This window comes from Argiope bruennichi, chromosome 5, assembly GCF_947563725.1.
Source record: "Argiope bruennichi chromosome 5, qqArgBrue1.1, whole genome shotgun sequence".
Taxonomy (NCBI): Eukaryota; Metazoa; Arthropoda; class Arachnida; order Araneae; family Araneidae; genus Argiope; species Argiope bruennichi.
Window position 1 is genome coordinate 73,534,144 of NC_079155.1, and position 144,179 is coordinate 73,678,322.

The 144,179-nt window shown below is 27.4% G+C and overlaps 2 protein-coding genes across 7 annotated transcripts; one reads left to right on the forward strand and one right to left on the reverse strand.

Annotated features, from left to right (window-relative positions):
• Positions 1 to 6,229: 6,229 nt before the first annotated feature.
• Positions 6,230 to 13,780, reverse strand: LOC129968519 (ras-related protein Rap-2c-like). 3 transcript variants are annotated; one of them, XM_056082491.1, is made up of 3 exons: positions 13,485 to 13,780; positions 11,505 to 12,063; positions 6,230 to 6,372 (listed from the first exon to the last, which is right to left on the reverse strand). In XM_056082491.1, exon 2 carries the CDS (start codon positions 12,050 to 12,052, stop codon positions 11,507 to 11,509), a length of 546 nt encoding a protein of 181 aa, XP_055938466.1. In that variant the 5' UTR covers positions 12,053 to 12,063; positions 13,485 to 13,780; the 3' UTR covers positions 6,230 to 6,372; positions 11,505 to 11,506. The 3 variants fall into 3 exon arrangements, with proteins under 3 accessions (XP_055938466.1, XP_055938468.1, XP_055938467.1); XM_056082493.1 differs by lacking the exon at positions 13,485 to 13,780 and adding an exon at positions 13,181 to 13,435; XM_056082492.1 differs by lacking the exon at positions 13,485 to 13,780 and adding an exon at positions 13,176 to 13,435.
• Positions 13,781 to 14,178: 398 nt separating this feature from the next.
• On the forward strand, positions 14,179 to 117,245 carry LOC129968517 (DNA ligase 3-like). 4 transcript variants are annotated; one of them, XM_056082488.1, is made up of 26 exons: positions 14,179 to 14,318; positions 15,077 to 15,497; positions 18,443 to 18,544; positions 21,182 to 21,316; positions 22,084 to 22,190; positions 23,985 to 24,029; positions 26,289 to 26,387; positions 27,546 to 27,625; positions 29,905 to 29,982; positions 31,119 to 31,275; positions 32,058 to 32,213; positions 33,708 to 33,836; positions 36,869 to 36,948; positions 37,029 to 37,116; positions 38,264 to 38,341; positions 40,646 to 40,778; positions 41,425 to 41,564; positions 41,666 to 41,740; positions 43,365 to 43,511; positions 44,424 to 44,558; positions 45,949 to 46,029; positions 47,469 to 47,546; positions 47,878 to 47,934; positions 83,628 to 83,713; positions 114,573 to 114,645; positions 117,052 to 117,245. In XM_056082488.1, the coding sequence occupies exons 2-26, from the start codon at positions 15,083 to 15,085 to the stop codon at positions 117,157 to 117,159; spliced, it is 2,862 nt and encodes a 953-aa protein (XP_055938463.1). In that variant the 5' UTR covers positions 14,179 to 14,318; positions 15,077 to 15,082; the 3' UTR covers positions 117,160 to 117,245. The 4 variants fall into 4 exon arrangements, 3 of the variants coding, with proteins under 3 accessions (XP_055938463.1, XP_055938464.1, XP_055938465.1); XR_008784419.1 differs by lacking the exon at positions 117,052 to 117,245 and having other exon boundaries at positions 47,469 to 47,545; positions 114,573 to 114,646; XM_056082489.1 differs by lacking the exons at positions 83,628 to 83,713; positions 114,573 to 114,645; positions 117,052 to 117,245 and adding an exon at positions 53,102 to 53,379.
• Positions 117,246 to 144,179: the final 26,934 nt, after the last annotated feature.

Genomic DNA, 144,179 nt, shown 5'->3' on the forward strand with positions numbered 1-144,179 from the left:
CAGACTAAGCAGCTGCTTATGGCCACTGGGCCAAGGGGACTATAAGTCACGCTGAAGAAATAATGTTATTAGCTAGTTGTCAAATAAAATCTATAAAAAACACAAATTCCTTGAATTATAAATTAGTAAGAATAGAATATACATTTATATTAGTTTATTACAAGAATTAAAATTCAATTATTAAATCAATTAAAACATAATTAATTACCTATTCATAATGTAATGGAAATTCAGATCATTCTGTTAACTGCTTGCATTATATTCTACTTGATTAATCTAATAAAACAATAATTTTAATAGCATATTTGTTTTATCATTTTCCTATAATATACAGCTTTTATTTAGAAACAAGTATATCACCAATTAATAATTATGGTAAATTTTTCAAAACTTTCATTACTTAGATAATTTTTTCCATGATGCCCAATTAAAAAGTAAATAAATAAAAATTTGCGCAAGTGATTAAGTTTTACATTTGAATCTAAATTGGCCAATAGTTAAAATATGGGCATCCTAGAATGCTTACGGCGTCAAAATGTCAGAATCCGCCACTCTTCTAAATTACCAACAGGAAGCCCTGCTCATTAAATCTTTCAATTCTTATTCATTGCACTTGTGAAACAATGCAATAAAATATTCAGCGAAATATTCACATACAATATAATCACGCACATAAATCTGATTACACTTCATGCAGTTTTCATTTATTCAAGTCAAAATGTCAGTATCTGGAATTGAAATGTCAGTCACAGATTTATTCTTCGGACTAAAATAACTCTGTCGTTTTGATAATAAACCAGTGGAATTGGTCCCCCCGAAACTGTCTCGCATATTCTCCAATTAAAGTCCTATCGTTTTTTCCCTGCATAAAATTATGGGCCTTGCGTTAGAGCGCAAATGTTTCCCAAAGCATTAGTTACGAAATAGTTCTTTTGCGTGAAGCTGACATTTTTACTGAATCTATCATGCGAGTATATAAATCGAACGCCTTTTTGTTGATGGCGTGAAAACAAAATTTGACACGGGACTATCAAATTTTGTCTACCTAGCTCTTTGTGTTTCGGAATTATTGAGTTCGATTATAATCAAACAACCAGATATATACTTTTTTAAATTAAATTTTGTACAAAATTTAATAGAAAATCTACTAATTTGGTCATGAGTCCTTATACCAAATTTCATCTGTCTAGCTCAAAGGGTTTTCGAGTTATCGTGTTCTTAGACATACTGACAATATGCCAAAAATGGGTCTAAAACTTGGAGTCGAGTTTAAATTCTTTTGATAATTAACAATGCTCTCCCTATAAAATTAATTTTTATAACAAATTACATCAATAGACTATTCTGACAGTTACTTCAATAGTCTGTCTCGATGTAAATAATATGAAATGTTTTTGAATACAATGAATCAAATATATACCATTCTCTCCTCAATGAATGTGCCCTTTATTTTTCGTTGAATAAAAATGCAATTTTGCTTAAATAGAACAGAGCTTAGAGATCATAAAATTTCTTTTCCAATGGGGAACAGAACCTCTATCCAAAGATGTACTACGTTTAGAACATTTGCGCAGCTCAGAATATTTATTTCTGATATACGAAGAATAAGAGGTACAGCAAGCAGACAGAAATTTAATCTTCATTTAAATTACTATTTAGAAGAAACGAACTTGCAGATAGGTCCAAATATACTTTTTTAAACGAAACTCTTTGTTATTTATATGCAACGATACATGTATTGCAATTCAATACTGCAATAATGAAACATCCCAGTCTTAGGAAATCGCGGGATGTGGCAAAAAATAGACCAACTTCCAACCGGCCTTCTATCGCGAAATAACCATTTGAGGGTTAATGTGACAAGTAGTGGGTTGATTAGGCATTCATCGATACGGAAGGGTTATCTCCTTTTCCAGAAATATTCGTTCGGAGCTTAGTTTAGTTAGTTTTATCTTTAGCTTAGGGGAAGTCGAAGGCGCCCCAATGACGCGATAAATGTGTTAATAGAGCACAATATGAAAAAAAGATTTGAAAAGTATAATATCCCGTTGTCTTATGTGGAAGTATAATGTCTCGTTAATCCCTCGGCGTCATTTACATCCTTATTAGATGACATTATTTTATATCATTGTCAATAAGGATACTCGAACTATTCAAGAGTATCCACCTTTCATTATTTTTTTCTTTTAAATTAATTGCTACCTATTCATTAGAATTCTGTAAATGGATGTAGATATGTCGTTATAAACGACATATAAACGAGCGTTAGGATAATGGTTTATTTTGAATTTACGTTTTCGGGGCAGTATCTCGTAAATTTGAATTATGAAGATGGTGATATGTAAAACGCATTATTTTCAAAATTTGCAATTAATAAAATAGGAAGAAAGTTAAGCAAACTATTGTGTTTATTTTTTTACAAGTACGGTCTTCTCACAACTAGCAATTCTCTTTGTTACAAAAATATGTGAATTCTTTTACAAACGTTGAATCGAAATAGTGATTTGAAAAAAAAAAAAAAAAAAAGTCTATAGTAAGTGAATTGAATTATCACAAATTTAACATGCGCGAGTTCGGTTTGTATTATATATCTACAGAGAAATCAAAACATAAATGGTCACGGTTTTGCGATCGGATGATAGGGTTTATACGCACCAGTGATCAGTATATTACACTTCAAGTTTATGCATATGAATGGAGTAGCTAAAATTGAATTCTGTATGATTTAAAAGTCAAATGATTTTAGAAAGCAGCAATTCTAATTCGGACAGCAGATTATATATTACTTCATTATACTAAATCCTAAAAATAAATTCTTTTTATAACACGGCTGAATACTTTCGGTTTCAGAATAGAACGTGATGTATGATTATTTCGCCTTAAAAAATTTATAAGGTTAATATTATTCTAGAAATAAAACGCCTTATTAATAGTTACAAAAACAATATTCAAAGAAAATATTCATGCGATCCAATGGAAAATTTATAAAGGAGATTAAATGCCATTTTTAAAAAAAATAGAATACAAATAGTTAAAGTAATAAACATTTAAAAAAATGTGAAATTATTTGAAGTCAAAGATATACTAATATTTCATTTTCTTTTTAGTAGATAAGTTTAAACTAAGAAATTGGAGGAATTTTTTGAAGGAATAAAACATATAAAATCCATAACATGCTTTTCCAGTAGCTTTTATGTATCCATAAATCAGATCTTCAACCAGATTTAACAATAATTCTGAAATTATGTAGACATAATATATGAAATATTAAACTTTTGAATACATAAAAATTTAGATTAATCCCATTATATGGCATGCATTTTTCTCTTTATCAAGTAATTTCAGAGTATAAGAACGCATCATTAAAAAATAGAGATATGCATTTTTTAATTTTTGCATATCGAATGTTATTTTGAGAGATAAAACATTTAAAAAAAAAATTAACTCTTTCTAAAATTCATACTTTCCTCTTTAAAGAAGAACTTTCTTTGTTGACTTAACAGATATGGTGGCACCAAAATCTTTATTTCGGGATCAAAATGGAGTTATTTACAGGTTTTGGAACGGATTTCGTAATTCTGAAACGTAATATGATGATAACTACGCTTGAGTAAGCATACTTTCTTCTGGTTCCTGTTCCGTATAAAACTAAAGAGGGAACTTGATCATTCAACTGATTTACCATGCCCACATCGGATCTGCATCCAAATTGGGCGCTGAAACCATGATCTTCAGGAAACAGAATGCATAATATTTAGTGATTACAATCAGTTTTGGGGATTAATTTATGTAAACAAACATTCCGGTTTGAAGCAACACGATGATTATTCCGCGACGAACCTCTTAAATGGAAACAAAATCAGAAGACGGAGGCGATACTTGAGCTGACCTCACTCACCGCACATCTGCAGGAGGACATTTGACTCATGATACAAGATTAAATGTGAACTGGTCTACATACACGGTGGATCTTTAAAGCAATCTGATTTAGAATAACAATCTTCGAGCTCTGAAGCCGATACTTTAATATTAAGTCATTGCGACTTTACCATTTACCGATTCTTTGAAATCAAAACAAATATAGTTTAAAGAACCTCAAGCGGTAAATTTCTTATGGCATTTCTAAAAAGAGTTTTTAACTTAATTTTCAACAATTACAGTTTTTTGACTAAACAAACTAAAGTATAAAAGATGAAATTTTAAGTCATGATAATACTTATTTTCGTCTAAAGTATTAATCACAGCGAAGAATATTTTCCAAAAAAAGTTCTGCGATAATAGAAATCAGCACCATTTTAACAAATCCGAATAAGGCCAAGCATGAATAAAATGGGATAATAAACTTTCCGATTTACATTACTGCGTTGTTATTTTGAACTACGCCGATTCCTTATATTGTACTCTAGCGATCATTACGAGCCATTGCTAATACTTTCTTTCAGATTTTTTTTTCTTCCAAATTTTGCACTGTATTTCTTTTAGTGGATCACTGTTTCGTTACATGATGTTTCAGTGAATAGTTTTGATTTGAGTGTTCATAAAATTTATTAGTTTACAGGTTTGGTTTAGTTTAGTTATATTAACGTCCCGTTGTAAAGCAACACTAGGGCTATTTTGGGACGGTCCTTGTAATTTTGAACCGCGGTCAGATGACGAGGACGACACCTGAGCTGCCACCCCCCTCTCCACGCCACACCACATCAGCGGGAGGACGTTTGGCATGACAGATTTAACGTGAACAGACCCCCTTACACGACGGTTCTTCGATGGAATCGGGTCTCGAACCTGAAACTCTATGGCCACCGCGGTCTTATTAATTCATAGGATTGAAGGCCTTTATTGTTTACTATTAATTTTATTATATATTTAAATCTAAACCTTTTTTTGTTTTGTTTCTTAAACACTTGTTAGTTAAATAACAATCAAATCCGATATATTATTAAAAGAATAACAGCCCATCTTGATGAGCACCTTTTCTAGTCAGTTTATTTGCATACAAAAAAAAGTGTTCCGAAGCATTTTCACATGTGGCATTTTAGATATTTTAATCTTGCAATTCCAAAACCACTTGCTCTTGAAAGAGACAATGAGTAGCATCCTTGAATAATCATTTATTTTCAAAAATTACAAAAAATAAATGGTCCTGCGGGTAAGAAATGTGAACAACTTTGCGTCAACATTTTTGGAGCAAAGTTGTTCATATATCTCAGACAATTTTGGTATTATTTTAAAGCCCGATATTACCTGTGCAATTAAATACCTTTATTGAAGGATCCATCTTTACACATTTTTCTTTCTACCTGATATAATGAATGCAGCAAGCTACTTTGTCAAATATATTCAACCGATTTCGCTATGAATGATCTAGTCCAGACGAAAAATACTAAAAAATAAGATTGTTATTTTAAAATATGGCCAATATAATTACCAGACCGAATACGATTGTTCAAGGATCATAAGGTAAATTTTCTTAGGAATTTCAGACTAAATTTTGTAAAGAAAATTATAAAAAAACTGAAGTTAATCATAGTGTCTTCTGCAATAAATGCTAGAAAAAAAAATCTAAATATACATTAAAAAGTTTTTTTTTTAAAAAGAAACAACAGAAACGTACATGAATATTCCTTAAAGCCATAAAAACACAGAGACCAAATTATCTTTTAATATTCTTAAAAATTTATTTATTTCAACTGTACAATTACAAAAAGTAGTTACACTGTGACTGAAGATATTTATAAGTTAGAATTAAAAGATAAAAGACTGTTTTAGTACATATGTTGACTAAATACTCTCAATGTCATATATAAAGGGCTAAAATATACAACATACAAAAATTACTCTACACATCTGAGTATAATATACAAAAACATAGCATAAGTTAAACTAAATTAGTCAGTAAAGCTAAAATATATTGCTGTCATAATTTCATGATATATGTGCAATCCTTTGATTTTCTTAATCGTTGATACTAATTGTAATGATTTATACAAATGTTAGGGATCAAACTGACCTGAAATAATTGCACATTCATAAAAAGAAAACAAACCAAAGGATTACATTAAGTAATGCTTGGATGTACAAATTACATATCTTCGGTATTTGTCATCACAGAATGGAGGCATTTCATTAAGTAGTCCTCTGCTCTGAAGTCATTTAATTTATTGTAAAGTTGTATGTTCTCCTAGTTGTATCTTTTATTACTTCAGATACAAGGCATTATGGTACTTTATATATTGCACGAGAACATCTTCATTTAGAAAGTGAGCAGTAGTAATACAGTCAATAAGGCAGCCTTCCATACTTCTTTCAAGCAATAGCATCAGGCCATTGGTCCACAATAAGAAATAAAGCAGTTGCCAATTTGTTTATGACCTGAAAATGAAATTCCATTGGGACACGTTAAACATATTACAAATGAAATTCATTAAATAAATTTATTGAAATGCTTTAAAAATATTTTCAATAGCCACAAAAAAAAAAAAAAAAATCTACAATAATAATTCTTAAAGTGTGAAATTAATTAGCCTTCAGGAAAGAGCAAATAACAAGAGGAGAAGGGAAATCTCCAATATTTAGAAGTTTAATTATTAGGACAGAAATCATGAAACAAAATTAAATTTTTAAAAAAGGTATTTTCTCAATACAAAAATAAAACATCAGTCTCGGAAGGTATTTTATTTAGAGGAGTTTGGAAAATTAATAAAAAGAAAAGAACAATGAAAAATTTAATTTAGACTGCAAATCTCTAAAGGATATGAAGTTATGTTGACTTTCAAGGCCATGATTTATCATGGCCTTGAAAGCAGTTTCAATTTAAAATTTAGATTCATCAAAATAACTAAACATAAAATAGAAGCAACATACACAAAGGATATTTGGGCAAGAAAGGCTGTTGTGAAACCAACAGTTTATAATACAGCAACTGGTTAGGCTGCCTTTTACAGAATGAAACATAACTACTTAAAATATAAAATGAGAGGAGGGAAAGGGAGAAAAGTCTTAGCATTAATACAAATACACAGAATTTCATACAACAGACATCAACATGTTAGATATTTTAAGTTGGAGCTAATTATGAAATATTTTAATCAAAAATATTATACTATATTAATTTCACCATGGTAGTTACTACCACTTCCAATCAAATCTTTTTATAATGGGAAGAAATAAAAATACAATATTTCAAATCTATGCAACATTTAGGGGATTCAAGTGTTCTACAAACACTTCCAATGAAAAAATTTTACAATTTACCTATATACTTTATTTGTACACCAACTGAGATAAATATTTTATAAAATGCTCATTTTTGCATAAACTATTATATGTCATGAATATAAAATTTCATATATGATATCTAATTCATATAAAAAATTTACAGGTATCAGAAATTCAAACATATGAATTGTAAAATTTCCTGAATTTGAGATGAAATTATAACACATTTAGAAGATATAGTTCAAGATGATACTTAGAATAAAATACTCAATTTAAAGGTAAGTAGGAAAACAAAAAGTTTTTGCCAACAAATGTTTAAATTGTAAAACGACAGAATCAAATTCATATAATAACTAAAAACAGCTTATCAATGCTATAGAAACATTCATTTAAGCATTGCATTAAAATAAGACAGAAATATAAGCAAATAAGTTACTTAAATTTTTCCAATAAGAAAAATTTTATATTTAATTATTTGTTTAACCTTTTTTTTTTTTTTAATAATTTGAGCAAGTTTGTAAAACCCAAATTCTTCAAATAGTTTAGCTATCAATAGATATTGAACATTACCACGACTATTGATTTAGCTTCATAAATAATTAAGTGAAATTGCAGATGATGCTGGCAAAAATTATACATCTAGACTTTTACAGGAATGACGAGTTAATGAGGTAATTATATTCATATTTACTAAACAAATAGTTAAAATGCAACTTTACCCATTAATTACATTTGTTTACAAGCTTAATTTTTTACTCCACATTTTTCCTAATTTTTAATTATTAATCTATTTTCTGACTAATTTTTCTTTTACATGTCTAAGAAATTCATTTTGGGCATCCAGCCAAGATCACATCTAAAGCTGTAACTACAGAAAAAATAATTAAAATAAAAAAGTCTCGTAACTGATTACAAATAATATTTCAAAGTAGCAACATTGAAATCATGGTTAGGGTAAATTCAGTGCCTGTTCAATTTTTTTCGATAAAGCAGAAATTCAGATATTATTAGGGATAAGAATCCTGACAGTAAACAAATGAATTTAAAAATATACTTTATCTACCAGCTGCATACATCAGTTTAAAATAAAAATCATAGGATGAAAGCTGATTAAAAATGCATATCCTTTCAGATAGGAAAATAGATGAAACTTTTATTTAGTTCTTAAATTACTATAATGAAATCATTTAGAAAAATCAATGTAAAATTTGACAGGAAAATGTCTCAATATCTTAGAGCAAATGCATCAAAGAATCAAAACAGTACTACTAAGAATAATTTTTACTAAATATGGTTTATGAAGTTTTTACAAGTCTGTTAAACTTTTTATTATAAATTTTGTAATATAGAAAAAAAAAAAAAAAAAATCCTGAAATTATAGTTAAAAGATAATTATAAAAATTTTACAATATAAAACATTTTTAAATTAAAGAACTCAATAAAAATACTATCATTGATAATATCACTTCTACAAATTTAATAATTAAATTTAAAATACTAAATTTAAATTAAATTTCAGAATTAAAATAGCCACACTTATATAACATAAATGAATCCATAGAAAATAAGTAGCTGTTAAGTTAGAAATACCCCCCCCCCCTTCCTCTTATCAACATCAATTACTATACAATTCTTTACATGATCAGACAGTTTTCAAGGGAAAAGGGGATAATTATCTTCCAGAGTAATTCCAGCAGGAAATAACCCAAAACACGTGATTAATTGTTCATTTATCTTTTTAAAACTGATTAGATAAGAAACATTATATGTTTATGTTTAAAAGAAGTATCTCAAAATATTATAAAAGATTATATCATTTAAAGAATTTTACTGAAAATGTCATTGTTTATCGAATTGTTATCCTCATTGTATAATTGAAAATCAGATGTTAATTATCTGGCCAAATTTTATATATAGACTTCTGGCAAATTTCAAACGGGGGGGGGGGGGGGGAAAGTGTAGTCCTCTCCCATAAAATGCAATTAAATACCGATTTTATAAGAAATCAGCGATTTAAACATTTAAAATAATTACTACTATGAGAAATAAAAAATACAATTTATTGTAATATCTTTTTAAATTAAATATTTAATTTAAACTTGCGATATTACACACTCACACTGATACATTTATTTAAAATGGAAGATTTAAACCAATTTTTATAACTTTTATATCCTATATAATAAAATGCTTTTTAAAAGCAAATTGGATTTTCAGTTACCTCATGTGCAGAAAGAAAATTGTTAAATAATTTGAAAAACAAAACACTGAAAAGTAGAAGAAAAATACCTCTAAAATATAATTTATAAATTATATAACTATATAATTTATAAATTATATAACTCATTAAAATTACTGAAGAAATTAAAGTGAATTCTAAATCTATGTGTCAAAATAATCCAAACAATTCCTATAATATAAGAAACCTGTAATTTTTTTTGGTGCAAGCTCACTAAAAACTTTATATTTCTTTTACCAGAAAAACTGGCATTTAATCCATTATTGGAAAAAAAAAAAAAAAGAATATAAAAGTCTACTGGCTAATAATAAAGAATGTTTTTAAAATATTTTGAAGATATATTTTAATGTATCAAATAGGTCTATTAAGAAATATGAAGGGACAGTTCTAGGTAGCGGTACCTTTTGGCGATTTGGCGCCAAATTTTTCTCGCCAAAGCCAGCGGACGCAGTAATCTTAAGAATTGTGTTCAGAGATTTTTTTCTGAAGATTACAGCGGATAAAAATTTGTCATGAAGTATACAAAAAGAAGTATTTATAAAAATTAAAAATAATTAGTATAAGAAGTATCATAAAAATGAAAAATTAACGTTTCTCATTAATATTTACAGAAAATAAAAATAATTAAAAATTGCACAATTTGAACAGTGTTAAATTTTAAAAAATGAACAAAAATAAAAATGCAATTTTTTCCAACATTCATACCAGCCATATTGCACCACAAGAAAAATCGAAAAGAGTAAGAAAATAAATACTTAACAAGACTTGGGGAAGACAAGCAGAAGAAATCTGAAGAAGCTGCCACCACTTGAGAAAGCGACGAGAGAAAAGAAAGAATTCGGTAGAAGACTTGAGGAGCAGCAGAAATTAAACGCTGCATTTTGACCTAATTGGTTGAAATTCAAAGTCATTTCGAACCTGATTGGTTTAAAAATTACACCCCCGATATCTCCCCATTACACCCCCGATGACACCCCCCCCCATTACACCCCCGATGACAGCCCCGAATCGTCACCGACATCACCGCATTCTCTTAACAGGGTTGCCATACATTGGAAGCCATACATTGGAAGCGTAGAGGAGTTGCCATATTGGCGACTTTATCTATAAAATTTGGCGCGTACCGTTCACTAGAATTCACCCCATTTCCCAGATTGATAAACAAATAGAAAAATACAAATGTGCTATTTTTTTCAATTATTTATAAAATAATTAATTGGGCCAAATGTTTTTACAAATCAACTTTTATAATCAATATGAACAAATGATTTAGTTTGCATATATTTTTACATATCACAGATCTTGTAACCAGAAGTAATAATTCAAAAAATTCCAGCTGTTTGTGACTTTTTTCAACTTTTCAAATTACTTGATAATTAAGTACAGGGTTAAAGAATTAAAGTTAAAAGAAAGCCTTTTTAAATAAAGACTGGTACATATTCCTAAATTTAACCAAACCATAATCTAAAGTAAATAGCCCATCATTTGATACTTATATCCAATTTTTAAGGTATTAAAAAGAAATAAAATATTCTCTCACTGATGATAACAGTAAGTTATAAACATTAGACAATTTTTTTAATTATTATTTGTGTTCTTAAAAACCTTAAACATAGTATATTTTTAATTGATGTTTACTTAATATTTTTAAAATAATTTTAAAATTTAAATTTAATTGAATAAGATGCATAAAAAATAAATCTAAACAAACAGATAACTTACTTAGTTTAAAAAATAAACTTGAGACAGTAAATAATATATTTCACAATATAGATACAAACACTTTGTAGAGTATTAAAAATATAATCTTTTAAAAACAAATTATATGATAAACTCGTGAAGAAAATGGAAGTTTTGATCCCAATATAGTTAAGTAAGGCTTTTAAAAGTATAAACAATGACATTATCTATCAACTTATAAATTTCCTTCAAAAATTTTTTTAAGCATGCAAAGCTATGCAATATCACATATACTGATTTTTAAAGAAAGCTTATTATTTATATACATGCAGAAATAAAATGACATTAAGAAACAGATTTTACTTACTATCAAAGAATAACACAACAGCAATAATTTTGCTTTTCTCTAACTGTGGAATAATTCATTTCCCTAACTATTTCAGCAAAGACTTCATTCACATTGCATTTATTTCGAGCGGAAGCTTCCATAAATGGACAGCCCCATAATTGAGCAAGTCCCATGCCTTCCAGAGTAGTCACTTCACGTTGGTTTTCCAGATCAACTTTATTCCCAACGAGGAGAATTGGCACACGTTCGGTATTTTTGACACGCATTATTTGTTCCTTCATATTCTTGATATCTTGAAAAGTTTGATGACTGGTAATACTATAGACTACAACAAAACCCTGCCCATTTTTTATATACAGGTCTCGCATAGATGCAAATTGCTCAGTTCCAGCTGTATCAAGTATCTCAAGCACACAAGGAGCTGAGTCAACTTCAATTTCTTTACGATAGAAATCTTCAATTGTTGGGTCATATTTTTCCATAAACATTCCAGACACAAACTGAACAGTCAGGGCACTTTTTCCAACTCCTCCACTTCCCAAAACAACTACCTTGAATTCACGCATGGTGTGGTGTGCTGTAAAGACAAAAGAAATCTATATAAATACCAACATACTTCTAAAAAATGTATCTAAAAATATCAGATGTAATATACATACATATATTTACTGTATGCACAAACATTTCTATTAAAACAACGGTAATTTTTTAGAAACTATATTCTATCTAAAATATAAATTAGAATGTTAAAATTTTTAAATTTAAAATTATACCATTACATAAAATGATTTTAAAGGCAAATCTTATTTTAATTATTAAAATAAAATACAATTAAAATATAACATTTAATTTAAAATAGCTGGTTTAATGCAGTACATTTTAATTAGTGAATCTCATTTTCATCAATTTTACTATTTTCTTATAAACACTGAAATAGATACTTTAATATAATTGAAATAGATACTTTAATATAATAAAAATTTACTGTCAAAGTTATAGCAATGCTAATAATGAAATAATTCAAAATCATTTCATTCTCTAAATGCTTTATCAGAAAGAAATGTGACTTATAAAAAAGAAAAGACTGAATAATAATAATTAAAAAAATATGAAGATAAACAAAGACAGCAATAGAAAACATATCATCAAGATGTGTGCTAATGATATGTCAGATAAGATACTATTATTTTTCAAAAACATTAATTATAATACTTTGATTATTAGAAATATACCTGTTTACTAAAAGCAAATACAAAAACTTCTAGCTTTAAGATATGTAATAATGAAGAATTATGAAGCAAATTTTGAATTGATATAACATTATATATTTTTCAACATTGTATAGAGAATGAATCACTTTGATAGTGCAATATCTTGCTAGCCAAAATCAGAAAATTCAAGTTTACTAATGCAAATGGCATTTTAAACTTCATAATCGCAATTAAAAGCATAAAAAGATGAAATAAAGAAAAAAAATTCTGGAACGAATTTTAAGTTTATTCAACTACTTAAAAACATGGTTATCATTTAACAAATAAAATGATTATAATTCATCTAAGTTCTTAATGTTTAACTCTAAATACAAGTTCAGAAACGGCTATAAATTATTGGGATGATATTACAAGTTCAAGATATTTCACAGTATATTTAGTTACTAAATATAGAAGTTTAGCAGCTTTAAGACAATACCTTACATTCAGCGTTTTTGAGAACTACACATTTCTTTCCTGACGTATATTTCAGCGAGGACTGAAATTCATTGACACATAATAAAGCTCACAATTATGACCATTTTTTTCTTCTCATAAGGTTTTAGAACAAGTAACTTTTGATCAAAACTATCGCCAACATACAAAGGGGAAAACTGAATATCACGCATGGTTACTACAATGAAGTCATTGATGCCACTCCCACTGGCTACAGAGTGGAACAAAAGCAATAATAACTTAGCACAAAAATGTGGCGCATAAAGAAATTAAAGATAACTGTAACAAATACCTCAATGAGTAATTTTCTGTGTTAATAAAGGCAGACCAGATAATGAGCTTCCTGCATACACACACGCACGTCCTGTGTACTTTAACTGAGCATTTTTACAAATAATTTTGTCATCTGGGGAACTTCATGCAAAACATAAGCAATCTTAATATTCGATGCAAAAATTTAAAAGAACAAAAAGAAGTTATAAAGCAAATTAAAAGTTAACATTAGCAAACAATATACTTATACAAAGCTCTCAGGCTGACCCTCATATCAATAATTTCAATAACTCAAGACTACTTTGTTGCCAGTCCTTTATAAGATAAGGAGGTGAAAACAGACAAATATTCACAGATGATATCAAAAACAAACATATTTTTTAACGGTGAAGCGCTGCAATTCTGAAATCAAAATACATATATTAGTTAATAAAATGTGAATTATTTTTTTAGTCATAAAAAAATCCAATAAAATACTTTCAGTCGTAAATGTTGGTCAGGAATAAAATTTTTTAAAGATTTATTTTTAGAACGAAAATTATTGTAAAAAAGGATTCAACAGAAAATATTTTACAAAATTTTATCAAATCAATGCGTTGATAATTATTGACTAAAGAAATAACATGGAAAATTATTCGAAATTTATCACAATTAAACATAAAAGGAAGAAAAAAAATTTAGCAATCTGCAAGTGAACTGAAAAGGAAAGTTGTTTGTTTTTGTTCTATCTCGTCTGCTGTGCTGCCCTCCTGTTTCGGCATGTTTGACATGGCACTAGTTCTTGAATATTTGAATTAGTACTGTTTTTCGCACAATTTATTTCTGTAAAATTTTTTGGCAATAAACGTTAAAAGTAATTATAATTAAATTTGTACTAATTCCAATTACTTTTAATCTTGAGAGTTTTCAATAAATCAAATATATAAATTTGTGTATTGATTCAGAAATTTCATTTTATTTCCTGTCAGTATAAACTGATGATTATGTTTTAACATTACCATTAGGATTAAATTATTGTCAAAGCCATTTCATTTGTATTATGTAAAAATTTTGGCGTATAAAAATTATATTTTTACATTTTATTTATTAACTTTTTAAAGATTAATATTTAGATCATCAGTTCTAATCTCCCGTCAATAAGTTAGTCGTTATAATTGCAGAAATAATTATTACCAATTCCTCTTCAATGATGTCGTACATTTAAAATATGCTTTAATTTTATGTCTCTATTGTTTTAATCTAGAGAATGAAAACTTTTTAAATATACATTTAATTTCATTCTCATTCCTGTTTAAGAATTATATTTGAAATACTTGATATTGCGATAATATAATAATTTGCTATGGCGATAATTTTAACTTTATTTAAAATCCTTTATTTTAGATAATTTCAAAAACAGTTAGTATGAAAGTTCTATGGAATAATAATGCTTCTATTTTTGTTCAATCATCATTAATAACAAATGCAAGAATTAAGTTGTAATAATTTTTGGCTTTAAATACATTTGAATGATTACTTGATGATACTAATAATTATTTATGAGAAAATGCAATACCTAAATGCAATAAGTCCTTTTTTTTTTCCTCATTAAAATGTATTACTTAATTTCAGGTGTGGATGCAAATTAGCAGATTGTTCCAAAATGTGTACTGGAGTACAAGATATCTGAAGTATTCTTTTACATTCCACCCAATAAAAGTTACACATAAATTATCACATAAATTATATTTTCTCATAAGATTATCTATGGCTAATAACAGATATTGTATAGATCTTGCAAAGCGAGGTACTGCTGGATGTAAGGAATGCAATAAAAAAATTGATAAGGGACTCGTTAGAATTGCAAAGATTATTCCCAACCCTTTCACGGAGAGTGGAGGTGAGATGAAGCAATGGTTTCATGTACGATGTATTTTTACTAAACTTTCAAGAGCAAGAGCTACTACGAAAAAGATAGAGAGCACAGATGATCTTGAAGGTTGGGATGATTTGGAGGAAGACTACCAACCAGAAGTCTTAAAATGTTTAGAAGGTTAAATATCTTTTATAAATATGCATTTATGTATTAGTATTTATTATAGCAAGTAAACATCTATATTTACTCTTTCTTTTTCTGTAAAAAAGATAAGCTTAAGTCAGTTACACTTTTGTGAAATTATAATTAAGTTTTTTTATTTATAATACTTATTTCTATTTAATCTTATTCTTTTAAGTATTTTTTTCATCTTCAAGGTAATCTGTCTCTTCTAGTACAGGTGAATTAAAAGAAAAATAATTTTTTTTAATACATTAAATATTTTTCTTACCTGCGACTGACTGCATTTGCAATTATGTGAAATCTTGTTTTTAATACAATGATAAAAATAGAAATATTATAACACTATGCAAAGATCTTGATAATGAACAGTCTTTCATGAATTGGACTGCAGATATGTATAAAGGCATTAGTATTTTTGCTATGCTGCTTAAAGATTTTTTTTTTCGCTGCAAACACTTGATAAAAAAAATGAATTTTGAGTTTGATTTTATAGAATACAAGTTTTTGATAAATTCTATTCAGTTTTATTTAATACCTTTACATATTTCAGTATCTTATTTTGATTAGTTAATTTACTTTAATGACACATTTCATTCTTTCCCTATAATAGATATTTCTAGTTATAAGTACATTACTCTTGATACAAATTAGAAACTATACTCTGTTTCACCCTAACTTGGCAGTATTGTAAAAGGTAGAAAATGTGACGCTCCGCTTTGGGAAAGAGTTCTCCATCAATTCCGATTTTAAAATAGTTAAAATGCGCAGAAATTTATCAAATAATATCATAAATTACAGAAATCCTTTTTTTATCAATATGTATTTAAAATTGTTCTCAAGTTAGAAGTGTTTATATGTTAAGTATTTTGTAAATAAAGCGAACGAATAAAACTAAAAGATTAACATAATGAATTCCACTTTGGCTAGAACCGGTCTTCAAGGTCAAATATTTGGCGCGCTTTTCTTTTACATCTCCGCCAAACATTCAGGTCTTGTAAAATATTATGATTTTACATTATCCTGTATTTGACGAAAAATCCATGCATATTTTCGTAGAAATGAGATCTCAACATTAGATAAAGTTTTAAAAGATGTGAACGATTATACAGATATCTTTTCGAAAAACATTAGCCGAACTACGCTTTTACCGAATATTGAAAGATTTAGGGTTTTCTTTTCAGAAACGATGAAACGAAATGAAATAACATTAATGATTTATTAAAATAATGTATCAATAATATTAAAAAATAATGAAAATAATGAAACAATTAATTCTCCGATAAAGTGATAATATAATAAAGTAAATAAATATTTACTATTTGGCGAAAAATTTGCGAGATGAAGTTTCGCCAGTGATTTGCATTTCTAGTAACTTTGTACTTTAAAGTAACCCAGTTCCCCTGATAACGACTGCGATTCGGCATCCCTAGAATATACACTACTGCCAAGTTAGGGTGAAACAGAGTATAGAAATTCTAATTCATTCCTATTCTTTAAAATCATTTTGAAATAAAGTTGCAAATTTATATATACCATTTAACTATCATGTTGTTTCTTTTTTTTCGTTTATTATTTTCTGTTCTATATATAGGCTATAAAATATAGTTCTTTTATGATATTTGCTAGTTTATTTAAAGTAGCAAGGATTCTGTTTCAAAACAACTATTTCCTATTTATTTATAGATTTTCAAAAAGTCTTATGAAAAATAAGCAAGACCATAAAAATATTATTATATATATAAAAAATAATTTCATTTGTAATCTCGTTTGTTGTAATAGTTAAAAATTGTTAGATGATGGAAATAATCGACCATTCAGTTAATTTAGAGTGGAATTTATTTTAATGTGTTGAATATTTTTCATACTTTCATGAGAATTGTTAATTAAATGTCTAAATTAAAAATTGATAGTTTATACAATATTTGAACGAGAATTTAAACATATTATAACTTATATATAACTCTCTGCTTTTTAAAAATTAACTAATGACATTTGTTGAATTCAGATTTTAAGATTAAGTAAAATATCTTAAGCTTAATATTAAATTTCTTAATTCATTTTTATTATTATGTGCAGTATCTAGCATTATTTTTCTTAAAAATGCATGCATGTTTGAATATTATACCTGTATAATATTAATAATTATTAAAAATATTAAATATTTTGGTACTATTCCATTAGCTGGGCACAAATGTCGCCAATTGTGAACCCAATGCGAATTTGGCATAAGAAATCTGACGGAATTCTACATTATTTGGCTATTTTTCACTTGCGCCCAATTAATGGATTGTGAACCAAACACGAATTTGGCGTAAGAAATTTGGTGCAACTCTACATTATTTGGCAATTTTTTGCTTGCGCCCGGCTAACAGAAATAAATGTTATTTGAAATATATATAAAATGTTATTTGAAATATATATAATAATATAAAATGTTATTTGAAATATATAAGTATTTAAGAATTTTCAAATCATGATGTTTCAAAAGTACTTTCTAAAAAATTTGAACGAGAGGCATAGTAGTTAAATTAAGGTAATATCATATGATAACTTAAATTCTGCAAAAATTATTCTTTAGCTTAGAGCATGTTATGAAATTTGTGTACATCAATAGTGCTCTGTTTAGATAATTTCACACTGAATTTTAATACTAATAAACATAATCTATTATTTATAGTTGCAGATTAAATAAATGGAAATATTAATTGGAAGCTAAGCAAATTCCAGAAATCAAAGAAATTACTCTATCTCTCATTCTATCATTACACGTACATGCAATCTTGTGTTATATTGTGGAAATTAGCTGATAACAAAGTTTTCATGCTTATTTGTATGTGCATGTATGTAGATAGAGAGAAATTCGGATATTGCAAAAATGCTGTATGAGATGTGATGCATTTATCATTCACATAAAGATGTTTTCATTTTTCCTTTTTCAGAATTTTCATCAAATTCACCTACAAAGAAAACACCTACGAAGAAAACTCCTGGAAAAGCAAAGACAGCAGAAAATGATGATAATGATGAGCCATCTATGTCAGGTATTATTGAATTAATGCCTGATATTCTGACTTTTAAACTAAAATAATAGTTTCATTGCCAAAGGGTTTACAAAGTTTTATATTGACTCTTTTATATAATTATCATCAGAATCCAAAGCTTTATGTATGCATATAATAGCTATTTAAAGTCTTCTATTTTAAAATTAAAGAAAAAGTTGAAGAAGATTATTTATTATATTTTGTTCTTTGTAACTATAATAAATTGTTACATTTTTTTTTAAAGAAGAGATGTAAATATTAAAGGTGTTACTCAAAAAACATGTTATTTTTAGTCACAGTAATCTATCATTAATATCATCTCTGCCTCAGAAAATTTTATCTTAACAGTGTTAGAATGATGACATAAATACTCACTTACACCATAATTTTATTTTAACTGACAGAACTTAAACCTCTATCACGGTGTCTTCAATATTTAGAATGTCTAAGTAACATTAGTAAATGTATTGTGTGATATCTCCACAATGGCACTTGATATTTGGCTTTTGTATTGTGAAAATATAATAATATTATTCAATATTTTATCTGTGGGATTTTTTAAGAAAATCTTTATTATATCACAACATGCCATCACATTATTTAATTTCTTATTGATATGATCTTGTTTTGAAAATACATATGCAAACTTATAATCTTACTGTATAAAACCAACATATATTATTTTGTCTGATTTCTTTGCCTTAAAAATAAATGCTTGAATTAAATGGCTGTTATTTAGCTGTGCTTCTGAAAGTATTTTAGCTCTCGTAGCTCTTAAACAAAATTAAAATTAACAAATAAAATGAATAAAAACAAATATATTTTTTAAAAATATTTTTGATGACTGGTTAATAATGTTCTGAAATTTAAGCTGTGGTTTTTTTTTTTTTTTTTTTTTTTTTTGCCATGAATATGTGCTGTTATACTTTTTTTGTTTCCCTTACTTTATAACATCTAGGTACATCTGCGTGTGTGTGTATTAATTTCTTTTACATAACATTAGAAATTAACAAATATTATTAAAATAATTTTCATTGATTTAAATGCAATTTTTATTCTGATTGTTAAAAAAAATTATTTATTCTAATAATCGCATGTTTAATTTGCAAGATGTTGAAACTTTCTCGATTATTTTTGCATTTTAATTTCAAATACGGAAGCAATTTCTAAACTTTTGCCATTTGAAATAAGAAGAATCTGTGTTTATTGGCATACTGTGTGGTAGATTTTTACTGCAAAACTTGACACAATTATATTTTAAAGAGTAGGAATGTACAATTAATTTTTTTATTTAATTAAAGTTGTATAACATTTTAGTTGGATTAATTTCCCTAAACAATTTTTACACTATTTCAAAAATTAAAAAATATTTCTTAATAATGTCTCAAATTTAATATTGTTATTTTTTGCTTAATTTTGACAATTTCTAAACATTTTTTGAAGAATAATTTTCCATGCTGCTTACACTGTTAAAGAGTTAGAAAAAAGATGTGTTTATTATCTGTGCAATTATGTGTAAAATTAGAGAATTGGGAGTTCCAATACTACAAGATTACAAAGCGTTATTAAAAAATTCGTTATCCTGAGAGTTAAGCTTTAATTCACCTGGTGATTTCATGGTATCCAACTCCAATATCAGTGTTTGCATGCACAATAAATAGAAGAGTGCAAGATATTAATATTAAATGGCTTTTAAATTTACTGCGATTCGATGCTCTAAAATACTCTGTTGAGGAAATCCTTTACAACTTTGCACAAAAACATCAATTGAAATTAAAGACAACTAATATTTCTAGTAATCCAGCTGGTCATCAAATGCAACTATTTTTTTTTAAATAATTCATGCTCAACATTTCTTTAATGAATAATGCTAGAATATTTTGTTTTATATTATTTTGTAAGATTTTTTAAAAATACAATTGTATCCTATTTAAGTAATTGAATTTTTAAAAAAAATATATTATTAACCTTTTACATTTTAACCTTAACCTTCTACATTTTAAATTTTGATACTCTAGAAATGCTTCCATTCTTTGAATTGATGTGATAAATTTTCATATCCTATGCATATTGAATTATTACATTAACTAGAAAGAAGCAACACTCTAAATAATTGGTTGTATAATAGTATATTTTCTGATGGAAAGTTTGAACAAATATTCATTCATTGCTTGAGCAAACTATATCTTAATCAATTATAAAAATTTTATCATTTATTCTTATTATTATTATTACTAAGTTCATACATTGCTGCATAATGAAACTGTGATATAAGCTAAATGCTGTTGATGTATAAATGTTAATTCCAAGAAACTCCCTCTCTCATTCCCGCTAAGTTTTATTTCAGGATTTGAATTTTATTCTTTTTAGCTATTTAAGATGATGTTTTATGCTATTTAAGGAATTTATTACTAAAATAAAAAAAGTTATTAAAAATATTTAATTATTAGGATGAAATTAAAGATTCTGTAAATATGTTAATAATTTTTTAATACATTAAAATTCTAATAATAATTGATTACATGAAAATTGAGGGTGTGACAATATTTATTTATAGCCGAAGGAAAGAAAACATTTCCATATGAAAACCTAAATCTTAACTTATGTATATTTTTCTTTCATCTGTACCATATTTAGATGATGAAATAACACAGGTGGAAGATAACTCTTTCCAAAGATTCAGGAAAATTTGTACAAAACTGGGTAAACATCCTAAGTATACTGACAAGACAGCAATTCTTGAGGAGTTTTTCACTAAAGGTTCTGATGGTGGTATGTGAAATATTGATATTTGTTTACAAACTTTTATTACATTCTTTATTATTTACTGCTCATAACTTATATTTATAAAGTTTTTTTGATAAAATATCATAATTATTAAATTAAATATAAGTTTCTATTACTTGATTGCTGTAATTATAAAAGGTATTTTCTAAACTACATAATTTTTAAGTGGTAAATTTGATTTTATAAATGTAGTTAAATTTCCAAAAATGGATTTGGAATGAACTAAATAGATGACCAGCTTATATATGGTATTGATTATGTCGTCTCTTTAATTGGGGTTCTGCATTCAGGAGAAAAGGTTTTTTATTATGCCAAGGGATTTTTTTTTGTGATTATCCTAATTTATTATGAAAATTTGAAAAATATCTATTGTTAAATAAAAGCATGCAAATATTAATTAATGAAACTGTTCAATTAAAAACATTGTTTTGTGTATATATTATTTATCAAATATTTTCATGAAGTTCCATTACTTCATATTTGATGCTTCATTTCCTTTGAATCGATTATTAAGAAAAGTAAATTGTTTGTGTATACTATATTTAAAAGTATATGTGTTTCAAAAAATATCCATGAATATTAATTATGTTTCATAATGAAATTTAGAAGAAAAATTTTATCATTATTAATTTATTCATTTTTTTTGGAAAATCTTTAATAATATTTTCTAGTTTAATTCTTAGTTTAAACAATTTTTATATGCATTTTATTTGTATATGTTTATTCATGTGTATTTATTATTTTTTTTGCAGAAAGTTTTAAAGGGAATTTGTACTTATGGGTTAAAATGCTTTTGCCAGCTGTTGAGAAACGAGTTTATAACTTGCAGACTACACAGATACTTAAGATTTTCAGCAAGGTGAATTGTTCATTAAAACATTTTTTTTTCAGTGAAATGTAATAGAAATGAATAATCTAGTTTCAATATATTTGAGAAATTATATTGGTAAAACATTTGTGTAGGAAGATGATTATATTATTGTTTTTCTTAATATTTTTTTTTGTGCGTTTGTTTTAGTATCATATTAATCTACACTTTATAAACTTAAGCCTGATTATTTTTAATTGGTTATATACAAATTAGATCATTAATTGTAATTATTTGTTAAAAAGTTTGAGTTTTATGAAAATTTTATTTAATGAAAAATGATAGATATATAACATTTTTTTATGGGTATATATATTTTACACATTATAAAAAATACAGCAACATCTGTAATTTATTTTGTTCCTCCTTATAAGTCAACTTAATTAATTCACAAAAAAGACTTTTTGTGCAAAGCAGATTTTAAAAATGTTGCTTTTCAATTTATATATATATTTGCAAATATGAGTTTGTTTCCATAGTATGTTTTCAATGAAATAGAAATTTCATTACTCTGGGCTAATAGACAAAAGGCTTTGAGAAGTAATTGGGATAAGGAATGATTGAGAACAGAGCTTACTGATGAGGCTTTAGAGAAGGGGAGAGAATGTGTTGGTACATTCTAGGGGTAGAAGAAAAATATTTTTCTGCTTTTTGCAGTGTTTTGAAATGTTGACGAAGTTTGTTGCAACTATTTTTAGAAAAAGGGAAATAAAAAGTTCCATAAATTTTATTGTTTATTCTCTATTCTACTTGCTAAGTGATATATTTTTAAATATGCAGAACCTGACTAAGTCCAGGGGCATATGGGGCAGTTGCCCCGTACCCCCACATCAGAGGGGCCCCAAATCGAATAGACAGTTTATTTTACGTTTCAAATTGTCAAAAAATCAATAAAATGGACAGAACAATATTTTATTCTGACCATTTCGTTCTGGGGGGGAGACTTGATAGATATATTAGGTTCTAGTCAATTTTCTTGTTATATATAATGAGATGAAAAATTTAAATACCACTTTAAAGTTCGGTTCTCCATTATTGAAGTAATAAAGCAGTGAGGGCCCCCAAAAGATGTTTTTTCCCTGGGTCCCAATTAGGCTAAGTTGGGCCCTGTAGATATGTAAGACATAATGATTAAGAGAAAAAATACTCTACTTGCTAAGTGATATATTTTTAGATATGTAAGACATAATGGTTAAGAGAAAAAAAATTATAATACAAAACTTCAGTAAGTAATTATTATTGTTTATATGCGATATTCTGTAGAAGATTTTTATATTGAAAAACAGTAAAAAAGTAAAATAATTTGCAGTAGATAAGGACAAGCACTAAAATGCAGTTTGAGGCAATATGTAATATTTCTCACCCGCGTAAACATATTCTTATTAAATAAATTCATTGCTGTTATATCATAAGCCGGAATACATATGTTTTGTTATCCTATTCTCTGGAGGATAATTGGGAATGCTTCTGTAAATGTGATTGTTTAATTTATAAATTATTTTGAAAGAAAAAGTGTAGTTTAAAGGATACTGGAAAACATTTTTATGTATTTGTAAAAAAAAAAAAAATATTAAATTTATTTTGAGGTTATTTATTATTTTAAATTGAAAACAAAATGGCAAGGTCTGTAAAAATATGTCCACTTTTCTCTGTTGAATTCTTTAAAATGCATCAAAATATGTTGAAGATGTTTGATTAATTTTCTTTTATTTAACTCAACATAGGATATTTGCTAGTATTTATTTTTTACAGCTAAATTATCTAAAATGTCTGAATTATTTTCAGATTTTTCAAGCGTCAAAAGAGGAAATGGTTGATGATTTACAAGAGGTAAAATTTTTTTGTAATTGAGTGAAAATGTATGAATAACTTTTTATTATTTTTTATCATAGTTTTACCATGTGATTTGAAAAATTTGAAGGAAGAAAATACTTTTTTTTTCATTGATTTTATGATTAGGTTTGAAATTCTTTTCAGATTTGTTACAAGAGGTTTTTATCTAATTTTCAAAGTGGTTAATTTTATTTATTTATGATTTTTTTTTTTTTTGCAAATGCTGGATATTATGCATATATTATCTTTTGTATGAAATAGAATTACCCTTAATAGATTTACATATTGAATTTATACCTGAAATTAGTTTAAACCAGTAATATTAATGTTACTTACAAACTTAATGTGGCATATAAAAATTGTAATTGTTTTAATTTAAAATACCAATATTTTTGTTTGTTCAGTTGTATGTAACCATTTCTTTAACTGTGTTAAATTTATAAATTAATAATTTTTATTAAAAGTTATATCAAAAAGTTGTGCAATATAAGAATGAAATAAATGATTTTGTCTTTCTGAATACATATATACAGATTGTCCACTAAGTTTGCACAATTTCAAGATTTTATTAAGGAAACAAATGAATATACAAATCTTTGATAATTATTGCAGAATGAGATGCCAAATGATTTTTTTTGTTTAATTTATTCTAAATGGACAGCATTAGCTGTATGAACACAATTAATTACACAGTACTTGATTTCTTGCTATATTTACTTTTGTATGGGGTTCATCAATAATGGCATCAAAGATCTTACGCTTCTGGTAACTAATGTCCTATATCTGCTTAAATTATTTATGTTTATTTCAAGCACCTCAGAAAAAGAAAAGAAAAAAAAAAAATAAAAAAAATAAAAAAAAAAAACTGAATGAGCATTGTAATTGTGAATACTTTCCACATGTGTCTAATTACTGATTTTGTGTCAAACTGCAATATGGATTGTCCCTTTTTATTTAAAAGGATATATATTTTGTAAGGCCTTTTTACACCCTCTCTTTCATCGACATACCTACTCAGAGCAGGTAAATGCATTGTTTTTGCAAATTTTGATAACAACTAAGTTTATGAAAGAAATTTAACAAGTCTCATTAATTTACATTTTATAAGTTTTTTTGAAATTGTTAAGGGATTCTGTCATACCCCTTATTTTGTGGCATCACTGGTGACAAATTATGCTAATGATATGCTATTTAAATAATTCATACAATCTTATCCATGATTTTTTAAAATTTTGTACTATATGCTATCTAGTTAAATATGGAATAATTTCCTTGAGATCTTTAAAATTTCCAGCAAATTTATTTAATTGAATTTGTATGATTGATAATGATTTAAAATTAGTATTTAATTGCACATTTCTTTTGTGATTTTCATCTCTTGAAGTCACCAAAATTAATCTTAACAATTTTAAATGAATAAATTTGATTTTTTCTTTTTCATTTGATACACAATAAAAGCACACCATAATCACTAAATCCTTTTGTAATATTGTTTACATAATAATATAGAATGTCACAAGAAATGAGTATTCTAATTTAAATTGCTTATTACTTTGTTATCTGTAAACTTACTGTCATCATATTCTGTCTGAAACCACAAAAGTTAATTAAGTTATATGCAAGAAAATATGAATTCTGTGAGCCATAAAAAACCTGTCTTTTTATTTCAATTGTGTCTGTTTCTAAAAACTGATACAATTGAATTGAAATTTTTCAGATTTTATAACTTTCACATTTTCTGTTTATTTTCCATAATGAATTTGAAATTCACGTTGTTTTATGATTGTTAATGATTTCATCTCATTGAACTCTATGAAATGGTTTGGCTTTTCTTGTTTTGAAATCTAGTTTTCAATTTAAGCTGTGGCAGTACTTAAGATGGCAGACTTCTGCATTATTTTTGCACCAAGAGAATTAAACAGAGAAATCTGTGTATTCACTAGAGAATTTTGAGATAATTCACACAATAAGTTTGCATAAAATCATGAAAATTCAAAAGCATTTGGGAAATGCTGTTGGAAACTACTGAGTTTTTCTTTTATAAATGTTTTATAAAAATTCTGTATTTCTAAAGTTCTACAGGATTAATATGTTTGTGCAGAAAATATTCATTGGCTTTTTTTTTCTTAAGTTATGTTTCTTGATTAGACGATTTGATTTTATTATTATTTGTTATTAGACAGATGAATAAAATTGAAATTGATATTATTGTTTTATACAGTACATGCTTTTATTTTCCATACTTTCTTTTTGTAGGGTGTGGGAGAAGGTGATGTTTCTGAAACCGTTAAAATATTTTTTGAGCAGTCAAAGTCTTTTAAACCTCAAGAGCAAAGTACATTATATTTACAAGATGTAAGTTTTAATTAAAGTATTTTTATTTTCAATGTAATTATCCTTACATTTTTCAAAATAATATATCTCATTATTTATTCTTTCTCTTGATTTGTTTGAAAAAAAGATTAGGTGTATATTAACCTGATTGTGTTAAAAAATATACAGTTGATTCTAATCCATAGTCTTTAAAAGCATTTTTAAAATTTTTTTATTTTTTATTTTTTTTATTTTCATGTATCTGTAATGTGAAAGAGAATTTTTCATGGTAGGCATATAGTAGTGACAGCATTAGCTGTTTAGTGGTCATTGATGACTGACATATATTTTCTGAATGTTCTACATATGAGATGTTAACATTCAGATCTATTTTGCATTCTTCACTGTATCCCCATTATTGCTGAAATGGCTTGATATAACCAAACAGCCTAGTGCCAATCAAAGATTTACTTTCTTTTTTATGACTATAAAATATAGCAAAATTTTTATTTAATTTACATTCCAAAATAAAAATATGAAATTTTTAAAAGTAAAAATATTTGATAATTATTTTTTTACCATAACTATTAGCTATAAAGGCATGGGATACATTGTGTTTCTATAATTAGTGAGTAGTTGTCTGGAAAAAAAATAAACAAATAGGTAACTTGGGGGATCAGGTTTCTGTAGGAATAATAAATAATTGTAGAACGAAAACCGGTTGTTGTTTCAGAGGAAATTAATTTTAATTTGATGAAAGTTTGGTACAGCAATCATTCAGAATCATGGATTTTATAAAATGGAGACAGAGTACAGTAAAATTACATGTGGTTGTTTTTGTATTAATTTATCTTTTATATAGCATGTAAGTTGATTTTCTCTTAAAATTTGCTTTAATTTTATTTTTTGATCTACTTTCTCTATTCTCAATATGGCATAAATGTTTATTAAATAACAAATACATGGTTTTTAAAAAAATACACCAAAGCTTAATCTTTATCTCTATTTTTACAATAAACTGTACTATTTTACAATGAATATGCTCTATAGCGATTTTTTAACCATTTTTTATCATTTAATTTAATATTTTTTTTGTAAAACTCCAATTATGCAAATTTTTCTTATGTCACATTAATTAATTTGGATACTTTGAAAGGATTTAAATAGAATTTCTGATGCCAATAATATATATCTTTCTAGGTTGATAAATATTTAGAAGAACTCTCAAAAACTGGCCAAGAAGTTGAGCAAACCAATATTTTAACTAAAGTTGCAAAGAAGTAATTTGTCTTTTTGTAAAAATGTTAAATACTTGGTCAAAATTAGTAAAATATTTATGCATGATTATGGAACTTTTATTAATATTTGATTACATTTCAAAAAATTTAATAGATTTTTCCGCTTTAAAATCATAAATGTTGATCTCTATAAATAAGAAATTTTTAATCATGTTTGTATAATTGTTTTTTGTCTTTAATTGTTTTGCTTTAATAGAAAATTGAAATTTTATCCGAGTTTCTCTTCAGTAATGCTTTTAAAATATCTAGTTTGGATCTTTTTACCTTTTGGAACGAATTTTTTTGTTGCATTATACTAAATATCTAGAGTTTTTTAAAACTGTAGCATGTTCTCAAATGTTATTTAATATAAGTACCAAACAATGAGCTTTACAGGTACCAAGTAAAAGTACATAAGCAGTACCAAAAAAATTAATAAGTAAAATAAAGTAATAAGTAAGTACCAAAAAAAATTTACATTTTGAACATGCATAGCTACATTTTATTCCTTGTCTTTTAGGGTGATAATACTTTTTGCAATTTCTAGAAAATGTTTTGTATAAACTCTGATTAATAGCATCTAAAAAAATATTAATAGACGATAGTAATAGCATGGAAGCTCAGCAATTTTTATATTTATAATTGAGCTAAGCAGACAGAATCTATAATTAGGTTCACTCGATATTGATTACGTTGTATTCTGTATATAAATTCTCTTTTATTCATTTATTATGAAAATGCATAATATAACATTATAACATAACATAATATGCATAAATATTAACATTATGAAAGTTTTTTCGAAAAGTATTTATGAAGAATTTTTTTTCTTGTAATTTTGCATTTAGGATTAAATGTTTAGTTATCAGTTTGGTGAAGCTCCTTAATATACATATATTTATGTATTTGCATCTTTGATAACCATCTGGTTTGCTGATGATATTGGCTATATTTAAAGTTATTAAAGTAAGTTAGATATAACTTCATGTCCATGTGTCTATGGAATAGTCGCATCTTAAAGCTGTATCGTTTTTAATTGTTTATTGTGTACTTAAATCATTTTAATGCAATCCCAGCATCATATAATCATTGTATTATTAAAATTGTAAATATCCAGTTCACCTGTCTTCTGAATTTTGCAATATTGTAGCCATTTTTTTTTTTTTATCTTGCAAACTATACATATATAAAATGAAATCCTTTTTTTCTTTGGAAAAAAAAATTGAGATTAAATATTGTATGAAATAATAAATGATTTGAATTTCTCAACAACAATGTGAACTATTGTTGAAATTCAGTTTAAAAAATATTTTTTAAAAAATTGCTAAAATAAAAAAAAAAAAATCTTTGCACACTTTTTTAATTGGAAACATTGAAAAGACAATATTTTGAAATATTGTAAAGTTAGTTTTTGTGTAATAATATTTGTGGAAGTCATTTCTGCAAAATATCAAAATTTGTTAATTTTTAATTGATTAAAAGTATAATTAATTTATTTTTTTTTAAATTCCTCTGAGATGCACATTTTTGCCCACCAAGATTATATGTGCTACATTTTTCAATTGCAAGTGAAATAATCTGCTCTATAATGTGCTAATGTATGCATATTCATACACTCACATTTATCTTTAATACTGGCTTTTGGATATAGCTATTTTATGAAAGGGGAAAAAGTCCTGAAAATTCTGAATATTGACTGAAAATAAAAGCTTACTTTTTACTTGATCAAAATACTCATTTTTTGAAAATTTAAATAAATTGAAAATTTAATTCATTTAAAGTATTTTTATTCATTTAAATTCTAAGTGATGGGTTAAAAAATTTGATCAAAATTATTTCTGGTATCAACCACTTAACTGCTAAGAGCATAAATCTAAGCCCTGTGAAGTCTATATGTTAAGTTTCAAGTACTTCCTTTTGTTGCTAATCATATAATATGCCCTCTGCTTTAAAATTAAATAAAATGATTTTGAACATGATTCTCCATTATTTTATATGTTGGAATAGAGGGAAATATGCATCTGATAGAAGGCAATTAAGATGTATCATGTTAGATCAAGTTGCAGTGGAGAATTAATTACATAGCATTTTATTGATATTTTAGAGATTATACTATAATCTGGTGAATATTTTACTTTTTATATGTTACTAAATATTACTTAAAATCTGACTGTTCTTCAATGCTTTTTAAGCAATTTTTTTGAAATAGTTAAGACATTTTGCCATTATTTTTTAATAATATTCAATTATGTATTTATAATAACACTTATAAATTAATGCAGGTGTACAGCAAGTGATTTGAAGTATTTTATTCGGTTCATTAAGCATGATCTTCGCATAAATGCTGGCCCTAAACATATGTAAGTATGCTGTAAAATATATTTAACATTTTGAAATTAAATTTTTAAAAAAGGGTATAATTTTTTTGGTGCTTTTTTTGTTTCATTTAATGAAAATATTAGTGCTGATTACTTCATATTGGTAACAACTTATTAGAATTTTTTCTGATTATAAATATAAGATCAGAATGTGAACATTTCATTTGATGGTGTAGAAAATATATCTATAGTTTCCATTATTTTGTTATCAAATAAAATAGTGACAGAATTATGAAAACAATTTAAATAATTAAAAAGTTTTTGGAACTTAGTGTTTCATTTATTTGCTTATAGAAATGATTTTGTTGGTTGTAGTATTGCCAATAACTTTGTGGTTATTTGCAATATCTGCCGCTTGTATAATTCAGTTACTAAGAGTTGCTTAGTCTTTTAGTGCAGATACTGTAAAAATTAGTTGCAAGTGTTTGATAGTTTTAGTTTCATGGTGCATTCTCATACTTTTGATTTTATGCAATTAAATTTGATTTAATTCAAAATAAATGTATTGGCCGGATATTTATAAAAATAGAATATTAACTTTGAAAAATATTCTCAAAAAGTTATTAAAATATGCTTTTTTTAAAATTATAAAATGATTCAAACTGATAAATTTAGATAATTTCAGAATGTGAATAATGCTATAAAAAAATTTAAATAAAATAAATTTTGTATTAAAATTGAAAGGCTCAGATATATTAAATTTCAGAAGAGCAGAACAATCGAAAATTAGAAACTCTATGTATTTGATGCATAAAAAAATGCTGAAACATTTTCTTTTATTGGAATCAGATAATCTGAATGCTGCTAACACTAACCCATATACACATCTAATCAGAAAATCTTCGTTTGTCACCAGTAGGATTGTTTCAGATCATTTTAATCATCATTAGATGAGATAGTTTCATGGGACATGAATAAGCATAGGGTTAAGATCCTTTATACATTTTTAAACCTTTATTTTAGAAGTGTGAACAGAAATTTTTTTTTTTTCAGTATTTAAAAATTTTTTTAGAAAATTTAGATGTATTCTTTTTAGGCTCTACATTTTTTCCTTTATTTATAAATTATTTGAATTTCATATTTTGCTTGAAATAATAATTAAAAATTTTATTTTGTAGACTAGAGGCTATTCACCCATCAGCTTATGAAGCTTTCCAAGCTTCTCGAAATCTAAAGGATATTGTAAAACGTTGTTCGAAATTGGGGAAAAAAGGAAATTTGCAGAAGAAACTAGATGTTCAAGCAAACTTGATGACACCTGTGTTGCCCATGCTTGTATGAATATTTTTTGTTTCCAATTTTCTTTTTATAATATGATTAAAACAATAATAAAATATCCTACCAGATAATATTTGTATTTATTAAACTTTCTACAGATTTTAAAAATGTTTCAAAATTAATTGAAAAATACTGTTTAGTTAAATATGTTTTATTTTTAAGTTGGAACAGTGAGAGAGCTATATTTAAAAAGAAGAGCTATATTTAAAATTCAAAAGAAATTTAAACAGTTATCTAGTTTGGGCTTGTATTTTTATGTATAGTCAGTGTATAGATTTATGATTACTGATTCAGTAATTTTAATACTTTATTAATATTTGGAGTTTTATTTGTTCTAAAAAAATCTTTTTTGAAAATTATTTGAGAAAAATTTCTAAATATGTATATTTTCTGGTGAATGTGATTAATCAGTTTTTATTGATAAAGGTGATGGATCATTTTTATGAAATTGACCGGTTATTGTAAATAATAATCAATTAATTACATAGGCCATAATATATGTATATGTTTAACATAACTAAGATTTCTTTTGGTATTGATTTTATTAGTAAAAGTATTTAATCCAACTGCATTGAAAATGAATCAATTTTTTTATATTGTATAATTAATTATTCACTTTTAAAATTCGTATAATACTAAATAGTATCTTTACCCACAGATTTTTAATCCTTTTAAAAAATTAAGCTGCTAAAAAATCGTAATATCTTTTCTTTCTTAAATTATTAGAATTTTATTCACTTCTAACTTAATAATCAATAGGTGTTTTATTCTTATAATAGGCAATGGCTTGTAAAGATTTGGAAGAACCATTCAAACGATATCCCAAAGGCTTTTATGTTGAAGTCAAATATGATGGAGAACGAGTTCAAATTCATAAAAGAGATAGGGAATTCAGCTATTTCAGTCGTAGCTTAAAACCTGTCATGCCACATAAGGTATCAAAGTATTAATTTATTACTTTTTATCTCAATAATTATATGTCAAATGGATTTTATTATATTAAAAATATCATTGACATATTAATTGTTGAAGCATTAGATAAATTTTTAGAAATATTTAATGTTAAATTGGCTTTCAATGAAATGATGTAGTAACTGATTGTTCAATTTCTTTCTCTAAATGGCTTTTTATTTATTTATTATAATTTTTTGAGAAATTATTGGCATTTAAAAGCCAGAATCATAAATTTATATTTTATTTTAAATGCTTATTTGCAGAACATCATACATTTCATTGTTGAAAATTATTTAAATAAGGGTTTTTCTTCTTTTTTTTTTATTCAACACTTGCCTGTCTACAGACAATATTCTAAAAATAGGAAGACAAATCTTAAACTTTTAAATTGATTATGCCTACTTAATAGACAAAATATAAATATACTGCCATTATGTATAGAATCAAATTATGAATTATAATCAAATTTTACATGGAGATATACTTTATTTATAAATCACATGCTCTTTAAATTCTATGAAAAATATTCATGAAGGATTTTAAATGAAAATTTTCATATGCTGTTATAAGGATTTGTAATGCATTTTAAAATGCAGATCTTAATTTGGTTAGTTAAATTTATTTGACTTCCTTGTAAAAGATACTTCAAAATTATTGAGGAAATAAAGATTAATTATTTAATTTAAGAAAAATATAAAAAGAATTATAATTGTAATGGAATCTATGATTAGAAGCATAAAATAGTACTAAAAGTATAAATATATTTTTTAATGGAAATTAGAAGATGGAACACTATTTTGATAGATTTAATCATGTTATATGATTAGAAGTAATTCAATTTAGAAATTTTTTTAATATAGATTGCTAGATACAATCAAAGAAGCATAGAGTTTTGTGATTTTAGCAATTGTGGTCCTGAATCTTGCCACAATTATATTGGTGATTGGTATAATTTGCAGAGTATCTTACTCTGAAAGAAATTGATCTCAATTTGATGTGTAGGTTTTGCAACCACTTACCATACCCAGTTTATCAACATCTAAAAGTGTTCTTCTAATAACACTTGTTTTGCATTAATGATACCTGTGGGATCATAGTTTCTTTTGATGATATCTATTTCAATTAAATATTTGTAATAAAAATTTGTTGACTGCCTTTACTAAAGATACATTATGGTTTCAAATTTGAGCTAACTTTTGGATTTAAATGATGATTAAAATATATTTTAATGATTCTTGAAGTTGTATCATCTAAAGAAACTTTATTCTAATCAATATAAGGTTAAAAAAATTGCTGTTACTGTATTTTAGGCTTCATGTATAATTTGCTCCTCCTTCCTTTTTAAATTTTACACTGTAAACTGTATTGAATCATATTAGAATAGTTCATGACAATTCTTTCTAATTTCATGACATATATATACATTGAAGTGAATAATTGAAAAATGATGATTTTAACATATTAATGACACATAGGTTGCCCACTTCAAAGATTATATACCTAAAGCTTTTCCATATGGCAATGACTTGATATTAGATTGTGAAATCCTCTTGGTTGATAATGATGGTAAGCCTTTGCCTTTTGGGACATTAGGAGCTCACAAAGTAAGTATAATATCTTAGAGTCTTGTATTGTCTATAAATAATTTTGAGTAACAATAAAGATGATTGTGTGTGTGTATCTTGGTACTTTATAGACCAGACTGTTTGAGCTACTAAACTTGGCACATATATAGTTTAAGGGATGGGAATGTGCATGTTGGATCGATTTTTTTTTTGTAATTTTAATTATTTAAAAATTAAGATTTTTTTGACATTACATTTTCTTACTGTAACTTCCAAAAATATTGCAGCACAAAAATAATATCTAAATTATCTTAACATTTAAAAAATTATCTTTTTAATAATATTAATGCCAATTTTGGCAATTTTTTTTTTCATTTTTTTTTTCTTTTTCCTTATTTTCAACTATACATTTCATTGCTATTCTAAGATTCCAACATTTTGATTGTTTCATCAAATATTTAATCTCATGATTTTCTCCCATTACTGAAAACTAAAAAAGAATTCTGTTCAGTATCTGTGTAGTTTACAATGAATAAAAAAGTGAAGTTACAATACCACAAAAAATATTAGATTGATGAAATGGTCATTAACTTTTCTGATACTACTATGAAGTCATGAGATAGATTTTTATTAGAAAGATTACAAGTACACAATGGACATATCTAGGTAGACAATTAAAATAACACAACTTTTGTTATTGGCAGTTTGAAGAAGTAATGAGCATGAAGTTATATGGTTTAACTGAAGTTAATCCCTGAACCAACTGAGCAGGAGATACTGTTATTAAAAATAAAATAAGAAAAACTATAGAATAAATAAAATTTAAAAAAGTGAAGTAGAATTTGAAATATTCTGCACCTATAATTAATTTTATGTTTTGGTGCATCATTTTGTACATTGCTGTTAGAGGTAGGAATTTTTATGAGTGATTTTTTAAAATTATGTTTTCTTAATTATTTTATATGCACTTATAATGTTACATTATTCCTGGTAATAAAATTTTTAAAAGAAAAAAAGAAAGAAATTTAATGAGTATACAACTATACCAATTTTAATGTTAATACTGTCTCTAAATATTTATTATTCAAATTTATATATATATATATATATATATATATATATATATATATATTGTTTGTTTCTGGAGTATACTTTAAATTGTGGTTTATGACATTGATAATATTAGTCATTTGCTTGAACAATGTATTAGATGTTTCAATTCAAGAATGAGATCAAGTTTTAGATATTTCATGTGACAAAAATCTCACAAATGCATTCTTGAGATTGTTTATGCAATTTTTGAATAAAAGGAAATATGAATGTAATAAAACAACAATAAATAAAGCATTAATATAGATACAATAATTAAATGATAGATTAATTTATAATGCCAAATTAACTGCTTTGTGAAAAAATAACAAGTGTATAATTAAATATATTTAAAATTAATCTTCAATGTTATATTATAAAAAAAATGTACTTCATTTAGAAAACAAAAATGTAATTTATTTTTTATTAATATTTATACTTTTTTTCCCCCGTACACTTTTATACTTGAAATCATTCTTGGCTTGTTTTGGATAGGTTGCATCTGTCGATGTTGCAGCCGTCCTTTGCAAATTACAGTAAAATTTTCTGTCTTACATTACTTTATTTGGTGGAAAGTTCTTCTGTCAAAAAATGTTCTTTACTGTGTAACTTAAGTTTATTGTCAATTGTGACAATGTAATACTTATCACTGGAAGAAATTTTATGCACATCACAATATGAGTGATGTTTGTGCACATGTTGATGGACAACTTTAAAGCAAAATTGAACACAAAAACAAAGAAGTATTCTGTCGAAACTTTAAATGCTAGACTTTGATTTCTACATAACAGTTATGAAACTCAAAAATAAAATTCATTTAATTAAATTTCCCAAACTACCAAAATAATTGCTTTTAGGCAATATGGATATAACAACACATAGTATACTTTAATACATCTAATACAAAATACATATAATTATTAATATATGCACTTATATCATGTATAAAGAGTCACACAAAATCTAAGAAATCATATCACTATAATTGTTTTTAAACAAATTGACTTCCTTGGAAAATCAAGTTTTAAATTTTTAAAGCCTTTCATTATATCTTTACAACATTAGATTTCCAACAAAGTTGTTGGATAAATATCTATATTTAAGACACAACTGGAACTTGAAATCGAGTATGCTTGAAATTAATGAAGATAAAGCTAGCATTTTGAAATTAGTTACTCAATTATCACATTATATCAAAAATAAATCTTGATCATTGCTACTAAGTATCATTTTACTTATATAGTATATTTATATTTCAAAATCATGTAAAAGTTTTGTTTATGAATAAAATTGAATAATATAAATTTAAAATGTTTTATTTTTCATTATAATTACTCCATTTAAGATGCATTGATTCTTAAAATTTGATACTGCTTTTATGATAATGCATATATATTTATTTTTATTTATATGATACAAAATTTTAAAAGTTTAAAGACCCCTGTTCTGGTGCATTAAATGGACTATTTTAACTTATGAAAGCGTAATAAATGAATTATTTGTATAGAATGTTTTTGGTAATCTATGTATTTTTTTTTTTTTGTATCTTTACCCATTTGTCAGTTTTATAAATTTTTTTTATGATTAATAAGTATTGTAGAAAATATATTTCTTTATGTTCTTTAATTTAAAATATTTGCAAGCAATTGAAGTCCTTCTTTTCATATGAGCTGCACAAACTTTGAATATGATTTTAAATTTGCTGTTTCTTTAAAAAGCAATACTTCTTCTCTTTATTTATTATTTTTCAATTTTGAACTTTTTTCATTATAAGAAATTCCAATATTAATCCTTAGGTACTTAGCATAACATTTTTGGGTTTGTTCAAGATTTTGACAATTAAATATTTTTGTTATCATTAATATTTTTTGTAGTTTTCCTTCATGATTTGTATGTTTTGTTTTATAAAATGTTTTATCTTTATGTGAAAAAACTATTGTTCTTTAAACAATTTAAATATAGTTGTAAATTTTTGTTTTTAGAAAACTGCTTTTAAAGATGCAACTGTTTGTCTGTTTGTGTTTGATTGTCTACAGTTCAATGATGAAAATTTAATGCAAAAGTAACTTTTCAGCTTTCTTGTCTTTTATCTATCTTATTGTAAACTTTTATTATATATGCTAATTTTAAATATTTTTACAGACCCCTATTTGAAAGAAGGAAAATACTTGAAGAAAACATGCAACCAATTAAAAATCATATTATATTTTCTGAGTTGAAGGAAATAGATGTGAGTTTTGATTTAAATTATTCTACCTAAATTAAATTTTTTTGAAAATCAATTTTGATTAAAATGCCCACTTTCTCTTTGAATGATTATTTGTAATAGTCACTTTTCACTTTGAGAAAAATGGAATTTGCTTTTAGATTTTGTTAATAATTCTAGATATATTTTCTTTACATTTTCTAAGTTTCATTTAACTCTTTCGAATTTTATGATGCTCAATCACATAATAATCAATCACAAAAAATTTCTTTGTTGAAAATGATTTAGCACTATAATAAATGGCTGCTTATAAATCATAGAATCTATAAATAATGATATCCATGTATGAAACATCAAGGAATTGGCCTTAAAAAATTGGCCTAAAAACATTTTGTATAGTGTTTTTAATATAAAAATTGCAAAATAGGATGTGCATTCTGTTTTACTACATTTAAATATATCTATGTAGCACAGTATTTTTTTTCTTTACAAATAAATCTTTATTTTAAAATCTGTGCTAATGTTCTAGTTTCTTTTTTCTGAACTTTTGTCTGCAAATGTAACCCACTTTGAATTCGAAGATTGATTTTTTTTAAATAGTGGAAATGACATGCCTCTGATATTTTAGTTTATCTATATTTTTTATATTAAGATTTAAAAAAAAGTCAGCTTTTTTATTACATATTATTTTAAAATAGAATCACCAATAAAATTTGTAAGTATAGTTTGATTTGCATATATTTTTAGAGAAGATTGCTAATATTGGAGTCCCTTTTATAGTATTATATTATGTCTTTTCCATTTAATATCCATGTTTCTTTTGCCTATGAAATCTATTTTAGTACTATGTTTAAATACTAAAAAGGGAAAATAATAAACATTACAACTTTCTAAAGTGTAATTTTTGTACTATAGCAATTTGATTTGAATAGAGACCCAAAAGTACAATTTCAAAATGCTATTTTTTCCCCACCAGATTACTATTTAGTATATTTAATTAAGGAATATTTTAACATTGAATTCTAATATACTGCAGAAGCTTAAATAAACAATTTTTTTCTTAAATAATAATATTAGATTGTGTTATATTAACAAATAATAATAATAATTTTTTTAACTGTTATTATTTTTTTATGTTAGCATTGTGCTAATTTCTTTCTTTTCTTTCCAGAGTAGAAAGAAACTGCAAACTATTGTTGACTCTGTAATTGATCAAGGATTAGAAGGATTAGTTATCAAAGCTAAGGATGTAAATATAATATTTTATTTTGATTCTCAATATTGAATAACATTCACGGTAAAAATAATTGAAGACATAAATAGCTGTCAGATCAGAGATTTGAAATCTAGAATCAGTCAAAATGGAGCTACTCCCATGATATTAAGGCATCCAGAGAAATATAAAATTCTGGTCACCATAACAACACAGCCAGATATTCAGGTTAATTCAAATGGCCCCCAATAAGGACCTTATGAAGGAGTTATGTCTTGACCTCAATATGAAAGCAGCTCAGTCCTAGCCATTTCTATACAAAGAGGCAGGGGAGAACTTTTTTATTTATATTGCAACATCTTATCCTCATATCTGAGATTCCCCCATAAGGATATTTTTAAACATTTAGAAAATGGAAATACTTTTTAACGATTGTAGTTTCTAAATATTTTTGTTAGTGAGATATTTGTTATTCAGTAAGATATTTGTTATTCATTCTGGATTCTCAGCAATTCAGAATCATGAATGTTTTTAAAAGATGTAAAGTAAAATATAACAAATGATTCTTTTTTTAACTTTCACTATGTTTCTAAATATAAGATATCTGACTTAGTCTTTATTTGATGAGGAAGGAAATAATGTTGGCATGAAAAGTTTAATTTTTATCTTTTAGAAATACTTTTCTTCTCTTTTATTTTAGGATTTATTTAAATAATCATTTGTAATATCTTCTTGTACTTTCCTTTAAAATTCTATACTTTTTGCATATTTATGGTTCCATGAATATATAAAAATGATTTTTATTCTATAAAGAACATACGCAGAGATTTTACCTTGATTTTAAAATAATGCAATAATTAATTATAATATCTGCTATAGATTATGGAATAAAATAATTGGATGTATATTACTAGGAAGTTCTGTTTCTTAATTTTTCTTATTCTTTTCTAAATCAAATAAGCTTTTGTTAGATAGAATTATTAAGTTAGTGGCATTGTTCTTTCATTCTTAATGTGTATTAGACAATACCAATTGTAGTCTATAATGCCTTGGCATAGTTCTACTTTGCCATTTTGTGTGTAATTTGATTTTAAAACAGAAATCTTCATTATGATGTCAACTTTTGTATTTGGTAATTTGTTTCACTATTTTAATAATTACAGATACAAATTCATAAAATAGTTGATAAAAGCTGTCATTTTATTACAGTCAAGAAATTATGGAAACTTTTGACCTTCTGAACTTTTAATTTGGCGCTTGAGAATATTACTTTTGTATTTCTTTATATACTTAATTGTAATTAGTCAAATTTTATTTTTTATAAACAAATCTTATTATCAATTGATGTTTTATTTTTAAAATTAAAAATATTATTCCCTTGTTTTGTATATTTTATTCAGTGGGACATAATATATCAAAATTTTCAAGTTGATAGTTAATATTTTCTTTTATGCAAAAACTCTTTAAAGGTTAAAAATACTTTCTTCAACTGATAATTTCTTCTCTTCAGACCTCAAATTATATTCATTTTAACATTAAATGGGAAATAAAATTACTATTTAAAAACTATTATGAAAAAAATCTTTAGTCACTATAATGAAGATGTTGAATTAATTAGGGAAGAGTAATATCAATGGTTATTTTTTTTAATATTGCAGTTGTAAGTAATTTTAAAAATATTTTTTTAAATTGCTTACTTTTCTATATTTGGTTTTGACAATTTTCAATGAAGCAAGGTAGTTTTGTTAAAGAATAACATTCTATGTTCTGATATTTAAAACATTTGATACTTTTGTTTAATTGTGCATGTCTAATTTATTATTTATTTATTGCTTTAATTAAGAAACAGAAACTTGTATTAATAATATTTCAAACTTTTAAAAGGGATGTATGAACGAGGAAAAATACATAATAAAGATAATTTCTGCTCTTTTGATCTCATATTGTATTCTACTTAACATTCTATAGGAAATCAAATCACTGTTTAAAACTACATTACTATAGGGGAAAAAAAGAAGAAGAAAAAAAAAACCTTTAGTGACTATAAAGAAAATATTTAATTTATTAGGAAAAATTATTTTAAGTGTCCATTTTTTTAAAAAAAAATATTGAAACTGTGGACAATTTAAAAAATATTTTTAAAAAATTGTTTACTTTTCTATATTTGGTCTTGACAATTTTCAATGAATGTGGATAATTTTGTAAATGGTCAGTATTCCATGTATTGATATCTAAAACGTTTGATACTTTAGTTTAATTTTACATTTCTAATTGATGACTTATTTATTTCATGAATATGAAACAAAAATTTTTATTAATACATATTTCAAACCTTTAAAGGGAGTGTATGAACCAGGAAAAAGACATTGGCTGAAAGTTAAAAAGGATTATCTTAAAGATGCAAAAGGCAAAGGCATGGCTGATTCTGCTGATCTTGTTGTGTTAGGTGGATATTATGGTACTGGAAGAAAAGGTATCTATTAAAAAAATATTATCTATTATAAAGCTGAAAATTACCTAAACATTGATAATTAAATCAAATTAATCTAAAGGAAAATCTTAAATATAGTTTCCGAGGTAATAGTTATTGTTAAGTGCAGTATAAAATTATATACAATTAATCATTGATAATTTATTTGATGCTACGAGCTAGTGTGATATCCCAAACTAAAATTTGTTTCATATATTATGTAAGTTTTCTAATAAAATTCTGTATTTTTTTATTGAACTGCAATTAATGTTTATGTAATGTAATTTTATTCATAAGAAACTGAAAACAAGTTCAATACATGGAAAAAAAAGTATCTACTATTATGTTTGACATAGGCTTAGTAGTCAGTTTCTCATTTCATTATACCTGTATGAAAATAGTGGCTCTTTCATTTTCTAATAAATACTCTAAAAAATATATATATAAATTTCAATTTTTTCTGCTATTTCATTTGCAATGGCTTCTTTAGTTTTAGGTTTTGAGTATGTATTCAGATAATTTATTATTTTTTATTAGTTTTTGTGTACTTATCAGACTCTTACAGATTCAAATGAACAAAATTACTCTTCAGCATAATATACTTTTTTGAAATTTATTTATTTATTTAGGTATTTATATATTTATTTAGGTGGCATTATGTCTGTTTTCCTAATGGGATGTTATAATCCACAAACAGAAAAATGGTGCACAGTTACCAAAGTACCTGGTGGTGATGATGATACTTTAAATAAGTTGCAAAAGAGTCTAAAAATGATAAAAATTAGTAAGGTACATTTTGATCTTATTCTTTTCTAATGTTATTGTTGTGTTCTGATGTTTGCAGAATTATTTCATAATTGTGATCTTCTCTTCTGTTTTTGAAAAATTAGGACCCATCTCAAGTTCCACATTGGTTGAATATAAACAAAGCATTGATTCCAGACTTTGTATCAGAAAATCCAAAGGTAAAATAATTTTTCTGGTGATGCAAATATTATATACCTCACAACTTATATTCATCACCAATCATTCTAAAGTTCAAAAGTTAAATAAATGAATTTCAGGAATTAGTTAATAAATTTTCTGTATACATATTTAGTGACAAGATTTAATGAATAAAATATAATCTGAAATATTTAAAATAAAATCTCATTTTTTAATCTTTCAAAAATAAAATTATGCTTAATGTTTTGATAAAAAGAATTAAATAAGAATTGTTCATAAAGGTTTCATTTGAATAATTGTTGTTTCTCATATAAAAGAGATTATGAAAGAAAGTAGAATCTTCAAAACAATTCCCTTACAGTATTTGCAAAATAAAGAAGCATATACAGATGCAAATATTTTCTGACTTTAATTTCACAGATTAAACAGACTTAAATATTTTTATGGGATTTCAATAGGTAAAATATTCTTTAGTGTATTCTTGAGTTCTCAATTTCTCTATTAATATGAAATACAATTAAGAATTCTGCATCACATTTTCAGAGTTAACAGTATGAAAAAGATGTTTTCTTAAAGCATGTAGGTTATATATGATTTCATTAATTGATTTTAATATAATATTATTACTGTTAATTGATTGTTATTTTTTATCATCATTAATAGATCGGAAAGTGTGAATTATGTCATTAGGAAATGATGAACATTCAATGAAATTTTCTGAAGTCTATTCTTTAATTTGATTTTAAATGTGTCATTCTTTTTTTACTGCTTTGATATCTTAGTTCACGAAGAGTTTCGAATCTAATAGTGTACAGTTACCCATAGTTTTCAAATGATTTAGTCAGAGATATATAACTATTTTATAAGAGAGTACAACCAATAGTTTTTTTTTTTTTAAATTGTTCTTAAAGTTGCTGAAATTTACAGTATGATGTAAAAATTGAAGAAAAGAACATGCATTCATAAGAGTTATTTTAAGTATGTTTTTTACAATAAACTTCATATCTAGATCAATTTAAATGAATTTTCATGGTTTTATATGTTTGATAAATTCTACTTTAAACTCTACTTTTTTTTTCATTTTATAAATATCTTGAAAAGTAAAATTAAATCAAAATATCTGTATTATTATTTAAAACGTAAAAAACTGTTAATAATATCATACTGATTTCATTTAATCTTTGGTTATTCTTTTTACATTATTATTATTTTTTGAAAATTGTTTTATGTTATTAAAATTATTGCCAATTGTAAAGTTTTAAAAAATCTTTTGAAATTTTTAAAGTAGGATTTTTGTAAAGAATTAAGTATACATACTTTAACTGGAAACAATTTGAAATAGAAGAAAAGTTGAATTCAAATTTTAATTTTTTCTTTGTTCTATTAAAAATTAATTTTCATTGAGAAAGAAGAAGAAAAAGGAAGTGAAAGAAATCTCCCAAATAAAGAAATCAGATTTAAAAACTATGTTGAACAAAATTTAAATACATCAAATGTAATTGATTGATGTCAATATTTTTTTACATTCCTTGTTAGTGTTATGAGGTTTTGTTCTTTATGGATATGTATTTCTTTATTTATAAATTTTTGATGTGGCATATATTTTAGTTTGTTTCTTCACATCCTATGAATGTATACTTTCAGGAATCTCCTGTGTGGGAAATAAGTGGGGCAGAATTTTCCAAAGCTGAAATTCATACAGCTAGTGGAATTTCTATTCGTTTTCCTCGCGTTAGCAGAGTGAGAACAGACAAAGACTGGAAGACTGCTACTAATCTGAATGAACTTAAGGTTTGTAATTATAAATACTATATATTTGTTGCTAATATTTAGATATTTACATGAGGCTAAAAGAATGTTATAAAATGCTTACTTTTGCCCATCAATTAAATTGTTTTATTTTGCTTCATTTAACATTGCTTTTCTTATAATTTCCGTCAATATATTTTAAAATATTCTAAAATTTTAAATGACTATAAATTTTTTGAAAAAAGTAATGAAACAACACTGATTAATAATTACATTACTTGTTGCACTATATCTTTTTGAGTAATCATATGTATAATTTTGTTTTTGAATTTTTATCACAGTGTATAAAAAAAGTGTTATTCTCATAATTTAATATACCCCATTAGCACATGCTATGGTACTTAATAATATTCTATGCCAATGAAAGTACCCAAAGAGAACATAGAGATATAAATATTTTTTTGCCAACAGGGATTGCAACATTTTAAATAATTTTATCACAATAAGAAAAATAGAAATGATTATTTTTATTACTATATTCCTTCTTGTTTTCTCAATCGTTCATGAAAACTTCAAGAAAATATTCTATTTTAATTTTCTTTTTTCTAATTTCAAGATATTTTTTCAAAAAAGTGGTTTGATTTTGGCTTGTAAATCAAGGCGAATTGAATTTATACCATCAATAATTTTTCTGATATAATTTTAAATCTCATATTGTCTAATGCCAAAAATGGTATAAAAATTCAAATATTAACAGAATAGGAATGAAGAAATATGTTGTGCTAATATATGACTAGTAAATGATATGCTGAAGAAGTGAAGTTTATCTGTAATTTATTTTGTCCATTTAAAGTTTATCTAAAATTTTGTGTAGAATAATTAAATAAAAAAGTATTTTAAGGTGCAAAAAATGCTTTATTTAATTTGTTAATGTATTTTTAAAATCTTCAACAGAAACTTTTTGAAGCCTCTAAAGAAAAATCGGAACTTATTGGTTTGAAAACTGGATCTGATGATGATGATGGTGAAGATGGAAATAAAGACAGTATTGATAAAGGCAGTGCAAGTAGTTCATCATCATCTGGAGAGGTATACTTATTGTCTCAGTATTTTATTAGGTATTAATAATGTATCACATTTTATTTATTGATGGGGTAAACTGTGCATTAAAAAAAAGATGTGTAAACTGTGTGTGAAAAAAGATATATGTTTGAAATATACACATGGATAACTTGTCATATTTTAAACATTGCTACAGATGTATTATTGTTATTTTTATACATTATTTAATTCATGTGTGTTTAATTCATTCTGTTAAAGGACTTAGAGGCTTCTTAGTAGGCATTTAAAGGAACAAACATTGCAATGAAATGGTGTTGCAAACCACATTCAGAGGATAAAAATTACAAAAAACACATTCTGACTCTGGGTTCCGAAGACATTATGAAGACACATAATGTATATATATGAATGTACATTATCCCTTTGCTCAAGTACACTGGAAATTTGAACAGAGGTTTAATATCAGTATGAAGACAGGAATCTTTGAAGAATATCTATTTGAATAATGCTTGTTGCCTAAAAGAAATAACATACTCTGTTTACTGTTGTACAATCCTCTCAAAAATGTCCCTAAATGTGCTGACTATAGCATAGCAAAGCATGTGGTTTATGCATAATGATGTTCCCACTAATTTTTTTTCTGTTGTGTAACCAGTTTTATGTTACATACTAAAGGAGTTGGACTGGGCATGCAGGAACCATTGCTTGTATTCCATGTTTACCGGATCTTAATGCATGTTACTTATTACTCACTTATTCATTTGCATGTTAATACATAAGAAATCTCACTGCACTGATTATCATCATTGCATTAGACTTCAAAAGCATGTCTGATAACCTCGAGCACTTCCGGAAATCTGTTTTATGCCATAGTATATATGCAATGACATCAACAGCCATCATTTACGTTAATCATTGTAATAATTTATTAAATAATCTTTTTATCATTTTTATTTTAATCTTTGTATCATGATGTCAAAATATGTGTACTTTCTTGCAATTTTTTCACTTGCAGTGTGGTTTGAAACTCCATATTGTATTACTATTCCTGTTCTTCTTGATGTCCATTAACAACCCCTTGAATTTATTGGCCCTTTAACAGAATATTATGTTTTAAAACATAATTAACTTTAACAAGAAAGTTATTTTTGTTTTACTGCAGTAAAACAAGGTTATACCTTTTTTTTTTTTTTAAATTATAACTCATATCATATATTACTCATTCAGATGCATGAATGAATAGGTTTTATGAAAAGGTAATTTTACAATTTAGTAATTTTCTGAAAAGTAATACTTTTTTCATTTCTGAGAATTTTATTATCAGTGACCACTTTTTAATTACATTATATTATACATTTAAGTTTATCATTCATCATAAAATATTACATTACATGATTTTTTCGTCACATTTTTTTAGACCCCAAAAAAGAAGGCTGATGATAGTGGGAAAAGTGTGACAAAGAAAATGAAAACTAGTCATGATCCTTCAAAGAATGAGGTAACATTTCTTCTTTTATTAAATATTTTAATTTCATTTTGAATTTGACTCAAGACCAGATTTATGTTAAATCATGTTCTTTTTAAGTGCATTTAATTTTTTATTGATGTAATTTCATACAAAAAGATTTTATTATTTGTAAATAAAACAGCATGGAAACGTTGCTCTCTCTTTTTTTTTTTTTTTTTTTTTAGTTTTCTACATATTAATAATGGTATGTAAAATTCTTGTTATAAAAATTATTGCATTTAAATAAAAATTCATTTTTTTATGTTGGAAAAAATAAAAAGGCAAACCAAAATAAAATTTGACAATTTTTGTATTTTTCTTAGATAATTTTAATTGTTTAGCATTTGATTTCTTTTATACTCACGTTAGATATTGAACTCATATAATAACGGTTCTTTTTTATGGACTGAATTTTTGTTCTTATTTTAAATAATTGAAAAGATGTTGAATATTTGCTTCCTAATAACAGGTATTTTAAATTATCATACATATTACTTTATTTGTATGCAATATTTAGATATACATCTGTACATTGAAGCATGTATCTTAATTAGTTCATTTTTTTATTACCTTTTCTCTCTTCATGATTTCATTATAATTATTATAATGGCGACAAATGTATTATTTGTCTGTCTGATTATATGTAAAGTTAATAAATTGCATTCTATTTTAATATAGCTTCATAGCTTTTTTATTTGGTATTTGTAATGCATTCTTATTAAAACCATATCCTATATATTTTGATACTGAATTATGTAGAGAGCCTCTTTGATCTCTAATAATTTTCAATTATTTTAAATAAGCTGCGAATTTGTTATATAAAAATTTATTTTTAAGTTAGTTTGTATGAAATTATACAGTTTAAATTTTTGGCATTTGCTTTTAGCTTCATTGCTCTTAAAGTAAGAAAAAATTAGATAATGGTTATGTCCCATTTGGAAATCTGTGAATTTATTGTTTTCCATTGATGCCATTTTGTAATCTGTAAAGAGGTTTCTTTTTCATTTAATATATATACATATATTAATTCAAAAATTAATTATTTAGTGTACTGTGCTATATTGCCATAATTTAGAGCATAAATCAATTTTAAAAAGTCTGAAGTAAACAAAATTTTATATTAAAATAGAAAAAAAAATGTTCCTATGTTAATTCAGTATTGCTTTTTGGTGTTCTTTCTTCAATATCCCATAGACAGTTGAATTGGCCAGACACTTATTTAAGGATAAGGCATAGTAAACATTTGTTTCACCTTCATGAATTCTAAATTTATCTTGAAAGCATTGTAATATCTTTTGTGTGTATATATATATATATTCAGAATGGAAATACATTCCTTCAATTAATACTTTTAATTTTAGAATGCTCACTTTTTTCTTTTTTGTAGGTGTTAAAATAAAATAATGCATATATTTTAATTCTGTTTTCAGAAGACCAAATCTGAAGCTTCTGAGAAAACTGATAACAAGAAAAAGAACTCTGAAGATAGTTCACCTTCATCTAAAAAAGTAAATTTCTATATTACTAGCATAGTAAAATTTATTATATAATTTTTCTGTATGTTATGTTATTGATGTTAAATTGAATATGAATTTTTAAATAATTATTTAATTAATTAGTTCTTCCAAATTTAAGAAAATATACATTTATACATGTTTAATGATTTTAAAGCAAATATTTAAAAAAAAACAAAAAAAACTGAAACACTGAAAGCTAGGATTATCTCAGGAAAGATTAGAGAGCAAAGAAATATATTTGAATATTGATAATTTTAACAGATATTTTAATTATTATTTAATTTTATTGTTAAATAAATATTACAAATTTGCTTTTTTCCAGAAAAAACTTGATGACATGGCAGAAAAAATTCCTAAAAAGGCACCAACAAAAAAATCTGTAAGTACTTTTTGACATTGAAAAAAGTTTGATATTTTTAATAATATTTAACAAAATTCACAAATAATAATATTTACAAAATTCATTGTTGAATTTTAATTAACTATAATTTTTAAAATTATTTTCTTAACATTATTAATTTTAATCTCATCCATTTTAACATCTCATCACATGCTGTTATGTTTTTGCTGTAACTAAAACCAAAGCTCTCTTAAAATTTACACAAAAAGATATATATAAAATTTTGTATAAATCTGAGTGCCAACTGGACGACCTTCTAATAAAATTTAATGATAAAAATAAATAAATAAAAAAGAAGTCCATATTTCTTGAATATCATCTTAATTGTTGGCATAAGAACAATGTTTCCTTTTTTTAAAGGAAAACTTTTGAAATATTGTGATTTAAAAGTAAGCTGACAAAAATCTTTGGCTTTAGTTATAATTTGTTAAAAGTAAAGCGTCAGCCATTACAGAATAATGGTAATTAATGTTGATTTCATGTCATTTTCCTATGTGTGATTGCATTTGTTGTCCATAGTTAAGACTTATTTGTATTGGAAATTGTGTTTTTGTCATATAAACTGAACTGTTACTGTCCATATTAAATGAGGTGAAAAATCTTTAATTCAAGCAGAAGATAAAATATATTTGTTCATAATTTAGTTTGTGATTCGTTTCAATCATATTTTTTTCTTTGTTTATTCCTTTTTTTTTATCGTTATGTTGCAACCGATTTCGTTATTAAAGTACCAAAGTTTACTAGTATTTTCTACAGTTGTAAATTTAAAAAAAAAAACTATTTTGGGACTGTTTATTTCAGAGCACTCTTGTTAATTGTATAATTGTAACTGGATGATAATAGGAGAATAATAATTTTTTTGAATTAAAAATAGTGAATTTATATTTTATCATAAAATTTATTTGGGATACTAAAACGTTGTTATCATGGGTATTGATTGACGAAGATTATGCAATTTCATTTTGTTAAAAATAATTATAGAATTCTGCATTTTGATTTAAATTATGTTTTTTAAAAAGGTATAATACCAATTAAATCTCGATAAATTATGATTATTACATTTAACATGCAATACTTACATTTCACAGTATAATTAAAAAATGAAACTTTAATTGCAATAGATTTAACTATTGAAAGTGCTTTTAGAGCATAAGTTACAGTACTGAAAGTTTGGCTATGACTATTTTGCATCTTTTCACATACTGTAGTGTTATTTATATATATTGCTAATTTCATAATCACACCTTTATCGGTTTTATTCTGAAGAGAAATGTGATAGAATAAATAAATAGAGTTTTTTGTTAAATACATTTTCTTTTAGGTGTGCTTAGTTAATGTTGATTTTCCTATTTTTTTTAACTGATAAAAATTAGTTTTAATTTAAGGTTTGTCATAAAACTTTAAATATTGCTTAGTAAAATGCAAACATCTGCATTGTATCTTTCATGTCAGCCCTATTTAAGTAAAATTAAAACTTATTGGAACCTCCACAAAAGTGCAGATGGTTTTCGTAATTCAAGATCTGGAGGATGTTGTTATTTGTTTTTCTGGCAAATTTTGGAATGGGGAAAAATGATACTATGAATATATAATAAATAGGAGGAATTTGTTTGTACTAACAATCTAATTGTCTTCTCCTCCTCTGTTTATTAATTGGAACTTTGATTGTGGTGTAATTTAAAGTTTCAAAAAAAAAAAAAGTGTGCTGTATATCATATAAATGTAAGCCCGAGCTGCTTATGACAGGGATGGGATTCCTTTGTAGAACAACAGTTTTTGGCTTTTTAGATTTCATCTTTTTCTACTTTTTAAATAAAAGTTTCCTATGATATATTCACCCCTCCACCCCAAATCTATGCACAAAATCCATATGGAGAGAGTGTTAAGTTTTCCACTTCAGTCTGAATAGTTTAAATTGGATGTAATGAAGAAAATTCCCCTGCTCCTCTAAAAAAAAAAAAAAAAAAAAAAAAAGATGTATTGGAAACATATATTGAATATTCATGAATTTTTCAAAAGAAGATACCCTTGAATAATTTGATGTTGAAATCTGTACTAGCAATTGATCCTGTTTGTTGGAAGCATTTTCTTTATTTGACTTTAATGAAAAATACTGGTAATACCGGATCAGGAGGATTTTTCCTCCTGATCCAGTAACTAATATCATTAGCATTGCAGAAAGAGATGCTTTTTGACTTAGAGTTAAAGTATCTCACTGCCAGTTTATAATGATCACAGCAAAATGTGCCAGTAGATAACTGGTGAGTGGAAATTGAAAATTTCAGACAGTTTCCACTAGTGTCAAAAGGGGCACTTGCTATGGACACCAGTTTTCATAAGTCTAAAATTGTATTGAGTTTGAATATCATGAACTTGAAAATCATGAAACAATTAGAATAACTGTAAAGTCACTTGATGCTTTAGGGATATGCAATGCACTGGGGTAGAACATGGGACCTTGTGGTTCGCAGTGCAGTATCTAAACCATTATGTAAAAGCAATTGCCTGTGCAGCATAGTTGTTAACTGGCTTATATGCTATTCACCACAGACTCTCCCTCCAGTGAGTCGCAGATGAGATGAACGATATGGGTGTTGAGTGGTGATGTATTATTAGCTGCTGTCTAATGGACCTGTACCCAGTTGAGTAAGCGAGTGTGTGTGGGTGAGTGGTTGCTGATGCTGTGTCATGTGAGTGTGACAACTTTGAGTGCTGCGTCAAATGAATCTGTCAACTTTAGTTTGCTGTGGGTAGATGGCGCCACAACAGCTGTATGAAGGTTGAACATTCATCGTCCAAGGTCACCAATGTAGGGGATTGTGATGCGTGAGGATACAAAAGCATATGCTCGTGTAGTGTAGTTATTAACTGGCTTATATGCTATTCACCACAATGTCATTCAGCATTTGGAATATGAGGTTATGTCTCAAAAGAAATCTGCCATTCAGTTGTGTAAATAGAAAAACTATTTTAAAGATAAAGTTGATAGAAATCTCTGTAAAAACATGAATTACTACAAAATGAAATTTCTTAGCAAAGAAAAAAAAATGTTTGCGCTTAAAAATTAAGTTTAAGGGAAAACTATTGTCAAAGAAAATGCAAGATCTTCAGTCTGAGAAATTTCTTTCTCATTTGAATCTTGCACACAAAATGAAGCTGAATGAATTGCACCAATGCAACTGATGCTCTAAAGCAAACTATGAAATGTTAACAGAGTCATGTTTGCGAAACATCTGTAGAAACAAACATAAAAAGCCAGTAATGTGCCTAAGATACGTTGTAAAGGTCCATTAAGCATGAATATTTACTAAAATATTCTAGTCATATGTATTTGCAATAAAGTACTGACTTTCCCCTCATATTTGTTGTCTTATAGATATGCAAATTTGCTCTGGATAATATACTTTTTAAAGTGTTTTTGAGAAAATCATATGTTAAAGGTTTCTTAATTTTTTAAATATTTTGAAATGAATATAAAACCTAACTGAGTTGTATTTTTGATAGTTTTTTTTTTTATTTGTGTACCGATTATTTATTTCATGCCATTTGCATGCTCTTTTTTGTGTCACATTTTTGGCTTTCCTCTGTCTTACCATTTGTTCAAATACATCCCTGTTATGATATATATGCTGACTATATTAAATTTCGTTCTGTTTCTTTTTATATTAAATAAACCTTTTCATGGGTATTTTTTTACATATTTTTATGCATATTTAAAATTGTGTTATATTGTTCACAAAACAGCTGCTGTGATAAAGCAAATGTTAGGGCTAACATCTGATATATTTATCAAGATTACAAATTACCTCCATTATTTTTTCTATAATAATGTTATTTCATGGATATCATTTATCAGATTTATATTAATCTCTAGGTTCGTGCATTTCCTTTTTTTTCCCTTGTGTCTTCTTCTTGGTTCCCCCCCCCCCCTCCCAAAGATACTAGGCATCATTCTCTCCCTTATTATTTTTTTTTTATCTTTCAATATTTGATTAAGAAAAGTCAATTAATTAAAAGTTTGTGAACTGAATTTTGAAATTATTTGAATATTTTATTCCTAAATATAACAAGCCAATCTGCACATTTACAGATATTTCTTAAATACAAAATCTAAAATTTAGATCATGTGATGTGATCAATTATTAATTGATGACATTTTGAGGCATTGGTATTCAATAATTTCCTTCTGTGTTATTTTAAGAGCATTTTGTCAAAATGCTAATTCATTGGAATGTTTTGAATTAAAAATGTCACTATATCTTATCAAGAATATTTTATCTTTATTATTATATTTTGATTGAGAGTGCTGCACATTTGTTGTGATTTTTCTTATAAAGAACTGAAAGTCAATTTTCATATATGAATATGAAAAATAAATGAAAATGAGATGGTTTAATGCAGAAGAATCAAATTCTCATAAAGCTAACTATTTCTAATACATAATATATTTTTTAAATGTCACTTTGAGGAAAAGTCTTGTGCATATGATATGAAATGATATTGTCAGTTTTCTTTTTATTCAATAAATATTATACTTTAATTCCGCTAGTTATGATAAGTTTCATATTCATTTAATATGAATATATCCTACATTTAAATTATAGGGTAACTATTGCTTCTTTATTTTATTCTATTTTATGTAAAAAGAATTGTATTCTTTATTATATTCTATATCATTTTTATGAGAGATTTTAGTATAACTTTCCAGAATATGTAATATAAGTCATCTGTTAGCTTTTATTTGAAAAAAGTATTATACCCTCTGCATCTTCATAGAACTACTCCAAAAAAAATTAACATATAACAATATAATCCGTAATCATAAATACTTAACAATGTCAATAGAATTATATTAGCCATTTTTCTCCATATCTTATATGCGTTTTGAATGTCCACTAAGTCTTCCTTGTCTGTGTCATCGTTTATTCTGCTTATGTAAAATGTATGTGAAGATGAAACTTAATTTTTTTTGTTTCCCAAATAAAACAAAAGTGATTTTATTTAAAATTGTTCTTGGCTTGGAAATTTAAATTTTTTTTTTAATTCAATGATTTTTGTCTTAATAGTGAGTTTTCTTATCCCCCCCCCTAAAATTTGTAAACCAAAGCTTCCATTAAATTGATTAATTCAATCTTTTTGGTTTTAGAAAAAATAAAATTGGACTGAGAATATGCAAGAGACTGCATGCTATATCCTGATTGCTTGTCTAACATGCTTTACTACATGAAATGGGATGAAAGAAAATACATTTTTGAAACTTTCCTCAGACTTATTTGATGGAATGAAAATCGAACAAATTTATTTTAAACAATTATAATGTGACACAAGAAAAATTTAAAAATATTTTATTTATAAACAATTAGAAAAATTTCTTCTAACTAAGCTACTCTTATTTTGGCAGCAGCAAAGTCATAAGATAAAAATTATATTTGTATTAATTTATTTTTCTACATTGTGGACATGTTACTTAAATGAATATGAACTAAATATAAATAAAAAGTTATTTATATTAATTTCTCGTATTTGTATTAATTCTTATAATGGAAAAATTTCACATTTTCTTAAAAAAAATTATAATTAAGATTACATTTTACATATGATTTGATGGAATTTGAGGATTTTGAATTACAATGGCATAATAAATTGAAAGCTCTAAACTGTTTTTTTTAGAAAATGGTTATACCTGAAATAATTGTAGAAATAAAATTAATATATACTTGGATTAAAACAAATTAACTTTGATCTTTGAACCCAAGAGCATGTCTGAAAATTTACCAAGATTAATATATTTTATTTAAATATCATTTTATATTCAACAAACAAGCTTAATTTCTTCTTTTATTATTTATTACACATAAGCTATGTTCAAAATGTTTTACTTGATGCAAGAAAGAGCAAGACATTTAAAAAATTGTAATATAAAGCCTTACATGACCAATAAATTAGTGGAAATAGAAAGTTCACATTAATTGCAATATTATCATACTTCTCTTTATTGCTTATCAGAGGGAAATTGTGTTTAGAAGTTTAGATATATCTATAAGTACCAATGTTAAAAAGTCAAACAAGATTCATTATGCCTTCATTAATTCAGTCTGAGATTATGTATAAATATAATATGGTAGTTATTCTGTGATTACCTACATATGGATATATAATTAATGCAGTCTGACATTGACTAGCTGCCTTCAGTGACCAATTTATACATTAGGAATATTTATTTTATTTAATTTCAATTGAACTCTTGTGAATAATTTGAAAGCAAGATGCTTATTTGAACACTTTTGAACAATTTCATAGTTTCTGATATATTTGATTTTTCATAATAAAATAAGAAACACAGTTAGAAGCATAACTTTATATTCAAAGATTTGTGTAAATCCATATCCAAAGATTTGACATTCTGCCATTGGTTCGCTCATTCTCATCTGAACTCTTAACAAATGATAGTTTACCACTAATTGTCTTTTCAAACTGATGTCTGAAATTGAAATATTTTTGTCAAAATTCTATAACTTAAGAATGTTTCTAGAATCCCTATTTGTTGCTTGAGCTGGAAATTGCCAAATAGATCAATGAAATCTGATATCGGGATTTGCCTGATGATCTTTTTTAAAACTGCTTTATGCACAGAAGTGAAGACATTTTGAGTTATGGCATTTGTTGCATTACAGTTATGGAGTAGTCTGTAATCTATTAAAAATATTGATTTTAAAACTATAAATGCATTTCAAATAGATATAAAATATTTTCAATTTTTAGACCATTTAAATCTCAAATGTAGATTTTTTCTGTGGCTTGCAATGATTAAATAATAATTATGATATTATTAATAAATGGGGGATTAATTATTCTTTATTAATATTGGAATAGAATGAATTTAAATGACATCGATTTTTTTTTTTAAACTTTGCAAGATTTTTAGCAAAAGGTTTACAAGTTTGAGTGTAATTATTTTTAATTTTTTTTATGCTCTCTTCAGAATAAAGGCATATCATAAATCGAAATTAGTTTTATAGTTTTTTATTATATTTGTTATTTATTTATTGAGGAAAATGTTGGCCTAGAATACATTTCGGTGTTATGCTAGAATTATCTAAAAAAGGATTAGATACATCTGAATGTTATCTAAATAGTAGATCAAGTACAGATGAGATGAAAATTCCATCCAATCAATTTATGAACTACTTCCATGCCCTATGTTTTTACACCAGAATATGGTCATAGAATATCAAAAGCGATTTCCTGTAATGGTCCATTAGTGTTCAGATGGTTAAATTTCATTTGAGTAAAATTTATTTCTGAAATTTTTCCGATTTTTGTTTTTTTTTTGTTTGACAAACATCTTATATTTTTCCAACTTTTAAATATGATGACTCAAGGAAAATGCTCTCGAATCTCCAGAAGTCAAAAAAGCCCCTGAATCTTTCTCATGGTATGAAGCAATTTTTTTTATAAGAATCCTTGTAAAGTATATCAATGCATTCCCTTCCAAAAAGAAATATATAAACAAATTTATAATAATGTAATTTATTATTTATAATGTATGTTTTTATTTTAAGAAAATACATATCTCATATATACATATGCCATTGGCGAAAATTTGATATATTATTATTGTTAAATGAATTTTTAGTATGCATAGCTATTGCAGGAAGAAGTTTCTCAACGTACTATGCAATAATTTCCCATGCTTTCAACATCTCCCTTATTTTACTGGAAGATTGTTGTTCTGTTAAGTCTGTTATTTCCTCTTCTCCTGATTACATTTCCTCTGCAGCATTTTGCTGTGATACCGAATGCAATTCCTTAAATTCTTCGGTAGTTTTAGCTATTTTCATCTACCAACTCATCGATGTCGTTATTATCCACTTCTAAGCTCGTAATCTTGGCCATAGACACAGTCGCGTAGATTAAAATTTCACAGGCACTTTTCTCAAACCATTTGGAGTTGCATTCGATAACGTTAATCAGCCAAAAAAATTTTTCATATGGATATAGTGTCAGTTTGTGATGTCATATATCTGTATCTTCGCCACTCGTTTTACGAAACATTGCTCGTTTAGCAAGTCACTTTTTTACATTTTGTTTTGTTCGTTTTGTGAGATAAACTTTAAGGGAAATTTAGCTGTATAGTATTTAACAGAATTTTTTAATTAATTTTAATATAATAGTGTTAATAGGTTGGTGTATTGTTGTAAATTACGTGTTGTAAAATATGTAAGAGCTATGAAGAATATTTTTATGTACATTTTACACTACTATTTTTCTTAGTTTTATAGGTATTTCATACGTATATGCACGCGCGTTGCAATGATATTTAATATATTTTTTGGATGCCCATCATTGCTGCTACAGAATTAAAGGCAAATTTTAAAAATAAAATAGGCTCATCAAACCTGAAATATTATCATTCTACGATGTTTACATTTTTACCTTAACCTTTTTTTATGCCCCCCCCCCTTCATACATACATATTATTGACTGACAGATCAAGTCATGTCATATGTGTGTACTGGGCTTAGTGCAGAATCTAGGAATTATTCTATAGTTTACATTTTTTGCTGCCCTCCCTTACAAACGGCAAAATATTCTGTTTTTTTTTAGAACAATGGTTATCGCCCTATAGAAAATCTGCTGTCCACTGAATCAGAAGTTGAAACAGGTTCGAAACGCTTCCACTCCCCACAGGGATACAAATACTCTTCAGGATATGGAATATCCCCAGGCAAAAAAAGATCTTAGGATTTTCCTCGTCAATTGTTTTGGGGGCCGCGGTGGCCTGGTGTTAAGATCTCGGCTTTGATTCGAGACCCGATTCCACCGAAGAACTGTTGTGCAAGCGGGTCTGGTGTACGGTAAATCCGTCGGGGCCAAACATCCTCACCCGGTGTGGTGTGGAAGTTTGGAGAGGGGGATGCCAACTCAGGTGTCGTCCTGACGAAGACTGTCGATAAATAGCCCTAGTGTTGCTTTAAAACGGAACGTTACGATAACTAAACTAATTGGCAATTTTTTGAAAATTATGATGGTAAAAATTCATGCAGAAATCAACTTTTTTTTTATATGTGCTGCTGAATCTTCTTGCGGACCACTCTCTAGGCTCTCCTAAACTATCTTTTGGGACCCATTATTTTAAAACATATATTCTATTTAAAAAATATAGATCTATATAGAGTATGCTCTGTTAGTGAATCGATAAACTCAGAGGACATTAATAAACATCAAGAAGAACAAAATTAAGTAAAATTCGCAAACCACATTGAGATGATGAAGATCGTAGAAACACATGCAGGTTCCGAGTTCAGATGGGGCATTGCCATAATGCTGACTTATGGATAATTCCCATGGTTATTAGCCTAGGAATCTCAAATGACGTTCAGTATCAATGTAGGAATTTTGAGCTATAATTCTAGTCATCTATAATCTATTTATTTCATATAATTCTAGTTCTATGACAGGTACCATAAGCACAACTCCAAGAAATTACATTGTGATGTATTTTCTACTGCATTTATTAAAAATATAAATTTCTCATTTTAATTCCATGTCAGTGGATTTAATTCTTGTTGTCTACTTATTGCTTGGCCTTTAAGCTGATACATGAATCCTCTTCGTGTTACAAACAGTTGCATATATATACATGGGATTTTCCCTTTTCTCTGAAATACACAAAATAATCTTTGAAACTGAAATTAATTTTTCGAAATTTTCTGTGTTGCGTCATTGATAATTTTAGAACAGTCGTCTTGTTACTGCTGGATATTTAGTTGTATTTCGTTTAGTATTCTCTTTTCTGTAAATGGTCTAGTTCGTGTCGTTTTGTTGATTCCTTTTCATGGCATCTATTATAACAGTTGTTATATTTTAATTTAAATAGAACATTCATTTTTAAGTTGAAGATGTTAAAGCTCCTGCTAGTTTGAGTGTTTTTGAATTTTATGGCATGTATAAAGTTAATAAGTTTATTCGTAATACTTTCTCACAGCTTGTATTATATTGTTTGGGCTCGGATATATCTAAAATATATACGAAAGGAAAGGCTTACTGTCGGAAATAGGTAGAAAGGAAATAGATTTATGCTGACGGAAACATATTTTAAATTGACTAGATACTGTCAATATGTTGAATTCTAGAAAATGTCTGGCTCTTTCTTTTACTGATTAAATTTTAATAACAGACTAAAAATAAATTGGATGCATATTGCATCGCTAAATAAACACATTAATGAACATTTTGGTTTTGCTAATAATAATTGTATTTAAACCCAAGACTTGCAAATTAAATGGCATATTCTATTTGGAATATTTATTATCTAATTTGATTAAGAGAATAAACTATTCATGAGATTATTAAGTGCGCCCAAGTAATTTTTGTAAAATCTAATATATAAAAATCTTGTGTCATGGTGTTTGTGTTCATACTCCTCCGAAACGGTTCGACCGACTTTTATGAAAATTTTTATGTGTATTTGGTAGGTATGAGAATAGGTCGTAAAGTATATTTCATAACACTAGGTAATTAGGGTGTCCCTATCCCGTCATTCCACGTTCAACTTATGCTGATGGGATCAACGCTTGCTTGAAATCATTGCCACTGTGGCGTAATGTTGAAAAAGTCCAACTAAAAATAAACATGCACGTCCAAATACTACAAGATCCATCTGCTGACACATTTTCGGACCAATTGTTAGATATAGGCGATGGAAAAGTTGCTGTCTATGAAAATACTGGATGCATAAAATTGCCCACTAATTTCTGTACTCTCGTTGATTCGCAAAATGGTCTCATTGAACGCATATTTCCCGATGTACGCACACAATACATAAATCATGCGTTGCTGGCAGAAAGAGCCATTTTGGCAGCAAAAAATGTGGACGTCGACGATTTAAACTTCAAGATACAGCAGTCGTTGCCAGGCGACTTGGTATCATACAAATCGATCGAAACAGTTTGCGATGCTAACGAAGCTGTAAATTACCCAATATAGTTTTTGAATTCACTGGATTTGTCAGGCATGTCACCACACCTTCTACTACTGAAGTTGGATCTCCGGTTATTTTACTTCGGAATTTGAACCCACCACGGCTGTGCAATGGCACGCGATTGGTCATTAAAAAATTGATGAAAAACGTTATCGAAGCCACCATTTTGAATGGCAAATTCCGAGCCGAAAATGTTTTGCTGCCACGAATTCCAATGATTCTCACAGACGTGCCAATTGAATTCAAACGCGTTGAATTTCCTATTAGATTGGCATTCGTAATGACAATCAATAAGTCGCAAGGCCAAACGATGTCTGTTTGCGGGTTGGATTTGGGCACACTATGCTTTTCACACGGACAATTATACGGGGCATGTTCTCACGTGGACAAACCATCGAGTTTATTTGTGTTGGCTAAACACGTACTGACAAAAAATATCGTACACTAAACTGATCTTCGAAATGAATATTGATTTTCTTTATTTCATTTTTATACTTTAGGATTAAAAAAATATATTACTTTTTTCACTTAACGTTTAACTTTTAAGAGATCAAACAATGTATATGTTCGTTACGTTAATGAAATACATTCTATTGAGAAAATGAATGTTTTTTTTTTCTTATTTTATCGGCGAACATCGGCTACAGTGCCCCATTCCTCTTTCTATCATAGATTCCATCCCCACACACTTACAATACATTCTTTATTTTTTAATTAACAGCCAAAATATTCACTAGAAATGATTTATATGGCAGAATAACGTTTGCCAGGTCAGCTAGTTATTTTTATAAAATTTACTAGATTGATGTTGTTAATACTGTGTGTGAATAACTGGTCGTCGATGACGGCTGATCTAAAATTAGCTCAAAGTAGCAATTAACATAATAGCAACTTTGACTCAATTTTTAGATTAAATACATCCGGCAAGCATAATTAATTCATTCATATTATTAATACCAATAATTTAGTAATGTCAAACCGGCTTTATTTAGCTACATTTTATTACTCCAAATGTAAATTACTATGTAAAATTATGCTTACACGATAAACATAGAATATTATAGTTGGTTTCCAATGCACCCAATCTCGCTAAATGAATCTATTTGTTGAGGTTGTGGACTGTTTCCAAGTTTTATTTTGAGATATTTTTGGAAAATTGGAAAAATATGCTACATTCTTGTAGTATGAAAATGTCATAAGTTTCCAAAAGAAATAAAAAATTGTGAAATTGATAGTTTTAAGGGCTAGGGGCCTTTAATGTTTTTTTTTCTCTCCCACATAGAATGTACAAGTCATATATCTGTGTGTAAAAAGATGCCCATCGATGACGGATTTGGAAGTAATAACCATAAGGAGATTCCATTAGAAATAAAAATTGAACGACTCTAATCAAAGATTGGAGTTGGAGGATTGGATCTTTGATTTTTCTAATTATTTTGAAAGTTAAAATATTTACCGATTTAAAATATAGATTAAAACATCAACATTCTGATTCAATGCATGGGATAGATAAGATATAATAAGCGAAGGGTTTGAGTGTGTCTAGTTCATTCAAAATTGAATCGAACCCGTCGTTCAACTGGCTACATATATTTCGCAATAATTAATTTAAAAGAAAAAGGAATTAGAATGTTGTGAGAAAATAGCTGCATTTTTAAAATAATATTTTGAAATTGATTCTTTATTATTTAATTGCATTATTATTTATTTCAATTATTACGGAACAAAGGCGTAATTTATGCGACAAACGTATTTAAAATTCAGAAATTACTTACAAATTTCATTACCTAATTAGAATAAAACATTTTTGTTCAAATTTAAAAACTATAATGAACTTTCAGGATGTGATCTGCATATTTGGATAATGTCAAAAGTATGATATCAATCTGGCATTTTTCTTTTAACCATTCTTAAAAGGACAAAGCCTCTGTAAAGAATAGTGATTGAATAAGCTCTCGAAGTTTGATGCTTCTGAGTAAATCTTTTAATGGTTTATATTCGTATCTATTATCATACACTGAGACTACCTGAATTCATTGAATATTCTAACCAGATTGGTTTCAATATATCGCTTTATTGATGTGTTCAACTTCAATTGTTCGCTTCATTTTATTTTATTTTATTTGTTTGGGTTTTTCTTTTGTGCCAAACAATAGGTAAAATTATATCATTTTCAAACACTCATTGAAGAGAAAATGAGGAGAAACTCTAAAATGCAGTAAAGATTTAAATAAATGGATAAAACTTTATGGATTTTAAAGATGCAAAGTGTTGGACATGAGGTGTCTTAGCAAGCAAGCAAGAAAGATAATGGAGTGCTAGACTTTTGAAAAAACTGTAAACGCTGGGCATCGAAATTTGGACAATCTGACAATATATGTTGGACAGATATTTGACAATGACATCCCGAACACAGTGGTGGTTGTTCACCTAGCAACAAGTGAATATGGGTGAATCTACTGTGTCCAATGTGTAAACGAGTTAAAATAGTATCTGCTTTGCTGTCCGCTAATGAGGGCCGAGGTTGCACATGGGGTTTGATAAGATGAAATTTGTTGTTTGTCTCCAGGTCCCATTGTCTCTGCCATTTACAATAAAGAAGTTTTAATATGCTTTTTAATATGTTTCTTTATATCGCTCATAGGAATAGAAGTAGGGATTAAAATAGTCTCCAATTATATTCTCCGATTCAGAATGTCTTGTTCTTACGTTTGAGCAATTTCATCCCTCAGAATGTTAATACTCATTGGGCAGAAAGAGGGCTTCATTACAACCCACATTTTTTTTAAAAAATGATTTATGATATTTTAAAAACTTTGCAAATTTATACTAAATCAGTAAATGAAAATAAAATACTTCTATATATTGCTTGATAAAAACTAAACATCTGATTGCCGTTATGGTGACAGTTAACTTGCACATTCGCAAATGATTTTCCTTTTTAAAAACCATCTTTGTAATAGTTTCGCCATAGTACACCATCTAAATTTGCAGCGTATTTCGAAAAAAAAATTTTTGGGGAGGGGGGTGAGATCAATTATGAATCAATAGAGATATACATATTAACCCTTTAAACGGCCATTTTTTTCTAGTCATATTATGTTAAAATATTTTTAGGCTTGAAATTAGAATAAGAAAAGGGATTCATTTAGCTTATTAGATACATTTAATTTGAAATTAATTAATTTGGTTAATTAATAATTAAGTAACAAATCAAGACACATCATTTTGTGTGAGATAAAGAACTAAAGCATCTAAGTTTCTATCTTTTAAAAAAAAAAATGTCAGAGCTTATGCCAACCTACATAAATTCATACAAAGATTGATAAATTTGGTGGGAAGCAAACTTCCCACGGCCTTAGAAAGGAATAAAAAACATTTTATATTAATTTTTTTAAGAAACTGTAGAAAGTGCAGAAGTCTAATTTTGCTTTATTGTTGATCTTAACATAAAAAAATTAATAATTTTAGTTTCTTATCAATATCGGAAACGAATCTCCAATAAATTTGAAAACAGAATGCCTTATACGTAATATTTACTTGTGCTTTTATTTTTACATTTGTTTTACTATATATATATTATCGATTCGTTGTGAAATAGAAGGATCTACTACAGAATTTAGAATGTGTTTTTAGCTTTGCTTGTTCATGTCAGAAACATTTTATTAGTTTTTTTCCTCTTTTATTTTATCTTAAGGATCAGCAATAAAACATTCCGTTATTTTTTCTTGTACTTAACAAATAATAAGACATCCTGAAGCGTTCGAAGAACGTGGAGCGTACAATCGATTCTTCTTCTTTCTCAAAATTGCGTAGATATCAGAATACATTTTATTTCTAGCTGTATCCATAGTTTCTCATTTTATGATCAACTGAACGTTTATTTAAAGCTTTTGCTTTCAAAAGCGGGTTTTTGAAGTGAGGGTGTGAGACGATGACTTTTTTTAGTATTTATTATGCTTTCCCATTTTAGGTATGGTACAAAGGTGTGAAAGTATATCCCAATACTTTGAAAATTTCTTTTTTTCTCCAAAATTTATTTATTCAAAAAATTAAAAATCTGTAAGATTTCAGATAATTAAAATTGCTTGTGGCAATTATATAAAGAAAAGTTACTTTTATTAGTATATTAAAAAGTAGAAAATACTTTTTAAATATAAAACCTGGAGATAAAAAAATAATCCCATTTAGGAATTACTTGACCATCTGTGTTTTAATTTAAAAAAAAAAAAAAAAAATGTTAGTTTTAAATTTTGTGATAAAAAAAGTGATTTTTCAAAGAATGTTTCATTTATTATAATCTTATAGTTTTCAACTTGAAATATATTTCAGAATCCAGCCTTATAATTGCTGCAGAATCTCTTGGCCAATTTCTAATTCTACCTCAAAAAATAAGATCCTCTGATAAATCTTCAACCTTTGACGAAGTATTTATTCTAAAACTAGAAACATTTCGTTTATACGGCACAAAGTTTCTGCTATACATCATTTTGCCCCTGTCTAAAATCTGCCAATCTAACTCATTGTTTCTACTTTCCTATTAAGGATATGACTTTTCCTAAGAGCAAGGAACTTCTTTTATTTTACTTCTCCTTTTGTGAATTTAAATGATGACGAAGTATTTTCAATTTCTTTAAAGGTATATTAGCGTTCATGGAAAAACGTAGAAGTCATTTTATTTTTCAAAACGTAAGTACAGAAGTATTTACTGAACTAAATTTAATTCATAAATTTCTGCTTAATGCTTACAGACAACCAGCACGTCAGACGATAATTGAAGACTTCTAAAAAAATTAAATGCTTATCTGCATGCATCTAAATTGTATTTAATAATAATTTAATAATTAAGTTATAATTTAGGTATTAAGAAAGGAATGATTTTGTTAGCAATTCTAGCGTAGAATTACTTTTAAAAACTTTTCAATTTTTGCATTCAAATGAATTAGCATAAAACTTTAAATTTGTAATAACCGAAGATGTTTATTAACATATTTTTTATACTTCTTTCTATTTACACAACGTTTCACGTTTCTTTGAAAGTCATATAAAAATATTTCTCTATTTATTATAATTTTGGGTAAAATTAAAATTCGTTCAGAATATTTCTGTCCATTTATCACATTTTTGAAACATTTTATTTCTTTAATTCCATGTTTTTGTGAGAGAAAAAAAAAGAATCATTTCGCAAAGTTTAATGCACTAATAAGTTATTTAAAAAAATCATTTGCATTTTTTTTATAAGTACATTCATTTTCATTGTCTTAAATAAATACAAACTAGCTCCTTCGTAATTATTTTCAATCGAATGTTCTAAAAATACTTAATTTCTTAACTTTTTTTCCCCCTAAGTTTAATTTGAAGAAAGGGATTTATTTTATCGCATTTTAAAGCTTTAAAAACAATTGCTAGTAGCTTTCAGCTTATCTGTTTCGAACCTGTCAGGAAGCTGAGTTCTGTAAAATTCTCCGAAATCGGCTTAAAAGGGTAATTGGCTCTTTCCTGGAATGAATATAAGACTAACGCTGATACTCTAAGCCTAAAATCCACCTACGACAGTTCTCCGAATTTCGATAATTGTCCAGGTGTAACTTTTCGGAATCGAATCTTTTTCTTCTATGTGAAAGTGTGTTCACCTTGCTGCTTTTAAAAAAATTCGAAATAATTAAAGGATAATTGTCTAAAACACTTTGGGGAAAAAATATAAATTTCATTGTGTTCTTTTTTATATATATACTATTCACATTTGGTGATAAGCTGATTCACTGGAAATATTGGCTAATATTTAATTTCAGTTAAATCAATTAGATATAACTTCATGTTCATGATTCCTTCAAATTGTTAACGTTAAAACTCTGCCATTTCAATAGTCTGTTTATTATTATGCTCATGATTCCGCGAAACTGTTAACATAGAGCAGCGTTCTGCTAGTTGTTTCTTCAGTGTATAACGGGTCTGAATTGTTGCCGCTGTTCTTGATTAATACTGCACAGAATATGAATTCGTAAATTCATATTCTGCGTGGTTTGAGATAAAATGAGGTCTTGATATTCAATAAAAAAAGAGAAAATACATATTATAACAGTGAATTTTGGTATAAAACCTTCTGGTATTGGTGGGTAAAGAAATTAGTTCATAGAAAACTCCGGCCTATCCGGCTTTTTTGTTATCCGGACTGCTATCTCCCCACATTTGGCCGGATACTCGGGAATGTACGATATATAATGGAAACCAATTCTATGACAAAGTAGCGATATTAAAATCATATTTACCTTTCAAATTTTTCAATATTGTAACCACTTTTTTTTATTCATCTTGTAAAATACCTAGATATTAAAGCGAATACCTTTTTCATTCTTTCAATAATGGAAGAAAATTACGCGATTGGATATTTTATAAATCAATGAAAACTTTTTAAATTTCAGGATAATAATCAATTGTTATAAATTAAGCAAAAAATGTGTTTTTAAAAATTGATAAAACTCAGAAAAATTTTTCACTATTACAAAAATATCATTCAAAACTTAGTTTTTATGAAATTTTGAAACGGTGTAAAATTTATTTTTTGTTCAATAACTTTAATAATTTTGTATTATGAAAAAAAAAAAAAAAATTACATTTCCTCCATCTACTGTGAAAGAATCTACTGTGCTTGTTGATTCTGTTTTTTTTATATATTGCATGAAAGAATAAGATGGTTTTCGAAAAGCAGAATGAAATAATCTGAAAAATAAAATAAAAGTTCCAAAAATATTATCAAGAAAATATTTAAAAAATCAATAAGGAAGATCTCTATCACAGAACTTTCCAATATAAAGTTTCGTAAAAAATATTTTTTTTTCGTGATTTCTTATTAATAAAGCCAAAAAAAAAAAAAAAAAGAAAGAAAGAAAGAAAGAAAATTTAAAATATTTGGGAAATTGAAATAGAATTTAAAATATATAAATGCAAACCAAAGTAGAAAGCAAATGCCCATGTAATGTTTTTCTTAGTAACTTCGAAACAATAAAAACATAGCAAAATGGGCATAAAAAAACAATTCAAAACATTTTTGAAATACTTTAAAATTTAAAAATGAATCTTTTCATCGACACTAAATTTATTTTTGTAAATTTTTTTTTATCTCCTAATTAAAAACATTTTTAAGTATGTTTTACAGTAATAATTTTAATTGTTTTGTCACTGGCATTATAGTAAGTGTGTTGCGATAATACTAAAAGTATTTTTTTGTATGCACTTATGGCTATTATATAACTGAGAATAAACTGAAAACACACACACGCAAGCACGCACAAAAAAATATGAATCAAACATTAACATTTTCATGCTAGAATATTTCGGACTAGAATTTTTCTAATTTTCTTTAAAAATTTGTACAGTATTAAATTTAGATTACATACAATATACAATTATTATTTAAATAAAAAAATACATGCATTTCGATCCGGTCATTTCTGATTACTGCATTTAGCTACAGCAAAAAACATTTAATTGCAACAACTGTAACTTTACCCCGATGTTTCTATAACTTTTTGTAATTTAATGTAATCGAAGTAAGAAATGAGAAAGAGAATAAATGGTAAATTTTTCATCTGTTGCGGTAACGGAATTCCTTGAAGCTTCAAAATAGTTGATTGCTCGGAAAACTGAGCTTCCTTTAACTTAATGCTCTTCGTATTCTGTTTCAGCTGCAGATTTGGTGTCCCCCTGGATTTTGCTCTCTCTTATTTATTTTCGATTCCAATCACAACAAATACTTATTGACTTTTTTGCTCTTGCTTTCATTTCTCATCATAGCTCATGCGTCTCAGTTTCGAATGAAATTTATTATTTACGGTTTTTGATTTGTTCGTCTCTTATATGCATTCGGCATATGCATTTTAGCATTGTTCAACTTTTGTGTTAAATATTACTGAATGGCTTGGAAAAGCTTGATTTTATTGGTTTTTATTATTTGTCATTTCTCGTTTTTATCTTACAAATTTAAACGAAGAATTTTTGTATATATATATATATATATATATATATATATATATATATATATATATATATATATATATATATATAATATAAATTTATTTATTTCGTATATCTTGGAAAAATGGCTGTATAGATTTGGATCAAATTTTATCTTTAGATAAGGTTTTGCTTTTTAAGTTTTATCTATAAAAGTGCCTTTCCTGAAAAAACGCGATTTTACAAAATAAATAAATTAATTAAATCATTTTTTTTCAACTAACTATTAGAATAAGCATATTCAACTTCCACTTCGAAGTGCGGGCAGTGCAGTATAGTGGACAGAACAACATGAAAGACGCCTGTGTTGCGAGTCCTCTGTTCGAGTGGCACTTTTTGCTTTATCTGTTTCACTCATGTATTTATATTTAATATTTTTGCTTTTTAAGTTTATCTGTATGTTGATGACTTTTCTGAAAAAAAAAAATATATCCGATTTTACACACAAGCACACACACTTTTTTTTTTTTTTTTTGTAATTAAATATTAGAGCCTTTTTTTTCATCTGCTCGCATACTGACAATGTCATATAGCGCCATCTTGGACCGATTTCACCATGGTAAAACTGAGTAAATGTAAGTAAATGATAGACAAACTGTAATGATAAATAAACTGTAAAATGAATACTATAATATAGCCATTTATTTCGAATAACATGTTATAATGAGTGCACTTTTTTTATTTTTTTATTTAGATGGTTGTCTCAAATGTAGGTAAAATTGAAGAATCTTCACATGTAATCAGTATGTGATTCGCATCTAAATATTTTCACCGAAAAAACACGGTTTTATTTTTAAAAAAAAGTTGCAGTGTAAAGCTCGGTCTTCATGTTATTTCTTATTATTAAATCTAAATTTTTTTTTTCATGTTATTAAAGGTAAAATTTTTTATTCGAATTTTCCAGACTTTTTTTTTTTTTTTTTTTTTTTTACAAATTAAGAAGTTGAATATTTGATTAGCAGATATTTATACACATTCATTGGTTATAAATTTTTATTTTTAGCACGTTTTACAGTCTTATAAGTATTCGATCGATATTTCCCTCATATGAATCCCTTTTCTACTTGTCTTCTTCAACAACTGCTGTGGCCCTTCCCTGTATGGCATTGACATTTCGAACAGCTGTGCCATAAATGATTATCTTAATGTTATGCCAGCTGGCTGGCGAAACATCTAATAGAATGGCACGGGCATCTATTAGATTATTCGGAGATTATTATGGGGATTCTTTAGGTACACTTATTACAGTTTTTATGATTGTTAAAACTGATTAGTTTTGAGTAATTTTGCCTTTCTTACTTTCTCACGTGTACAATGATAAGATACTGCAATCGTCAAAAACTCGAGACTTGGATGAATTTCTACATATCGGACTTTACTTAGTCCGAAAAATACATTTTTTGGGATTATGTATGTCTATAAATATAACTAAAAAATGCTATGAGTTAAATGGATGAATTGTAACGTATAATCTTTACACCAAATTTCTATCATATTTTGAGCGAAATTTATTTAGAGAATATATGCTTTTCCGATCGTCTGAATACAAGTAATCACAGTAACTGCAAATACAACGTAACTTTATTACTTGAATACAAATTATCAAGTAATAGGTTAATCATTTAAAATGTAGATCCGTAAGAAATTTGGAATGAAATTTGTCTAGTAGATAATCATCTAACGGTATGTATTTTTGCACGCACGTATAAATTTGAAGTTTGTTATGTGATCTTGTAAGTACAATGGCAGCTGTGTCTCCAATTTTGCTTTCTATAAATCGGAAAAAAGTCGTCCAAAATAACAAATTCAATTTTCTGATGCTTGTGCTTCAATCGCATGTTAGCTATTAATCGCCAAAGATTTGACGCTAAATTCATGCCAAAGATCTATTTTTCGTAAGTACCAACTGTTCGCCATTGGCATGAAATTAATCCTTTCTAAAGCCGTGGGAAGTATGCTTCCCACCAAATTTATCAATCTTTGTATGAAATTATGTAGGTTGGCATAAGTTTCTGACAAATTTTTTTAGTAGGTCAGAAACTTAGATGCTTCAGTTCTTTATCTCACACAAAATGATGTGTCTTGGTTTGTCACTTAATTATTAATTAACCAAATTAATTAATTAATCACATTAAATTTATCTAATGAGCTAAATGAATCCTTTTTTTTAATTCTAATTTCAAGCCTAAAAATATTTTAACATAATATGACTAGAAAAAAATGGCCCTTTAAAGGATTAATACACAAGTACCGGATTTTCTTTACTGCGCTAGGAAACACACAACTCTCAAATGTGGAGCTCAGAAAAATAATAGTCTGAGAATTCGTATTGTTCATGGTCTTGCCCAAGGTACTGCATTTTATGCGGGGAGAAGAACAACGCATTTATTTGAGAGTATACGAGAAATTTCGGCTACATTTTGTTTTCATTGATGGCAACAGTGTAATCGCGCTTGCATAAGAAAAACATCATTCATCTACTTGTGTACTGTGAAAAGTTCTGTTTTTAATACATTTTGATGCTTCTTAAAACTTTTACAGAATAAATAGTTAGTTAATTAAAAAAAAACAATTTTAAGTAACATAATGTTCTAACAATTTTAATTGGTTTCTGTGTTCTTCTTTACTTCTTTTTCTTTGTTAAAATCTGAAAGATATTTACGATAAATTTCGATTTAAGGAAACAGATGCCAAATATAATAATACAGGATTTAACGATATGATAATTCTACATGATCTGCTTCGCCAAGCCTTTTGTTGATGACTTAAGAAAGGAAAAGAGAAAAAGAAATTTTATTTTCCACTAATAGTCGTCCATTACTTTCTTATTTTCTCGAAACTATTATCGTCTGTACTTTTATGCTTTTAAAATTATACTTTGCTAGAATATATCATGGTCTTTAAGGATTATATTTTGCATTCGCTAATCCAATTAATCGGTTTTTGGAGTTGTTTAGATGCTTGACTCGTACGTTACGTCTTTTAATATGCTATATATATATATATATATATATATATATATATATATATATATATATATATATATATATATATATATATATATATATATATATATATATATTTGTATGTTGACATTAAATCTAAGTGATTGTCTGGGTTTGTTACTTTTTTAGAGGATTACTAACTTGTCTTCTAGCATATCGACGTTAACTTGTATTCACAATTTAATCCGTTTTTCAGTTCAAACGATGATATTTGCGAAGCTTTTTTAATAAATGCTTGCTAACGACGTGTTGTATTTCTATTTATTCAGGGCAAAACTTCGCTGGAACATTATAAAGTCATTCCTGGGATAATATCTGATAAAAATAATCTTACCGTCATAATCTGTGTAGAATAGAATGGATATAAGATGGGTAATAAATGTTCTATTCCATCTGGTGAAAAGTGAAATAATCATAATAAATAATAATTATAATCGGATAAATGCCTACGAATATTGCTTTATATTTAAATATGATTAAGCGAAGATTATCATTGTTTCATGTGTATCTATTGATATACATATTTATTACGGTATTATTATACTTTATTTAGTTGTTTTATATTTGAGGTGATGAAAATCTGTGATATGATTTCCCTCATCTTCTATTACTCTAGAATTCTGAATTTTTGCGCAATTGTATGTTCTCGATGATCATGCAATATTTTAATATTTTGAGAACAGAACTCATTTACATGGTACACTTTTTCTTTCAATACGACGAACGCCATTTGATTGTTGATCGATTACTAGAGTTTACATTATTTATAATAAATTGTGAAATCCAGTAGAATGCATACAAGAACATAATGTTAGTTCACATTAATGCGTTTAATCATTGTGATGCATCGTTTCTTCACTGTGGCAATCCATTCTTGTAGTTTGTAATCATAAAGTATTTTGCTTATGCACATTATATTTCAGAAATTCATTAGAAGATTTATCTAATTATAATGCTGCAATCGTTTTTTTTTTAGTTGTTACTGTTCTGCTCTTATTTAGAGACGTATTTTTTTCTTTAATTAATTAATTAGTCGGATACATGTTGTCGGGTGTTAATTTAAGCTATGATAAAGGAAAATGTGATTGAAATAGCTATTATTCATTCCTTTAAAGAAGCAATATAAACTTCGAATTAATTTTGTTTGTCAAAACCTTCGTGAACGAGATAATTAATGAACTTAATTCATTATTCTATATTTAATTTTCACATACAACCAAAATATTAGGTGATTTTTAAGGATGTTTTCAATTAAACGCCTACCTATATGCACATAAATAGCGTAAAAAAAATATTCAAAATATTTAATTAAGATATGGCTTTAATCACCTTTATGATACTTGTTCTAAAATTAATTTCTGTTTTCATTATTATGTAAAAATAGTTGTTCTAAAATTAATTCTGTCTAAAAAAAGCCTTAAAATTTATTGCTTTTAAATAAGTTTATATTAGTAGCATTACATTTGTCATACCCAAATTTATCATTAGAATGCTCATTATACGAATATCCATATTATATATACCTTGAAAGAAGTCTGAATAGTATATTATAAGTTACAAAGAGAAGTATATTGTATATTAAAACCCTTATGTTCATTTTGTATAGTATACCATACATACAACTTTATAAAAATATACTACCACTATAAAATAAAAATATATATAAAATATAAAATATATAAAAATATAAAATATAAAAAATAATATATATATATATATATATATATATATATATATATATATATATATATATATATATATATATATATATATATAAAAATATAAAATAAGCTACCTATATGCATTTTTTTTTTTTAATTTTTTTTTTTTTTTTTTTTTTGCTTTTCTTCAAAAAAGCAATCTTGCCATGATAAGGGTTAAAGACTAAACAGTAAGAAATAATAAACATTTAAGCTCACACTTTCATTAGCATATTAAAAAGTAAGGGGGGGGGAATTCTAATCTCTACAGTGGTAAGCCAGCTGGAGTGATCTTACCAAAACTTTCTCGCATACTCTCTAATAAATGTGAATTTATATTTTGGACTCGTTCCCCCCCCCGAACCTATTGAACCAAAATTTGACACTATAATTACAGCTACAAAAACCACATGCTAAATTTGATGTATTTAAATCATTGCGTTTTTGTGTTATTGTGGGCCGCGGTGGCCTGATGGTAAGATCCCGGCTTCGGAACCAGAAGGTTTCAGGTTCGAGACCCAAAGAAGAACCGCCCTGTAAGCGCGTCTGGTGCACGTTAAATCCGTGGGATCAAACATCCTCCCACTGGTGAGGTGTGGAAGCTTGGAAAGGGAAGGGGGGCTCAGGTGTCAGCTCAGGTGTCGTCCTCGTCATCTTTCCATGGTTCAAAATTAAGAGATCCGTCTCAAAAATAGCCCTAGTGTTGCTCTAAAACGGGATTTTAATATAACTACACCTTTGAGTTATTGCATTTACATTAAAATACAGACCGAAAGACGTTTAACTAGTTGTTGAATTTGGATCAAAACTTGATAGATATCTCTGCTAAATGTGTGCACAGAATTTTATCCACTTGGATGCCTTCGTTTTGTACTTGCCATGTTAATTTATATTCGAACAGCTGGATTTCCTTTGAATAGATTTTGTCTAAAATTCGTTAGAAATCTACAAATTTGATGTAAAGATCATGTTCCTAAATTCATGTGTCTAACTCAAAACTATTTTGAGTTAATTTTGTCACTGACAGATGAACGAATGGACAGACAAACAAAATGTTTCCAGAAATATGTTTTTGAACTAGGAAAGTCTAAAACCTGGAAATACGTCTAAATCTCGAATTGAATTCATTACTTTCTCTATATTTTTGATACGAGAAAAAATTTTTAAAAAGGAATTTTGAGCATGGACAGTTGAAAAAAATAATATAAGAAAATTTAATGAATCATCGCAAAGAAGAAACATTCACTAAAAATTAAAAATACGAGAGAATATCGATAAATGATGCACATAATTTTGAACACAGTGATAAAATTTTCAATGGCTAACAGTATTATACAAAAATGAAAAGATTACCAATTTATTACTTATTGGCATAACTGCCATTCTTGTTTAGGCATTTTCCGCAGATCTGGATCAGTTTAAAAATCCCATACTCATATAACAGTTCAGTCACGATTAGATTCATGTCACATGGCCTATTTGATGTTATTGACAGCTTCGAGGAACCTTTTCATGTATCCAAACAAATGAAAATTTGAAGGTGCCAAGTCCAGGCTGTAAGGTAATTGCTTCAAAGCTTCGCAACCCATTTCCTGCAGTTTTGCATGAACCGGGTAATAAAAATGCAAATGAGTGTTGTCGTGCAGCAGTCCAGGGGTTTCATACATCACACTTTGTGGGTATGTGAGGTTTTCATTGTAAATTAGAACATTAACATTATTTTCATGGTTAAGGAATTCCACTAGTTGCGTATCTTCCCTGTCCCAGAAGACTAGAAGCAGCAATTTTCCAACGGTTCGGCAAATTTTGAATTTCTTTCGAGAAGGCGGAGATAGATGTTTCTACATTATGTTCACAACTTTTCAATTTCGCTGTAAAGTATAATACTGAGATATCATCTATTATGACAATACCTGATAAAGAATTAGTACCCTCATTGTTGTAGTGCTGATAATACTTTAGAATGCAAGCCATTCTGCGTTCATTCTGCTAATCCAACTGTTTTTTCGAAACTCAGTGTGAATAAACTTTCCTGTGCCTTAGTTTCTCATGAACAATGTCCCGATTTATTCCATTGGAAATTTTAATCTGTTCCTTTATTTCATTTAACCCCGTCCAGGGGATCTTTCATAATGACTTTGCCGATGGCATCAACAATTCATCAGTCTGAAGAAGAACTGATTTCTCAGGTATGGCTTTATCGTCCACAGTCATTCACCATTCTTTAAACTTTCTTGTAGCGTTGCAAATGTGTCAAACTGCAAGCCATCCTGCACCTAATCTGTTGTTTCAACTCTTTTTTTTTTTTTTTCGGGGCTCAGCGGGAACAAACTTTTTTTTACCTTTTCTCATGAACAATGTCATAGGTTGTTCCATTAGATATTTTAATTTGTTCCTTTATTTCATTCAATGCCGTTCAGTGGCTCTTTCATATGACGTTGCCGATTGCATTAACATTTTCTCAGTTTGAAGAAAAACTGATTTCTTAGGTATAGTTTTATTGTCTACAGTCGTTTACCGTTTAAACATTTTATACTCACATTGTTGCAATTAATGCAGCCTTTCCATGAATGGCCACCATTTCTGAATGGATTTTTCCATTTTTTTTCTTTTGTTAACAGAAATTTTATTATTATTTGTTGTTACTCCAACTCTACTTTTCTGTGTTATTCTATTACCATATCTTTTTAACAATAATTAATAATACATGTTTCCAGAACGAAGTCGCCGAGATCTCAGTAGTATTAGGTGCTGGTATAGGTACCATTTTTTATTACCATTTATAGTTTCATTTGATAATTCCGTTGGACAGCAATATGAATACGTTGAAACTATACGATTTTAATGTTTCTAACAATTTAACGCTGTTGAGGGAATCATGAAAACCAAGTTCATCATGAAGTAGAATCATTCCATGAATGATATTAGCATGAGCATGAGATTAAATTATAAATGACTAAAGAACGGCTTGTACATTAATAAAAGCATGCTTTTTAAAAACATTTATATCATTAATTTGGATTACTTGTCTTAACCGTAGATTGCACGATTTTTTCTTCCCTAAAAATGTGTTTGTATTTTTTGACTGGTTTCATATAATTTAGAAAATTATTTAAATTGTTAATTTATATTATTAAATTATTTATTCGTAAAATCTTTAAAAATTTAAAATGTGCCAAATAGTTACATTATTAATTAAACAGAATTTCAGTGATACAAATCACATTATAAAAATTCTTTAATACAAATAAAAGCCCCTTTCTCCAATAAAAGTAAAGTTTTATCAATATATTTTTTTATAATACAGAAAATATTTTGATCGTATTCTTAATTGTAGAATTATTTATACAACAGACATCTTACTATTTTCCTAGTTTCCGGTTTATTACTTATTCTAGTATAGCTATTGCCATATATCGGTCTTTTCAGTAAAATTTTATGATTTTTTTTTTTTTTTTCAAACACTCATTGTTGGCCTTTGAAACAGACACGTGAAGCTTATAAATGGAAATAAAAATGTATAGCCAAATAGCTATACGATTTTAGGGTTAATTACATGTTTATATACGATGATTTCTTTATATAATTTAGTAATTTCGTACAAAAGTGACTGTCAAAATATATTTTAGCAAACAACTCTTGTGTGAGTGTATATTCAGTAAAGCAAATTGAATTGCTTTAGGGAAATTTTGATTATTTTTTAAAATTTGATGTCATATTACAAAATCAATTCTAGCATGTTAAATGACAAATGTTTGATGTGTGCCTGATATATACAAAATCGAAATATCTTTGTAAATATTATTGAACCGAAAATTACTATGTCTTGGAGAAAAGCTTTTAGAGTGAATATCCAATTACATATAATTCTGTTATATGTATTTACATTGTGCAACAACTTGATATATAATTCTTTTCGTTTGCAAGTAGATTGGTTGTCCTAATATTCCTAAAGGAGAAATCATTCTTTCCATTAAGCTATATTTATCTATCTTTTTTATGCCTTGCAGGTATATATTATTCTGTTGTTTGCATTCCTCGGATCCATTCCTTGAATTCATCCATTTTCATTTGTTTCAAACCTTTTACGAATGATATTCGTTTTTCTTAGGTAAATTAAACGAGAAAGTAAATGATGTATACATTTTTTTTTATTTAATAGTAAAGAGCTAATAATAGAAAATACATATGTTTCTTTTAATTATTATTTTCAAAGATTATTTTTATGAAATTCGTGATGCTGATATGTAAAAGTTTTAAGATGAAAAATCTCATTACTCTTATGAATTCCAAGAAAACTTTTAAAAGCATGATATTTCTATCTGTTTTAATCAATGCTTCTGATGTATTTTTATCAAGTATTTTTTTTTAACAAATGGAATGTGGTGGGTGTTTTGATTATTTTTCGAAGAAGGGAAATGTATTATTTACTGACATAAATAACTGCGTTCAAAAACCGCTATAAATAACTGGTTGAATCTTACGATCGGTATTGTCATTGTCTTCGACCGTAATAACTTCTAAATCGTCTTGTACTTTTTTAAAATCTCTTTTTTTAATTGTTCGTATATATTTAATTCCTTTCATATTTGCAAGGCTAAAGCTTTGTAATCGATTTTAGTTATTTATTGACATATCGATATACCTGCACTGCGCCACTAGCTGATGAATTTAAATAAAAATGATTTCAGGCTTCCATAAAATAAATGCAATAATCAGTTATAAGTTGAAAAATGAAGAATAGAAGATTATTAAAACAAAAATTATACTCTTTAGTCTACTAATAAAAATCATTTAAAAAACTATTTCAGTATTTTTTTTTTTGTTTAAATTTTGGTTTTCTGAAAATTAATTAAAAAAAAAAAGCTGAAAAAAATTGGTTTTATCCTCTTTTTTCATTCATTTATTTATAGAATGAGTTATTTTATGCTAGTAGTGGTGGGTATTTCGGTTCCTTTTAAAAATGAAAGACATAAAAAAATGTTTATTGAAAATGAGTTAGTGACTAAAAAAAGTTATAAATAGGGGTTGAATGTCGATTTTTTTTTAAAGTGACAATCATATGTTTATTGAAAACTGGAAGAATCATCACGGATGCTCGCAACATGATGAATGTCAGATAAATCAAAATCTTAATAATATTTAAAAAAATACTTTGAAATTTTTGAAAAAGTGCACTTATTAATCGTTTCACTGTCATGTAAGTAATCTGGGCGAATAAGCTGATCGCCAAAAGCGGCTATTATCATTAATTACATTCCATATAGGATGATTAAAGCTACAGATTATCAATTTGCATTATTAAGAAATTTTGCTTACTTCAAAAATTGGGAAAGGCAAACATATAATCTCAAAATTTTTGAAACCCAAATGTTTCAAATTTTTTAAAACAGAAAACTTTAAGATATAAAGAATTTTAAATTAATATATTCTTTTTATACGCATAAAAAGCAATTAAAATGAATAAATAACCCAGATATAAAGAGAAACAAAGTCAAATTCGAAATCCTCTAATCCCTCTAGATTCCATCAAAAATACATTTATGGCGTATTTAACTGCTGCCACCTAATGACTGTATTGCATGTAAGGACCGTCTGAGTAGAAAACAATAAGAAACTGTTGTGTGTTACGACTTAACCCTTTGATACTGAAACTTCGGAATCTTTCTATTAACGTCCATTTAAGTTAAGTTGACGTGGAAGTAATAAAATGGTGGTAATGTCACAGCTTCGGAATCGAATGATCGCCAATCCGATTCCTCGTCTAATCGAGGCCGTGCGCGAAAAAGATAAACAGAAGTAGCTATGCAGGAGGCCGAAAGGTTGAATTCGTGACGTCACAGTCGAAAGCCTCTGCTTAGCTCTGTTGGTGATGTATAGGAAACGCTATTCCTATGCAGAAACTAACTATTTCGTCTTTCGATAGAAATTTTTCTATCTTTTTTTACGGATTCAAACTAACCTCGGAATGAATAGCCAATAAAAACAAAGAATTCATAAAACCTCTTTAATTAAACATTTATTTTCTTGCGGATTAAGAAGACCTTTGAAATGAATAGAGGATTTGTATCTTTAAATCCATAAGTTTCCTTTAAAATCAAATCGCATTTACAGAAACACAACAGAAGTACAAAGTTTTTGGCATTTACTTATTACTGAATGAATTTTTAACATCGACGATTAATTAAAATAAATATTTGAAAAAAATAGTACAAGTAAAATAAAAAACTTTTAAAGAGGCTTTGACACAAATTTCAATTGCAAGAAATGAATTTTGATAGAAGATCACCCATTGTTTAGAGAAAAAGTACCAGAAACCAAAAAACATTTTTTTTTTTCATATTCATAAAATAGCATATGCAAAAAACTGATATTTCATTAAAAAATCAATTTTAAAAAGATTAATTCAAAGCAGGAAATTCTGATGCTGGATAATCCAGTGTTTTGAGAAAAATATACAAAAACGATAAATTATTTAATTTTATTTACATAAATTTCTAATTAAATTGTTAGAAACAGCTTTCCACATCATCCTGGGGGTACTGTTTCTAGATGCACTACCCCTTTTCAGAAATATTAAGCGAAGGTGGGTTCCCCAGTAGGTCTATTTCCTTCGTTTGCTAAAAGATTAATATCCTAAAGTTTATCCTACTAAGAAAAAGTTGACAGTTTTCTTTTCAAATTTTTAGCTCTAAGCTGGTCATTCTTAATAATGGGGCACAAGTTCTACAAAAAATGTAAGATTAAAGCTAACTAAAATTAAAAAAGCTAAATTAGCATTAAGTTCAAGGATCTCGACAAATTTAAATTATTACCTTTAATAAAAATAATATAGGAAATATTTCATTAAACTATTTCAAATTAAAATTCGTCATTCTGCATGTTTAAAAAATAACTGCGTTTCTGAATAATTTTCTAGCGATTTCCTCCAAAAACCTATTATTTTCTTTTGCGCACAATTGAATTAAAAAAATTATGTATACTTTACATAAAGAGAAAAAGTCCGTTAATTTTCAGCCGAACAATTTCGTTTTGCTCGGCCCGCACAAGCGAGTTGATTTTTTCCGTACTTTAGGCTTAGCCGATCTCGGAGAGTAACATTAATTTCTAACCATTATGAAATGCTTACATTTAAAAGAAGCTATTGAAATTTCTAAGCTTTAGAAGAACCTAAGAAATGCTTAAATTACATAATTAAATAAACGATAATGTAGAGGTAATATAATCAACAATTAAAGCATCAAATTAGACTTGTCACACATGAGTAAATACAAGAACAACTTTATATCTAAAAATATTGCAATCAAAGTTAACTCTAAAATATAACTAGATTATATTTTTGTATGGAACTAACATAAATTTAAAAAACTTACTTTAGAATGAGTTAATCCAAGAATACACCGGAATTTCGATATGTATTTCTTTAAATCACGCGCGCATTCCAATCGCAAGCACTCAAACGAAGGCTTTACGCTGTGACGTCACAGCAGCTAAATTTCTCATGTTAATGGCCTCCTCTAGGTAGTGCTCTTGTCTTTTTCGCGCACGGCCTCGGTCTAATGCAATTCTGTTGTATATGTTGACTGCACGCTATATCTGCTATCATGTATTAAACGGTGTCATGTTGGTGTTGTGCTCTTAAAGCATTTATATCAAAAATTAAGTATGATATTTATGCATGACAAAGAAGACAATTTATTAAATAACGAAATACAATCCATCAACATTTATACATCTTTGATGGGACTGATTTAAAACGATGTTACAAATAAAAATACTTCTAACCGAAATTTTGATAAACAATTTTTATTATTACACAATTTAATGTTTTCTAATGCAATTTTAAGTAAAAGTAAAAATTGTTAATTTTTTTTAAAGATATATTACTCTCTTTTCATAGTATTAAAAACAGCATTGACAAAATATTTGCCATGTAAATGAGAAAAATCATATAAATCTTGAATTTTATTACATATCTAATTATATATTTCTTATTTCATAAAATGCTACTGGTACCCAGCGCGTTGTTGCCGCAGAATAAATAATTTTAGTAATATCGTTTAAAATTTGAAATAACTATCTTATTTAATTAGGAATGATAGAAGGAATGACATTTATTTTCTTGTCGACAATGAGTGCATTCATTGAAATTGAATGATATATAAAGAAAAAGTATAAATAATATTAATTCTATTTTTTTTTTTTTTTTTTTTTTACTTCTGATATAATAATTGTATAATCTTCGCGCAAGTGCAAGTAATAATCTGGTAAGTTTTTGTCGCAATCGGATGAATGGTACGACAGTGCATAAAATACGGAACAACAAACATTCATTTTTAAATATTAAATATAATAATTGTACTATGCCTATAATTTACGCGCAAGTTCAAGCAATAATTTGGCGAAATTTTATCGCAGTTTTGTGCATGGAAGCAAAAAATTTTTTAACGCAGTTTATTGTAGTGTAAATGAAAGTGAAAATATTTATTCACATTCTTCATAATATCTTAAATTAATTAGTTTTCAGGAAGGGAAAGACATTATATCCCTGCTTTATAGGGAACATTTCTTCCTTAATAGGAAAGAAGAAATAACAAGAGAGACAGAAAAGTGATGAATTCTTCAAGGAAAAATAACGCATAATGGAGTAACTTGTAATGCTTAAGACGGAAGCGAAATTGTGACACGTTATGTATATGAGAAACAATAAGTATTGTTTTACTGTACACAAAAATCGAATCAATTTTTACTTTAAAAATATCTTTTACTGCCCCTGTGCAACTTTTATTATTTGTTAAAACACTGCATTATCATAGTTAAAAAGACAGCAATAATCTATCTATTTGAAGATTTTATAAATTTGTATTATTATCCTAGTTATTTATCGAAATAAACTATGCTTTTCTATTATCATATTATTCTATGAATGAAATTGTGCTGTTTATTGTACTTGTTATATCTAATTTGATTTTTGTCGAATAATATCCCGATGGTAAGCAATCTGAGGATGAGTTCGGGGTGGGTCTCGTCATTTTGAACTCAAATGTATAGAAAACATATGAAGCAGCACGTACCCATCTAAAATGCCTAAATCACACAAACGGGAAGATATTTAATTCTATTTGTTTTAAGATACCCCAGACGTGCATAGGGGTTGCTGTGGCCTGGTGATAAAGTCCCGGCTTCGGAACGGAAGGTTTCAGGCTCGAGACCCGATTCCATCGAAGAACTGTAGTGTAAGCTGGTCTGGTGCTCGTTAAATCCGTCGAGGCCAAACGTCCTCCCGCTTGTGTAGTGTGGAAGTTTGGAAAGGGGTGCCAGCTCTGTTGTCGTCCTTGCCACTTGACCGTAGTTAAAATGACGTGGTCCACCCCAAAATAGCTGTAGTGTTTCTTTAAAACTAGACGTTAATAAAACTAAACTAAACTAAACCAGACGCATAGAAGAATATCTTTAAGAAAGTTGGTTTATGAATCAGATGATACGGCCGTAATACTAGTATTACACGCAGGTTTTTCATTGAAATTCCACCATGAGTGTAGATTAGCTCCTTTAATTTTGTGCTCATTCTGCCACTGTGCACCAAATGTTCTCACGTTGGTGAGGCACGGAAATTTGGTTAAATGGGTGTTGGCTGAAATTTCTTATTTATCATCTGGTCAATGTTTGATAGTCTGTTCTAAAATCACTTCATGTGACTTTAAATTGGAATATTAATCTAACTAAAATATCTGGAACAATAAATAATTCTGAGAGAAGTTGAAGGTGGTTATTAATGTTCTGGTGAATTTAGCTTTCAACTTTTTATTAGAATTTAAATTTTATCGTAATCCACTACAAAGAATAATAAGTTATTCATTATAAATAATTAAAATAATTTTGTATAAACCATTGAAGGCAGCATGTTGAGTCTGGATTCACGCCTAATGTACTGGCGCCTTGAATTTAACAATAAATGAAATTTATTTTCGTCTGCGAACAGTACGTTTCTTCACTTCTAGTTTGTCCAGTTTCAATATTACTAATATCTCTTCTTTTTGTTAGAAAAATCAAGGAGACATTTATAATAACCATATATGCGCACAAACAAATTTACATTATGTAATCTCTTAGTCACGATGTAACCTGATATTCACTACCGTTTTCTTCTGTGTTTCCATTATGCCAATTTGACATATTATTAGATCTCTTCTTCTGGCTGTAACTTTTATGTAATATTCCTAATTTACAGAACTTTTGTTTGGTATACTAAAATTATTTCTATTTAGTAATTTCCCTATTTTTATATAATTTTTCCGCAAATCTGCAGAAATTCATATGCAGAACTTCTGATTCAACGGTTTTGCTCTCGTTTTCCTACAGTATATCTGGGGGAAAATCATCTTGTGATTTTTGGTTTACAACTTTTGTTATATCAAGGGGGGGGGCAAATACTGTATAAAACATATGTAATACCTTCTAATACAACGTTTTATTATTCAAAATGCCTTGTTTTTCTCAAAATATTTGCATTAATATTTTTTTCTCAATGAGTAAATTTTATTTTTTACACCTGGTAATATGATAATTTTCTTAGCTCAATCGTAATTTATTTTAAGTACGAAAATTTGCATTTTATTCTTGTCTCTAATTTTTAAATTTTAAAAAAAATAAATTTTTTGGCAAACATAAATATTTTTTATTTAATTTATGTAAATAAATTAAATAAAATATTTTTAATCATAAAATGTTTTTTATAAATGTTTTATTTATTTATATTATTAAAATGTTTTTTATTTAATTTATGTTTGCCTTTTAATTTTTGAGCCATAGCATCACCATTGCATCATTTCTTTCGATTCAAAAATATATGTTTTTTTTTGTTTTTTTTAAAGAAGTTTAAAGTAAACTCACTTCTAAAATGAAAACGAAAAGGTCTTATCCAAATGCAATTCTTCTTATTGTAAAAATAAAAATTAGCTGTTAATTTACCTGAATTAAAAACTGGACTTGAAGAATTGACAGTTAAATTAGAATTTTCCAAGTTAATCTTCTTGCTTTCTTCCCATTCTTTTGATAAACCAAAAGTATTAAAATGGTATGTTAACTTACTACGGATTTTAAAAACATATTAAGACTTTTTTTTCGTTAAATTGAATCATTCAATATGGCATGCTTTCTTTCTTATTTACTTGACATAATTTTGTTTTTTTCTATAATTTTTTTAAAGTTATTTGTTTTATATTTTTGGATTATTTGAAGTATTTTAAAAACTTGATTTCATTTTTATATGATGAGGTGGGCAATATAAGTTCCACAATAATATCTTTCTAAATATTTATGTTTCTTAACCCTACCGTTATCGTTTCTTAACCCTACCGTACACGTTAAATATCGTGTAGCCATTTGGGCTACATATTTTAATTTCCATTTATAAACTTCACATGACTGTACTAATGTTCAATAATAAGTGTTTCGAAATTCTTTTTTAAATGTTTTTTGATTAACATTTGTAGAAGAAACCGATATATGGCAACAGTGGTACTAGAATTAGATTTCAATTGGAAACTTGGGAAATAACTAAGATGTCTATTGTATGAATAATTCTACCATTAAAAATATTTTTCTTTTTTGCATTTTTAAGAATATATTGATAAAAAGGGAATTTTATTTTAATTTTAAAATTATTATGATGTGATTTGTGTCATTGGGATATAGTTTAATTCATGATGGTCATTTGGCACGTTTTTAATTTCTTAAAAAGTTTCACAAAAAATAATTAATGTCTTTTTAAATATTTTTCCTAATTATTTGTAACTATTCAAAGCCCGTAATTTCTTTTAAAAAATTATGAATTCTATATGCAATATATTCCTCCAAATTTTTTTCTTACTTCTCAAAAATAAAATATATATTTTTGTCACAAATTTAAATTAGAGTTTGTAATTTCTAATACTGTTCCTATTTGATAATTATTGATTAATTTTTCAGATACTACCGGATCTGTTTACTGGTGTAAAACTTCACATTCCTTCATCTGTAGAAAAATCTGAAGATTTACGCCGCTATTTCATCGCGTATCCTTTTAAAAAGGTTTGGTTACTTTTTATTTTTAAAATTATATTGTAATAGCATTTTATTATTATTATTATTATTTTTTTTTTGTATTTATTCCGCACAATTTGGAGAACGAATTAATTTTATGCAGGGTATTCATAAAATAATTTTCTCTGTTTGGTGTTATCTACGATTGAAACTAAAGAAACCAAATTTCATATATAGATTCTGCAAAATATACGGAAATAAATTCTTTTAAAAAAACTCAAGTCACCGGTAGAGAAAATTTTGGTGTTTTTGAAACGAAGTGAGTCATAACAAAAGCATGAAGAATGGATCATACAAAATTTCATGAATGTCGAGTGATAAAAATTGCACATTCAGAAATAAATGGCTTGCAGTATGAAACTCACAAAAAATAAACTATTATAATTTAACATTTCTATTTCTTGACCTTCGTGCAACATTTTTTATGCTCTGATCATCTCTGCATGCAACATATTGCACTGACAACTTATGGTGCAATGTTTTGTCTTTATCTCTCCTTTCTCACACCATGTCTTCCATAATTTGAATATGAAATTTCGTTTTATGTGATTTATGTATTTATTTATATTGTAACGAAATTTATTCTAACTCTTTCCGGACTGAATGGCTCAATGGTAGAAGGCTTTGAACTGAAAGCGGCAGTTCGCAAGTTCTTATCTGACTGCAGGCAAGTTGCCTAAAGATTGTTTTGTTATTGATTTGGTTTATGTTATTTCTCTTTTGTTCTAGAATCTTATAATTTCTGTATCTTTCTAAATATGGAAGATTCAAGTCATTTCGTCTTGTGAATAAAAACAGATGTAAGGTTTAGTCCCTTGAATCTCAAGATCTCGAATCCCTTTAGTCTGGAGTTGAGGTTAGCGAGTGTTATCTTTGACATTAGTTAACACACGATTTATCTACGCTAACTCCAGATGCACGACAATCTTTATATATATACATATAACTTAGTAAAGACCAGATAAGACTACCTACGATTTTCATTAAACTGAGTCTAAGCACTGCATTCGTTGATGTAGAGAACGTGCTATTTTTTTTTTATCTGACTTTGATTATATTGGAAACAAAAATGAATTAAACCCCTTTAAGCTGCCTTATTCTAGATAATAACGCATGTGGAATAGAGCGCTTTCTGTTTTTATGGAATATGATATGATTATTAAAAACCACGCAAAATACTACAGAGCAGATTGTGAGACTTGGAAACACCACATTTAGCAAGTATTTATTTTTGTAGTAGTTGCTTACTAAGAAATTGTTTTTCAAAATTTTAATGGAAAAAATTATTGAATTATTTACTGAACCATTTTCACATCACCTTAACATCCAAAAATTTTGCTTTTCCTTGCTTTTTTTTTATTTCAGAATAATTATTTTTCTTTAACGTTAGTAATTTTTTTCCAAATGTTTTCAATTTATTTTGCTACAGTACTTCTCATTATTTTAGATATTAGTTATAACTCACGCCCGTTACAATAAAACAAACACATCATTCGAGCCGAGGCAATCGATGGTGAATGACAGTATAAAAGAAATACATTATTAATAGAATGTAAAATAAATAAATAAATAAAACATTCTATTAAATTAATAAATGCACCTAAATTTTTTTTATCTCACGAATTTTTAATGGATTTCTTTGAAACATTGTAAACATTCTTAAATACAAAATGAATCTAAACTTTGTGAATATTGGCGGAGACCATAGGCGACACGGGAAAGAAGATAATATCGGCGTGGCACTAAAGGGGTTAAATACTTTCGTTTAGCGTGTGCATTATTGTTGCTGCAATTAAATATAATTTTTAAAAAATAATATAAAAATAAATAAAATAACACGAAAACCTTTTCATGATGTTTACAATGTACATTACTTTTATTAAATGTTTTTTTTCTGTTCGAATAAACTATAACTTTTTAATGGATCTAAAATAAGGAAAGTGAAAATATATTTCCGTTAATCTCACAAGCGTACGGTGATAATAAAATCAGTACTAAGAAGTTGAAGGGGAAAGTGGGGGGAAAAAAACCCACGCTGAACAAAAATCAGGAACTTCCACAAACAATTTCTTTTACAAGTATTGCCCTGCCCCCCCCCCTTCACTTACACAAAGATCAAAACTTGCAAGAAATTCACCAATTATTATAAATCTCTTAAAATATTTAATGCAATTATATTCACTTAACTTTACCGTGTGTTAAATTTACTTTAACTCAGAAAGTTGTAATGAAAATTTTTGACTTTAGAAGTCGTTAATCCTCTTGCAATGTGCCGAAATATGCCTGTTTTTTGCTCTGTCAAGACAATTCGCTTTCAAGTCATATAACTCACTTTTAATACAAAGCCGGGGTAAAACGTTTTCTGCCCTGGGGATATGACTTTCTTGATCGATACCGATTTAGAAAAGCTCGAGTGCACTCGAATTTAAAGTCGGCATTCTTTGAATTCAAGAAGGAAAGAACTTGAAAGCCCATCCTGGGATAAAAGTAATTCTTTTAGAGATATACGTTAGTTGAGATAGAAGAATTTTCTAATTAAAAATAGACAGCTGTCCATCATATTAAGAAAAAAAAAAGTTTTAAGAACCTTACTTGGTTCTTCACTTTAAGAGTCTGTCCTGATCCTTGGACAGATGTTTGAAACATCTGTCCAAATATAATGACACTTAAATTTAACAATAGCTTGTGACATATGAAAGTGCATTTAAATATGGATATAATTTATTTGAAACAAAGATGAGTTGTTCATTGAACAAAATTCATCTTCTATTTTGTTGTTCGGCATTACATGAGCAAATTTTGATGCCATTTAGAAAATTACTCTTAATGAAAGAGAAATAAAGCATTGCTGAAAATTAGAAGAGTTTGAAGTTATAATACGGTTTATCAAATTAACTGAAAATAATTCTTCGCGAGTCCGCTTGCTAGTTGTTTCTGGCATGATAGAGCTATAGAGCTCGAGAGCGTATAATTAATTAAAAAAAAAACGGCAAAATAAATCAAAACAAAGCATTGATAAAAATATTTCTCACCTGCTCGGTAGTTTGTCCTTGCTTCCATGTATTTGAGAAAATCACTTGTCATACTTCTTTTGTACTGTATAAGTAAGGAAAAAGTAACTCTTTTCGGACTTCGCAAACTATGCTGTTTTCACTCTAATAAAATTTGTCGTTTAATTATCAAACATCTGTACATTAAAATACCATGAACAATTTAAATTTTTGACACAGGTCTAGCTTTTTAGTTCATATTTTATTATTAGCCGCCTTTGGCGACCAGCCGGTTCGCCAGTATTACCGCTAGCTACAATTTTCAATTAAATATTTTAAGTAACTGGTCTCTTAATAGATTCTCAAACAAAACATTTTTAATCTTCAAATTTTGATAGTCATACCAAACTTATACTGTTGTTTAGATCGTTTCGTTCAATTTACTATATATATTTTGCTAATTTGTTGTCATTTCCGGTAAAACTTCAACTTTAATTTAAAGTGGAAATGATGAAATTGCAATTAATATAAAGATATTTTTTTAATAAAATAAAGCGTTTTATTTTAGTTATCATCTTTATTGTTATTTATTTATTATTATTATTATTGAATATGAGTATTGCAAACAGAATCGCTCGGTATTTAAGTCTTATGTGAACTACAAAATATTTTTCATAATTTATGTAATATCTCAAAGAATAATTCAAGCAAAACTTCTCAGATTCAGCATAAAATTCAGTTTTTAATTTTGCTTTCAAAAGGATTGAAATGAAATCAATAATAATATTTTGTTCCGGCCTATAAATATATCTCAAAAATTATGAAATCTAAATTTAATGCAGTAAGGTATCATATTCTGAGAAATATTCTGGACACACCAAATTTTAAATAAATGAATGAATGTTTCTAATTTCCACGATCAACTAAGACTTATTTATGCAGTTTTGAATGTTAAAAATTTAGAAAAACTCAACATTTTCATAATTTTAGGCCAATTAATCTTGACAAACCTGCGCGCTGATTGGCGTATTTTCTTTGAAACGATCGATGGAAAATCTAAAATTATCCTTTTTTTATTGAATAGTGATATTCAAATTTTCATTAGTCAGTCAGTTTAAGTGATTGGAAATTAACTCTTTTTATTTAAAATATTAGTGTTTCAAGAACATTTTGTTAAACGTGATTTCCACAGCAGAAGATTTATGTAAAATCAAAAATTCGTTATTTATTAGAGCATTTATTGAATCAAGTTACATAAAATATAATCTTTTTCCATTTAGACCATTTTAGCAGATCTGTGTCTATTACTAAAGGTTTACTAATTAGCTGTGTGGCCCTGCTTTGAATGGATATCCTGTTCATATTAAACAAAACTTATTTAAATTGATTTATTGGATTAATAATAGAGAGAGTGTAAAAGATCATAAAATAATTTTTCTTGAATTTATTTTTTAGAAAAAATAATATTTCATATTTGTTTTATTTCCTACAGACACGTGCCGAAAATTATATTTTTGCAGATTTCATTTCCAAAAAGATCTAATTTATTTTTAATTGGAGCTTTAATCAATGTGATGGCAGCACTTTGAAAAAAGCTAATTTTTTCCCATGGATGCGAAACGTGCTCGTGCAGCTTAAATTTTATTTTTATTTTGTACGAAAAAAAATTGTTGAAAAATATAGTTAAAATATTTATTTAAAAATTCATTAAAAATAGAAATTTAATTTTAAGGTTAAAACATTGGTATCATTAAAAAGATAAATTTTTGAACTTTAACTTCATGTTTTTGTGCGGTAATATTTTCGGAAGTTATAGCAGAAACACGCCAAAATTTCGCTTAATTTTTAAATAAATAAAATTCTAATTAAAAATTCAAAAAATAAACCCCTGGTGTACATTCCCGGCCTCCAAGGTATACACGTGCCAAATTTGGTAGCTGTAAGTTGAATGGTCTGGCCTGTAGAGCGCCAACACACACACACACACACACACATTGAGCTTTATTATAATTTTAGATTAATTAGCCGCCTTTATCAGCCATTTGATTTGTCAGGATTATTAATTTTGATGTACTACAATTAAATTTCTTATGCATGCCTGGAAGTTGATTATTTCCTCTACATGTTATTAATCATCAGATTTTAATATCTATTAAAGATGTGTTATTTTCTCTTATATTTGTTGCATTGTTATATTTTCGAATTGCTCATTGTCTTTTGAAGTAATGCAATTTCTCTAAATTGCGCAAATAATGTGCTGAATCTTTTATCCCTAACTTTCAACAATAGAAAAAAAATGATTAGATTTATTGATAAAAAATGAAGACTTTTTGAATTTCATTGCAAAATGAAAGTTGCTGAAATATTAAAAAAATAAATTATAAAACTTAAAAATGCAAAAATTTGAAGAAAAAAATGCACAATAATTTAATTAGTATTCTTAAAAAGGCAATTTTTTCTTCTAATTTTCCGTTGGGGTAAAATTGCTTTTGTGCTGTAATATTTTTGGAAATTTTAATGGAAACCAAAGAAATTTTATTCAATTTTTAATTGATTGAACTTTCTAGATAAAAAATATCTCCCTCCATAATATATCTGGGCGAAATTTAGTAGCTGTTGGTCAAATGGTCTCTCTTCTATTCTTGATAAAAATAATTTTTTTTTAACATATTCCTTGAGATAAATTAATGACCTTTGTGTCTTCCTGTTTATTGATTCGCCCAGAAACATAATTGGATTAGATAGAATTTTTCTGAAATATTTTAAATATTCAATATGGAAAGTTCAAGAAATGATTTTGGTGATTTAAACTTTACCAATTTTAAGTTAAGGAGAGTCAAATTAAATCAATTAGGGGTTATTAAATAAACACTTTCGTAGATGAGAGTTATTCAATAAAGCATGATTGTATTTTTTTGAAAAATATGATTAAAAATATGAAGAAAAATTTAATTAATATTACATGAATATCAAGGTAAGTAAAGGGATGACGCAAGTTTTAATGTTATGATACCGTAAAATTTTGCAGCCTTTCCTATTAAGCATTGTTTTCCTTCCACCAACACCAAAAAAAAGGATGTCTGTCGTGACGAATACATGAAAATTTTTTTTTTAATTTTAAAATTTTCAGACGAAGCCAATATGATGCTATAGGAAGTTTATAGGGATTCTTTTCTTTTCCTATCGTATATTTAGAAAATATTAAAAGAGGGAAGATAATTGATTTCAAAGGAAAACGAGTCCTGCCTGCCAGTGATTATCCTAATAGAAGTAAAACATTAACACAGCTGCTGTGATAATGAGGGAAGATGGGCAAATCTCATTGGCTGATGTATGGGAAAGACTGATCATTTCATTGGATACCCCTCACATTTTCGCTCACAGAAAAACTATACATGGCATGTATTTGTATTCGGTAAACTTTTTTTTGTGTGTAATTTTCATTCAATATTCGATGCCATAGATGTAATCAGCCTCGTCCATATAGCCCTGAATTAGCAGCATGCGATTTTTTCCTTTCATGAATTTGAAGAAATATTCCTGGATCATAAAGTGTATTGAGCATTCTTTTCATAAAATGGTCTCTAGCATGTGTCTGAAAGTAGAGAAGAAAAGATCGAATAAATGCTTTGCATGTATTGGAGAGAATACATGCAAATCATTTTTTGTGTAATTTTCATTCAATATTCGATGCCATAGATGTATTCAGCCTCGTCCATAAAACCCTGATTTAGCAGCATGCGATTTTTTCCTTTCATGAATTTGAAGAAATATTCCTGGATCATAAAGTGTATTGAGCATTCTTTTCATAAAATGGCCTCTAGCATGTGTCTGAAAGTAGGGAAGAAAAGGTCGAATAAATGCTTTGCATGTATTGGAGAGAATACATGCAAAGCATTTTTTGTGCAATTTTCATTCAATATTCGATGCCATAGAGGTATTCAGCCTCGTCCATATAGCCCTGATTTAGCAGCATGCGATTTTTTCCTTTCATGAATTTGAAGAAATATTCCTGGATCATAAAGTGTATTGAGCATTCTTTTCATAAAATGGTCTCTAGCATGTGTCTGAAAGTAGAGAAGAAAAGATCGAATAAATGCTTTGCATGTATTGGAGAGAATACATGCAAATCATTTTTTGTGTAATTTTCATTCAATATTCGATGCCATAGATGTATTCAGCCTCGTCCATAAAACCCTGATTTAGCAGCATGCGATTTTTTCCTTTCATGAATTTGAAGAAATATTCCTGGATCATAAAGTGTATTGAGCATTCTTTTCATAAAATGGCCTCTAGCATGTGTCTGAAAGTAGGGAAGAAAAGGTCGAATAAATGCTTTGCATGTATTGGAGAGAATACATGCAAAGCATTTTTTGTGCAATTTTCATTCAATATTCGATGCCATAGAGGTATTCAGCCTCGTCCATATAGCCCTGATTTAGCAGCATGCGATTTTTTCCTTTCATGAATTTGAAGAAATATTCCTGGATCATAAAGTGTATTGAGCATTCTTTTCATAAAATGGCCTCTAGCATGTGTCTGAAAGTAGGAAAGAAAAGGTCGAATAAATGCTTTGCATGTATTGGAGAGAATACATGCAAAGCATTTTTTGTGCAATTTTCATTCAATATTCGATGCCATAGATGTATTCAGCCTCGTCCATATAGCCCTGATTTAGCAGCATGCGATTTTTTCCTTTCATGAATTTGAAGAAATATTCCTGGATCATAAAGTGTATTGAGCATTCTTTTCATAAAATGGCCTCTAGCATGTGTCTGAAAGTAGGGAAGAAAAGGTCGAATAAATGCTTTGCATGTATTGGAGAGAATACATGCAAAGCATTTTTTGTGTAATTTTCATTCAATATTCGATGCCATAGAGGTATTCAGCCTCGTCCATATAGCCCTGATTTAGCAGCATGCGATTTTTTCCTTTCATGAATTTGAAGAAATATTCCTGGATCATAAAGTGTATTGAGCATTCTTTTCATAAAATGGCCTCTAGCATGTGTCTGAAAGTAGGGAAGAAAAGGTCGAATAAATGCTTTGCATGTATTGGAGAGAATTTTGAAAACGACTATAAAAATTTGGAGGATAGGCATCGGTAATTATTTTTTATTAATTCTTGGTCGTCCTTTATTGAATGGCCTAAGTAAAATATAAAACAATAACAACTGGCTGTTAAATATATGATCATAAACAATTACAAAAACATAGTTTATGTTTTATTGTTGTTGTTGATTGAAATTTTCGTTGATTTGAAAATATTATATTCCTCTGGAAAATCGTCTCCTGATTTTGACAAATCACCATATTTTACATTTTTGTAGGTTTGAAGACGTTACCACATCTGTCTATGAATAGTGATAAAATTAATAAACAAAACAGTTCACAGAATTTAGTATATAAGCTCTTTTCTTTGGAATTGCAAATTTCTATCAATCTTGGGCGGAATTCGCCAACAAGAAGTTTGTCTGTCCGTCCATTTTTTTTAACAATTGCATTTTTACTCAAAAATGCTATGAGTTTTCTGAATGAAATTCGGTATATACATGATTATTATTATTAAAGTTAGCCCATTCAGAAGGCATTTATTAAAGTTGGCCCATTCGTAGAGCCGATTCTATGGCTCTCAATGGAACATAATTCCATTAGATGTAATAAAATGATACACTCTGTGAAAAAAAATACTTACAGTTTTTGACAATAGCGCCAATATCTGATTAATTTAGGAAACTCTTGAGCTGGATCTATGGCATCAAAAAATATAGAAAAGAAAAGGAAATAACCTCATCTGATACAATTTGCGTTAATAAATAAAAATAAAAACATGCCCTTTCGTTGTGATAAATAACAAAGATTTCATTACACATGCTAAATGGAGCTTCGATTATTTTTAGTTACGTATCCCAATCTCAAAACTGCGTTTTCTTTTGTACAACATGAAGTTCCTGTCTGATTCAGTGAATGTGAAGAGTAGTGTTTTTCTTCAAAGATCGTATGATATCCATCTTTAGACATATAATTTTTCGAAAGGATTCTCATCCAATAATCGCATGGGGCAAGATCAGACGATTATGGAGGGGGGCTGAATTGTTTAACCCTTTCTAGGGCCGTGAGAAGTATGCTTCCCACCAAATTTTTCAATCTTTGTATGAAATTATGTCGGTTGGCATAAGTTCTGACAAAAAATTTTAGAAAGACAGAAACTTAAATGCTTCAGTTCTTTATATCTTACACAAAATGATGTGTCTTGATTTGTTACTTAATTATTAATTAACCAAATTAATTCTTTAATCAAATTAAATTTATCCAATAAGCTAAATGAATCGCTTTTTTTATTCTAATTCCAAGCCTAAAATTATTTTAACATAATATGACTAGAAAAAATTGGCCCTTTAAAGGGTTAACGCATTCACTGCCAGCAAAATTTATAAATGATTAATTTCACAGCAGTTTCTTACGAGTTATCTCGTAAATGACAATAAATAGATTAAAAATAACAATTTATCACTTGGTCTAGTGGGAAATTGCATTGTAAGAAAAGTAGAAAGAGCAGTGTGTGGTGGTGCATTGCCTTCTTAAGAATGGTATTTATTTTTTATTTATCCTATTTATGTACCTCAACTATACCATTATGCCACTGGTGGATAAAACATTGATATCACTCTTTATGAAATAGTTAAGTATTGTTGAAATTTTGTGTAAGAAAAATTTAACTACCCTTCTATTATTGTTGTCATCATACCTTATCTTCGAAATTTGTGTTATAAAAGAAGGTATGCTCTTTTACTTTTTAACCTCCAAACCTATCCATGGTATCTTTTTCATTATGAATATGAAACAAATCATTATTCTTCTAACCCTTATCCCATCAGATTTCTATGACGGAATCGAAGATTTACAAGCAAATTTTCTCTCTTTATCAGCTGTTTACGGGAACAAAAACAATTGCATCGCCATTTTGAATGCAGGAAGTGCTCCGTTCTTTCCTGCTTGCTTGAGTTTTTGATTTAGCGCCATTTCAGAAAGAAAGTTCTCTTACGACTTCAGCCATAAACGTCAAACGGAAGATTTAAAACGTTGTGAGTGTGATAATATACAAAGCAATAAATTTTTACGCTTGATCCGATTAGTTTTATAGTTTGATTTTTCAATTTCGTTTTAATGCTGCTTTTCACACCTCTACCCTAGTTAAAAGTTGTGCGACATAAAAGGTACATTGTACTATGAATAAAAGGTTAGGATTTTAATTTGCTTAAAAAATAGCGTTTGATTTATTATTGTATCGCATTTTTATTCTTTATTTTGTTACGATAAATATTTTTGACATCAACTGGAACTATCGATATTTGAAGTATTATATTGTTATTAATATATTTTTTTTTTCATCCTGCATTTAAAAAATAATAATTTTAGTCTATTGGTATGTTATTTATTGAAGTACTAGTTTCGTTTATTATACTAACGAAATATGTTCAATTTAAAATTATAAGCATATTTTGATTATATTTTTATAGCTATAAATATCTAATTTATATTTTTAAAACTTTTTCATGGTTAATTTTTTAATTAATATTATAATAATAAAAAAATTATACTCATAAAATTTAAAGAAATAAATTTGTCAGTGATCTCAATTTAAGTTTTGTAAACTTTGTCCTTATTTTGATAATTTAAAAAAAAAATATTTTAAGTATATTTGCAACAACATTTTTTTTAATCCTTTAATTAACTCACACTTGTTCTGACGATATTTAATACTTTTTTCACTTGTTAATACTGCTATATAATTAAAAAAGAAATTTAAGAATAAAATACAAACAGATAAAAACCAATCTTAAAACAATATTATGTGATGATGATTTGGATTGGAAGTACCAATCGCATTTTAATTTTTTTCTACGGTTTTTGTATGGTGCTATTTACTTTCAACAAAGTTTATTTTCGTTCTTGTAAGATAATTGAATTTTTCTGTACTTCGGTTTTAATTGCAGTGTTGTACAGTCATAAATTCTGATTTAATTATATTTCCTTTATTTTTTTATTTATTCTTTGAACTATATGAGTTTACTTATAAATAATTAGAAATTTTCTTAATTTATTTCATTTTTATACTACTGTGGTTGTGTTAATTTGAAATCAAAGTATTAATTAAACTCCTGCTCTGTCACTGTCAGTTCTTAAAAAACTGGAGCTATTAAAATTCAGAAAATATGCTGAGATTTTTTTTAAGAAGTGGATTTAAAAATAAATCTTTCAATCTCTTTTAATTAAAGGAAAAGTGAATTTAAATTACTACAGTCGCACTTCTGGAGGAGGAATTCAGTATGCCATAATCAAAAATGTGTACTGTAACTGTGCATTCAATTTATCTTTCCAACTTTCGAGAATGACAGCAAAATTCGTACCCGTCTTCCTTTTTGATCATTTTTAATTTAGAAAAAGAGAATATCTTCTTTCTTTTCTAACACGTTGGTTAACTTTAATAATCCACAGTTTTCAAATTTAAACTTCTATTTTAAGTTCTAAAATTCTAATAAAGGTAATCAGAAAAACAGCTGATGTTTTATCATTTGCAAGAGCAAGGGGGATTTGAGATGGACAGTGCGAAACTGTAATATCACCAAGATTATTTTAGTGTATAAATCGTATTTTTGATATATTTTATTATGCACCCAATAGTTAATTCCAACGAAAATATGACGCAATTGCTTTTGGAGATTTAAAGCAGGAGAAACTGTGTGCATGAATGTGGGTAAATTTCTGAAAGTATTTTCTGTTATCTCAGTTTTGATTTTCTGCTTCTGAGCATGCGCAGTAACAAGCTCATTCATTTCTGCTATATTTTTTCGTAAATACAGGATGGTCGTCTAAATGCAGTTTGTGAATGTTAAAAAAGGTTGCTTAAACTAGTAATAGAATGACGGCTTGATGAAACAATGAAACTAATTTGAATTTTTAATTTAAGGATAAAAGCATAATTATAATTTATATATCAAATGAAATGTTTTAAAAATATAAAAATAAGAGAAAATATTTGAAAATAAATTAGTGTTATTAAACAGGTAACTTTTTGAATTTTAAGATTGTATAACAATAATTTTTGTGAGATAATATTTTTGGAAAATATAAATGAAAAATAACAAAAACTGGCTTAATTTTTTATTAAATTATATTTCAACCAACTTTTGAAGTTTGAAAAATTGTCAGTGGTGCCTTTGAAGAGCACGTGTACCAAATTTCATCAAACTTGGGCAAAAACTGTAGATTTGTATAAAAGATATGTAATTCAATATTTAGATTAATTTAATCAATACAATTAATAATCAACAATTCATTCAATCAATAAGCTTTGTGTAGATTAATATATGCAGTTTAAATCCAGTTATCTGAATTAATTGCGACCAGACTAGTTCCGAATAGATAGAGAAATGACGAAAAAGAAATGTTTATTTCTGAGTTCAAAAAAATATATATTTATAGTATAGTACTTTAATGACAAATTAAATAATATTGCTTACTTTTTATACACTTACATACTTCATTAAAATAATTTTACAAATTAGTAATATTGCTTCCCCGCGCGGTTAGTCGTATAATAAAAAAGAGTGTTTTACAAATGTTTTAATGGCTATTAGATAATTGACCTTGGCGTAGAAAAATGCCTTGGCGGCCATTTGGTAACAAAGGTGAAGTTTCTCGCAAATACAAAAATTTTGGCGACGTAAATATTAGTAATCGTTTTTGAAACTTCTTTACCTTGTCTGAAAGTCTATAAAAACGCGAGAGAGCTAAAGCTTATCAGTTCAGTGAATTCTCTTTATCAAGTCTGATTTCCGATCGAGCACTTTTTCAACAATCTAAGCGCTGTTGTGCTGTGCACACATTTAATTGGATATTATTCCTTTGCTGAGTTTAAATCGTTCAAAAGTTCTAGCCACACGATCCTGAAAGTGCAATAGTAACTTTGAGCGAGTTAAATTTTAAGAAAAAGAGAAAGAAAATCTCAACTTATATTGCGTTGTAAACAATTAAAAATATTTTCAAATTTAAGAAATTAAGAGCTAATGATTTGAAAACACACTGAAGGAAGATGAAATGCATTTTTAGATACATGCACATTCTTTCATTAATATTATTGGCAAAAGATTTATATATTATGTTTTAATTTCGTCCAACTTAGACGAAACCACCGTTTTATATTTTATATCTCAAATATTTTTTTTTTGGGGGGGGGAGGACAGAGGATATAGGTAACAAAAACAGAACACCATGATTTCGTATAATTTTTCTCTTAAATAGGCTGAAAAGAAGGAAGGTACAATTATTAATGTGATATTGATTTTTCCCCCCAAATGTCAAAATGGAATAGCAAATGAAAAGCAAGAACTTTTTTGGTCATTTTTTTTTATATTATTGTACCAAAAGTAACAAAAAAAAAATCAATCTCGCTTAAGCGACAGTGAATTGTTTCATCAAAAAATATTTTTTTAGAATTGTGCAGCTCCTTTATTTGCTTTGCGGATAAACAAAGGAAACAAATGCTGGATGATAAACAACCACAAGCATCAAGAACGAGTAAATTGTTTTTCAATATCGCTAAATCATCTTTATTTTGCATTACTGTTCAATCTCAAAAAAACTTGTTTGTTACAGCGATTTTGTAAATGAAATATGAATATTTTGTTTTGCATTGTTGCTCTAAGAATCTTCAAGAAAGAGTTGTTTGAAGAACGAAAAAGAACAAAAATGCGACACAAATTTTGAATTTTCATGTATTTACAAATGGAGAAGTATCCTAAATTTTGATTTTGATTTTCATAAAGTGAGATAAAAAAAAACATATCGCACACGCACACACACACACACACACACACACACAATATATATATATATATATATATATATATATATATATATATATATATATATATATATATATATATATATATATATATATATATATATATATATATATATATATATATATATATATATATATATATATATATATATATATATATAAGTCCTGATGCTTAAAATACTTTGGTTCGTGGAGATGAAAATATACAGCTAGTAAACTTTCTTTTAGCTTTATATTTTATAACTCTAGCTATAAAGTATAACTAAAGTCTTTTTTTTTATTTCGCAGTATCTATAATTGAGGCATTTAATTCTCCTTAACCATTACTCTCGTATCACCAAGAATCAAAATTAGAATACTGGCTTTTCATGAAAGATTCAGGAAAATTTAAATGTCATGGCTTCTCAAATAGTATGGATTGTATGTGGGTTACAGAATCAAAAAAGGGGGTAAAAGAAAAAGAAATTCTGTTTTAATGCGCGTTGCCATTCCATTGAAAGCGCGCTGCATTTCGTTCCGCAAAGATTTACTTACGCGTTATCTGAATTCGGAACTCTATTCTTAATAGCAGTTGATATTAAGATGTCTGCATGCGTTATTAAATTAAGTTTTACATCTAGGATGTACTTAGACCAAATAATATTTTAATCAATCTTCGTTTAAAATTGTCGATCCAGTTAGTCTAGTCTGTAAGTTATAATTTAATCTCTTAAAGCTGGAAGTATCAATCTATAATTTCCTTCTTCCCGTTGTCAAATATATTTTGCCATATCCTCGAGTGAGGACTCCATACAGACTTTGCATATTTGTGCCAAACAGTGAGACTAAGAATGTCACTTACTCGAATTTAAAGCTTTAAAGTAGTAATTAATTAATTTTTGTTATTAGGATTCAGGGCCCTAAAACCTTTTAAAGAATTCAACATAAGGATTTGAAAACTGTTTGATACAAAGTACACATATTTTAAAACATTTGAATGATGTTGAATAGGGCTTTCTGCTATTCTGAATTCAAACTATTCGATACAAAGTACACATATTTTAAAACATTTGAATGATGTTAAATAGGACTTTCTACAATTCTGAATGTTAACAGTATCTGATTTAAACTTTTTTATTACAAGAAAAGTATATTTCTATACTGTAATTCTTTACTATATGTTTGTCCTAAAAGTAATCTCGCAATATTTATAAATATTATTTGTGTTTGTTCATTCTACAGTGCTTTTTACCTTTTCTTCACAATTTGCTTTCATTTAATAAAAATTTGTAACATCACTTTGTCAGAATTTTCATATCCTTTTTCAAAAATATGTAATTTAATATGATATCTAATCGTGTGCTTGCCACCTAATTTATAGAAACAGATATTGATATTTTGTATTTGCTTGTGTTTAATATATTGTATGCATGATTTGATATGCTGTATATGCGCAATTCAAGTGCTTTGTTTACAGAATTTTGAATAAGAGATAGAGAGTATGTTAAAACCTGTCATCTTAGGGCCTAACGACCTTATGTTGGTGATGTGCAAAAGCTTGGAAAGTTGAATGCCAACTCAAGTATTATCTTAATCTACAATTCGAAATTACAAAATTCGTTCAAAAATATATCTAGTTTAATTTAACTCTCACTTTTAAATTAGCTTAAGTAAATGTCGCGCAATACTCAATTTTTACATTAACAAATTAAAAGAAATACAAGCCGCTGTATCAAATCTTCATGATAATAGTAATTTTAGAGGATTTGATACATTTACTTTTGATTATAGCACGTAATATGTGCGTGTGCGTGTGCGTGTGCGTGAGAGTGCACATACACGGCTGCTAAGACAATGAAACTATTGCTGTAAAATATATTTTGAAGAGCATATTAAAACTAAATAAAATCTTGTACTGAAAATAATCTTGATATTTCTAAAAAGTTAATTTTAATTAAAATGATGTAAAAGTCGATGATAAAGCAGTTGTTTGAATTATCTCATAAAAATAATAATGCGATAATATGTCTGAAGTTATTTTGGAGGAAGAACACTGAAATTCTATAAATTTTTAATCAAAAATCACGATTAAAATTTTGAAATATTCTTTGTTAGTGCGCACCTACAACACAAAAGTAAATAGGTGTTAAAGTTGATAACTCTAGGTTCAAACATCTGTCCTGTTAAATATTTCGCACGTTTTATATTTAACTATGTTGTTTAATGCAATTTATATATACTATAACATTATCATGTTAGTATCTGTACAATAATATTTTTATTTATTAATATAGTCATGTTCACATATAAACGTATTGCGATTATTACAATAAAAATTTAAAATTAGCTTTTTTATTGTCCATTTCTTCATCATTTGAGAAACATTTTTAAACTTCGACAATTTTTTTCCGAAATTTTTTCAAATAATAAATTGATTTTAGAATCTCAAGTTATCTTGAATTTTCTATATCACAATGAAAATAGGATTTTCCTGGTGGAATAATAATATATTTTCGTTTCTTTCCTCTATCTGGAATATTTTTCCATATTTTGGATCTTGTATTCGTCGAAGCGATATCTTATTTTACTATAAAGGAGAAAAAAAACTTTTTATTTGTTATAATTTGCTGTATACTATTATTGCATACTTCCCTAGAATTAAAGTTTTTTTTAACTGTACTAAACTTTAATATTGACAATATCTTTGTTTGATTTTTTTCAAATTATGCAAAGCGAAAATCAAGTATTTTCTTAAAAGATTAACAATGTGTTATGAGTATATGGGAGGGGAACGCAAAACTAAATTTTTAGTATTTTGTTTTTAAGATTGGACTCCACATAAGTTTGAGCTAATGCATATAATTATTTATTCTTATCTTTTATTTATTTATTTGTATTTTTTCTCGTTTCTTTAAAATTCTTTTATTTTTATGATTTTTTTTTTTATTTCCTATCTTTAGTAAATTTTACTGTTCACTAATTATGTATGAATGTTGTTGCTATATATTGTTACTATGTAATCACACCTTCTCAACTTTTTTTAAAACTATTTCTGTCTCTTTATTTTTGTTTATTTATTTATATTTTTATTTTCTTCGGCTACCTTCAACTTCCTGTGCGCTCAGAAAATGTACTTATGAAAGTTTTTAAAATGGCTACTCCTTTAATAGTTATTTAATTTCTGTTTTTTTTTAAATTTTAATTATGAGCCTTTATTTTTATTTATTTATTTATCTTTTCATTTTTTTCAGCTGTCTTCAACTTTCATTGCGCTCAAAACATATACTTATGAAAGTTTCTTAAACTGCTATCCTTTGATAGTTATTTAAATTCTGTTGTTTTTTTAATTTTAATTATGAGTTCTTTAATGATGTATTTTTATCTGATGTAATCTAATGATGGTTAGGTGTGAGCCAAGATAACATTTGGCATACACCTAATCATCATTAGATTACATCAGATTAGAAATTAGTTTAATTTTACGCCTTTCATTCGTTTTTTTAAAACAAACATTTTAAACAATACTTACAATCAACGCTAGAAAATGAAAGAACAAGGAGAATTTATGTCTTATTTCGATTTCCAAGTGTTAAAAGTCAATACTTAAGTAATTCCATTAGTGAAATTACTAATTACTTCAAATGAAAAGAAAAAGAAATATTCAACAGTGTCATTACTTGAACTCAGAATGATATGGGATCTCCAATTAAGATATTTTTAATGATTTCCTTCATACATTAAGATTGTTTACAATTTAATTTGTTATGAATACACCTGTGTATAATGGGTAGAAAACTCATTTAGCCAAAAAAAAAAAAAAAAAAAAAAATCCAAAATTGATTTCCAATTAGTTTTTTCTTTTTGAAAAATATTTTCGTAGAGGTTGAATATGTTTTGTTTTGCGCCTAGAAAATATTTACAAATGCTCAAAATTAAAATCGAGTTTCTATTTTAATTCCTAATTATGGTCTTTGAAACGATGATAATTCGAAATTAGATGAATTTCAAAACATGTTTTTCGGTTAGTTTGCTTCTGATATGAAATTTAATTACAAAAGTGGGTTCCTTTTAGAGTTTAAATACTTTGCTCAAAAGTGATACGGAAACATCTTTTTTTCTCTTTTATAAGGCTTTACATATCATAGTTTTGCATTTTTAATGCAAATTAGTATTTTTCAAAAAAATGACGGACTGTTTCTATTTTTCATTAATATTTCGTCAGATGACAGAAAAGTGAAGATGGTGATAATAATTATAATTGTAATAATTATCTTTATTACATGTGCTGACATTAATTTATTTTTATAATTATTACTTTATAATAATTTTTTAATATGACTGGTGATGTTAAACACTTCGTGCATTTTTTTTAATGCTATCTCATTTATGTCGGAACATTTTAGAGACCACATTTTTTTAATAATATTTTGTAGCATTTAAAATGGCATACGAATTAAAAGGTATCATTAATTTAAAATAAAAAAAACAAATTATTAGGAATAAAATTAATGTTTTTAAATAAAAATAAAAATCCAGGAAAATCATTATATTTTCACGGGAAAATCGTGTACATATGTTCTTTTATTTATATTATTCGTTATATTAAAAGTATAAACATAAATTGTATCCATAACATATATATATTCTAGCTTTTCCACATTGTTTCACATATGGCCCTCTTATCTGACTTAGATGGTTTTTTTAAGTTTAAATATATTTCGGTATTCATTAACAAGTCGTTAAAACGTATTACCTGTACCTGCAATTAAGTTAGCTTCGTCTAATTACACACAATTTACCTTTTTATAAATTATTAGCATTTTATGTTTGACTCTTAATTTATGGACATTAGTTTATTTAGCATTTGATTAATATTTATAGACTGCATTGCTAAACTTTTTTTTTATGAATACTGCCTTTTGCGACCAACTTGTTCGTCTATATTACTAACTTTTTAAATCTGTAATAGAATATATTCAATTTCAAAAATTATCTTGTTATTTGATATGATCTGAAAAACATGAATTCATTTAAATTAATTAAAATTAAAATGTGTATATATCATGAAATAAAAGTGAAAGTGAAAATTCTATTACGGAGTTAATGATTGTTAAAAGCACGCGATTGAATGTTACAATGCATGAGTTTGAATTCCAACATAACATTTAAAAATGCGTATCAACTTGAACTAGACAATATTGTTTAAATTAAGATGTATTAACTGTACCTATTTAATGAAATCATTTTTATTTCCGAAATTTTTTAAGTCTTAAATGATACAAAGACAATGTTTTTGAGATAAATGCTTTGGAAGATATTAACGTCATTTTCTATAGGCAAGTCAACGATTACACATCTGGTGACGGTTAAGCCTATTTTTGCGCTCGATTAAACTTTATGTTTGAACTTATTTCTTGGTTTATTTCCTCGAATTAAATTGACTATTTTGTTGACACGGCGAATTCTTCCCACAACATTTAATAATATTTGCAGCTTCATCAATTAACTAAGCTAACTGCTCTATTTAATGCATCTGTGAATATATCCAATGAAGCAATCTAAAATTCGTACGATATTTTGTTTAGATTTTAGTGTTTTCACTCGACAATAAATAATAAGGGTGATTTCTGTGCCGTTTACGTTTGTGTTTTATATATAGATAGATATTTTTAACTAATATATCAACACTTATTAACGAATACAAAATATGCAATTGTGCACGGCAATTTTTATATGCCATTTGATACACTGACAACATTTAATATTATTTAATTTCATTTGTTTTTAAAATATTCTATTCTGCGCATAATAATTACTCAGTCTGCTTTAATAAATTTCTCTCATCTTACATTCTGCCTGTCCTCCACATTTTGAGGTTTGCTTGCTTCCAATACTCCGACATCCCTCGAAGAAATAAAACGACGCTGAAAGAAACGCAGTTCTCAAGAAATCATACCTTCAGTGATACTCTCACTTTTCAAGATAACATTCTATTTCTTCCTATCGGAAATCAATTTGGACACCCATTTTTTGATGATAATCCTTCTTCAAATAGAAATGTCGATTTCTCGCCGTTTTTAAGATATATTTTGCTTTAGGCCGTGGTATAATTTTCGCTGTGAACTACTCTGTCGTGGTTACTATGTGCGGTTGTATATTTATATATTTCGATCGGGCACTGGAATGTTATATCTTCTAGAAAAATGTTCCTTATCTTCTCCCTCTTTTTGTCAACTCGATGCCATTTCGTCATTGTGTCGCTGCCTACTTGTGGACATGGAGGATTTCGACTCTTGAATGTATTGTTCGGGATTCCAATTGTGGTTCAGTTTTATGTCTAAACAGTGATGACTGGTGCGTTTAGATATGAGTATTGTGGAAAAGTTGTTTTAAATGCGCCTCTAAATATTTTTAATCGGTGGCCTTTTATTTATTACCAGAGATTAAATTTTGTATTTTAACAGTCTTGAATGAAATGGGTTTGATATCATTGTGACCTGCCTTTATGAATTGAAGATTGTAATGATAGTGTAGAAAAAAAAACTTATTGTCCTCTCTGCAAAATAATTTATCTTTGTCAGAATAATTTCAAAGATAGAAATGTAAATTTATAAAAAAAAATGAGGAAAAAGACGAGTTTTTAATAAAGACTGATTATGATATTTTTTTTCCATTCCCCAAATATAATGATTCGTTGTAAAAGAGTATTACAGCATTTAAAATAAAGAATGTAAAATACAGTATATTGCCAAAGTGTCAATTTCTTTTCTTTATTTTCATTACGTTAATGATGATAAGCGGATTACTAATCTTCCAACTCTGACATAGACAAAAACTCCATTTAAAAAAAAAAAAAACTTATTTGACATAGTAAAATGCCATGCATGAAATGCTTATCACTGATTTGAAGATCTTCAAACTTTTGCAGTGTGAAAAAGTTTGAAGTGCTGTTTCGATTCTAAGTTTTTTTGTTTTTTTTTAATGACTACATATTTTCTCTCCTAAATTAAAGTTTTGAAACGTGATGAACTTTTCGATGCTGTGTTAGATCTTGCGATTCTCAGTAGGAAAGAGATGACATTTGTTAAGTAATTTTAAAGAAATGCAATTAATTTAATCAAAATATACGTCATTTTCTCACCATAAAAAGATAGATCATGGGTTGAGGAGGAATCAATTTCAGGTGTATGTTATTGTTAGCTTATTTGTGTATATGTGAAGATAAATATTATTGTTGACAAGAAACATATTATTATAAAGATAAAGAAAAAACTTATTATTTATTAAACATTGCGTTTTTCTAACTTGTTTACGCTTTTGCATTCATTAATGCACTTCTTCGTTATTCTCGTTTATAAAATATGACTTGATACTTTTCGGTTTTATTGATAATTTTTATCAACAGTTCGTATTTAAACGTTTATCCTTTTGATGAATTTTAGTTTTAAATGCTTCATATTTATTTCTAGATTTATGATATTTATTTATCTTTGCTGTTTTTCTTATTTCACATATTTTTGAAGTCTATTTGATTTTTCTTAAAATTATATATTAAACTATTGAAAAAAAAGCATTTATAAATTATTTACGATGCCTTTTTGTACGTGAACGAATGTAATAACTGAAATAATGTGGTTTGTACCTTGTTATTTTTATTATAGCTTATATGCCCCAGGTGGAAAATCATCTGTAAAAAATTCACCCATCGTAAATTTTTCACTAAATACTTAACTACTTCAAAAATGTTTAAGAATATAAAAATTTAAACTGAAAGCAAAGTTTTAAACTTATTTCCATCGTCATTTTTTTCCCCTTCCTATTATGGTTTTTAGACTTTAATAGTGTTAGTTATATAATTTATATAATATAGAATTTGACTAAAAGTAAATTTGCATCTGTTTATCACATTTCTATTTAATTTGCCTCGTATTTAGAAATTTTTTCTACGAAATTTGATTTTGAGCAATGATTTCGACTTTTATGCAGTTTTTTTCTTAATCAGATGTTTCATATATGGAAAAAAAGAAGAAAAAACAATCCTTAAATTCGTTTGACCTCGATTAAATTTCGCCCAAATATTTAAAGAAAATTTCTTGAAATTTCACTCAAATATTAAAAAAAATAATTCAATGTCACCAGTAATGTAAAAATATGGTATATTCATTAGCTATTTCTTTAAAGTTTTCATTATAGAAAAAAATCTGAAAATAATATTTCTCATGTTAAAAACTCTCTAAGATTTTCATTGAAATAACTATATCCATTATATTAATTTTTAAAATTTATTTCATAAACACTCAAAACTTTCAAAGTAAAAATATTTCTGATGTACGTTCAGTTTATTTTATAAAAAATTGTTTAATGGGAATTTTTAAAGTATGGTCTTTCTGCATAAAATTTCAACTCCCAAACTTCTTAAGCTCAAATTTTCTTTCTAAATGACCTATAAACCGATAGTTCCACCAAGAAATCCAATTACGGGAAGTTCTAAAATGACCAGCATTTCAAACTTCGTCGTTTTAGGTTGCTTCGTAATTTGAGAAGTGTTCCTCTTTTACTTTTCCGAACACTTCTTTAAACTTCGAATTTCAGCCTTCACTCTCTGTTTTTGGAATTGGATTCATCAACATACATATCAGGATTACTAAGACATAGGTTATTGTTTTAAGTTTTCTTTTACTTAAAATATACAATGAAACGAATTTATTTAAAATTAGTAATGAGTTTTGTGAGCTTAGTATGAATTATAAATATTGTTTGAGTGTTTTTCCCCCTTATAATAATATAGGAGTGTTGATAATGCTGCTTAAATTTAAAAAAAAAAATAAAAATGTATCAAAAGTAACTGCGCATGTCTTCTAGTCTATTATAGCGCCATCTACAATTTATACTGTGCTATAAATAAGTATATTGCTACCGTTTACTAGATAATGCTGTATGTTACAGAATTAAAATAGCATTGCGCTTTTCATGTGGTCAACATATATGTGAATTGAAAATTATATTCAAATTGTGTGTTATTCATATTATTCAATAGTTAAAAATTATATATTAAATCATTTTCAGAGCGGCCTTATTTGATATCTCATCCGAACCGTGAGTGCCCCTATGGGAAATGAAAATACTTAAATAACCGAGTTAAAATATCTTTAATATATCGCTTTATAATGTGATTAACCCTGTTTTTATTGAATTTTTTGGCATCAATTTTTAAATTTTATGTTTGCATCATTAGATAAGTTTTGGTTCCGAATAACCTCAGAAAAGAGGAAAAGTCTTTAAATTAATTAAAATGACTTAATTAATAAATTAATAATAAGATTTTTAAATTCTAACTTTAAATGATATCTGCTACTTTCTGTTGTAGTTACGCTTTTCATATTCTTTTGAATGTCTATCTATCAGAAAAAGTAAGCATATTACAAAGATATCAGCAGATTTAAAAGACACTTTTAAACACTGTCGGTATATAAAGGTTAGAAGAGATAATTCTAATGCACTATTACAATTATTCAATTTTTCCAATTCAATCGCATTAAATAGAATTGCGGAAATGCATGATTTAATTTTGAAAAAGCGTACTGCAATAAATTAACTTTAAAAAAATATATATAACAGGAATTTCAATAATGGAAATATAAAAAGGAGGGGGATTTTTCTGACTGTACAGATTTGTCGTTATGAGCTTGATGATTATCTCATCACAATATATCTTCTACTTGCTTATTAAATAAAACAAATAATTTAAGGAGCAAACATTTTTTTGTAATAAAAGCAGCTAATTATATCTGTTTGTAGTAAATTTTGCATCAAATATTGCATTTGATTGATTTTTTTTTTAATGCAGATTTTCGTCGTCGAAAACATTTGACTTCCCTTAAGAAATTCGGAACAATATTCTTGAAAAGTTTGTTAAGAAAAGGGTTATAGATCTCTATAGGTGTTAAATGATATGCTTTTCTATTAGGTAGTAACTCTTAAAAGAAAAGAAAAAATCTTAAAGATAAAATGAAAGAATTTTTCTTCAAGAAATTTTTAAAAAAAAGTAATTGTTTTCACACAAATAGGCATCTTAGACTTAATACTGATCTTTTAAAAAGTTAACTTGAATACGGATAAAATTAAAAGCAGTTGGAAGATCCTATGTACCGATAGAAATCAGCATAATAGTTAACGCATAAATTAGCAATCATGTATCCATCAATGGAGTATTAGATTTCCTAGTTTCGTCTGATACTACTTTAAAATATACTGGTTTCAGTGTTAAAATTTCGTATGAAATCGAACTTATCATTAAAAAAAAACTTTTGATTAATATTTCCTTAAACATTAAATGAATTTTAACCGATTTAAACTTAATTTTGAAGGAGATATCTGTAATTTCTAATTTACAATCTCAGTTACTTTGTACCTTTGTTGTTGTAAAAAATGATACCAATCGCGTTCTAATCGATCATATTTATTTATTTATTGCAATGGGTCAGTCTAAAAATAATACTTATAGGAAATTATTAAATTCAAAGGTGTTTTGGTTCGAATTCAACTGTTACAAAATTGAGCTATCATCAATAAGTATATATTTTCAAAAACGCTGGTTAACATGTTTTTTTAGCATTAACAATTGTTTGTTTTCGGTTCTGAAGCATATTTCCTTGTTATCGCTGACAGCCTTTTTAGCGTCGAAAGATATGCCATCTGTTGCATATTTTTCAGCTATATTTCCTACATTTATGATTCAGTCCAAAGTGTATATCAAAATACCAGAAATTCATTGAAAACCAGAAAATAAAGGTCAACATAAAGGGTACCGATTTTTTTGAAGTAAAAAAAAAAATAATAAGATAGGAGAAAAATTCAGATCGTTGTTGCCATGACAACGCCGACTTAACCCTAATCGAATGGCTGAAGACGAACAACTCACTTGACCAACTGACCGTAAACCTCTGGAAAATCCCATATACCCCTTTAGTCCATCAAATGTATCCCACAGTAATGCTATTCAAGAGGAGTGAAATATGGTGGAGGATTATGGATGTTAAGTTAGGGTATCGTGGTGATATCCTCTATTGACACATGTCGATTGGCGGAGCGGTATTCTGTCTTTCAAAAAGGATTATGGAACGAAAGCAAAAAATTTTTGTAGGTTCTTACAAACGATTCTGAATTCTTGGTGACAGTATTGTTGAAATGTAAACTGATCTTTATGTTTGGGTTTCTAGGGTTCTAAGAATACTGTACTATAGTTGTTCATTTTGTTCTATCCAGATATTTATAACAGGTACCGGCACCTGACACATTTCCGCGTAAAAGCGGGTTTCAGCAGTTCTGGAATCCAATTTTATTATTTTTGAAATTGATTAATTTTCTTTTGTGTTATAATCATACAATATGTTTTATATTTCAATCGCATTTGTATAAATTATTCATTTTATTGTTCAGTTAATTATAATTAGTTCACTTATATGCGTTTATATTTGGCACAGTTAATTATTTTATGATTTTATTCCCGTGAAATGATATAGCTGCTTGTTTCGGTATTTAGCAAAAAACGAAAATTTATATGGAGGGTTAAATTCTCAATTTTTTTTGGTTGACATTCTAGGCTACCTTCTATTGTTTTAAAACTTAAAAACTGTCTTTATTAGATTATATTTTTAAAACATTGTATTGTCTTCTGCTAATTATCATATGTTAATTTTTCATATTAAATAATTCTATATCCTTAGTAAAAATTTTCTAAAAATTCAAGGTCTGGTGTGTATGTGTATGGTGAATTTATTCCAACAGATTCAGTAACGGTTAAAGACATTTTATTCTACACGAAAACACGAACGCACAGACAACAAAACATAGCCAACGCGTACACGAAACAGCACTTGCAGTAAACAGCAGCATGCTATCAGCAGATCAGTAATATGCAATCGTAAAAACACAAGGCACTTAAAAGGAGCTCACTGCAGAGAGTCTTCCCCCAAATAGTTATATCACGTCTCTCAAATTGTCTACTCTTCTCAACTGACTACTCATTTGAACTGAATTCAATTGCTGATTCACTACAGATTGACTGATTCTTAGCTTTGCCACTCGGCTTTTTTAAGCCTCGAAGACAGAGTACAAAATCTTCTAGAAGGATCTGCACATATTTTGCAGATATCCTTCTAGAATATTTTCGCATACTCTAGAAGGATATCTGCACGATAGATTGTCGCCAAGATTCTTTTTGTTTCTGGAATCATCGATTTTGTCGCCAATTCTGTGGGGTCTTCCATTTAGCAGTCATTACTGTATCTATAAAACTATCTACTTTAAATGTAATTCTAAATTAAACTACCTAATGTGAATTACAAAAAATTCAGGAATTTCTTGAATTTTTTAGAACCAAAATTGCATTTTAAAGTATTAAGAAAGTAAAAATGTAAGAGTTTGCCCAGAAATAGACGATTTTTAAAGTGTAGTATTGATTTTTTTTTCCGTTAGGAAATATGGTTTATTGTGAAACTCAATATAGAATCAAAAAGATTTTATTTAAAAACATGTTTAACATTTATGCAATGATTGGAGTTGCGACTGTATTTTGTATTTCTAAAAGCTATATTCTGCTGTAAACGAAGCATTTCTAATAACTATAAAATTTCTCTGCTATTGTTTTTAAATTTGCGGTCAGGAGAATCTCTGCTGTGATCGCGAACTATGACTAGATCTATACAATAATCAATATAAAATTCTATTTCATAAAAATCATTTTATTTTAATTCGTTCTTATTTTATTGCGCAATAGTGAACTCTGACTTTTTTAAATTCTAAGAATATTAGCGTATTTTGTATTTTTTTTAATAAAATATTTTAAAAGGAATTTGTATTGAAATCGAATAAAGCTTTTCATTACTAAGGACGAAGTGATAGTAAGGGTCCATGCTATTCAAATGGAATCCCTGTTTTAAAAATTAATAAAAGGAATTAAAAAAAAAGTCGAGAGAAAAAAAAATCCTCACGAGCTGAAAAAAAAAAAAAAAATGTTGGGGAGGGCGGGGGGATGATGTTTCCATCGAACCTTGCCACACCTCAGCCGCCTCCTAGCTTTTCCCTTAAATGTAAAAGACAGTTTTCGACTTCTTGATTCGAGTTGTGAAAATTTCGGCATGAATTAACTTTTTCAATACTTTTAAAGTTTTTTTTTCACTTCAAAAGTATTCTTGACACTTTTCTTTCTTAGCGAATTTTAAAAGACATATTTTTGTAAGAAAAGATTACATGTTACTGATTGTATTATCTGTTTAGAAGGAAACTGCTCAGCAACTGCTCTGCATTAAAGCTTTCTTTTCAATGCAGAGCACAAAATGGTTTTTAGGTGATACACATGTTGTTTTTCTTTACTAATATTTTCCAAAAATTATTGACGGTAAACATATTTATCATGAAACCAATAATAATAATAATAATTGGGACATATTATCAGTGGCAGGATAAGTGTTTGTACTTTTTATTGACACAAATCGAGGACGTTTAGCTGCATAGAACAATAATAAAATTATTTTTTATGACTCACGTTCAACTATTTTGGCTGCCTGTAGGAAAATTCACAGGTTTTTATTTTGTTCTCATATGAAGTTTATAAAAAGGAAGTTGGATTATAATTTATAAAATATTTGATGCTGAGTTTTTGGTGAACTTCCATATTTTTTTTTTCATTTATCAGAATTCGAAAAACGTATTCTTTGGAACATCTATCTCGGTATATCAACTCAAAGAAAAAATGAGTTGAAAGAATAAAATTTTGCATATGGACTTTTCGCAAAAAAAAAGGAATCATGTTTGTATCAAATGCTGTATGGAATTCTTTGGAAAATCCGTCTGTCTTTCCTTTCATATGTGTACGTGAAGTCAATAAATGAAAATTTCAGTGAGGGAAACAGATGAAATTTGTTGTGCAGATTAGTCACCGGATCCTTATCGAATTATAGACAAAATTCATAAACAGATTGTTTACCTTCCTCACGGCTTATTCGTTTATACAATGTTGATATTTGTTGTCTAAAGCTTTGCTGACCTGCTAGCGTATTTAATTGCAGGAGGGATGAATGTGATTTTTTTTCTGGTATAAGAATATCCGTTTCTAGGATATTCTGATTCGATTTAATTATTGATTGCGATCGCAGACAAGACAATGAAGTTGTTGGTGTCTCACAATTTAAGAAATATACTTCAAATTATTCGATGTAACACTGAATATGCTATTAACAGACCTTGTTTGGATCAAGAGCGAGTTGAATGAAATTGAAATAATTCCCTTTTTTTTCTGTAACTGGTTTCTTGGAGTTTTATATTTAGGAAAGGTCCAAAGGATGCGATTTTCTGTTCCACATTGGTAACACAGAGAGCTTAAAGGAGAGTCAATGATAACGGATTAATGTAATCTATCATTTTTAGTGAATGATTTTGTTCGAAAAAACGAGTAAGAATGGGAAAGAAAAGAAAAAAAAAATCCTACTCATCAGGAATAAGTTTCTGATTATTGGATATTTTGTCTGAAAAGAATGAGTTATTGACATATATATTTAAGTGCTGTTCAAATGCATATAAAAGCGAATTCAAAACTCTACAAACTTTTTAAATTAAAATTAGTGTCTGATCTTGGCACCAAAAATAATATAACTTCAGACCCAATCGTTCAAAAGCAAGATATCTAAAATGTATATTGAATTTTCTTCACCGTTCAATATATGTAAAATACAAAATGTGTAATATGGTGGAGGCTTACCAGAAAGTCAGGGATACGATTACCCCACTAATTAATTCTGAAAGCTTTTGATTTGGATTCAAAAAAAGTTTTATTAAATACTTTTATTGAAGGAGAAGCCAATAAATTTTCATAATTATACTGATAAAAAGGACTTTCTTGTATTTCTCTAAAATAAAAGGGATATTTTAATTTGCTAATTATTCACTAATTAAGTTAGCCGCGTGATAATTGATTACTGAAACCTTATTTTAGACTTTATATTCTTATATATCTATGAATAGGTTAATTTGTAAGAAACGAGACGTTTTTCTTGGTAAAATATTCTTAATCAAGAAACAAAAGCAGCATAAAAAATACCGCTTTAAAACTGCTTGAATGAGGTAGGCTTCCTTCATTTTAAAATGTCTATAGAATACATTATGATATTTTCATTTTATTCCTCAAAGTTATTTGGCATTTTTGCTTGCGCCAAAGCAGGACAATATATAATTTTCCTTGAAACAACAGATAGCTGATATTCCAGACGCGATATTCTGAAAAGACTGCAGAGACTTTGCATTTTAGTAAAGTTATGCAATTTTATCCTAATTATGTTTTGAACCTTAGCTATTTTGAAAAAAAAGAAAAGAAGAAAAGAAAAGGAAGAAAGAAAGAAAGAAAAAAATTTACAGAAATAAATATTGTTTTTTTTTTTTCTTCAAAATTCATTAAAGTGTTATAAATTTTATAGAGCTATTCAATTTTATACAACGATTTAATTTTGTATAGCAAACTATACACATTTGAGTGCAGTTCTGAATGCAGAAACTGTTATAATTCTATTAACATTTCTGAAATTTCAATAAAAATGAGTTTCTGTTCCCCAATTTCCATTGAAATATGTAAGCGTTTTAATTGGAAGAATACTTATTTAAGACGATTTTATATATGAAATAATTTTATTAAACGTATAAATTTTTAATTCCTGATAATTTAACTTAAAGGTTGATTCTATTTAACAACCACAGTTATCTATAAGTGACTAGGGAATATGAATTTGGAGAATATGCAATATTTTAAAAATAAGACTTAAAAGCTTTGTGCTTAGTAATTTAAATTAAAGCAATCAAAACAATACATTTAATTTTGTAAAAATATATTTTATTGACTTTTACAGAATAATGGCAATTATACATCTCACACGCCTTCTATAACAGTTTCTTTTTAATGCAATTCGTTACTATAGAAACATTCATTATGCCTCATTTTAATTCTACTTTCAAAATAAAGATTACTTTAAATACTAATCAATTCTTTTAATCCTTTAAATACTGAAAAGTTTATACTACAATCTGTATATGAAAGATGCTACTATAAAGATAATGAACAATTTTTATGAAAACATATTTACAGATAACAGCCATTTGTATTACTATTTAAATCGTCGAATAGTTTAAAATAAGGTATATATTTACTCTACCGATGCAAGTTTCATTTTTAAAAACTATTCTGATACCTTTGGGAAAGACTTAAACTGAACAAATCATTATTTAAATTTCTAGTGAAACAGATATTTCTTTCAGAGAATATTGTTTTCATCAATTATCATTTGCGCTCAATGTATTTTAATGATAAATAAATAGAGGTTTGTAATTCTGAATTTTGAAACCGTTGCGTTAAAAGATATTAAAAATTAATTTTACCTAGCATTCCTTTTATGTTAAGGACTTGACTTATGCTACAAAAAGCTATTTTTGTGTTGCCAAATGAAAAGTTTTCGCTTTATTCTCTGCAAATAGATTAGTTAAGCAAAATACTTATCTGCTTTTATTTTGAAATATAATGTATGGATTTCTTTTTTCTCGTGATACTAGGTTAAAAAAAATTGGTTTAATTTATTTATATTTCTTATCTATATATTTAACATAAAAGGACATAAAATTATTTTCATTTTGTAAATTGATAAACTTTTATTACTTGTGTCTTGTAAGTTATGTGTTTTTAACTGTAAAAAAATGATAGTAAAAATTCTTAAAAGAAACTTTTTGAAATTCTCTGATTAATCAGTTAACTTACTTTAATTTATATATTAATTTAAATTTAATAATTGACTTATGCTTTGAATTACCCAATTAGTTAGACCACCAAATTTAATAAGAAAGCCCCTAATTTCTCTATTAGTATGATGAAAAAAATGTTTCCAATGTTTTTGTTGTTATTTTAGTTGGTACTTTACTATTTCGTCATTTTTTTTGCATTTTTCCTTAATTTAATTAGTTATGATGGTAGTATATTGAAAGACCATGAAACCACGGAAGCTAGTCATGTGATTTATACCAGTGAAAACAGGGTAAGTACTTTTTTTTGTGCGTTAATTATTAAATTTATTTTGATCTATCATTTAAATTGTAAGAATGAATATTCCTTCTACAACTATTTTTTTTTTACTTTCTAAGATTTATAAACTATTTTTTATCGTACTTTAAATTAATTTTTTCTATAATTAAGTAAATTTCTCTTTCTTTAAATAGTGCATTAAATTCCTCTTCTTTTCCTTTACTTTTTAAATATTCCTTCTGAAATTTTGAAATCGTTGTGAAAATATTGTTACGGAAAATTAACAAAATCCGTTCGTGGGCTGTAATACGCTGAAGAGTTATAAAAAAAAGCCAATAATAACAGATAACGATGCTTTTTTCTACTCATGGGCACATATACACAGTAGCATACCACATCCCAAACATATGCAAGAACAACATTTGCTGTAAACAACAACATACCAAGCAGGAAATCGATAATAAACAATCGAAACAGCACAACACTCTCAGACAGAATTTGTAGCAGAGAGATTAAACAACTACTCACGTATCTCAACTCTTTTTCTACTTTATATTGTCTGATTCAATACTGACTGCATATCTTTGTTTTTTGGTTGTTTCTAGCCTTTGTGATGAGGCATCGAATGTTCTAGAAGGATGTTGTATATTTACTTTATATCGATATATCGTCAAAATTCTTCCAATTTCAGGGATTTTGATTTTTTAAAACTCAAATCGTCGCCAAATTACCAAAAAGTTCACAAATTTGTTCTAAGACCGTGTGTCATTGAGTCGATATTAATTCTGCATTCATCAGAGCTCTTTGTATAATTGCATTCTTAGAAAGATTTATTGAATTTTATAGATTTGCGATGTTTTTGTTTGGTGTATTTTTTGTACAAAAAATGCAGACACACATCCGTTTTTTTAAATCAATTCATTTAATTTATATATCCTGTTATTTTGGGATTTTAAAGAGAATGCAATTGTGATTTAAAAAAGAATTGAATACATTGCCACGATTTTTTTTTTGTTTGTTTGTTTTGGGATATAATAATTCTTCTGTGGAAATATATACGACTGTGTGATGACAAATAATACTTAATTTATAAAATATATCCACTATGAATTTATCTTTGTTGAAAAAATGACTCATTTTATTTTCAGAATTATTTATTGAAATAAACTTATTGTTTTGGCCACGTTTATCCAAAATATTTATCTTAGTTGATCTTTTTAAATGGATTCTTAAGAAGTTATTTCGGTTCTATACATTTCGTTTCTGCTTTCATTCAAAATTCATTATATTTGTTGATCTTCGTATTTGAAGCAATCCGGATCATTCTTTGATCAGAAGCTGCAGTAGACACTTGTCTGCGAGACAGATTTAGAATAGACGCCAATTGAAATATCTTTCCTAAACACTAAGTATCGACTAAGTAACATAAATTAAATTTAGGAATCTGCATGGATATATTTCTTTTCTGAAATAATAATAATAATAATAATAAAGATTAGAAAGCAAACTTAAATTTTTCTGTAAAATTTATGATTTATTTTTCGAAATTACCAATAACTCTGGTCTTAAAAATTTAATTGCGTAAGGTGTTAAAAATTAATGAAGAAAATATTATATAATTTATATATGGTGTCAACAAGTGTGATAAACCATCTACCTAATTAATACTTCACTGGAATTTCCAGCTCGGGTTCGAAACTCGCTTCTCTTAAACATTCATCATGTATGCTGGCCTGATCAGTTCAGTTTAGTTCATCCTCGTCATCTGATCATAATTCAAAATAAGACACTAAATAGTGTTAACGTTGCTTCCAAACTCTATGTTAACACAACTAAACTTATTATCTTGCAGTACATTCGTATTTTAATCTGAAAATCTTTTTTAAAAAAATGTTTTAAAAGTAGGTTTTTTAACTTTATCTTAATTATCAATAATTGTGGTTTTATGTACAAAAAAAAATAAGAAGATTGTACTTTTTAAAATTAATTTTGCTTAGCTTAAGTAACCACAATATTTCCATCTCACTTTTAAACTTTACAGTATTTAAAATATATATATATATATATATATATATATATATATATATATATATATATATATATATATATATATATATTCAGCAAGTAAAATATACAGACAGTTATTATATTTTTCTGCTATTTTTGCTTGAAATGTATATCCATATTGTAATTTTGGTATCCCCATGAGTAAATAAAATTATATTATATTATGCTATATTTATTTATGCAAATTTCTTTCCTCGATATATAGAAAATAATTAAAATGAAAATATATGCTGTAAAATCTCCATTATTAATGAAATATATAACTATTTATATATAACTACTTTTTATATAAAATTATTTCTCACAATTTAAAGTTTATTCTTAACATACTTTTAAATTCTTATTTTTTCAGAATGGGTCCATTCCTAAAAAAGCAGAAAAAGTCACTGTGGATTGGCTTTGGGATAGCATAAAATTACAAAAGAGACTTCCTACGAAAATGTATAAACCAAAATCATAAAATTGACAATATTAAAAGATACATTTATATTTTCAGAATGTGTATATTTCTCACCTTTTAACTTCGTGTAAGCTGCATATTTTTTTCATTGACATTGAATTGTAATGAATTGAATGACAAAGTATTGTAATAGTTTTAAATGAATTTTTTTTAAAGACAGTTAGAATTTTTTATTGTTGTTAGAGTTAAAAAATTCATAATAAAATTAAAATCATATTCTATATTCAAATTCAATATGTGAACTCCATATAATATTTAAAATAAAATATCTGGACATTTCTGTTTGGAAATCTAAATTTCAGAAATATAATAATAATAAATTTGATAAAAATTGAATCTATTTTCTTTGCTTCTACAATATAAAATTAGAAATTTTTGCCAGTAGGTGATGAAAATAGCCTTCCCAATTTGCTTGAATGCTATATATTTTTGATCAATTTAATAATAAAAATATTTTAAACCACATTTTTATTAGTGCACTTAAAAATATATGTTTTTATCTTTAAAAGCATGGACTTCAAAATAAAATTATGCAAGTGTGGGATTCTCATAAAACTACTGTAATTAAATTTTTAATCACATTCATATTATTTTTTTAAGTTTTCATGAAAAGTTTATAGTTTATTATATATATATATAAATAATGTTGTAAATATTCGTTGTACATCAATTTGCATTTTATTTTCAGCGTCTTACGCTGTTACATCACACGCACACACATACACACATATATGCTTCTATGTTTCTTATAAAAGATATTGTTCAGAATGTTTTTAATTTTCTTTGTTTTTTATACATTTGGTAATTTATTATTATAATTACAAAGGAATCTTGTAACAATTTTTTCTGTTAGATGCATTACTATATAGTGCCTTTCAGGTGCTATCAAATTTTTTTTAAGTACATCGTTTCATTGATGAGTTTGTTCAAAAAGTATTCAAATATGGCATAATATATACATAACTATACAAAAATTTACCAATAATGTGAAATTTTTTTCACACATTGTAATAAAATTACGTATAAATGTATATTTCTGGCTGTTTTGCTACACATTATGCTAATTAAAAGAGAGTTTTTACAGAATAAGTAATTTTTTACAATCAACAATTCAGTCTTTTTAGAAAAATAAATTAATCTAAGTACACAAAGAAATGACATGTAATTCATTTCAAAAACAGGACTTGAAATTTTTAATTTCAGAAGTAAAAATTACTTCAGAGAGAATAAATATTGTTTTCACAAAATAGAAAAAATTTGCATTTGCCTAGATTTAAAACTTTCGAGTTTTGACGAAGTTTAAAAAAAAAACTAAATAAATAGGTTTTTCAAAACAATTTTTAAAAATGAATAAGGGTCTCTTTTGGAATCTGAAAATAAATTTTAACATTTCTAGATGCAATCTACTATTCCTTGTACAACATTAGCAAAACTGATTGAGAGTTATGCTCTACGTACTACTAATTAAATCATTTAACTTTTTAAATAAATTTTCTCTGGATATCTATTGATGTAAATATATTTAAATGGAAATTTAAGCTTCATTTTGAAAACGATTTTTTTAATGTTGTTCTTAATCAGTGTGGGATTTTCGACTAGAAATATGCCTAAGATTGCAAGACTCAGAGACGGAGATACTAGAACATCAATTATAAAAAGTCCTATTAGCTAATTGCCAAATAAATTTATCATTTGTAACATTTGATCCATTTTTTTTTTATTTCCTACATGTTTTCTTATGTTTACTTAGTTATTACAGTATTAATTAACATTACGCGTCTGTTTAGTTATAATTGTGTATAAAAGTAAATGCTACGAAGTTACAGTTATCTCTACAACTCATAAAAAAGTGTGTGTGCATTTGTGTATTACTGGACAGACAATTTAATACAGATATATTTTAAAAGTGAAAATGTGTATCGTGAAGAGATTTTTTTTTGTATGTTTAATTAAAATTTTTATTTGCACGATGATTGCCGAAAATATTAGTACACAAAATTCGATTTAAAATTTTGTCTTTTTTAATTATAGAAATACATTTGCTGTGCGATTTTTTCCCCTCTAAATTTGACAGTTACTTGAAAATATACTTTTGCATATCTATCAATTGATTGTTGCACTGAAATCCAAATCATTTTTCATTGTTTCATTAAATATTTAAGTTCATAATTTTATTCCATTGTTGAAAGAAAGAAAGAAAGACTTTTTAAATTTCTGTATTTTGCATTAGGAAATAAGAAAAGGAAATTTCCACGCCACGGAAATTATCTATTGAACCGGACTATTGCATTTTTAATAACATGGTGATATTATGGTTATCATGAAGAAATTTCATGTACACAGTGAAGAGAATAAGGGTAAAGTTTTAGCATCTATTTTTATGTGTATCACAATTTTGGGTCAAAAATATTTTGTTGAAGGAGTCATAAACATGAAGCTTTGCATAAGAGATTTAATTGAAAGTAATCGCTTTTATTATTTCCCTCGAACCAAAGGCTGCTAATAATTAATAAATAAAAGAATTCACTTTCACAAAATGTAACGCAATCAGTTTATTAATAAAGTTTCTTATAAGATGTTCATCCGGAGGCTGTATGGCAAATTTTTCACTAACATTCATTGTTAGGAAATTTGGAAGTGAAGTGAAAAGAAATTCCTAACAAAAGGCTGTTTCCTGTCATTGAATCGATATTGCAAAAACTTACCAGTTTTCACTCCAATAATAATATTGAGTGATCTTTTCACTAGACAGATTTTACTTGTTTATCTCTTAAAATTTATAAATTAAGCATCACACAATATCATTTATAAATTCTATTTTTGAGATAAAACATTTTTTGTTCTTGGAAAGTGATGCATTCAGTAATATCAGATAGTAATTGCTCTGCTTCTGCTATTATAATAAAATCTGTTCGCTAACAGTCGTAGATATGAGGGAAGAACACTGTTTGATATTACTTAGTCTATAATATCTAACAAAGATAATAATAATATCTTATATAAAAACAATTTTTTTTGAGATAATACATTTTATGTGCTTGAAAGGTGGTGTGTTCAGTAATATCGGATGGTAATTTCTCTGCTTCTGCTATTATAATAAAATCTATTCACTAAAAGTGTTAAATGTGGAGGGAAATACACTATTTAATATTAAAGAGCCTATAATATCTAATAAATATAATAATAATATCTTATATAAAAACTATTTTTGAGATAATACATTTTATGTGCTTGGAAGGTGGCACGTTCAGTAATATTAGATAGTAACTGCTCTACTTCTGCTATTGAAGTAAAATCTATTCGCTAACAGTAGTAAATATGGAGGGGAGAACACTGATATCACAGAGCCTTTTGCTTTTGAAGTACATATAGCATTTCAAACTCAATTTTTAGACATAAAGTTTGAAATTAAGCCGACAAATTAAATACATGAAAATAAATATATCCTTTCTGCTGACAGGTTTTATTTTAACAATTCGGAAGAATTAAAAGTTTACCAGGGGCTTCAGATAAGGAATATTTTTCTCTGTTTTTAGTTAAATTTTAAAGAAATAATTAAAAATATTTAATTTCATCATTGGCTTTACATCATATTGCTGATTGTATTTTCAATTTCTTGTATAAAATGAGTATACTTTTAAATCATTAATAAAGTCGATTTTATTTTTGTTTTTTGTTTCAACTGAATTAGTAGAATTTTATTAATGAATTTTTTTGCGTAATTTATTTTTATTAAAGCATATATTAGATAAAGCTGAAAATAAATTTTTCAATTAAGTGGTTTTTACAGAAATATTAAGTTTTTCAATTAGGTGGTTTTTACAGAAATATTAAGTTTTTCAATTAGGTGGTTTTTACAGAAATATTAAGTTTTTCAATTAGTAAGTTTTAACAAATATTAATAGTGTTTTGAATTAATAGGCTTTAATAGAAATTACTAATTTTTTTTAATTAGAAGGCTTCAACAGAAATTAGTTGTTTTTCTAGTTGAACTATTTTACTCTGTTTAGCTGTTTAACTGAACAATCTGGGTATGATTTAATTCTGATACTTCTGTTTTAAATATTTTTTAATTTGACCTATCTTAGATAATTATTATTCTAAATAAGATTAAATTTGTTCTTAATTTAATTTCGCTGTTATTTATTTGTCCTCCTTTAGTAAGTATATTTACTCGTTTTTATCCAATTTAATTCTTATCTCTTTCATTTGTTAATGAGTTCCATGTAAAGATTAGAATGGTATTCATGAAAATAGTTTTAAAAGTTTTGGTCTGTTTACATTTTGTTCAGGACCACATTTCCAAATGCCTTAATTAAATATTTGCAAAATTTGCATGCAGCATTTCCATTTAGTTTACGGCTCCAATCTTTTAAATCGGAATGCTGTTTACGTCTATTTATTTGAACAACGTAAGAACTCTAAATTAAGTATGTATGAACGCTCTTAAAATGTAGATAGACCTAAAATATAAACTAACGGGTTATTATTCTATCTCTTTTCCTGATGAATCAGATAGTGCCGCGATTCGTTTAGAGAAATTGAATTTAAATTTCAGGAAATTCTAATGACTTTTCGAACTACTTTCTAAATCAGTTCAGTTTAATGATAACTCACAATACTGTAGTAAAAGTTTAATAAAATTTACTATTATTAATGCATGAAATATTCTTGTTAAACTGCTTTTCTTGGTATGTTCTTGAAAAAAAAGTATGTAGATGGAAATTTTCATGATAATTTAAACTTACTTCGTGGAATTGGTTATTTTTCAATATTTAGATATATATAATTGATTTTTAAGCAATTAAAAATAGTTCTGCTCTTTTTCGAGAGTAAGAAAATGAAAGGGGGATATTTTTTTATGTTACATATTTAAACTGATCTCTGCTAATAATAAAGATGAATGTACTTGTGTGTCTATAAATGTTATGTTGATGCGGTATGAAGACCAGTTGATATATATATACGAAATTTGTGCATGTATAACTTGTAGGATAAAAATGTGCGATTTTGGAGCGATTTTTTTTTTTTTTTTTTTTGAAATGTTACTTTATAACTAAACTAAATTTTTGCGTATTTACACTCTAATATTCGAAAATATTACAGCACAAAAATAAATTTCACACTGTTTCAAAATTTTAAAAAAGAATGATTTTTTAAATGATTACCAATTTAATAGTAGTGCAAATCTTTCCTGAATTTTAGCGTATTTTTTTTTAAAAATGTTTTTCTTTACCTAATTACCAACAACAGTTTTCAATGTTGCCCTGTAATTCAAACTGTTTTCATTCTTTCTTCATGCATGTGACCGTTTTATTTGTCTTCTATTGTTGAAAACTATTAAAGAAACATTCTATTTAAATCTATTAATTTACAAGATAAATAAAAAAGTGAAGCTACAATATCGCAAAAGATGGATGCCCCGCACATTTACGTTTTTAATAGCGCTCTGTTGTCATGAGAGTAGTTTCCACTTGAAAGATCCATGTACACAATGAAGAAAACATATGAAAGACAATTAAAATAACATCACTTTAGTGTTCCAGAATATGAAGGAATTATGAACACGAAGTTACATCTAAACGATTTAACAGAATTAAGTATAAATATTATCCTCGTCGAATTAGCTGATCACCACAAGCGATTAGCGAGTAAAAAAAATAAGGGATCTCCATATATATGTCTTTTGTTCTGTAAAGCTCATAAGACAAGACAGTTGATTTACAACTGTCTTGTCTTATGAGTATATATGAGTGTCTTATGAGTCTTATGTCTTCAAAGTATATCTGATACAATATGTTGTCATGAGGCTCGATTCTACAATGAAAGTTCATGTACACGGTAAACGAAACATTTATAAGGCTTTTTATAACAAAATAGCGTACAAATCATATTATGTTTGAGATACTTAATTTAAATGAAATGCAACAATATATTCGGAGAACCAACTGATTGCCAAATGCGGCGAGTAAATAATAAAAATGCTTTTTGCTTATATCGGTAAAGCAGAATTCGAAACATGTGTAATGGTAATTAGTTTCAGTTGTAATATGCGAAGAGTTTAAAATTTCATGAATTTTTGATTGAAGAAATCCATAATCAAGATATAATGCAGGAAGGGATGAATAATATTTAAGTAAGCGATTTCAAAAAGCCGTCACCATCTTTTCTGTATGATTTTTGTGATTTTCTATTCTTTTATTCGATTTTATTGTACGCAATACCGAATTCGCCTTAACAGATTCTAGCGAGCTTTCAGTTGTATCATTATGTGGCCATGGTGATACCATTATCCGAACTACTCAAAGTACTCATGTCAGTTTCAGATTTGGAAGAACTTAGAACTTTAGATGGCTTTTACGAAATAATAGATCCAGTATAAAATGTTTGTCTTGGGGATGAAGGTGATATGGTACAATCTTTAGGTTTAAAGCCAGTTCGATATTCCCTGATTCGCAGTTTTTGAAGTAAGAGTCTTCTGAATTCTGATGCTTTTTCTGAACTCGGCTGATTTGATTCTGATTTTTTATCCTCTTTATTTCTTATTGTTTCAGAATCATAATTTTTTAATAGGTACATTAAAAATTGAATGTTAGGTTGTGTTCAGGTATTTTCATCTGAAATCCCTGCTATCGGTTCTGTTATGATAATTTTAAATGATTAAATTTTATCAGCAGAATGGCTGGATGTGTTGAAAATTCCTTCAATTGATTGATTTTCGTTTATTAATTTTTTTTCTACAACAGTTAAAACTATTCCGATTTCTTTTTTTTTTTAAGTAGAATGTTTTTTTTAGTTTTTAAGTTGAAAGTGATATTAATATTTTAAATAATGGAAAGATGTTGAAATTTATTTTAAAAAAATCAGGATAAATTGGATAAATAAGAAGTGCCATTAGTCGATGATAGAAAGAAAATTGATATTGCAAGTTCGTTGAAATACCTTTTATTTACCTATTTGATTATAGCAAAGTTTCTCAAAATTAAAATCCTTTTATATTTTTAACGTAGATACTTCTTTTGTATAAATATTATAATATCCAATATCTCTTTTAAAGCATATGTATTAAAATTCAAGAACATTTTAAAATAATTACAACATAATTCGAAGCCTTAACGCTGACCAATAAGGAATGACCTATAAATGCTTTTATTTCAAAATAGTCTGTGTAAATTTATTTATAAAAACAGAATATTTATTACACCCCCTGCTCGTTCCACTCACCAGCCTCTAAGAATCATGTTGTGAATCTTTTGGTTTAGCTTAGTTTAGTTTTTAGTTTAGTTATATTAACGTCCCGTTGTAAAGCAACACTAGGGCTATTTTGGGACGGACCTCGTAATTTTGAACCGCGCACAGATGACGAGGACGACACCTGAGCTGGCGCCCCCCTCTCTACCCCACACCACACCAGCGGGAGGACGTTTGGCATGACGGATTTAACAAGCAACTGACCCCCTTACACGACGGTTCTTTGGTGGGATCGGGTCTCGAACCTGGAACCCTACGGCTCACAAGCCGAGACCTTACCACCATACCACCGCGGCCTCTTGTTTATCGTTTGGAGTCACACGCTTCGCCCGCTTGCTTTAAAATTATTCATTTCTGTTACTCATGAGAAATAATAAATGTATTAATTATCCAAAATTATTTCATATTACATGAACTGCTAATATTCATTTTTCATCAAATACTAGAAACTGGATATTCAATTTCTGACGTTAAAAACGTCAAAATTTCGAACTCGAGATGTTGACAAATCTGCATGTTTCAGACTTTCCTCTGTCAAAAAACGCATTTTTGGAATAATATCTATCTGTCAGTCAATGTCTATCTAGGAATACTATAACTTTGAGCTAAATGGATGAAATTTGATATCTAGACTTCTCGACCATATATTCAGATTTCTATCATATTTTGAATGAAGTCCATTCACAGTCTGGTTGACCTTGAGTACAAATGAACTCGATATCTATAAAACGCTAAAAGATCGATAAATAAACGATCAAATCGATAAATAAATGATAAACGATCGTCTACTGGTCTGTACTTTCGCATGCTTTTAAATGCAATAATTCAAAAATGTATATCAATAAAATTTTGTCAACAGCTGTAATTCTGCTCAAACTTTGACATCAATAGTTGGTAAAAGAGCATCCATATTATCATTACAAATTCAGAAAAAAAAAAAATGTTAGATTCACGCCAAGGTTCTATATTTGGACCCGATAATTTTTTTATCCCTCCCTTCCTCTATAAAATTGTAGACTTTGAATATGGCAGCAGATACTTTCCACAGCATTAGTGAACGACAATTTATTAAAGAGTATGCTAGAGAGTTTCGACGAGCTCACACCCTTCGATTTACTTTAATTTTAATATCTGTAATTGCACGTGACTAAATAACTTTATGAAACAATAATGTGAGTTAGAGTTGAATCATAACAAAAAACTTCATTACAGATTGCGAATCAATTTAAATTTTAAAGTAATATATCAAAATTAGACAAAAAAAATTATTCCGAAATGAAACTAGCGGAAATAAAAAGTTATTTTTTGTATAAGAATAATTTGGAAATCATTTTTATTTTGAAAATAATATTTTTGAAAGATGTAAATGGAAGTAAAAAACTTGTTTAATTTTTAATCAATTCATGTTGAATTATTTTTTTGAAAATTGAAAAGTTGTCTGTGACCTTTTATATAATGGATTTATTAGAGATAAAAAACTATATTATTATGGCAAAAAATGTAATATTAATTCGTAACTAACCTATTTCAAAGAATAGAAAATTTCAACAACAATTTTTTTTGATGGAATACTTTGTTGTTTCTCCGTTGCAAAGTGATTTTTTGTTTGTTTGTTTGCTTAGGAAGTGTCAAACATCACCGTATGTCTTTTTACAATTTTCATTGTTTTTTTTAGAAAAAAGAAGTTTGAATGAAGTGTGAAGCTCTAAGTTTCTTGATAATCGATCATGGAAACATCACTTTTCCTTTTCAATAACAATCAAGATAGTTCGTAAAAACAAAAATGTTTTTTTAGATCTGGTGTTTGAATGTCATTGCAGATGAGCAGCGAATCATTTTATGTTATTCTGGTATGTGTATTGGTAAAGATACAGATGGTTTGAGAATTCTTGCCTTTCAAAACGAAATATGTTTGAGTAAAATTTGAAATTTCGCAGTTTCTTTTCTTTCTAAGGAAAAATAGCTATATATATATTTCTTTTGAATTTTCTTTCTTTTTCTTAAACGAAATTTAGAAACAAAAATATTGTAATTGCCAAATCAAATAGTTCGACCTCCAGAGTTTGAGGATTCTCTCAAGGACAGAATAATCAATTTTAGGATATCTATTTACCTTTCTTTGAACTTTGTAGCTCAAAAACGAAAACGATAATTTAGTTTAGTTACATTTACGTTCCCTTTTGAAGCAGCATAAGGGATGTATTGAGATGGATTTCGCAATTTTTAATCGTAAACAGATGAGAAAGTTGACACCTGAGACGTCATTTCCCTCTCCAATCTTCCGAACTACATCAACGAGTGGAGATTTGACTAATGAATTTAACGTACTCCAAGTTTACTTGCATATCGCTTCTGAGTCGGAATCGAGATTTAAATGTTGCAAACAACCTTAATGAGGGATGCTAAGAGTTTGTTGGATTAAATTTATTATACTGCCAAAAACCAAAACTGAATATTTCAACAAAACACTGGATGAAATCCATGAATATATCAACCCATTCGTCTGCACATGCTCGTAATACGTCGAAGCCGCAATTAGTTAAGTACATGAAACTTGGCAAATTGAATTGCATATATGCATTTTAACCTGAACTATAGTAAATTTTACTCAAACATATTTCGTTTTGAAAGGCAAGAATTCTCAAACCATCTGTATCTTTACCAATACACATACCAGAATAACATAAAGTGATTCGCTGCTCATCTGCAATGACATTCTCATGTAAACTAGAACTGCAGCATTATTAGAGCTATAGATCTATATCCGAATGGCCGATTGTATATTTGTTTTTCTGTTCCATATATAGGGGACACGGTAATATTGCAGGAAATACAAATATAATTTTGTATAGAGTATTGTCTCAAAAATTGTAGATTTGCATCCAGTCTTGAATGCAATAAAATAATATTGTTTATAAACTACTTATTAATTAAATCTGCGAATACTATTCTTTTCCTCATTTAAATGCAAATACAAAACACGGCTGTTGTGTAATTATGCAACAAAGTCGATTGAAAATACTCCAAATCTTTTTTTTAATAAGTAAAGCAAATAAGTAAGCCTTTTCCTTCTATATTAGCTTCTATCTATTGAATGACATTTTAATTTAGGTAAATTACAAACACCGATTTTTACAAGCGTGAACGTGCTGCCATCCTTTTTTATTAGAGCGTAAATTTTCCTGGCTTGTAAAAGTAAGTAATTAAAGATCAATCTGATTGGCAAGACTGATTGAAAGTAGAAACAACAGTAAAAAAAATAGTGTTTTTGTTAAAACAAATACATTTCTAGTTTCTCTAATGATATTGCTTTTTTATTTTACATTATTAAGAGAGCATTTACTAGAAAAAGTCACATTTTGAAATGCATTTACATTGCCATTAAAAAATGAAAGTCAACTTTGTATCAAGTTTCTCGTTATTAAATATTAATGCTAAACTATTAACTCAAATATTTAATTATCTTTGATATTCATAACCCATTGATGTAAAACATTATAAAGCTTATAGAAAGTCATATCTGTCATTTCTCTGTCGAAAAAAAATTAATTCAGAGGTCTCTATAGAACATATCTCAGAAACCAAAGCTACTGATTTTGATATTTAGATTTTTCTTGTGTATTAATTAGACATAGAAATTTTTGTGCTTTTCATTATATTTTTAATTTAAAACTAATTAAAACTTTCGTTACAAGGATTTTAATATTTTTTTCTCTCGATATCTCCTATAATCAAACGATTCTTTCACATTAGTTAGCAATCGAAATCGGTACCATAAAATTCGCGAAATTGTGTGCATGGAAGATCATATTATTTCAGTGGAAAAAAAAATAACTAATACATGTCGTCACCAATTAGCCATGTATCAAAAACCCTTGTAGGAAACATGTAAATGTGTTTGACATTAAATAGTAACCGAAAATCATTTGTGAAAATCGTATTTCCCGTCCGGGCGAAATGGTGTCATATTCTTTTGAAGATGGCAGAGAGATTGCTGGAAACGGTTAGGTGGGAGATCTGGAGCCACCTCTCATACAGCCCCGATTTGACTCCCAGTGACTATTTCTTTTTCCCGGCATTGAAGAATCACTTATCTGAAACAAGGTTTATATCAGACGGTGATTTTCAAAAAGGTGCCGAGAACTGGCTCAATAGCCAGGAACCTGATTATTACTAAGACGGATTAAACAAATTGGTCCAGCTGAGTGAAAAATGCCTCAACAGGTTTGGTGATTACTTAGAGAAGTGACCGCCACATATGTTTATTAATTACCATCTGTACCCTGTCTCTATTATTGATAAAGCATTTTTTCTTTGCCTTGTAAACTTTTTTTTTGGATCACCCCTCGTAGTTATAATCCAAGAGCTTTATATGACTTTAAAAATAATGTTGAGTGCCATGTACAGAGCATTTCCAAGCACATATTTCGGGCAGTTATAAAACAAGCCATCTTTCGAATTAACATCCTTATATTTGAAAATGATGGACATCATGTTGAACATGTAGTATAATTTTCTTATATTTCATTCTCTGTTGTAACATGTTTTGCTTCAAGAAAAAGTCTTAAAATTGCACAATAGTATAAAAATCGCAATAATTGTGAAAGTGTTTGGAAATTGTCTCAATGTAAAGATGATTAAAATGGTATAAATTGCACATGTCTTTCCAATTGTTGTATATTGGAAAGTTCATATAAATGATATAAATGCCTACATGTATCATTTAGATACCATACTCTGTGACTTAAGTAAGTTGCATTTTTTTCTCTCTTTTTCAAACAAATTACCATCTCTGCATTCAGTCTTTCGTACAATTTCCCGAATTTTAGATGTTTGCTGTTTTGTAAGTCAATTTGAAACGGAGTCTTTAAATCATGGACACCTTATATGTTATTCCACAAAAGTCATTTTTACAAAATTAAAAAAAAAAAAATGGAAAAAATTAGTTTCTGAGTGATACCAACCTTATTTGCTTACATTTCTCCCTGCTTTTAATTCAAAAATATTTTGAATGTATTCCTCAATAATACATTTAATTATTTTAGTTTCTGTATTTATATTCACACGCCTACCGATCATGTTAAATACAAATATCTTTGTGTGTGCGTTATCACAGCCATATTATTAAGAACATATTTTAAAAATAAAAACAAAAACAGAATCAAGCCTAGACTATCATTTTTTTTTTACTATTTAGGATTAGATGTTAGAATTCTCATTTTGCAATAATTTCTCTGTATATAAAATTGAATTTTCCTTTGGATGTTTGAATTTTATACAATTCCATACAGCTAGGCAAAATCGGACAAAATTTAGTACACATTCTAATACTTAAAGGGAATAAATGGGTTGTTAAAATAGGGACCCTAAGTGGAGTAAAATGAGAATAAAATGATTTAGCATTTTTGTGCTGTAATTTTGAATTACATCGTTGCTCAACAATTATTGTTATATTATCTTAAATTTAAATATTAACTTTCCAGAAAATTCAATTTAATTGTTGGATATCTTTTTCTTTATTTTTAATTAATTTTTTAAATGGTTGTGCAATGTTATTTAAATTAGGGTCAAGGTTCTAAGACGTTTAAAGGCTGAGAATTACAATTAAAAAAAACCTATGCCTTTCTCTGAATATATATATATATATTAAAATAAATAAATCTGCCTTGGTCCGCAGACTCAACGGATAGCTTATTGAAAAATTTAAACTTAATAAAATAAAATCCTTAATAAAATAAATTTTTAACAAAATAAAATCCTGCCCAGAAAATTTATCATATAATTTTGATGCATAAAGTTAAAGCAATCGAAAGATCATAGTTGTTGAAGCATTTTAAATGGAATAATCAAAATTTATTTATATTAAGGCTTATTTTTTTGTTCATTTATTTGTGTCCAATGAAAAAAATATTTTTATGTAACAGTATAGGTTTCTTCTTCAATAAAATCTCTTAAGACTAGTATATCAGAATATTTTTTTTTTTTGGTTCTGAATATACGATGTTTCTTTTATCTGAAATTTCTGGCGTTCTAGAAATTCTTCTGCAAACTATCAAGCATTCCTATTTTGATAAGAATACCTTTCAGCTAGAGTACACTAAAACTTCGAAAAGGATCCTCTAAAATAATGATGGAATTGTTGTTAAGATACGTACTTGCAGTTCCGGTTGAAATACGAATCATCATTATGAAAATGTATGTGTGTTGTTCGAGTGAATATGCAAAGAATGAATTCTTCTCGGTGTATTTATTTTTAGTTGTAACCAATAATTGCTATTTACTAAAACAATAGGTAACGGTTATATTTATTTTCCAGCATAAAAATTAAATCTAAGAATAAGATTGTGGCCCCATTTTGCTTATCAGAAAATGGAATGAATATGTGTATTGATTCTGCTAACGTTTTATTTTTTATAGACATTTGATCATTATGATAAATAGTTTTATAAGATTCAATCTTATCGTCCGAAACATCGTATCTTGATAATGTTTTGAACTGATTCCTCTATCTTTGTATTAATTAAAAAGTGCTTTTAATTATAACACAGATTTGTTTTCCAAAAAGTATGTATTTAATATTATTGGAATGTGCAATTGTATAAACAAAACAATGGAAGGAATTATTGTAAAACGTGATTAAATATTCTGAAAATTTAAATTAGATAAAAAAAGTTTACAGAAATAAAATGGAAGGGAATTATTAAAGTTTTAAAGTGGATTAAATCGGTTATTGTGCAATAACATATCTAGTTTTAATATGATAACTAGGGAAAATGTTAAATTTGAATTGACTTTTAATTAAAATGCAATTTAAGTACTTTACACTTTTTATTAGTATATATCCACTACTCATTTGTGATGCTCGAGTCTAAATCCAACAATTTACCTTACAGAGCATTTTGTATGATTTTTTAATCATACATGCCGTAATTAAAACATAGGATGCCAACCAAAAACAATGTACAGTGAAAAGTTTGGATAACTTAATAATTATGATTTTAATTGTTTAATGATATCATTGGATTCATTTCTAAAGAAGTTTGCAAAAATAAAATTTTTAAAAATCTGATTTTTAAAGACGCATAACGTTTGGGGGCAAATGAAAGTCATTAAAGAGAAAATTTCCTTGACATGATTTGAAAATTGCAGAACATTTTTTTTCTGTATGGATTTATATTTGGATTTAAAAACTTATTGTTTATCTTATTATATTTCGAAAGATAGTACTTAAAACATGAATTTTGACTTTTCAGTTTGAATCAATATACCATCATATGGCCAGTTTGGCTTTTCTACTTCCCATTAGAAAAATAGCAAATGCTAGTTTTTGTGAAAATCTAAATATCATAAATGAATGATATGAAAATAGAATGACGCTGATAGAAGAATAGAACGCTGAATAAAGAGTAAGAATAAAATATTTGAGATTTTAAACATGAAACCTTGGGAAACGACATGCAGAATGAACAACTACAAAAAGGAACAATTACGTGGCGATGAATACATACACACACACACACACACACACACACACACACACACACACACACACACACACACACACACACACACACACACACACACACACACACACACATATATATATATAAGATTGTAAAGCAGAGAATCAATCCCCCACCTCTAGCCGTTAGTCAGATTTCATCAATTTTTATTTTACGTAAAAAGAATGACTTTTAGATATGTCATCGTTAGTATTTGGCTTTCCATCGCTCTCAATTTTTGCGAGAAGTTTCAAAAATTGTACTTAGCTGTACTTTCTCCATGGAGAAAATCCTTGACAAAATCCCCCACTTCACAGCCATTGAACTGAATTTATACATTTTAATTTCATGATCTCTAGATAATACTCTCTAGATGCATCATCTAGTACATTTGGTACCTCTAGATGATAGTACCTCTCTAATTGATGGTGCCTTCAGATGCACCATCAATTGTCTCCTTCACTCTAACCTTTTCTATTTTACGTTTCTATAAGACTCTATGCTTTCTATGAAACAAATCTCAGAAACTCTATTTTATTGCTTTTTCCCTGTAGAAATAAACGTTGAAAAAGTTCCCTAACCACTACCACTGTAAAGATTTCTCAAACTTTTATTATAGATGAAAAATCACAATTAACGTAATCAATGGGTTTTATCCTCCCTTCCTCAAATATCAAAACTGCTTCCCGTATTCGACAAATTCCCCTGTTTTAACAGTTGGGACTGTTCTTTCCAATTACTTTCGCCTCTTTGCAAGCATAGCAGAGTAGTCCCAATATTCTCAGTTTCTTAGAAATAATCATTTCAAAATAATGCCTTTTATTGTTAAGGAATGTAATTCATTTAAAGTTCGTTGACATGAGCATTAATTCTGTTATAAGGTCCCCGATGGCAGTTAGTGAATTCTATTATTATTAAGCTAAATTTCGAAAATCAGATTAATACTTTTGATACCGGTTTCAAATTTTGATTGCGTTTATTTTGGAATGCAACATCGACTTTACTCATTACCTATGGGATATGCCAAAGGGCAACTTATTTGATTAACATTGATCCGCTGTGATATCTTATGAAAACAGGACGAGAAACACTCTGTCTCTTATGTATAATTTATTTCACTAAGTATTGGGAATGTTGCAGTAACATCACTTTTGCATATTATCAGAAGATATTTGGAAACCACTTCTCAGCTCTTCGGAGTACAGAACTAGAGGGCGTAAAGAAATTAGGAGTTCTGTCAATATATCAATATTCCCTTCAGCGGTGTTTCCTTAAAATGGCAGAATTTCGAGTTTCGTTATCTTCTTGCTTCTAATAAGGTAAATTTTTGCACAATTATATTGTAAGATTTGTAGAGATTCGATTCGGCATTTTAAGCCATTCAAAACAAAATAAACTTTAAAAAAAATTAAGGCGATTAGAACCTCTAGCACAAACCTTCTAACTCTTTGTCTTCCTTTATAAAATTTATAAAGTTTACTTTTAATTATAGTAAAGATAACGCGCACACACAGATTATGCTTAAAAGTATTATTATGTGCGTGTTTATCAGCAAGGTAACAAAATCAATGAAAAGTATTAAAAATGTATTAAAGAAGTTTTGAAAATTTAATTAAAATTAAACAAGAAATGTAACTGAAATTAAATTTATATTGTTCAAAGTTAACTTTTAATATTATAACCTGTTGAAAACTGATTATTATGCAATAATGTGCCTCGTTAATTCTTTGATTTAGTTGAATAGATTTTTGCGTAAGAAGCAGAATAAGTTTGTTGATGCCCGGAATATTATACGAATGTATTTGTTACGAATTTGCAGATATCCTTTTCCAGCAATAATATTATTGCAGCAAGGAAAATAATGTTACGATACTGTTGTTTCATTCCCACCTTCGTTAGAAAAAGAGAGATTTTCATGGATTTTTAACGGATCCTAGTGATGAATGAGTAATACTTCTACTGAAGGAAATAAATTGTAAAGACATTCAATTTACACGGTTCCCGATATTTCTTTGTTAATATGAGGGAAACTGGATGCAGCAATCAAATGTAGATCCATAAAATTCCAGCACATTATTTAAGGAGCTTATATCACCGATCCACGTATTCCCAACTTGAATTTTCTTCGAAAATTTCATTTTAGTGTAGATTTGATGAAAAATGTGATGCAAAGAAAAATAATTTTTTTTAGCTAGGATACAGCTATACAAAATTATGCTAAGCATTGGTAAAGGAAAGAACTATGATAACAATGAGATCATAGTATCTTATTCAAAGAATTTCTCCACAGTACTTTCCCTTCAGTTAGTCGGAGGTGAGAGTACTGTGGTGAACCTTACAAGCCAGATATCATCAACGAGACATGAGTAGTTACTTTTGTCTTGTGGTCTTGTTACTCGGCTGTGAACCACAAGGTCCCAGGTTCTATCCTCACTCGTAACAATTCGCTTACTGTGGTGAAAAGCTTATAAGCCAGATAACAGTTTCGAAACGCAGGCAATTGCTTTTATCTTGTGGTCTTGTTACTTGGCTGTGAACCACAAGGTCCCAGGTTCTATCCTCACTCATAACAATTCGCTTACTGTGGTGAAAAGCTTATAAGCCAGATAACAGTTTCGAAACGCAGGCAATTGCTTTTATCTTGTGGTCTTGTTACTCGGCTGTGAACCACAAGGTCCCAGATTCTATCCTCACTCATAACAATTCGCTTACTGTGGTGAAAAGCTTATAAGCCAGATAACAGTTTCGAAACGCAGGCAATTGCTTTTATCTTGTGGTCTTGTTACTTGGCTGCGAACCACAAGGTTCCAGGTTCTAAAATTTCTGAATAGTTCAGATATACTGTAATGGATTTACCTCATCAATTTCTAATTTAGACCAGAGAAATGTGTCTCTGAATAAAGAAACTGTTGTTACGGCATATGCACTTATGCTCACGAATTTTCTGAAAAGCCTTATTTCTCGATAATATTAATGAATCTTAAAGAATTTAGTAAAGAGTAGTACAAAAAATTTTCAAAGGATTCCAGAGCAGGTTTTTTTACCTGTAGCGTGAATGTCAACCATTGGATTGTGACGTAGCATAAATCTATTGTAATGTTAATGTGTCTTGATAAAAGAAATGATGGGCAGTGGAATAAACCGAGGAATCGTCGGAAACTTGGACAAAAGAAGAATCGTCTCGATTCTGTAATGACTACAGAAAATCAAAAGAAATTTTAAAAAAAGACCATCCACAACAAATAAATTGCATTCTAATTGCTTTGAATGGGAGTCAATGGAATTAAAGTTAGAGTATTACGAATCTGAAATATTCGTTTCCATTCGAAACTATTTCTTGGCATTCGAGTGGATTGAAGCTCTCATTACAGGATCTTCGTAAGAAGATATTTGTATTTCCCGAGAGGGTATACCTGCATTTCCGTGAGAAATCCTTCTGTGATGATGGATATCGAAACCTTATTCTTTAAGTTTTGAATTCAGCAAACTATTTAATCTACAGGTTCCTTAAAATTCAAAAACTACTTCAAAGAATCATAGACAGACCAGAGAGGAAATTTCGAACATAATGGTAATGAGGTAAGCATTTTATAGATCTTACAATGGTTAGTAATTCATTGCATATTTCATAATTATTTTTTCATGTTTACCCATAAATTGTTGCTACAATAATTTATGATTTATTCATCGTTTTTCTGGGAAACACCGTTTCTATTCTTTTATTAGTAGCAACCGTTAAGTAAAAGAATCCTTGTAAAATTTTTTTGTTGGTGACATTAATTTAACAAGTAAGCAGTCTTTCAGATTTTTAACAATATAAAAGGGCAATATTTTATAAGCTTGAATAATGAATGGAACTTTATGCAAAACAAGTATAGGAAAAGTCTCAGCCGTCAAATGTATCCAAGTGATTAATATTAAAAATCTAGTCATATTTTAAATCTCTAGTTATGAAGTTCTTGCCTTTGTCAGCACCTAATATTGTTACAAAATTTTTCTTATACGATACACACTTCCCTGCAGCTTCAGAGTGCCTGTCTTTTATAGTTCCGGGAAGCAGGGCTAGAGTTTTCCAGACCAATCAGGGCGTATCTGAGTGTATCTTGATTCCCACTGGATCTTGAAACTTCTAGAACTTTCCAGTATAATCCATTTTGCCTCCAAAGTAGCCAAATTCATCACCAAGCCACCAAATGCTCGCCAAGTTTTGAGGTCATTGACGCAGCACCCGCTCAGCATGCACAGGGCAGATCGTACAACGGTCTTTCTTACGATGACACTATTCGTGCCGGGTAGCAAAATTACAGATTTGTAACAATATAAAAAAAAACGATTTGCCAATTTTAGACCCAATGTTCTATTGTATACTTTTTCTTGATTGTCATAGAAGCAAATAAAATTCTGTTGAGTATAACAAATAAAAATTAATTGTCTTAATTTTAAATCATATTTCTATTAAAATTTTCTGGACAATTAAAAATCATCGAAATTCCAATTTTTTTTCTTTTTTTTTCGCATACGATGTATAGAGGAAGAATTGTAATTCGAACTTGAAGTTTTGATAACTCTTTACAATTCAGACTTCCTTGAGTTGGAAAAAACCATTTTTTGAATTATGTCTATTTGTTCGTCTGCCAGCCAGTTAGTCTGTCTGTCGATCTGTGAGCATAGTATGTCAAAATCTCTTTGGACTGGATGGTGGACATTTTGTATACAGTTAGGACCATTTTTGTAGATTTTTATCAAATTTTCAACGAACTCTATTCACAAAAACAACAACAACAACTGTCTGTCTGTTCTAGTAGAGATAAACTTGATAATTATAAAACATTGAATCTAAATAGAAAACAATTGATAGATTTGTTTAGAATTTAAAATATAAATGATTATCAAATTTGGAATCAAATCCATCAAACGGCTGACCACCTGTCGGTCTCTACTTTCGCATATGTGTAAGCGTAATAACGTACGCACGCAATTTTATCAATGAAATTCAATATAATATTTTTTGCTTTCATATCTATGTGTCAAATTTTGATGTTAATTGACTCATAAAAAGACTCTCAAAATAGATATTTTGGCAATAGATTCAATAAAAATGCTAATTCACGCTAAAAATCTATGTTTAATCATCATTCACCAGTGCTATGCAAGGTATTTGCGGCTGTACCCCAAGACCAAAAATTTTCTGATAGTGGAGAAGGGGATAAAAAATTGTTGAAGAGCATACGAGAAATTATCAGGGAGGCCAATCCTATCGCTATAAAGCCTAGAAGATGCCAAAAAATGCATGAAAAGAAATAATACATAATAATAACAAGTATTTCCTTAAAAGGATAAATATTGCATGAGCTATAATTTAGCCATTTTGTCATTGATAATCCTTCTTGTTCCAGTTGCTCCATTAAACTCTAGAGCCCGTACAGGGTTCCTTCTAACATAAATATTAGAAGCTTTAAAGCAGAAAATTATTTTAATTTTATATAAAATTTTGGTATTGAAATGAAAGTAATACTGAACAGAATTGTAGTAAGTTCTCTATAAAAGAAGAGAAATTTGAATTCAATTTTTCTTTGCCATGCCTCTTCGCTGAGGCATGGAAAAGTCTTCACAAGATTCCAAAATTCATGCTACTTCTTCTTTTCTGTCCAAATTGTAATCTCACTCGTCTATTTAGAATTCGATCTGGAAGCGTTGATACAAACAAGTAAAAAACTCAAAGACTTTGTGAATTCTTTTCCAGAATTTCTCAACATCAAATTTTAAAAGACTTGGCTTGCTTACATGCATTTCCCTAGAAAATTGTGTGCTATATTATTCTTTCAACAATAGTGTTCTTTCAACTGAAACGAGTGTTGTTTGTTGGTTGAATATCAGCATAAAATCTTACAAAAAGAGGGACGAAGCGGCGTTTTCGAAAATACAGACCAAACTTCATGTTTTAGTAATGCAGTTTTTCTCAACAATTCGACAGTATATTGACACCAACAGCAGTTCTTAGAGAATCACATGTTTAAAATACCAAAACTCGTATGTAACTGTAACTGAAATCCTTCATGTTGATGCATTAAGTATTCAAAATGTTGAATGTGATCAAGTATACGAATTTCATTTTGTATTCAAATGACACCCACCCTGAATGTTTCTGCCTTATAGCAATTCTAAACGGAAGAACATTTGAAACTCTAAAAACAAATTTGTTTTTTCTCACAAAATCCAACAAAGTTTTATCGAAATTCTCAACTTCCAATTGTTGAGAAGGAAAAATTTGGAAGATTTTAAAGAAACAAATTTATATTAATAAAGAATGTCAGGATCTTAAAATCAATGGATAATATAGTTTTTTAATATAAATTTGTTAAATAAAATAATTAAACCAAGCTTTTTCAGGAAAAATATCACACATCTTAATTACAAACTATATTGAAATTCTATATTTTTTTAACTAACAATATCTAGAAGACCATGCCTCACTCGACAAGGATTTTTTTCATTTAAAATAGTACTTTTTCGGAGAAAATATTGATATATAACTTAAATACTGAATATATATGAATATTTTTCGATCTCACATATGAACAATTACATATCAACTGGTCATTTAAATAAAAAATCATGACTTAACTTAGTTTAACATATTATTCGAAACAATATGCTATATTACAGTATTCATTTTACAGTTTATCTACTATTGCTTATATTTTTGAACTATACTCAGTTTTACCATGGTGAAATCGGGTCCGAGATGGCGCTATTGTCAGCATGAGAGCAGATGGAAAAAGGCTGTAATAATTAGTTATAAAAAAAATTTGTTTCTTCTTAGTGTAAAACCACGATTTTTCAGGAAAGATATCTATTAGAAACTTAAAAATCAAAAAATATTAAGTATAAATACATAAGTGAAAAAAAGGAAAAAGTGAAGAACAACATGCATCATTTATGTTGTTCTTATTACTATATTCTACTGCTTACTCTTCGATATATATATATATACTGCACTTTTATACTTTTGTACAGTATATATATATATATATATATATATATATATATACAGTACTTTTTCGACTTCATTCTCACGAATAGATATTAATCTTCAATTTATTAACTTCAGTGTATTATATATGTATATAAACAGCAGTGGTTTATTTTTATTTTTAGACTAAAATTAGATATTTTTTAAAAATAGCTATCAGTTTACTCAGTTAACAAAAGAAAGTTGGTTATTAAATTTAACGTAAATTTTTGACGAAATGCGTAGGAAAGATATTAACGCTTTAATAATCACCGATAATTTTGTGTATACGATACTATGTTAAATTATGTGCAATTATACTGTTGTTTTAAAATAAAAAAAAATTAAAAAGGCACTTCCAATAACTATTTTAAATGCATTGCATTTTCTTTTATGCCTTATTAATATATATCTGGATAATAACAAAATGTTAATGAATGAGGGCTAGAGGAAATGAATCAAGGATGTATTCTTCCCTACTGACACAAATTATTAATACTTCATTGCTTTTTCGCGATATCCCAAAATAAATTATAATAAGAATTAGAATTGTTGTGCATCAACGGGTGACTGCACAGAAGCTTTTAAATTCTTGCAACATCATACGCGAGGAATAAAGAAAATCCTTAAAAGCAGAAATGCATTTTGAGTTCTTCACGTTCCACCTGTTAACTCCATTCTTTTCCTGATCTTATGCCCCTCGCCTTTATTTTTAAAACAAAAGCTTTGTACTATCGGAAACATCTCTTTAAAACTGCTTTATTGGTACATTAACTTTTCTTAGGAAATATCTTTATTTCCAGATCTTGGATAATTTATGTCTGCTCAAGGAATATCTTTTATTTTAGGGCATTGTATTGTTTAAGCTACACATTGATTTCTTGTGTTTATCCAAGAGTGTTTTATGCACTTTAAAAAGTTTATCCGTTAGTGCGGAAGGTACGTCTGTGATGAACCGCTGACTACAAAATGTGTCAACGATATTTAACATGGTAGTTTCATTCTGAAATTCTAAGGTACTCGATAAAAAATGATGTTGTACTTCAAAGAAAAAAATTTAAAATCTTCTATTTTTTTTATATGATTTATTTTTAGCGTTAGGAGTGAAATTTTCTCTGGATAAACTGCTGACTATAATGTTTTTCATTAACTCAGATCATAGTAATCCTAAAAGAATTTCTGGAAATATAAAGTATCTTAGCCAAAGAAAACTGAAATTGAAAAAAATTATATTCTACCTGAGAGAGAGAGCATATTTAATATTTTTTGTGATTTTATTTTCCTTTCTTCTGTTACTATAATTATTATTTGTTTAAATTATTACTTTAATTATTATTTAAGTTAAAATTATTAATACAATTATTATTTAAACTGAAAAGTTTGCCATTAATGAACTTCTGATTACAAAACTTTTTAATGACCTAACAGAGAGAACGTATCTTTTCTATTATTGCTATAATCACTATTTAAGTTCAAATTATTACTATAATTTTTATTTAAGTTTAAATTATTGCTATAATTATTATTTAAATTAGTGCCATAATTGTCATTTAAGTTGAGGAATTTGCCATTAATGAATTTCTGATTACAATACTTTTTAATGATCTTGAGCTTTGCAGTTCAATGAAAGATTCCTGAAACGAAAGATCCCTTTTCGAAAGAATTGAAATTAAAAATAAAATCATTACCTAATTGAATTAAAAAATGTTCCCATTTTTCTTTTCTTTATATACGCTTTATTTAACAAGTTAAAATGTTAAGTTCGAAGGTTTGACAGCAACGAATTACCAAATGCCTTGTATGTTGACAACATAGAGCATGAATCGGCAACTATTTTTTTCATACAGAACTATTTTTATTTTTTTAAAATGCTACTTATGGAACCATATGTCTACACGATACATATTTGAAAGAATAGATTTTTTTAGCTCTTAAAATGAGTTACTTTGGTTTTTCTGAAAGATACTTTCCTCTACTTATACCATTTATGCTGTTTCGCATTCGTAGTATAGTTATGAAATATAGTTATTAAAATACAAAAAGAAAATATAAACATTTTTACATACGCCGTAATTTTCTTTTCTTCAAAAATGGGCTTGAATTCAAAATATTTTATAATATATTAAACATAACTTTTATTAACCAAAAATAACTACTCAATTCATATATTAAACTCATTTTAGAAATAATAAAATCGAATTACATTCTTCAAAAATATTTAGTTTTCGTTGAGAATTTTTTTACAAAGAAATTTCATAAAATACTGTTATAAATATTTTAAAAATTTATTTTGATATTTTTATTTATATTATTTTATTTATATTACTACTCTAATTACTCATGAGAAGTTCATATTTCCTTCGCACTCCATTTAAAAATACAAATATGTTTTCCTATTACAAATTTTATGTATAAAGATATAACAGAAAATAAGAGGGAGATGTGAATAAGGAAAATTGGGTGTTTGGGGTATATTTGTGTATATATTTGAAGTTTAATAATAATTTTGTGAGGAGACTATTGAAATATTTAGCAACCATTATTCAAAGCAAATCAACTGGTCACCAGAGGCGGCTAGTGAGAAATAAGGTATAAAAATTTCCAAAGATCTGTAACAAAAGGAATAGCAAATACTGAAATAAATAACTTGAGCATTGCTGATAATGATGGCTATTAACTAATCGATATGAATTATATGTAACATGTCGCATAAGTGAAAAATTAAAGAAATTAAAGAGAAAAAAAAAGAAAGCAATTTTTCGAGATTATATTCCTTTAACCATATTTCTCTGAAACTTAAGTGGATTTTTGCTTCAAGATAAACCGTCTGTAAAAGAAATGTAATTAGTACATTTCTAATTACATTTCTTCAACTGTAACAATAAAAAAAGATTAAGCAATGTGTATTGCAGGAAATTTTCAGAATCAGTTCTGTGAAAAGAAATTGGCTTTAGAAAATGAAATCGTTTTTACATGTAACCTTATGAAAGTTCCTTTACTATTTTTATTTTCTTTTTTTTAAAGAAATCTCTACAACCCCTTCTGCTACACATGTAATGTGATTTAGAATTAGTCAATTCACAGAAGATTTGGCATTGTGAAACACGTATTAACAATAAATTTATTAAATATTTTAAATCGCTCTTTGTGTGTTAAATTATTTTTAAATGATTAAAAGAAGCTGGAAAACATAAATTTTTAACATTTTGGTTTATTCTCTAAATAAAGGAAAAAATATTATCCATATCAGCATAATATTTTTATTAATTATTAATAAAAGTAAAATTGCTTAAGTTGTAACTAATATTTTATGTAGTGTTGTTTCATGCAATAGTGAAATTTCTGACTATTAAATAAAATAATTTACTTGACCAAAATAATAGTACGTGATATTTTATTGTTACAAATTATATATAACTCTTATTAAAAAGTATATTCGATATATTTATATTATATATAATATTATAAGAGATATATTATACTGTACATGAAATATATTGTACAGTATAATATATCTCTGTTTTGTTTCATTTATTTAAACTCTATTTATTTTCACATATGAATATATTTCATTGATTTATTTCCTCAAAAAAAATCTAGACTTTTTTTTTGAAGATTTATATTTTGGTTATCACTGCCAAGTATGTATATAATGCTATACAACTTTAAGCGTCGTGTTCATACTAATTATTTCTTTGTTTACAAACTCGTTTTTAAAAATTTGATTTCCGCCAAATGTAATATTAATTTAGTTTTCTTATAATAATATTTTATCCATAAATTCTATGGTAATATAATTTCAGTTTAATATCCAGTGTATCTTTTCATTTCATATAATTTTAGAAATGCAACACTTGTACAGCCTTTTTTTTCAAATATGATGCTACTAATACAAATAATATTTTATTATAATTTTTTTAGCAATAAAAAGTTTCACGCAAAGGATGTGGTTTGTTAAAGAGTAGGTTTAGTATTTTTTTCTTAAAAAATTATATGTTCATACTAGAAATTATGAAAGCAAAGAGATGATAAAAAAAAATTTATATGACTAAGCCAAAAAACAAACAAAAATCAGCTAATAAAAATATTGAGATCATTTTCTCTCTCTTTACTTTATTAATTTCCACAACATATGAAATGTTTGGTGTAGCGTGCAGAAATTATGGGCATAAATTCAAAACACCCAATTTCATATTGCTACAATTTTATAATATCTCTTCCTTACTCAGTCGCTTTCATAGGAAGGAACGTTTAGTTTAGTTTAGTTCGGTTTAGTTATATTAACGTTCTCCGTTTTAAAGCAACACTAGGCTGTTTTGGGACGGAACTCGTAATTTTGAAATTCGGGCAGATGAAGAGGACGACACCTGAGCTGGCACCCCCTCTCCACACCACACCAACTGGAGGACGTTTGGCCCGAACGGTTTAGCTTGCACCAGACCCGCTTCAACGATGGTTCTTTGGTGGAATCAGATTTAGAAGCCGAGATCTTAACACCAGGCCACCGCGGCGTCATAGTAAGGAAGATAATTAATTTTACAGAAGGCTGTAACGGGTGCTGAATGGATGACAGATCAATAATCTACGTATTTGGCTACAAACTTGGCGGAAAAAAGCGAAAGGTCTTGAAATTGTTGGAGTTTTAACGATATTCTGTTAAGAGGGAAGCTACAATATCTTTTTAGAAGCTTCTTTGCTCTGTCACTGAAATTTTAAAATGCCGAGTGGCAAAACTGAAGCTGAGGTCGAGCGAGTAACTAATCGAATTCTCTCTAAACATTTCATGCAATTGTGTTTATTTATTAGGATTTCTTGTTTATGTGATACTTTTATTGCAAATGCTGTTTTATGTACGCTTTATCTGTGTTTTGCAGCTGTACGTTTGTGCTTTCGTACGAAAAAAAGCCTCTTTACTTAGTATTACTATTCTCTTTTCACCGTATACCCATTAGGTGGATTTGATATTTTCCTTTACAATATTGAAGTCTGATTACATTTCATTGTTTCTCCCATTTTCTTCATATTTAGGTAAAGAGATAGTTTTATATAAAATGATATGAGTGCCATTCTATTTAAAACTGAGCTTAAATGTAGTAAAATAGTAATTCATTAATAAATAAATTCACTAAATAAGACGAAAAAAATACATCTTACCAAAGCAAAATATCAGGAAATCAGTACCATTATATATCTTTACCATATATAGACCATATATAGTACCATATATATCTTTACCATATATAGACCATATATAG

Bases quoted from the DNA above. Each gene is read 5' to 3' on its own strand.
- LOC129968517 (XM_056082488.1), top strand. From the start codon at position 15,083: ATGCAAATTAGCAGATTGTTCCAAAATGTGTACTGGAGTACAAGATAT. The intron at 27,626-29,904 runs GTAATTTGTCTT...AAATTAATGCAG, and splicing joins TTAACTAAAGTTGCAAAGAA to GTGTACAGCAAGTGATTTGA. The intron at 43,512-44,423 runs GTTTGTAATTAT...AATCTTCAACAG, and splicing joins CTAATCTGAATGAACTTAAG to AAACTTTTTGAAGCCTCTAA.
- LOC129968519 (XM_056082491.1), bottom strand. From the start codon at position 12,052: ATGCGTGAATTCAAGGTAGTTGTTTTGGGAAGTGGAGGAGTTGGAAAA.